Source organism: Prionailurus viverrinus, chromosome D2 (assembly GCF_022837055.1).
Source record: "Prionailurus viverrinus isolate Anna chromosome D2, UM_Priviv_1.0, whole genome shotgun sequence".
NCBI lineage: Eukaryota > Metazoa > Chordata > Mammalia > Carnivora > Felidae > Prionailurus > Prionailurus viverrinus.
This window is the reverse complement of record NC_062571.1, coordinates 18519305-18663483: the sequence shown is the minus strand read 5'-3', so window position 1 is coordinate 18663483 and position 144179 is coordinate 18519305. Positions and strand designations below refer to the sequence as shown.

Below are 144179 nucleotides of genomic sequence, written 5' to 3'. Positions count from 1 at the left end.
ACCCCACAGAGAGAGAGAGCGTTTTCCTAGAACTTGGCAGCTAGCTCAACTGTGCAAAACTGACACCGTATTTTCTATAACCATGCTATACTTTTTCTTGAGTCCCTGTTTTCTCCCAAGAGCAAAAAGAATCTTGTCATTTCCAGGTAAATTTCGGTAATGACTGTGAAGTCAGTCTACGACTTAAAATCGGATGTTTCTGCCCTCCTCTCCCCTGGGGATGTGGCAAGGCCCTGGGGGGACTCAGGTGAGTGCTGATGAGGAGGTGCTGAGCTCAGTCCGCCTGTGCCCACGTGGCCCTTCTGGGGGGACCTCATTCCCACAACTGTGCATCCTTTCCAGCTCTGCGAGGAGCCACGACCTCCTCCCCAGGACCCCCAGCTCTCTCAGCACATGTGGGGACCTCCCGGGGTCTCAGGGCCTTTCCCGGATCCAGCCTGACCACCTCACCCCCCTGAAGACCCCACTTAGATCCTGCTCCACGCTCTGGTTCATGCTGGCCACGTCCCAGGGCTCGGGGGTCATTATCAACATATCGAGGGGTCATGATCATGGCTCATTCAGCCTGGGTGTGCCTGCCACAGAGTTTCTCCTCTGAAACTGACGACATAGGTGGCCTCCCCACTACCCTACCATCCTAAACTTGGAAAACCTCTTTTCCTGCAGCCCCAAAGAGCTTGCCTGTCCTCATTCTGTGGTGAAGAAAATAAGCTATAGGTAAGCGTTCTCCCAAATGTCACTTGCAAGCGTCTTCCTGTCATTTATAGGCGAACTTCAAACAGCTCTTCAGTTCTTAGACCTTTGATCCCCCTTAGAGCCCGGCTCTTGCCAATTGAGATCCTCGGTTTTCAAGACATTACTCCTCTCTGGTCCTCACAAGCCTATTTTCTTTAGTGTCAAGGCTAAGAATTTGATTGTTTTCTGACTCTGAACTCGGCCTCTAATGTTGGAAAGAAGGGCCATGGGATACAAAGGAATACCAAGAATAAACACGAGCAGCCTTTTTTTTTTTTTAATTTTTTTTTTCAACGTTTATTTATTTTTGGGACAGAGAGAGACAGAGCATGAATAGGGGAGGGGCAGAGAGAGGGAGACACAGAATCGGAAGCAGGCTCCAGGCTCTGAGCCATCAGCCCAGAGCCTGACGCGGGGCTCGAACTCACGGACCGCGAGATCGTGACCTGGTTGAAGTCAGACGCTTAACCGACTGCGCCACCCAGGCGCCCCACGAGCAGCCTTTTAAAGGGGCACCTGGGTGGCCCAGTCGGTTAAGCATCTGACTTTGGCTCAGGTCAGGCCCTCACGGTGCATGAGTTCGAGCCCCACCTATAGAGCCTGGAGCCCTCTCCCGATTCTTGTCTCTCTCTGCTCCTCCCCCACTCACCCTCTGTCTCTCTCCCTCAAAAATAAACGTTAAAAGAGATTATTTTTAAACGAGCAGCTAATATTTCGAAATGTTTTCCTACCACATTAAGATAAATGGAACTTTTCGTGTCTCAGAGAGCGCTCAGAAACGAAACGAAACAAACAAAAAAGAATCACAAAGAAACCAGCCTCTCCTGAGGCTCCAAATTCCATGGCACCGCTCTCACCTCTGAGCTGTGGTCTTTAAGCCTGTTTCAGCCAGTGTTCTATTGCCGCTGAAAGCCTCCTCTCAACATTTATTTATTTTGGGGGACAGAGAGAGACAGAGCATGAACGGGGGAGGGGCAGAGAGAGAGAGGGAGACACAGAATCGGAAACAGGCTCCAGGCTCCGAGCCATCAGCCCAGAGCCCGATGCGGGGCTCGAACTCACGGACCGCGAGATCGTGACCTGGCTGAAGTTGGGCACTTAACCGACTGCGCCACCCAGGCGCCCCTGAAAGCCTCCTCTCAAATTATGCATTTGTCTTTGAGGACTTTGCTCGGTCCAGGACGCAACGTCCTCTTCAAGAGGGCTACCGGAGACAACTGTCTTTGGCCTCGCTTTACTGAATAATCGCGCTTCTCTTTCTCACTGGATACCACGGACACCCTGAGTCACTGCTGCAGAACCTGCCAGGGATTTGCTGTACTCGGGTGTGATAAGATACACAGACGTGGAAATAAATATCTGTCACGAAGGGAGCAGTCTTTATACCCATGGATTCCCTAGAAATGAGGGAACACCAGGTCAGTGAGGCGGTGGACGGAGCGCAGGTGACATCTCGTCGCCTGGAGCCTTCCTGGTGGCTTCCACTGAGGCAGGGTAAGCAGGTTTGGGATTGGCTAGTTTGAATAATCTCGGCGGGTTTGGGGGCCTGGGGCAGGCAGGGCCTTCACTAGGTCATCAAGGCCCCAAGATGTGAAAACATCAGGATGAAGACGCGAGAGTCCTATACCTGCTCGCAGCTCCCTCTTCGCATAAGCTGTTGGTGAGCTCAGAATTACACTTCTGGGGGCGCCTGGGTGGCTCAGTCGGTTGAGCGTCCGACTTTGGCTCAGGTCACGATCTCAATCTGTGAGTTCCAGCCCCGCGTCGGGCTCTGTGCTGACAGCTCAGAGCCTGGAGCCTGCTTCGGATTCTGTGCCTCCCTCTCTCTCTGTCCCTCCCCCGTTCATGCTCGGTCTCTCTCTGTCTCAAAAATAAATAAACATTAAAAAAAAAAAAAAAAAGAATTACACTTCCGGTTCATCTGAACCTGCCTGGCTAACTAATCTCACTCCTAGGTTTACCTTAGCTTCCCAACCCTCGATGCCCCAATTTCTTGACTCATTTCCATTTCATCTTTCAGAATCTTGCGGAAGCTATCATAAAGGCATAAATCCCTTTTAGAACAAGACACTGTCAGGGGCGCCTGGGTGGCTCAGTCGGTTAAGCATCTGACTTCAGCTCAGGTCACGATCTCGTGGTCCACGAGTTCGAGCCCCGCGTCGGGCTCTGGGCTGATGGCTCAGAGCCTGGAACCTGCTTCCGATTCTGTGTCTCCCTCTCTCTCTCTGCCCCTCCCCCATTCATGCTGTGTCTCTCTCTGTCTCAAAAATAAAAATGTTAAAAAAAAAATTAAAAAAAAAAAAAAAAGAACAAGACACTGTCGGCATAAATACGTGAAGGAACCCCTGACACTTCCCGCGAGGACTTGCACATCGTGAACACTGGCATGTGGTCATTTTGTGACAGGCCATCACGATCGCTGCACAGCATGTCCCGTGGCTCGGGAAAGGGGCCCCGGAGCTAGAGCAGAGATGCTGGCCCATCTTCCGGCCAAGGAGACAGGCTAGGGTGCCTCAGTGCCGGCCAGCTACCCATCTCGAGAAGCGGGACCAAGGTCCGGACTGAGGGAGCCTAAAGCCGCAATCTGTGCCTTTGACCCCCCGGGCAACTGCCTCAGGACGAGACTCTTGGCCCGGCCTCTTTTGGTTGAAAGTGACAGAAACCCAACTCAAAGCGGTTCAAGCCAAACAAACACCAGTGGGGAGGCATCTGTAGACTCGAGCAGGGAGGACGCACTGAGGCGTAGGAGCCCGGTCCCCGGATGGAGTCTGAGCATTGCCACCCGACTCTCCTTCCCCCAGCCCCCACCCCAGGGCCACAGCTTCCTGGATCCACCCCCCCACCCACACCTGTTCGGCATCCCCAGGCCCAGAAGAAGCGAGCATCCCTTTCTGAACACCACAGACCGGTCTAGGCAAGGACTCTCACTGGATGGGCTTGGATCACCGGCTCATCCAGGACCAGCCGCTGTTTCCAACTTGGCTCAAGCTGGCTCGTGCTGGGTCCCTGTTTTGGGGGGGGGGGGAGGGAGGGGGACGGGTGACACACAGCAGTGTGACTGACAGCGCAGGGAGGAAAGGAGGAGTCTAAGCGATAGACCAAAACACAGGTGGTTACCAGGTTACCAGAAAGCGTCCACACCACTAGCCGAGCAGCAGCTGCTTCACAGGAAAGACACCTCGGTCCGCACCTTCCCAAGCTGTGAGCAGCTCTCCTCCTTCCCCCGAGCCGAACCGAACGGGGCACATGTGGGCGATTTCAGCACTCGGGTTCTCACGCTGGAGGTGACACAGGGACGCGGCTTGTGCTCTGCTAGTAAATCCTTCCATTGGGAAAAGGCTCTTTCAATTAAGGCAAAGACATGCCAGACGACCATGGGTGCCGAGGCAGGGCCCTTAGGAACCCGGGGCTTTGACAATGAACCAGAGACACACTGATGTGATGGCTTCCCACCGGAGCTAAGACGCCTCCCTGGACGGTTTCCTGGGTTTCCCATGCAGGCTGTGCCAAATGTGGTCCCGGTATCAGGCCAGGCGTCTCAATATTTTCTCCCAAATACACGGTTGTCCTACAAGTGGCCCCGAGTGACGGATAGTGTGAAGGTCACCAAAGTCCCCCGGGACTCGCACAACACCTCCTTGCCTACCTACGGTCCCAGGGGTAGACGCTTCTTTGAGATTAAGCTCTACCTCGTGAAATACACAGGGACCAAGTGAGGCAGACCCACGATGCTCCCATCCTTCCAATGAGGCCATATCTGTCCCTCGGACCTGGGCAGACAAGGACCTTGACACCAGTTCACAGGGAAGGAGAGTTCAGCCCAGGGATGCAGCCGTGGCAAAGCAGGCACCCGGGCCCTGGGGCCCCTCAGATGTTCTGTGTGGCTCCGCAAAGAGGGACACGTTACCTGGCTTCTTGAAAACTGCACTTGATCTTAGCCGAAAGGCCGAGAAGCGATGGCTTCTTGAAAACTGAAATCAGACTCACGAATGGTATCTGTCAAGGGAAGGTTTAGAAACGAAAAGTGTTCTAAACGCAAAAAAAGAGGTTTTTAAAAATATATTTATTTATTTTGAGAGAGAGAGAGAGGAGGAGGAGGAGAGGGAGGGAGAGGGAGGGAGAGAGAGAGAATCTGCACTGTCAGCGCAGAGCCTGACGTAGGGCTCGATCTCACACCGTGGGATCGTGACCTGAGCCGAAACGAAGGCTTGGACGCTCAACCGACTGAGCTACCCGGGCGCCCCCCAAAAAGAAGTTCATTTATGCAAAAGGGGCAAGGGAGTCAGACTTCAGCAACACTATCTCATCCAATAATAGAAAAACAAACAAGTATCTAACATTAAAGACGCTACAAGATGACCATGTTTATGTCTGTGTTTTCATGGTGGAAAAACTAACTGTTTCTGTTTCGTTGTTAGTTTAGTTTAGTTTAGTCTGTTTAGTTAACTGTTTCTGCCCAGAGTCTAGACTTACAAGAAATGCTCAAGATTTGGTTCTTTGGGGGCCAAAACTCGACAGAGTATCTGTATTCTTTTTATTTTGCGCGAGGGTACAGAGTGTTTTTCCTCCCTGGCTGTGGAAAACGATCCGCACACACATTGATAACGGAGGCTGAGCCAAGTGCCGGATTCCACGGGATGAATCATTTGTTTACATTCCGGTCCATCTCTCAACCAGGCCCCTCAAAGACATGATCAAAATCAGTACCACTCCTAAGGGAGTGCTCTTTGCCTCTACTCCAATCAGGAAGGCCATAGGGCCATAAGGAAAAGTGGCTTCCACAAAAATGACACACGTAATCTTCCCCTAAAAAGATGAAATAGTGCTGAAGCTGGCTTAATTCTATTTCTTTCAGCTTTTTTCTTACTCTCTGCACATCCTCTGAGATACATGAATCATTACATCTGTTGAACTGGGTTTTTTCTTTTTAATGTTTATTCATTTTTGAGAGAGAGAGAGGCAGAGCATGAGCAGGGGAAGGGCAGAGAGAGAGAAGGAGACACAGAATCCGAAGCGCGCTCCAGGCTCCGAGCCGTCAGCACAGAGCCCGACCCGGGGCTCGAACTCACAGACCGTGAGTTCATGACCTGAGTCAAAGTCATATGCTTAACCGACTAAGCCACCCAGGCGCCCCACGACAAGTGCACTCCTTAATCCCCATCCCCTATTCCCCTCATCCCCCTCCCACCTCCCCTCTGCAACCACCAGTTTGTTCTCCATAGTTAAGAGAACTGTTTCTTGGTTTGTCTCTCTCTTTTTCCCCTTGGCTCACTTGTTTTCTTTCTTTTTTTTTTTAATTTTTTTTTCAATGTTTATTTATTTTTGGGACAGAGAGAGACAGAGCATGAACGGGGGAGGGGCAGAGAGAGAGGGAGACACAGAATCGGAAACAGGCTCCAGGCTCCGAGCCATCAGCCCAGAGCCCGACGCGGGGCTCGAACTCCCGGACCGCGAGATCGTGACCTGGCTGAAGTCGGATGCTCAACTGACTGTGCCACCCAGGCGCCCCTCACTTGTTTTATTTCTTAAGTTCCACCTATGAATGAAATCATATGGTATTTGACTTTCTCTGACTGACTTATTTCACTTAGCATTATGCTCTCTAGTTCCATCCATGTTGTTGCAAATGGCAAGGTTTCGTTCTTTTGATGGCTGAGTAATATTCCAGTGTGTGTGTGTGTGTGTGTGTGTGTGCCATTTCTTCTTTATCCATTCATCAGTCAATGGACACTTGGGCTACTTTCATAGTTTGGCTATTGTAGATAATGCCGCAATCAACATCAGGGTGCACGTATCCCTTTGAATTAGTGTTTTTGTATACTGGGTATACCCAGCTGGATAGTGGGGTAGTTCTATTTTTAATTTTTTTTCCCAATGTTTATTTATTTTTGGGACAGAGAGAGACAGAGCATGGACGGGGGAGGGGCAGAGAGAGAGGGAGACACAGAATCGGAAACAGGCTCCAGGCTCTGAGCCGTCAGCCCAGAGCCTGACGCGGGGCTCGAACTCACGGACCGCGAGATCGTGACCTGGCTGAAGTCGGACGCTCAACCGACTGCGCCACCCAGGCGCCCCTCTATTTTTAATTTTTTTGAGGAACCTCCATACTGTTTTCCATAGTGGCTGCACCAATTGGCTTTCCCAACGACAATCCAGGAGCTTTCCTTTTTTCACCACATCCTGTCCAACACCTGTTGTTTCTTGTGTCGTTGATTTTAGCCATTCTGACAGGTGTGAGGTGCTAGCTCACTGGAGTTTTGATTTGCGTTTCTCTGATGAGCATCTTTTCATGTGTCTGTTGGCCATCTGGATGTCTTCTTTGGAAAAACGTCTATTCGTGTCTTCTGCCCATTTTTAATTGGATTATTTGTTTTTTGGGTGCCGAGTTTTGTAAGTTCTTTATAAATTTTGGATACTAACCCTTTATCGGGTAAGTCATCAGCAAATATCTTCTCCCATTCCGTGGGCTGCCTTTTGGTTTTGTTGATTGTTTCCTTCACTGTGCAGAAGCTTTTTATTGGGATGAGGTCCCAATAGCTTATTTCTGCTTTCATTTCCCTTGCCTCAGGAGACATATATCTAGAAAAAAAAATTGCTCTGGCCAATATCAAAGAAGTTACTGTCTGTTCTCTCTGCTAGGATTTTTATGGTTTCAGGTCTCACATTTAGGTCTTTGATCCATTTTGAATTTATTTTTGTGCATGATGTAAGAAAGGGATCCAGTTTCTTTCTTTTGCATGTTGCTGTCCAGTTTTCCCAACACCGTTTGTGGAACAGACTGTCCTTTTCCCATTGGCTACTCTTTCCTGCTTTGTCAAAGATTAACTGACCATATAGTTGTGGCTTTATTTCTGGGTTTTCTATTCTGTTCTATTGATCTATGGGTCTATTTTTGTGCCAGTACCATACTGCTTTGATTCCTACAGCTTTGTAATATAACTTGAAGTCTGGAATCGTGATGCATCCAGCTTTGCTTTGCTTTTTGGGGGCACCCGGGTGACTTGGTTAAGCATCCGACTCTTGATTTCACTGTCGTGAGATAGAGGTCATGATTTGACTGTTCGTGAGATCGAGCCCTGTGTTGGGATCTCCACTGACAGTGAGGAGCCTGCTTAGGATTCCCTCTCTCCCTCTCTCTCTCTGTCTTTCCCTACCTCTGGCTCCCTCTCTCTCAAAATAAATAAGTAAACTTAAAAAAAATGCATCAAGTTCCAGCCCCGCGTTGGGCTCTGTGCTGACAGCTCAGAGCCTGGAGCCTGCTTCAGATTCTGGGTCTTCCTCTCTCTCTGCCCCTCCCCCGCTCACACTGTCTCTCTCCGTCTCTCAAAAATAAATACACATTAAAAAAAAAAAAAAAGAATTGTGATAGATGAAAAAAGCAGTGTTTGTATTTCTTTGTTTACTAGTGACATTGAACTTTACTTTTGGTGGAGTGTGTGTAGAATATGCTTACTTGCTAAATTTGTCCTCTTGGGACTAACCCTTTGCCCGTTTGTTGAACAGCCCACCCACTTTTCCTGCGAGCTTGCGAGAACCGTCTCCATGCCCATTTCTGGGCTGGTTTCTCTGCTGCAATCACGTTTCACGGCCCCTCATTGCAGGGCGGCTCCTTTCTGAACCGCAAAGTTGAAGTGGATATGCAATTATTTACACATTATCAGTTAGCCTAGGTGCGTGCCATCGCCCTTGGCTGGCGTCGAGTTTCGGGTTTCACGCTGGCAGGAGAAGCCCTTGTCACCAGGGATGAGACACTTGCTTCCCTCAAGTGTCTTTCCGTGACCGGGGCCGAGAGAGAGCACTCGATGGGTTTCCGCAGCTCTTAGGGCACCCTTGCTGGTTGGGCGAGAAGGGAGAAGGGGCCGCAGAGCTCAGAGTGACGTGAACCTAGACGGGAGGGCGGAAGCAGTGAGATTTGGGCAAGTAGCGGAATTTCTCTGGGCCTCTGTGACCTCACCTAAAAAGTGAGGGGATGATATGAAGGGGAAACACTGTGCATTTACAGAGGTTAGCTGGGCGGAGAGAGTGGGGGTGGGATCTATCACTAACATTTCACTCCACTTGCTTACTTGCTTTATCAACTATTCATTCCTCTACCCACCCTTCAGTCCATCTGAGTTTTTTTTTTAATTAATTTTTTTTTTTTATTTGAGAGAGAGAGAGACAGCACACAAGCACATGAGCAGGGGGAGGAGGTGCAGAGGGAGACTAAGAGAGAGAACCTTAAGCAGTCTCCACACTCAGCGTGAAGCCCAATGAGGGGTTCGATCCCATGACCCTGGGATCATGACCTGATCTGAAACCAAGAGTCGGACACTCGACTCAGCGAGCCACCCAGGTGCCCCCGATCCATCTGAGTTTTTACGGTTTTTTTTAACGTTTATTTTCTATTTTTGAGACAGAGAAAGAGCACGAATGGGGGAGTGGCAGAGAGAGAGGCAGACACAGAATCGGAAACAGGCTCCAGGCTCTGAGCTGTCAGCCCAGGGCCCGACGCGGGGCTTGAACTCATGGACCGTGAGATCATGACCTGAGCCGAAGTCAGCTGCTCAACCCACTGAGCCACCCGAGCGCCCTGCCTATCTCATTTCTAAAGAGAAAAGTGATCATAACCCCGGTGTGAGAGGGGCCCACACGTCTCCACCTGCCCCTTCTCTTCACTTTTTTATTCTTTTCTTCCCTCCTGCAGCTAGGGGTTGGCCGCTTACCTGTCTTGAGTCCTCATTTCCTTCCCGTCCCAGGAGACTCCGCAGCCTAATTTGAAACCTCTACTTTGACGCCACAGCCAAAGGGAATTCGTCCACGTTTGGGGACATGCCAGCTGCACATTAGGCCAGTTTGGAGAACTATGTGGCCGGGGAGTTAATTCTACAGGAATTAGCACAAGCATTATTTCCCATTAGAAGGCTTGGTCTAGAAAACATTCAGCTGGAGACGACACGTCCCTTTAGTGAAAGTGCAACCTTCCCACAGTCTTGCCATTTTCGCAGCAAAAGATGCCACTGGAAAAAAAAAAAAAGGAAAAGGGGCTGGTACGAAAATAGGACAGGAGTGGCAGGTGTTCTGGCCTACCTTCATCCCATTCAGTCCCCCCCCCCCCCCCCCCATCGCTGAAGTCATGACTGGGAACATTTGTCAAAACATTTGGGAGATCTGATAGCATGTGGGGCAGGACAACATTTTGGAGCAGTCAGCAACTGAGAGCAGTCCGTCCAATTAACAGAAAAAATTACAGGGGCGCCTGGATGGCTCAGTCGGTTAAGCCTCCAACTCTTGATTTCGGCTCAGGTCATGATCTCGTGGTTCATGAGTTCAAGCCCCGCGTTGGGCTCCGCGCTGACCGAATGGAGCCCGCTTGGGATTCTCTCTCTCTCTCCCTCCCTCTCTCTCTGCTCGTCCCCTGTTTGCACGCTACCTCTCTCTCTCAAAAAAAATTATAGTTAAAGAGAAAATAATGAAAATAAATAAATAGATAGATAGATGGATGCACCGTCGGGGTATTAGCATAACAGACCTTAAAATTTCAGAGATTGCCCACACCCACACAATCTGATTCATGTATTCATCAATTCACTATTTATTGAGCATCTAAGTTTTACTTTATTTTAGTTGTTTGATTCATTTGATTTGATTTGATTTGATTCGATTTCATAGAGAGAGAGGAGCGCGCGTGGGAGAGAGGAGCAGAAGGAGACAGAGAGAGTCTTACGCAGGCTCCGTGCTCTGGGATCGTGACCTGAGCGGAAATCACGAGTTGGACGCTCGACCAACTGGGCCACCCAGGTGGCCGGCATCTACTGAGTTTTAGCCACCGGGGATACACGGGGAAAGAAGACAGACATGGCTCCTCCCGCCCCCCCCCCCCCCCAGAGCTTCCGTTTTAGCAAAGGAAACAGACCAAACTGGAAGAAAGGTAGGAAATATAATAAGCATTATCATCCTGGGAAGGCTTCCATAGTAACCTTGTCTTTTATTTTCTGTGCTCTGATGCTGTCACACCTGGGGCCTTGCTGACCTGGAGGGGCTGCCCCTTCCAGGGTCACACAACCCCTACACACAGTAAACAACTTGCCCCAAGGGGGTGCTTTTCCGATGTGAACCTACTGACCCAGAGCCCACACCTCTGACCCGCTCCTCTATGGGGCTGTCACACTCAGGATCCCTGCCACCTGCTCTACTCCCTGGCAAGACAGCCAGGGACACCCCCGCCCCAGAGTCCACAGACACCATTCAAATCAGCCACTTTCCTTCCCACAGAAACCGTAATAATGGCTCGTGCCCACATTTTCCCCTTTGCTCCCTCTGTGTCCTGTCAAAACCTGGTGCTTCCTGAGTGGCCCTGCAGAGCTTGGGGCGTCTATTTCTGGGAAACTGCCAGAATAAAACCCTTTTTTTTCTCCACAGTCATCCCCATGTCTGCGTGCCTTACCACACCTGATTAACGCAAAGCCTCGGCCCCTTGAGACAGCCTCTCTGCAAGGTGGTGCTTCAGCCGCTCTCCCAAGGATGGGAAGGAGCCAACATTCCCAGTCCGTGGGGAAGTTGGGTCCATAGAAAATAGAGACAGCAAGAGCCGAGGCCTCAAGGTGGGAAAGAGATGGGCTTATGTGAGGACCAGAAGTGACCCAGTGGCAGGAACATGGTGGGGGGACCCGGAAGTGACCCAGTGGCAGGAAAATGGTGGCGGGGGGGAGGGACCTGGAAGTGACCCAGTGGGAGAAAAATGGGGGGGACCCAGATGTGACCCAGTAGCAGGAACATGGTGGGGGGGACCCGGAAGTGACCCAGTGGCAGGAACATGGTGGTGGGGGGGACCCGGAAGTGACCCAGTGGCAGGAACATGGTGGTGGGGGGGGACCCGGAAGTGACCCAGTGGCAGGAACATGGTGGTGGTGGGGGGACCCGGAAGTGACCCAGTGGGAGAAAAACGGGGGGGGGGGGGGGATCCAAAAGTGACCCAGTGGCTGGAACATGGTGGGGGGGACCCGGAAGTGACCCAATGGCAGGAAAATGGGGGGGGGGGGGGGCTGGAAGTGACCCAGTGGCAGGAACATGGTGGGGGTAGGGAGGTTCCATCCAGCAAGGTGCATCCCCCACATGTGCTTCCTGTACTGAGATACGGAAGCCTGTGCTACCCCGAGCTCCTTCTTAGAGTCTGTGATGACAGGAGCACAGTACAAATCCAAACAGAATGTCCTCCTGGGGCTATAGAGATCGCCACGAATTCCTCCCACACCACGGTGACGGGAGGGCTCTCTGTGCACGAACTCATGCTCACAAACAACCTGGCACAGGACTAGATTCTCTTAGAACTTCCACGAAAATTCCTTTAGAGGATATTTTACAGCAGTTAGCATGGTGTTAATAACCAAGGGCAGAAGGAATCTTTCCAATATTAAACACTCATGTCCATTCTCCTGGCCATCTGTTTTCTTGTAAAATAGTCCCTCAGTAGTATTACCTGTTGCATTCTGCTTTAAGATTCGGCGGTTGAGTCGACTTTCGGAATTTAGATTTGACTTCTAAGGTCTCTGGTGTGAGCAACGGAACTTTCTTAAGACCAAATGGCCTACTGGTCACAACATTTCCAGCAATTCAGATGCCTCCAGAGTCCTCTTTCAGCCATTAGATCCCCCAAGAATAATGACTATCCTAATTTTCCTTTTTTTTCTCATTTTTCTTATTGAGATGAAATGAACATAACATAAATCAACCATCTTGTTGTATTATTTTTTTAATTTAAATTCAAGTTTAACATACGACCTACAGCGTAGTCTTGGCTTCAGGAGTAGAACCCAGTGATACATCTCTTACATAGGACACCCAGTGCTCATCCCAAAACGGGCCCCCCTTAGTGCCCATTCCCCCATGTAACTCACCCTCCCCTCCAGCAACCCTCCGTTTGTTCTATTTATGAGTCTCTTATGGATTGCCCCCCTCTCTATTTTTATCTTAGTTTTCCTTCCCTTCCCCTATGTTCACCTGGTCGAATTCCACATTCTTTCTCAAGAATTCTCAAATTCTTTCTCTGACTAATTTCTCTTAGCATAAAGCCCTCCATCCACGTTGTTGCAAATGGCAAGATTTCATTCTTTTTCATCCCCTAGTAGTATTCCATTGCGTATATATACCACATCTTCTTTATCCATTCATCAGTCAATGGACATTTGGGCTCTTTCCACATGTTGGCTATTGTTGACAGTGCTGCTGTGAACATTGGGGTGTATGTGCCCCTTCAAATCAGCATTTTTGCGCCCTTTGGATAAATACCTAGTAGTGCAATTGCTGGGTCACAGGGTGGTGCTGGTTTTAATTTTTGAGGAACCTCCATAAAAATCGACCTTTTTTAAAACAATTTTTAATGTTTATTTTTGAGGGAGACAGACAGATCATGAGTGGGGGAGGGGCAGAGAGAGAGGGAGGCACAGAATCCGAAGCAGGCTCCAGGCTCTGAGCTGTCAGCACGGAGCCTGATGTGGGGCTCGAACTCAAGAACCGCGAGATCATGACCTGAGCCCAAGTCGGACGCTTAACTGACTGAGCCAGCCAGGCGCCCCCAGATCAACCGTTTTAGTGAACAATTCAGTGGCATTTAGTACACTCACAATGCTGTGCGGTCACCACCTCTATCTAGTTCCAAAACATTATCGTTACTCCAAAACCCCATACCTACTCCCCATTACTCTCCATTACTCCCCATTACTCCTCCCCCCCCCACCCCCACCCCCACCCTCCAGCTCCTGGACTCCACCTACTTTCTGTTTTTATGGATTTATTCATCCTGGATATTTTTATATAAACGGGATCATACAATATGTGACCTTTTGGGTCTGGCTTCTTTCGCTTAGAATAAGGTTTTCAAAGTTCAGGTACATTAGAGCATGGGTCCGTGCTACGGTCTTTTTTGTGGCCGAATAATATGCCACGTGTATGGACGGACTACATTTTGTTTATCCATTCATCTGTTAATAGCCAATTGGGTTATTTTCACTCTTTGGCTGTTATGAATGGTGCTGCTATGACCATTCATGCGCACGTATTTGCTTCAGCGCCTGTTCTCAAGTCGTTTGGATGTAAATCAGGGATCTAGTCTGGGTCCAAGTCCCTGCAGCGCGAGCCTTACTTGTTTGTTTCCTTTTTCCCTTTTTGTAATTCAAGTGCTTGACTTTCACTTTCATGGCTTAAGTATCCATTTCAAAGATGACTCTCTTGAATGAACATATTGCCAGCCTGAGTAGATGATTAGATTAAAAGCCAGGTCGCCTCCCTTCACTGAGGCTCCATTGTTTCAGACATCTTGGTTAATTTTGGTAACTGGCCATTTGAGTCACTTGTCTCTTCCCTTCCTGTACATGTCCACTCTTATGGTTTAAACTTACCAACAAACAGTGAGCCTGTGAAATCCTAGGCCCCCACCCTTGATCCCAATAAAAGCAGAACTCCTGATTTGTGCACTCTCTCCCCCAAGAACCTTTCTATGTGGCCCCAGGTATGCTGTGTAATTTCCAGGTGTTGGAAGTAATAAACTTCTATTTTTTCATCGCTTCCTGCTGGTCGTTGCTGAAGCGCATCTTGCAATATTATGAACCATAAAAGCCAGTCCAACCACAACACTGGTTATTGGTAAGCTGAGGCCAAAACTGTCCCTTATCAGATATATAATTGTAAATACTCTCTTCCGTTCTGTGGGTTGTCTTTTTACTTTGTTGATGGTGTCGTTTGAGGCACACATTTTTAAATTTTGGACTTCCAGTTCAAGATGGCAACTCACTTCCTCTCATGAACACACTGCGTCTACAGCTATGAATGGAACAATGCCCTCTGGCAGGGTGGGGACTAGCTGAGTGACCCTTACACAGCAGGTGGATGAGAAAAACCCACAAAGAAACTGGTAGTAAATTTTTGCGTATGGTGTGAGGTAGGGGTCCAAATTCATTCTTTCATACATGGATACCCAGTTGTCCCAGAACCATTGTTGAAAAGCCTGTTCTTTCCCCCACTGAATTGCCTTGGCCCTTTTGTTGAAAATCAACTGACCATTAGCCAAAGACTACAGATGACACAAGCTAATCCAACCACAGTTCTAGGCCCCAGAGCGAGGCAAATGATACACCTGACATGGGTTTAGGACACACACCTGCTTCAAAGGGATGCTGTGAGGCCTTCCACCATGGGGGGCACCGTTCTAAGACCCTTACAAACATCATCTCATGTCAGTCTCATGGGAATCCCCTGAGGGCAAATACAGTTATTCTCTCCTACAGTGGAGGAAACTGAGCCACAGAGGCTAAGCAATGTGGGCAAAGCCATTCAGCTGGTAAAGGGAGAGGGTAAAAGGGGGAAGCTAGGAGTCACATCCAGGGCTCCCAACCACTATACCAGGCAGGAGGCATAGCACAGCCCCTGCCGTGTCTCAAGCTCTCAGAAAAGACCAAAAGAGTAGCGATTATTTATAAAATGAAAATAATAGCATCTACCTTACAGGTTTTCGATGATGTGTGCGAGTGCTGTTTTACAGACTCTAAAGTGCCATTTTCCCGGTGTAGGCGACATGTAGCTTTAGGCATTTCCACTGGTTACATTTGTGACATAACGCCACTTTTTTTTTTGAATGTTTATTTTTGAGAGAGAGAGAAAGCGAACACACGTGGGGGAGGGGCAGAGAGAGGGAGACACAGTGTCCGAAGCAGGCTCCAGGCTCTGAGCTGTCAGCACAGAGCCTTACACGGGGCTCGAACTCACAAACTGTGAGATCATGACCTGAGCCAAAATCAGAGGCTTTACCGACCGAGCCACCCAGGTGCCCGCCCCAGACTTGTTTTTGTGGACGTTCTGCTGGCCGAGGAGCCTTATCTAAAGGGATGTATTTCTGCTCCAATCTTAAACCAGCAATGATGCACAGAGAATAATGTAGGCTTGTTGTTTTGAAAGCTTCTTCAGTCTCATGGAAAGTTTGGTTCGTCTATTTCTGGAGAGGTTTCGAATACATGGAACCCACACCCTCACAGACACGCGCACACACAGACCCACATGCCCCGGTCGGGGAAGCCTTTCCCTTGAGACACTTTATTATTTAGAAAGGAAAAGCAACATGTGAAAATAAGTCTTCAGGTTGCAGAGAATTTATCTGCCGACTACTGTTCTCATCCTGATATTCAGGAAATAAAGATGCCCTAAATAGCAAAGGCAGATAATTACTGCCTTCCAAAAAGAAGCTGGCAAGAACTTCAAAGAAAGGAAAGCAAGTTCGCTTCCGTCAAGTACGGTTGCAGGTGATAAATTTGCTGTGGACGTGGAGGTGGTGGAAACCCAGCGTAAGCGTCAATGTTAATTACCCTCGGCTGTTCCAGACTCCCGGGTCACCTGTACACAATGCAGGTGTTTGTGATGCCGATCCTAAGGCAAATTTGCCCCCTTTACCACAGGGACTCTTGCTTTTGTGGCAAGTTGGCCTGTTCCAGGAAGAGGGAAGTCAGCCCCAGAAAGGATCACTCTTCTTGACCCTTGTAGTTTCCTATTGTGGCTGTCTAACGTTGTAGTGAGTCACCCCAAACTTAGTGGCTTGAACAATATGAACTTACCGCCTTGCATTTCTGGAGGTCAGAAGTCTAAAGTGGATCTCAAATCAAGGGGTTGGCGGGTCTGCATTCCTTCTGGAGGCTGTAAGGGAAGATTCCATTTCCTCAGAGGCGTCTTTCCTTGGCTCTCGGTCCCCTTCTGGCCCTGTGGTACTCCCGTCTCTGCCCCCAACCATCATGTCCTCTTCTCTCACTCAGAACCCCTGCCTCCCTCTTGTAAGGACTCTTGTGACTATTTTGGATAATCCAGGATAACCTCCCCATCTCAAGATCCTTACCTTGCTCACATCTGCGAAGGCTCGTTTGGCCATAGAAGCTAACGGGGGGTACAGGTCCTGGGATTGCAAGATCTTTGGGGGCTGTTATTCTGCCCATCACCCCATGATAGGCTCTTGTGCTTCCAAGGGAACAGGTAAGGAGCCCAGTTTGCTACAAGTTGAGGCAAGAACAGATGGGCACAAAGTTGTAGTTGCATTCCCAAGGGAGCAGGCATCCTGGAAGATGACCCAAGCAGCCAGAGCAGGTGGCCTTGGCCTTCTCTTTTATTTTTTAAAGAAATTTTTAATTTTAGAGTATTTTTTAAGGTTTATTTCTTTGAGAGACACTTGAAAGAGAGAGAGCACGCACAGGAGCTGGGGAGGGATGGAGAGATCAGAGAGAGAGAATCCCAAGCAGGCTCCGAGCTGTCAACACAGAGTCTGATGTAAGGCTCGATCCCATGAACCGCGAGATCCCGACCTGAGCTGAAATCAAGAATTGGACGCTCAACCAACTAAGCCACCCAGGTGTCCTTAAAGTAATTTTTGATTTACAGAGAAGTTGTGAAGATAGTATAGAAGGTTCCCATATACTTCATACCCAATACCCCTGTTATTGGCATCTTAAATTAGTGTGGTACATTAGTTACAATGAACTAACATTGATACATTATTATTAACTAAAGTTCATTCTTTATTTAGATTTCCCTAGTTTTTTGTTTTAAAATTTTTTCTAACATTTACTCATTTTTGAGAGAGACAGAGCATGAGTGGGGGAGGGGCGGAGAGAGAGGGAGACACAGAATCCGAAGGAGGCTCCAGGCTCCGAGCCGCCAGCACAGAGCCCGACGCGGGGCTCGAACCCACAAACCCTGAGATCATGACCTGAGCCGAAGTCAGACGCTTAATCCATGGAGCCACCCAGGCGCCCCTGGATTTCCTTCGTTTTTATCCAGTGTCCCTGTTCTGTTCCAGGATCCCGTATTTCCTTTAATTCTCGGGTCTTCTTGGGTTCCTCTTAGCTGTGACATTTTCTCAGACTTCCCTCGTTTTTGATAACCTTGACAGTCTTGGGAAGTGCTGGTCAGGTATTTCATAGACTGCCCTTCGGTTGGGATTCCGTCTGACGTCTTTCGCGTAATTATACGGGGGTCGTGCATTTTTTGGAGGGAGAGCACAGATGGAAGGGGCCATTTTCATCACACCAAGGTTACGCACATCAGCATATCATCTTGGTCACTTGGCTGTTCGTCAGGTAACGTACTACAGCTGGAGACACGAACTCGTTTCACGCACGAACGCGTTAGGCAACGCGTTTAACGTACGCGTTGCCGAATACAGCGATATGCACAGTTGTGTGTATCCACAGGGTGTAGAGTGCATACTTTCTTGCTCTGCCGGCTGAGAGGCCCTCGAAGCAATGATACCCACGTACCAATAAGCACAGCCAGCCCCAGAACTCTGCGTCCTAAGACCATTCTCCGACAAAAGGAACCCGAACTCCCTGGAGAAATGGCTGAGTCTAGGCCTAGGACAGAAGATACACAAGGGCAGCCTGGAGTATCTCGTCGTGCCAGCAGGTAAAGGAGTGATCAAAAAAAAATCCCAGTGAGGGCATAGATCAAACTGACACGGGAGCCAGTCGCCAAAACGGGGAGAATCTGGCCTTGTCTTTTAAACAGCGGGGAAGGTTGCTACCAGGAACCGAATGGTATTTCACAATCAGCCAAGGCTACACAGACATCACCACGTCAGTCCTCACAATATCCTTGCAAATATTTTTCTGTTTATGGACAAGGAAGAGGAGGCTGGGGGTGGTGAAGTGAACCCCCCCCCCCCCCCAAGATCACACATCTGGGAAGCGACCTCTAAGACTCATGACTTCCAGATTCAGGGTCTGCTCCCAAATGTCACTCACTGCCTGTTCCCACAGCCTCCGGAGAGCCCACAGCGGTCTCATAGGCCAGGACTCCTACCTCTGGTGGGGTTTCTTGCGCATCTCACCTTCTCCAGGGGACAGTGGGCTGGTCAGGGCAAAACAGATGTCTCCCTTTTGCTTGCTCTCTCCCCCGGGCCTGGTGAGCCCTTCTCTAAGAGGTTTAAAGCAGAAGGCAGATTTATCATGCCTTTCTCTGTTTTACAAGTCACATCTCTAAAGACTCTCTGCACTTCAGGGGGTGCCCAGGTGGCTCAGTTGGTTAAGCGTCTGACTTCGGCTCAGGTCATGATCTCACGGTTCATGAGTTCGAGCCCCGCGTCGGGCGTATGCTGACAGCTCGGAGCCTGGAGCCTGCTTTGGATTCTGGGTCTCCCTGTCTCACTCTCTCTGTCTCTCTGCCCTTCCCCACTCGTGCTCTGTCTGTCTCTCTCTCTCTCTCAAAAATAAACATTTAAAAAAAAAGATGCTTGGTGCTTCAAGCCAAGATTCCTTTCCCTTTAATTTAGAAGCTTCCAGAACCTATGAGCCCTGCATGTCCCTCAGATAGGTCCTCTGTCCTGACTTAAAGAGGGAGACAAGAAGCTGGAGCCCTTCGTGCCCCTGCAGAGGGGGAGCTGATAAGGGGAGCGGGGCTCCTGCAGCCAGCTGTGCCCCACCACCTGCCACAAAGTCCCTTTAAACAGGTCATGGTGGGGGGAGGGGGCCCTAGGTGGCTCAGTCCTGATGTTGGCTCAGGTCATGATCTCATGGTCCGTGGGTTCGAGCCCCCCATCAGGCTCTGCACTGACAGCACAGAGCCTGCTTAGGATTTCCTCCCTCCCTCTTTCTCTCTGCCCCTTCCTCTACACCCCCACCCAAAAATAAATGAATAAACATTAAAAAAAAAAAAAAGTAAACAGATCACGGTGGCTGGCAGCCAGTCACCGCCATCTGTCCCAAAGTTGAAGGCAGAGCTCAGCATAACGGTAAAGCCTGGGCCACCTTCAGACTGGGGAACCAGAAAGCCAACCTTGCCAGGTCTGGACTGGCTTTTGCCTAAAGGAGGGAAGACCAGGTTTCTTGTGATCCTTGTGGTGCTTCCCCACCCAGGCAAGAGGGTCTGTGGGCCCTGATGACCTGCCCAGGGTATCCAGAAGTTTCAGAGCAAGGATAGCTTGTCTGCTGAAGGTGCCGGAATCTAAGATTGCCAAGTCCCCCCCCAGGCACAGTAGGGGGGAAAGACACGCCCAGAGGACCCACACCCAGCTGCTTGGACAGCAGTGTCTTCCTACCCTTAATAGAGCTGGCTCTGGAAGGAGGGAACGTTTCACTTTCTTTACGTGAGGATGTGTCATTTCAGTCTATCTCCATCTGTCTCTATGCGATGGCAGACAACTGGCTGAAAAGTGAACAAAGCAATTAAATGTTCTCTCTGTCAGCTAGATGTCAGCTGGGCTTGTGTGGTCTCCTAAGATTGAAATAAGATAGGCTTGGGGCGCCTGGGTGGCTCAGTCGGTTGAGCGTCCAGCTTTGGCTCAGGTCATGATCTCACAGTCTGTGGGTTCGAGCCCCGCGTCGGGCTCTGTGCTGACCGCTCGGAGCCTGGAGCCGGCTTCAGATTCTGTGTCTTCCTCTCTCTCTACCCCTCCCCTGCTCATGCTCTGTCTCTGTCTCAAAAATAAATAAAATCATTAAAAAAAATTTTTTTTAAAAACACAGAAAGAAGGAAGATAGACTTGAAGCTTCATTCCATCCCGCGCAAAATCCAATATCCTCCCTCCACAGCTCAGGAATAGAGACTCTTGTCTTCATGTCCATACTTTTCTCTGAGCTAGCCAGATTCATTCAAATCATGCATCATTTAAAACTCCGTTAGAGTCAGAGATACCAGTAAGAAGCCACGTGTAACCTAACACATATGTCGCATAGATGCAAACGCAGACGTGGAAACAGTTACAGATGTACGTATATACGTGGGCTAACGTACACACACATCATTATTCCCGAGCGCTGCCTACCCAGAGGGCCTAGAAGCGAGAACAAACACCCCAGGAACAACAAGCACCCCAGCGCCAGATCTTGGTTTCTAAAGATCCAGGAAAAGGCACCACGGCTCCTTGGCGAAGTGGTTGATTCTAGAGCCAGTGGGTGGCGGGGGGGGGGGGGGGTGGAAATACACCACGTGGCTGGAGCAGATCACAGTAGGAGCAAGTAAGCAAGCGCTTGATGAACAGCAGTTTGTGATGCCAGAGGAACAGGGGAGCCAACCCGAAAGAGCACCTGACGGCCAAGGCCGGAATGATTTGACAGCAAAATAAATAACGTGACATTGGATTATAGCCCAAAGCATAAAATATAGATGTCTCCACGCGGATGTAGATTCCGACTGAATTCGTGAATGAGGAGTGAAGAGGGGCAGCCCCTCCTTACGAAAGATTCCAAGCAATATATGGGGAGACTCTCCACTCCGGGCTGTGGGTGGAGCTTCATCCCCTCCTCTAAGCTCTAAGCCTGGGTTCCGGAAAACACCATACGGAAAGTACAAAACAGCCACTTCGGGTGGAGGAAGCTGGCAGACAGCCCCTTGGCCACGCGAGGAGGGTAAATGCCACCAGGGATGACGTGTGGATCTCACGCGTCCCTCTCTAGGATGTGATGGAAAGGGCACTTGGCCTCTTTCATATTCTTTCCCCATAACGCGTGTCTGATCATGAGAAAAACGCGAGAGAAACCCAAATTGAGAGCTCCCCTATGGTGGCCCCTTGGTCGGCTCAGTTAAGCATCTGACTTCGGCTCAGGTCGTGATCTCGCGGTTTGTGAGTTCGAGCGCCACGTCGGGCTCTGTGCTGATGGCTCAGAGCCTGGAGCCTGCTTCCTAGTCTGTGTCTCCTTCTCTCTCTGCCCTTCCCCTGCTCATGCTGTCTCTGTCTCTCAAAAATAAATAAACATTACAATTTTTTTTCTAAAAAAGAAAAGAAAACATGATAATTAGATGCACCAGGGCTCCCTGGGTGGGGTCCTGGAGCAGAAAGGATATTCATGGGGAAACTGCTAAAACCCAAATAAAATTCTGGAGTTCAGTTAATAGTAACGCACTTTGTGGGCCTTTCCTAAAGATTTGGAGACATGGAGAGTTTTCCCGGCTCCAAGCTGAGCGTCAGAGGGCTCATCTCCCCCGTGCAGAGCTCCTGCCACTGCCCCCTCTCCTCTTCTCCCCTTCCCTCCCACCCTAGTTCCTGGGCATAGCTCAGGCAGAGGGATTTAACCTCTCTTATTTACTGCCCACCACCCCCGCCCTCGTCTATGTGAGGGGAGTTTTTACAATTGGCCTTTTTTCCCCACAGTGCGCAGACTGGCCCGAGACTGGAGTTCTCAGTTGGCAGGGGAACAGCCCCGCACACAAGAAAAGCCCTGCATTAACTCATTTAGAGGTGGGGCAGTGCCAGCCAGGGAGGGCACCGAGCTTCTAGAGGGGAGGCGGGCCGAGGATCTCCCGGGACTACCACGGGCCAAGATGGCATTCGGGAGCCCTGTGTGTCCCAGAGCAGTAACTGTGGGCTGGCTTCAGAGCTTCAGGACAGAAAGGGACTCTGGAGGTGACTATTTTGTCCCTTGTTTTACAGATGCGGAAGATAAAGCCCAAGGTGGGAGCACTGAGTCATAGAGGAATTGTCCCAGAGTGAGGTCGGGGGAACCAGGATAACTCAGCCTGGAAGGAAGGAAGGAAGGAAGGAAGGAAGGAAAGAAGGAGGGAAGGAAGGAGGGAGGGAGGAAGGGAAGAAGGAAGGGAGGGAGGAAGAAAGGAGGGAGGGAGGGAGGGAGGAAGGAACAAAGGGAGGAAAGAAGGAAGGAAGGAAGGGAGGGAGGAAGGGAGGGAAGAAGGAAGACAGAAAATCAAAGTGCCCTGCCCATGAGGCCCGACCTTGGCTGTGAGCCCCTGGAGAGGCAGAGGGCAGGCTTCTCTCCCGCTAAATGCAGCCAGTGAAAGGGGCGCATATCCTCTCCTCCTGTCACCTAAAGACGCCGGTCACTTCTGGTGGCAGAGGTACACAGCCTGTCTGCTGCCACCAGCCATTGTCAAATAGTCCAGGGGCTGGGGCAGAAAGCAAAACTGTGTGCATCCCTCCATCCCAAAGCTTGGCAGCTCAGGGACCCCCGAGCGGGGGGCCGGGTGGGCTCTGTGCCCTGGGAGGGGCCTCCTCCCGCACCCTCCGGGGCAGTACAGCCCCCATTTCCCAAATTAACTCTCCTTGGAGAGCCATGACATTAACCGCCCTAGTAAACACGCCCATATGTTCCCAGAGAGAGAAAGCAATTAAGCCCAGATCAGCCACAAACTAGGTCAATTTATATTACAGAAACAAGCCCCGGGGTGGGTGGGGGCACAAGGGGGCAGTGGGGCCAGGCAGGCCCACGTGTGAGCTCGGGGGCAGGTGGGGGCACACAGCAAGGGAACGAGGAAAGGCACTGACAGGTGTACGAAAGGCACCTTCTTCATTTTGCCCGGAGGCGGCCCCGGGGACCCCCAACCAAGCTCATGTTCAGGGATAAACTCCTTCCAGGACCGGATTGCGCCCCCCCCCCCCACTGAGGCTCACCCATGGCCGCCGGAGTCCCTGGGACCTAATAATACACGCAAATCAGAAGGCAGGCTGCAGGCCCTGGCCATGCAAGGAGAGGAAGAAAGCTGATACCTGGCCCAGCCTGTCCCCACTGGCCTTGCCCTAAAGCAGCAGGGTGTCCGGCCCCAGAGCCAGAGGCCCCCTGCCTGGGTGTGCCAGAAGCGCCCTATATTGAGAGGATGAGCGTGCCAGGGGGAATGGCAGGCATGTGGCCCGTGGCAGGCATGTGGGGTGAGCTGTCACAGCGAGCCCAGCCCAGGAAGGCTGCCCGCTCCCCACACCCTCCTTCCTGCCCCCAGGCTCCCGAGCCAGCTCCCAAGCTCCCAGAAGATAACAAACCCTGCGACGTGGAAAATCAAGGAGCGCAGGCCACCAGGAAGACTGAGAAATTAAAACCCTGCCTAAGGAAGGTGGGCTGAACACTGACTCTGATTGAAGGGATTCTTTTAAGAGAATGTGTCCTCTTGTCTCTTTCACCAGGAAGCGGCCTGACAGCTCCCCGTTTCCAGGGTTACCCTAGACTCCTCCACAATCTCTGCCACAGCTTCTCGGGAGGTGGGGGGGGGGGGGAGCAGTCCCGTGGCTCAGGCCAGTGGTGGAGGAAGAACAGCCTGGGACTGTGTGATCGACTCTCGGCCTTGTCTTTCAAACCTGCAGAATGAGAATGGGACTATGGCTAGCTTTCCTCCTGGGCAGGGTGCTCCTTGGCCACAAGAGAGGGTCCCCCCCCCCCCCCCCGTCTAGTCCACTATGGGCAAGACTCTGTAAGGCCTGCTGCTCGCCCTGCAACCCCTCACTGAGCCAGCCCTGGAGGGAGGAACCACGTGGGCCTTGGGGCCCCTTTCTGAGGGGGAGAGTGTCTCAGCCATTCCAGCCAGGCTGCGATGCCCCCTGGGGCCTGCACACTGCCATCTGCCTGGGGCCGAGAACTACACAGGAAAGGGAAAACAACCAGACACAGAATGGGAAAGTGGGGGGGGGGGGGGGGGTTCTTGCGGTGGGGTGAGAATGTGGGAGCCAGGCACCTGAGGCTGTATCTGGGAGAATGGGGCCCTGGGCTCCTGCCACAGTGCTCAGATAGGTAGGGGAAGGGGGAGGGGAGGGCAGGGCAGGAGAGGACAGCGTGTGCATGGAGCCTGACTGGCAGCATCTGGATGCTCTGGACTGTTCCCCAGGGCCTACCAGGGCCACCCATGGCCTTAAGGTTTGAGTTCAGGGCTGCCTCCATGGCTCAGTCGACTGAGGCTCAGGTCACGATCTCACAGTTTGTGGGTTCGAGCCCCGCATCAGGCTCTGTGCTGACCGTTTGCTCAGAGCCTGGAGCCTGCTTCAGATTCTGTGTCTCCTTCTCTCTCTGCCCCTCCCCCGCTCATGCTTTGTCTCACTCTGTTTCTCAAAATTAAATAAATGTAAAAAAAAAATTAAATAAAATAAAGTTTGAGTTCAAATCTGTGCCTAGTTGGACAAGAAGAAAGGGGGAGAAAACAGGCTCCTTGTCAGTGTCCCTGGGCTTCCTTCTAGGGTCAGGCAGTATATGAAGGAGAGGGCACCTGCCTGTTCTGGGGGTCCCCAGAAAGGAGAAGACTGTGCCAGCGGCCAGGCACCTGCTCCTACAGGCATGACTCTCGGGGCACCTGATGCTGCACTGGGTCCGGGGCTCAGCCTACCTGGCCCGCAGCCTCAGGGCACAGGCAGGTCCTGGGCCCCTGGGTCACCAGGATCTTGCTCTGAACGTGGGGATCTTTGCCATGGAGAGACCAGAAATGCTCACGCCTCTTCTCCACCAGGCCCAGGAGCCGGGAAAGAACCGTGGGACCGGCGTCGATCCTGGGGACACAAGGACACACGGACACACGTGAGTTCTAGCTGTGCATTCGGTGCAAAGCATGGCAAAAAGGACGCACGGGTCCCAGCTCCCCCAGCTCTTCCTGGCAAGAGCGAGCTCTAACTCTCCTCTGCCCAGCACCTCTAAAGCACCAGGATTGACGTCACCAAGATTCACCCCACGATCTGACTCAAGCAGGTGAACTTCAGAAGGCAGGGCTCAAACAGACGTCTCTGATCGGGTTTGCGTCACATAACCGAACGTCAGAGGAGGAATGTCATCCCGGAGAGTCTCCAAATGGAAGAAAATCCAGACAGGCTCAAAGACACATTGGCAGAGCGCCTCTTGCCCTTGACCCCTGCTCAGAAAGGCTGGTGTACCTACCCATCACAGATCCCAGAGAAAGCCTGGGCCCAGCAGCCCCCTGGGCGCACCCGACTCGGACACGGGGTGTCCCTGCAATCCTCCAACCCCACGAGGCTGAACGCACTACCCCCCCCCGCCCCCCATTTCACAGCTGAGGGAACTGAGGCTCAGGGCCGTTGAATTACTTGCACAAGGTGACCTGGCTTGCGGGCCGGTGGCCCCCTCCCCCATGTGACCGCCAGCCCCAGTCTCTCGCATTTATCTGTGACCATCTGCGGTGCGCTCCCGCTGGCTTGCTGGGTGGGAGGACACAGCCTTCCCGCTGGCTGCGGACGGGGCCTATTGTGCTGGGTGTCACCGGCAGGTGCGATGGGCGCACCTTTCCCAGCCCCTCCCGCAGCTGCCACCACCCTCTGGGGCCAGAGCCCCGGCTGCTGGGATCCTGGGATCATTCGTGTGGCCGCTGCCCAAGGCCTCCCAGGTCTCCCCTCCCCTGTGCGGCAGCAGCTTAAAGCGCCTGGTTGTTAAAAAGGCGAAGATCTCCTAATAAGAGAGAGGGATCGCTTTATAATTCCTATTTAGACTTCTACATTATTCCCTCGGTCCTCATTCTCTGCCATCAGATTCCCCTCCTCCAGTTGGGAGGCTTATTTAACGAGTCAGATATGAGCAGGCGCTGATATAAAAATAGAGGCAGGCGGTGGGAGCTGGCACCGTGACTCACCGGGTGGCAGGCGGTGGCGCTGGGCAGACAGCTGCGGCCCTCCTCCCCTCCCCTCCTCCTCCTCCTCCCCCTCGGCCCCATCCCTTTTCCCCCTTTCCCTTCTCCCCTTCCTCCCTTTCCTCCTTCCCCCCCACCTCGCCTTTCCCTATCTTGCTCCGCCCCCTCCCTCCCCCTCTCCCCTCCCCAGTGCACAAAGCACCGTTCTCAGAGCAGACACTGGATAGAGCGGTGCTATTTGAGGCAGGTTCCCCCCAAGGCTCATTTACCATTTAAGATTCCTCTGCATTAGTGCCTGAGGAGGAAACGCCAAAATAGCACGAACTCTCGTTCTCCTGTGCTCTTTCCGGATTTTCTACGGAGAACATTCCAGTTCTAATGACCCTCTGTGCCAGCTCCAAGGTGGGGATAGACTGGGAGGAAGTGAAAAGGCTGCAGCCCAGGGGCACCCCACCTCAGGACCCAGGCCCCGCACCCACCGCAGGAGCCAGGCCCCACCCCCACCGCAGGAGCCAGGCCCCGCCCCCACCTCAGGACCCGGGCCCCGCCCCCACCTCAGGACCCGGGCCCCGCCCCCACCTCAGGAGCCGGGCCTCAGCCCCACCGCAGGACCCAGGCCCCGCCCCCACCTCAGGACCCAGGCCCCGCCCCTACCTCAGGAGCCGGGCCCCGCCCCCACCTCAGGAGCCAGGCCCCGCCCCCACCCCAGGAGCCAGGACCCGCCCCCACCGCAGGACCTAGACCCCGCCCCCACCTCAGGACCCAGGATGTACCCCCATCTCAGGACCCAGGCCCCATCCCCAACTCAGGACCCAGGATGTACCCACATCTCAGGCCCCAGTCCCCACCACCATCTCAGGCCCCAGTCCCCGCCCCCACCTCAGGCCCCAGGCCCGCCCTGCCCTCCCCACCTGCCGCTCCTGCTCCGGGACCGCCAACTGCCTGGCTGCCGCACCAGCCACAGCGCACACTGGCTCCCGTGTTCCCATGACTGTGGGTGAATGTGGGTCAGGGGCCCGAGAGCAGTCATGGCGTCTGTCCCGCCGCCTCCGGTGATGCCCGGTTTTCTCTCTGTCTCTGCCTAAAACACGTCAGTGGCTTTCCAGTCTTAGATCAAGGAAAAACTACATCCTCTGCAAGGGAGGGTCTGCTCAAGCTGCGGGCGCCTCCCGCTGCACCCTCACCCCGCACCGCCCTACACCCCAGCCTCGCCCGGCCCTCCTGGGGGCTGGGGGCTCCACCCTCCACCCCACCCTGGTCTTGAATGAGCTGCTCCTTTGCCCTTCGCCTGCTAACTTCTCTCGACCCTTCAGACGCACCTCCACCTGCACTTGCTCATTGAACCCTTCTGTGTGGCCCTTGGCTCGCTCTGTATTGTCACACACCACACCTCTCTTTTGTCGCATGTGCCAGATTTACGGATTTACGTTGGTTTGTGTTATGTAACTGACATGTCTCCCTTCACCCTGATACTGTAAGGCCCCTGAGGACTGAGCCCCTGAGTCCTTTGGCTCGCCCTTTTATCCCCTAGCACCGTGCCTGGCACACAGGAAGTGCTCAAAAAGTGTTTGTTGAATGAATCAGCACATTAATTGCTGACTGGTGGGTAGGCCCCTAAGCAGGCAATAGTCGAGTGACAGCGCTCTGGATCCTTTTGGAAAAGGAGCTAAGGAACGAGCAGGGGGCGCCTCGGTGGCTCAGTCAGTTAAGCGTCCGACTTCAGCTCAGGTCACCGTCTCACAATTTGTGAGTTTGGGCCCCGCATGGGGCTCGTGCTTTCAGCTTGGCGGAGCCTGCTTTAGATCCACTGTCCCGCGCCGCCCCACCCCCCTTCTCTCTGCCCCTCCCCTGCTCACACTCTCTGTCTCAAAAATAAATAAAACCTTTTGTAAAAAGGCAAGATGCAATTATAAACAACAACAACAACAAAAAGAATCAGGACTAGGTTGGGGATGTCTTGATTTCTCAGACTTATGAGGACAGCCCCCACGCCTGTGTCCTTGGACAACCAGGAAGTTGGGTGGAGGAAAAGGATACTTCCCTGGCAGTGGACCATGACCCTGTGTTCTCCCGTGGCCTGGGACAAATCTGTTTGCCTCACAGTGGCCACACTGCCCTTTGGAAAAAATAGAGACATTCGGCTCAGGGCTGGGATGAGGGTGTGGCAAACACAATGCCCCGGGGCTCAGGGATTTGAGGAAGAGCCCGCTCTGAGGACAGTGCTCCCCCTCATCCTGGCCCAGACCAGAGTGTCTTCCTCTATGAAGTCCCTTGAATTCGAGAGGCCCTGAGACCCTGGCTTTCAGATTCCTGGCCTCCAGTGCCCGTGCGGTGTGGGAAGAAACGCGGGGCTCCCCTGAGGTGGCAGACCCAGGCCAGCAGATTCAAGCCTCAGTGTCCCTGGTGGTCTGAGCGCACCTGACTCTACACCCACACCCCCGCACCCCCACCCCGCCATCCCGCTCTCCACCCGTGTGCTCGGCACTACACTCTAGAGTCTAAAAAATTAGGGGCAAAGCCAGGTTCCAGAGAAGCTTCCAGAGATAGATGTGAAGCATGTAAGGCATCCCTTTTAAGCATTTGGAACCAGGACTAGAATTCAGTGTCTGGGACCCCAGGGACTCTTTCCTCACTGCTGTCTGCCAAGTTCACCCAGGACTGCTCTGGAGCTCAGCAAGTTTAGCTCCTTTCAGCAGGTGCCACCTTGGGCTCTTGCATGACATGGTGGCCTTGTGATCCACTGCCCAGCCCAAACCCCAAGGTTCCTCCATCTGTCTCAGGAGCCCAGCCTCTGGTCACCAGCCGGGTTGTGAATGGATCTGCCCAAACTTGTCCCTGCTGCCGAAAATACTATCCAGGGCTACTGGGCAATGGGGGCCTTTTCTCTTCTGTTTGTTTGTTTTGTTTTGTTTTTCATTTTCTTCCTGACTATATTTAATATTGACATAATATGCATTTCCTGAAGAAAAATAAAGTTGGAAGAAATATTGAGGCATAAAAAAGGCAGGGGAAAAAATCGCCCACCAACATCAACCTTGCAGAACCTGCTGCAATGACTTACCACTTTGACCTAGTTCCTTTGTCCCTGTCGCCCTTCATTCATTTTTGTTTTGTTTTGTTTCTCGTGGTTCAGCCGATCCCTGGTGACACATGGTACGTTCTCATAGGGGCTGCCAGGGCTCCAGGCACCTCTGCCTCCCAGCTGGTACCCTGTCATCCTGGGGAATATTTCAGAGCCAGAGCACTTTTAGGTCCAAGGAAAAAATAGCCTTAAAATAAGGCAGCAGAACTTGAGGCAAAATTCCTGAAGCTTGTATATGAGGTTTGTGCTGTTTTTCAGAGGTGGCTAAAGCCAAGCCTGAGAAGTAAGAGACGTTGAGTTCTATTTTTAGAGAACACGGCAGGCTAAATTTTCAGAATCAACACTCCTGTTGAAAACAGCTTAAAAAAAAAAAAAAAAGCCAGATAAAGTATTTAAAAAATCTTACAGGCCCTGAAGAGTTGACAAGATAGTAAAGAATTACTAGGGCCAAAATCTAAGAGAAGCCAGAAACGCAGCAATTCTAAGAACAGCTCTTTCCTGGAGAGGGTTTATCTTGATTACCTTGCACTTGGGGTTTAACAGCTTTGTAAAGCTTGGGGCCCTTAAGGGCTACACCACAGGGTGGGAGTGAAGGAGTTACCCAGAAGTAAACCCTACCCCGCGCTGACACTCAAGTCCCCGGAAGGTAAGTGGCCTTGACACTGAGCATGTGGTGGTAGTGGTGTGGGGTGCGGATTTCGGAGAAATTGTGAACACAGCTGAGCCCTCACGTGTGTCTGTAGTCCCAATCCGTATCGCCTGGGAGGACCAAAAGACCTCAGGCTGTGAATTTTACCATCATTGCAGATTACTAGTAGCCTAGGAGCTCTCTGGCAGAAGCAAATACAAATCGTTTCTGGAGAGAGTCACTTTTATTCTGTTTCCAAGTATTCTACAAGTAATTCTTTCAGGACGGTGAACATGGCGTTGTTAACAAGAAAACACAAGGAAACAAGGTAGTATGGACAAGAATCGAAACAACGGATAACAGAAACAAACTCCAAGACTCCAGCTACCGGGATTATTAGGTACACGTTGTGAAAACACAAAACCAAAAACAAAACGAAACAAAATTATGCGTGCTCCATCAAGGAAGCAAGAGAAAAGCTAACAAATATCCCCTAGGAACAGAAAGTATAAAAACATGACCTCGTTGATTTGGAAAAGAACAAAGCAATTTCTAAAAATTTCTATCTGTGAGAAAGTTAATAACAGAGACTTGAAAGTGAACGAAGGAACTTCATGATAGATTAAGTAAGAGGAAGAATTAGTGGATTGGAAGATCAGTTGGAGGAATTACCCAAAATGCCCTTTGGAAAAAATACAGACACTCAGCACAGGGCTGGGATGAGGGTATGGCAAACACAGTGCCCAGGGGGCAGGGACTTGAGGAAGAGCCCGCTCTGAGGACAGTGCTCACCCTCAATAATTAGAGCAAAATATATATAACATAAAATGTTTTATTTGAACCATCTGTCAGTGTACGGTTCTGTGGCATGAAGTTCGTTCACTTTATTGTGCAACCCCCACCACCATCCAACTCCAGAACTTTTTCATCTTCCCCAACTGAAACTTGGTGCCCATTAAACACTGACCCTCCCTTCCCTTGTCCCCCCAGTCTCTGGAAACCACCCTTTCACTTTCTTCCTCTGTGCATTTGACTACACTAGGTACATCATATAAGTGGAACCATACAGTATTTGTCTTCACGGGACTGTTTTATTCCACTTAGTGTAATGCTCTCAGAGTTCCTCCATGTTGTAGTATGTGTGAGAATTTCCTTCCCCTTTAAGGGTGAATAATATTCCATTGTACGCATATACCATATTTTGTGTATCCAATCATCCATCAATGGACACTTGGGCTGCTTCTATCTCGCGACTCTTGTGAACCACGGCGCTATGAACACTGTTGTGCAAATACGTCTTTGAGTCTCTGCTTGTATTGCTTTGGGGATGTGCCCAGAAATAGAAATCGCTGGATTCTATCTTTAATTTTTTTTTTTAGGAATTGCCATAACGTTTTCCACAGAGGCTCCACCATTTTGCAGTACTATCAGCAATGATCAAGAGTTCCAGTTTCTCCACATTCTTACCAACACTCGTTATTCTGTTGTAGTTGGTTTTCTGTGTGTTTTTACTATAGCCATCCTAACAAGTATGATCATGCGCTTATTAGCCATTTACAGATCTTCTTTTGTGAAGTGTCTATTCAAACTATTTTGCCCATTTTATTGCATTTTTATCTGTTTGTTATTGAAGTATAGGGGTTCTTTCTATAGCCTGGATATCACACCTTTGTCAAATATGTTTTGCAGACGTTTCCTCCCCGGATTAGGTTTGGCTATTCATTTTTTAAATCGTGTCCTTTGATGAACAGGCATTTAAATTTTGGGGAAGCCCAACTGATCAATTCTTCAGAATGAAAGGAGAGAAAAAATGGGACCGGAGCCAGTATTTGAAAAAAATAATGGTTGGTGACTTCCCACACCTGTTGAAAAGACACCAATCCACATATTCAAAAACCTCATAAATTCTAAGGAAGTAAAAAAATAAATCCACAATTAGGTACATCATAGAGAAACTGCAGAATACCAAAGACAAGGAGAAATCTTTAAAAAAAAAACGAAGCAAAACAAAATAAAAATACTGAGAGGCAGGGAGTGGGAAATGCAAATTGCCTCAAAGAAACCCCAGGATGACTGTTGACTTCTCGACAGCAAAAATGGCACTCAGAAGATAGAGAAATGTCATTTTCAATATGCTGAAAGAAGTAACTGTCAACCAGGAATTCTGTATTCAGAAAAAAAAAATCTTTCAAGAATGAGGGAGAAACAAAAAGTGAGATATATTGCAACCAACAGAGTCTCATGAAAGACATTGTAAAGACTTTGTGCTTCGGGTAGAAAAAAACGATCTCACTTGCAAAGGATCCATAAAGAGGAAGAAATGGGCAAAGAAAATTATTAATATACAAGTAAATCTAAACTGACAATTATAATACTTTGAGGAAGTTAAAGCCATGACTGATGTGTAACAAATGATAATGTCTGGGGGGTTATAATTTTTTTTAATCTTTATTTTTGAGAGAGACAGAGTGCAAGCAGGGGAGGAACAGAGAGAGAGGGAGACACAGATTCTGAAGCAGGCTCCAGGCTCCGAGCTGTCAGCACAGGGCTGGGTGTGGGGCTCGAACTCACAAAACACCGGGAGATCATGACCTGAGCGAAAGTCTGACGCTTAATGGACTGAGCCACCCAGGCGTGCCTGGAGGTTTAAAAAGATAGAATGAAAATACATGACAAGTCAGGAGGAGGGTAAATTGTTGGAATGACAGTCCTCAGAGGGTCTCATGTTGTACCAGGAGGGAGAAGTGATTAATTTTAGACTTTGAACAGCCGAATCTAATGGCACAAAATAAAATGGTAGACTTAACCCAAATATGTCAGCAATTACATCAGATACCACATGGGTCAAGTGTTTCAATTAAAAGACAAATTTGTGAAGCTGGAGAAACTACGTAACCATATGCTGTTTATCAGAAATACCTATAAAACACCAGGTTTTATATATTGAAAATAAAAGAATAGAGTCGAGAGTTCCACGTTCAAGTCTTTGCTCTACCACATTTCCTAATTAATTAATTAATTTATTTATTTATTTATCTATTTATTTATTGAGAGAACGAGAGAGCAGGGGAGAGGGGCAGAGGGAAAGAGAGAGAGAGAGAAAGAGAGAATCCCAAGAAGGCTCTGTACTCACTGCAGAGCCCAACTTGGGGCTGGATCCCATGACCCTGGGATCAGGACCTGAGCTGAAATCAAGAGTCGGACACTCAATCAACTAAGCCACCCAGGCGCCCCTCCCTTTTCCTAATTTATAAACTTAGGCAAGTCATTCAATCTTGAAACCTCACCTTTATCATTTATGAAAGTGGAACCGTACCCTCTACTCTAGCTACCTTATAAACTCAAATGAGTTCATGCATTTGAAGGTGCTTCATATAGCATAAGACACAACATTAGCATAAGAGCTGCAGGACCTATTATAATGAACTACTAATGTAGGGGCACCTGGTTGGCTCCGTCTGTTAAGTGTCCGGCTTCGACTCATGTAAGAATCTCCAGTTCATGAGTTCAGGCCCCGCGTCTGGCTCTGTGCCGACAGCTCGGAGCCTGGAGCCTGCTTCGGATTCTGTGTCTCCTTCTCTCCCTCCCCTTCCAATGGCTCTCACTCTGTCTCTCCCTCAAAAATAAACATTAGAAAATTTAAAAAATAAATAAAATTAATTATTGGTGCTAATATAAATTAATTGTTATAGGGCCTCTTAGGTACCATACTGGGTCAAATTGTTGCTCCCTATTTTGGGCTGAATTGTGTATCCTCACTCATTCATATGTTGAAGTCCTAACACACCCAGTACCTCTGAATGTGACTATATTTGGAGATGGTGTCTTTATTTTTATCTTTTTTTAATGTTTATTTTTGAGAGAGAGAGAGATAGAATGTGAGCAGAGGAAGGGCAGAGAGCAAGGGAAACACAGAATCCGAAGCAGCCTCCAGGCTCTGAGCGGTCAGCACAGAGCCCGACGCGGGGCTCGAACCCATGAACCGTGAGATCATGACCTGAGCTGAAGTCAGACACTTAACGGACTGAGCCACCCAGGGGCCCCTGAAGATGGGGGTCTTTAAAGAGATAATTAAATTAAAATGAAGTCATTAGGGTGGACACTAAATCCAACATAACTGGTGTTCTCTAAGGAGGGAATTTGGACCCAGATGTGGAAAGAGGGAAGATGAAATGAAGACACAGGGAGAAGATGGCCATCTACAAGCCAAGGAGAGAGAAACCAATCCCCACCGCCACCTTGACCTCAAACTTGTAGCTTCCAGAACTGTGAAGAAGGTAATTCCTGTTGTTCCAAGTCACCTACTTCGTGGTAATTTGTTACAGCAGCCACAAGAGCCCAACATAGGTACCGTGAAGGAACTAAGTGAGGACACGGTGGGATGAGGATCCAAGGGTGTCACGGCTGTCCCTTGACCCATGCTATAATCTGCCGTTCCTGAGGCCAGCTGTGGTGACCAGCAACTCCGCACAATGATGAGGTTTAAGAAACTCCAACCGTTATCACATAAAAGGCAATCCTGATTCCATTGACAGAGATGAGATCCACCAATGTCCTCTTTGCACCTTCCTCGATCTTTTACTCGCTCACTAATCACCCCCAGGAACTGCTGAACGTCAGGATAAGCCATTAAGAAACTGACAATGGGGGAAGGGTCACTTAGAGGTCTCAGGGCTTATCATCGGCTTACGGTAATTACACAAAAGAACTATGACATCTCCATGGTGCTAAAATGGATGCCTTCCAAAGGATGGTGCAGGGCAGGAAGGATATGAAAGTGACAGAAGCGAGAGGAAGAGGAGAAGGAGGCAGTCAGGTAGGCAGGCTGACCACACAAATGCCCACATGGCAGTGCCGGCCTGGTGCCATGAGCCCCTCCCCACCTCCCGCCCTCGGGACTGAGGCACCCCCAGGTAAGGGGCCGTGCTACTCTGTGTCCCCAACACCACAGGCAGGACAACCTGCTTGAGCACCATGAAGGACGTGTATCCCCATAAGAACCATATTTGGAACCCATCGAGCCTTGTCGGAAAACAATGGGAGGGAAGCCGGCCTCATGGTGGCAATTGACTGAACAGGCAACAAAACAGCCACTGTGTCCACAGCATCTGATGGCTCCCAGTGCGGCATGTGCCGGCCTCCCTCACCGCCCGCAGAGCGGCTCCAACAGCCTTCGTGGTGATCAGAGTCAAGGCATAAGGTGCCTGGCGATCCTGGGGATCAGGGCCCCAAACGCGTAAGGATGGGACCATATCTTAGCCCTCTCTGTACCCCTTGCACATAGTACGTGGGCAATAAAATATTTTATTAACCTTTGGTGGGTTCTACCACATCTGGGGTGACGGGTCACGGGACAGATGCAGCTGGGCGGGACCCTGATATTCCCCGGTCTAATTCGAGCTTCCAAAGGTTTAAGTGATAGAGCCTAGCATGTGCCGTGGTACTGACTACTTTCAATTCTCCCTCTCAGCCTTAATCTTTTATTTTTTTAAGTTTATTTATTTATTTTGAGAGAGAGAGACAGAGACAGCGTGAACGGGGGAGGGGCAGGGAGAGAGGGAGACAGAAAATCCCAAGCAGGCTCCACACTGTGGACACTGACGGAGGGGCTCGAACCCACAAAACCGTGCCATCATGACCTGAGCCGAAATCCAGAGTCAGACACTTAACTGACCGAGCCTCCCAGGCGCCCTCATCCTTCATTTCAATCCTGACACACTCTGCCCATTTTCTTCTCTATTCCTTCCTTCTTCGACAGAACACTGGTAACATAGATTCAGCGAAAACAAATTGGTGGCAACTTACCAAGGTTTGTGAGAAGGAAATAGGATCCCCGATAAGCCTACTGCCAAGTCTAGGGAAACACACCAAAAGCAACGGGGGGTGGGGTGGGGGGTGGATTCTTTGCTGCTTTCAATTCTTTCACTGCTCCAGCAATGGATTCCCCGAGATGGCTTTTCGGTGGGGAATCAGATGTAACATTATTCACTCTAGCGCTAAGGGTACTGCCACCACACAGGGACTTCTCGACTGTTACTACTACAGACACTCATAGAGCTGCTGGAAATAGTTCTTTCTCCCCTCACCCGGCACAGACATTTGTATACGCTCTAGATATATATTCTCAACAGACTCATTCTTTATTACACCACACCCACCACTCTCTTTCAGGACAAACATAGGTAATACGACCTGATAGGAAAGTACAGAACGCCAATAAAATGCCTGTTTTGTTTGTTTGTTTGTTTGTTTGTTAGAAGTGTCAGTAAAGGAAAGGTAATTTTTAGATTTGGCACATTCCCAGTGAAACCACGCAATTGATAGTTTTTGCACGTTTTGTCCATAGAAATGTCAGAGGCAATGCATGAGGAAACGTTACCAGATTATATCGAAAACTTCTGTGAATCCTAAATGATCATAAGCTATGTAATGATTATGATCACCGGGAAAATGTGTTGTTACCCCTTACACACCTTAGTGAAGTCTTAACTAAGTGATGTTGGGCTTTGGTTAAAAACACTTAACATGAGCATCGGGCTCTCTGCTGTCAGCACAGAGCCCACTTTGGACCCTCTGTCTCCGTCTCTCTCTGCCTCCCACTCGTGCTCGCTCTCTCTCTCTCTCTCTCTCTCTCAGAAACAAATCTTTTTTAAATTAAAAAAACAACAACATGACAATTAGCTAACTCGTGTAATTCTGACATTTTTTCCAGGCTGCTGGCTACATGATTATTCGGGCTGTGTGTGTGTTCTGTTTGATCATATATGCCTATGTATATTTACTGTTATCAGTAAAACCTAGATTCCTCTGAGAGACTAGGATGTAGCCCATTTTAAACATTTATCCACCCTTGGTGGGCAATAACACATAGTATCCTATGCTTGTTTTATTAACGTTTTAAATTCTACCAAATTATTGATTTTCTTGATCTCTGCATTTGGCAGTCATTCCCACCTTAGAGGCCTCAAGGATTTCAGAACCTTTTCAAAAAGGAAAGGAGAGAATGAATAAACACATGGCTACGTGGCATATAACATTGCATATTGTTAATTCTACTTATAAGCCTATCTCCAAAAGAGTTCATTACCTGCCTTGAGTCAAAATCGATTTTATTTAGGTACCACTGTCCTTGGTGATCTTGACTAGAAGACATTAAGGTAGTTCTGTTTTTGTTTTAAAGAAGACGGCTGTGCTGTCCCATAGAAATTCCTACTCTGTTAGTATATTTCGTGCCTTTTGGAACATTGCCAGGGCTGGGAAGGAGGACGGTCGTCTTCCTTCTTCCCTGTTTACTCCTCTTCACTACTCCTGCTCCACTGGCACCAGCGCCAGTGCCAGTCTCAGCTCCACTCCCCGCAGACCCCTCCTTGCTGGGCTGCCCTCCGTGCCCGGCCCAGCCCTGCACGCGCCGCCCTTTCTGGAAAGCGCATGTGTCCCTTACCCTCCTCCCACCTCTGGGCGGCGCTCCTCCCCAGCCCCCACCCTGGAAGAGGCACTTCCGTCGCCTTGGCACGAAGCAAAGGACTTCCCAGTCGGGAAGAGAAGTGACCGCCTTCCCTTGCAGATGAAAGCTGGTTCATTAAATGCAGCGCACCACTTTTTCAGTTAGATCTCCAGATGCAGTAGGGAAGGCCGATCCCTTAAGGTGGGACGGAAATGCGCTCTGAGGGGCGGCTCCCGGCGCCAGCACCGTGGACAGCGCCCGCCGCCGGCCGCTGGCCAGAGCCACCCGCCCGCCGGCGGCCACCCCAGAGCCTGCGGTGGGAGAGATGGCCTCACCACCTACCAGAGGGGCGGGCCTGCCAGTGTTTGGGAATGGATCTGATCCAGAGGGGGAGACCGCGAGCAAGGGAAGACTTAACTAAGGCGTCGCAAGGAGCGCGCTCATTCCGAGTATCGTGAAAAGTCACGCAGGAAGGTGGGGTCCCTCTTCCTCCCTTGCCCCCTGCGACTCCCCCCCCCCCCCCGCCCCGGCAAATAAACACAACGAACAACTTTACGCAACAGACAGAATGGCTGAGTTTAATGCTTCAAGTTTTCCATTTCCTTCCACAGGGCTTTGTTTTAAAAATAACAAAATGAGGTAAATAAGTTAATGTATGTACACGTTATAAACATTGTGTCGGATTGCGGCTGCGGCAACTCAAGTTGTTAGAGACGAAGTTGCTGCGCGGTGACTCGAGGTCAGCCACCTGCAACCTGAGCAGATTTGTCGTCCTGAGGAGAATTCGCACGCTGTTGGTGGAATGGGGTCTAGAAGCATTTGCGGTGGACGATGGAGGGGCCGGCCTCGTCGTACTCCTGCTTGGTGATCCACATCTGCTGGAAGGTGGACAGCGAGGCCAGGATGGAGCCGCCGATCCACACCGAGTACTTGCGCTCAGGCGGGGCGATGATCTGTAAGACAGGGAGCGCGTCAGGCCGGCGAGGGCCGCACCCCGGGGCCCACCCGCGGGCAGGGGGCGCGGGCCGCCGCCAACCTTGATCTTCATGGTGCTGGGGGCCAGCGCCGTGATCTCCTTCTGCATGCGGTCAGCGATACCCGGGTACATGGTGGTGCCCCCCGACATGACGTTGTTGGCGTACAGGTCCTTCCTGATGTCGATGTCGCACTTCATGATGCTGTTGTAGGTGGTCTCGTGGATGCCCGCCGACTCCATGCCTGGGGGCCGCAGGGAGGAGCGTGAGCTGGCGGGTGCGAGCCGGGGACCGGGCGGGGCCCCGGGGCTCCCGGGGAGGCCGGCGAGCGGGACTCACCGATGAAGGAGGGCTGGAAGAGCGTCTCCGGGCAACGGAAGCGCTCGTTACCGATGGTGATGACCTGTCCGTCGGGCAGCTCGTAGCTCTTCTCCAGGGAGGAGGAGGAGGCGGCCGTCGCCATCTCGTTCTCGAAGTCCAGGGCCACGTAGCACAGCTTCTCCTTGATGTCGCGCACGATCTCGCGCTCAGCTGTGGGGCGGCAGGGGCAGGAGAGGCGCCCTCAGCGCAGGGCCCCGCGGCCCGCGCGCCACCCCGCCCGCCCGGGGAGCCCGGAGCGCCGCGCACCTGTGGTCACGAAGGAGTAGCCGCGCTCAGTGAGGATCTTCATCAGGTAGTCGGTGAGGTCGCGGCCGGCCAAGTCCAGGCGCATGATGGCGTGCGGCAGGGCGTAGCCCTCATAGATGGGCACGTTGTGGGTGACGCCGTCGCCGGAGTCGAGCACGATGCCTGCGCGGGGGGCGGGGCGGGGCACACGGCGGCGGTGAGCGCGCGCCCCCGAGGCCGGGCGCGGGCGCGCGCGGCGGGCGGGAGCGGGGGAGCGCGGGAGCGGGGCGGCCCCGCGCGCACTCACCGGTGGTACGGCCGGAGGCGTAGAGGGACAGCACGGCCTGGATGGCCACGTACATGGCGGGCACGTTGAAGGTCTCAAACATGATCTGGGTCATCTTCTCGCGGTTGGCCTTGGGGTTGAGGGGGGCCTCGGTGAGCAGGGTGGGGTGCTCCTCGGGGGCCACGCGGAGCTCGTTGTAGAAGGTGTGGTGCCAGATCTTCTCCATGTCGTCCCAGTTGGTGATGATGCCGTGCTCAATGGGGTACTTCAGTGTCAGGATGCCTCTCTTGCTCTGCGCCTCGTCGCCCACGTAGGAATCTTTCTGACCCATACCCACCATGACGCCCTGCGGAGCGGAGACACCACGCCCACGTTACCGCGGCTCCCGCGACGGCGGCTGGCCTACGCGGGGGTGGGGGGTGGGGGGTGGGGACCCCCGCCCGGCTCCCTCCGCGGACGGGCAGCCTGACCTGGTGGCGAGGGCGGCCCACGATGGAAGGGAACACGGCCCTAGGGGCGTCGTCGCCGGCGAAGCCGGCTTTCACCAGGCCGGAGCCATTGTCGCACACGAGGGCGGTGGTCTCGTCTTCGTCACACATGGTGTCTGGTTTCTGTAAAGGACAGGAAGGCCGTGGAGACGCACGACGCGACAGCGCGGGAGTCCCCGACGGCCCGAGCGCCCTCCCTTCCCGGGGACCGACGGACGTCCCCAGCCCCGAGCCGCGCGCCGCCGGCCGGGGTTGCGGCGGAGGGCACCCTGGCGGGCTTCGCTCCCCGGGCTCAGGGCCGCGCTGCGGAGAATCTCGGGGAATTTCTCCACCCCGGGAACCCCGGCACAGTGTCCGCCGGGACACCTCTGCCTTCGCTGCAGGCTACCTGACGCAGGAGCCGGGCGCTGGCGCCCCAGGCCTTGGCGCCTCGGCGGCCTCGTCTGGGCGGTTGAGGCGGGCGATACCTGCTCGCCGGGCGAGCGCGGGGACCGAAGGAGATGCCCGTGGGAAGGGCTTTGGTGCACCGTGCCGAGAGGAGTGGCCCATTCCGGACCCCCACGACATTCCAACCTCAGAACAGAGGCACCGTTTCGCCTGATGGCGACCCCAGAGAATTGCGGCCTTTGCTGCTCTTAGGCTCCGGCCTTCCTCGGGAAGGCACTGCCCTTGGGACGACTAAAGCAAAACCTCTTATCCACCCGGCACATACGAAACGCCAGGTAAAGGAGCCCAAAGGGGCTGGGGATAAATTTGGAGATGTTTCCCAAAGCTGATGGCCTCGGGCCTCCTCTATAAAGCGCGTGTGGCTCTGAGGACCAAGCCACGGGGTGGGCGGGCCGAAAGCAGGCCTTGGGGCTGATCAGGTGAGTCGGTTGGGTTCTACCCCGGAGTTCTCCAGGCTCCCCTCGGTGGTGCCCTGTCACCTTGTCCCCCTGTCCTATTGTTCTCCTGTCCCCGGCCCCCTCCCCCACTCCCGCCCTACCTGGGCGGGTGGCTACACCTGCTGCTCTCCGGCTCGGGCCCTGGTCGCCGCGGGAGGGAAGCGAGGCTTCTCTCGGCGCTGTCCGCTGCGGTGGCCGCTGGTCCTCGCGCTCAGGTTTTATATAGCCCGCGGGCGCTCCCCCCCCGCGCCGCCCCGCAGGAATGTCGCTCCCCTTCTCGAGCCATATTTGGGTGTTGGGCACTGGAGCCCCGTCCCCCAGCCGGCTCGCGGCCTGGGTCCCCGCCCGGGTCCCCTGCGCTGACCAAAGAAGGAGCGGCCTGGCCCGAGCCCAGGTAACGCGGGCCGGGCCGTATATGGAGAGTCTCCCCGGCCGGTCGGCCCCTCCCGACCCGGCCCAGTTGCCCGCCCGAGGGGATGGGGTGGGGCGAGGGTCACCGCGAGCGCCAGTGGGTGCGCGTGTGCTCCTGCGCTCCCGGAGCTGCACCTGTCCGCAAGGCCTCCCCACCCTGTCCGCTCTGCTCGCACAGGGCGCTCCGGAGGGTGCCTCCCACATTTCATCCCTTCTTTGGGTTTACTCAGACCCTCAGAGCCCCACGTGCGGCTACAGGGAGGAGGGAGCCGTGTCCCAGTGGTGGGACAAGAGAGGATGGGAGAAGCGGTCCCAGGAAGGGAAGGAAGGCGACCCCCGCTCGCCGGTGAACTTCGCCTCTCCCTTCCCACCCCTGAGCTCCCCGATTCGGAGGGCTGACCCGCCCCCACCGCGGAGAGGGCCACCGGCGGCGGGAGGGCGCGCAGCTGTCGCGGGCCAGACAGCTGACGGCGGGAGGAGAGGGCGGAGAGGCGGGGAGGAGGAGGAGGAGGAGGAGGGCTCCCGGGGACAGGCCGGGGCGGCGGCCCTGGCCGCGCCAGGCACGACGCCAGGGCAGCCGGAGCTGTTCCTCTCAGTGACACGCAGCGCACTCGGGTGTTCGTGAAGGGAGTGAATTTGGTGGTGCTGGTGGTGGGTGTTCTCTTCCTCCCGGACTGAGCCCGCCCCAGGTTGGGTGGGCTGGGCTGGGCCCCCAAACCGCCACCTCCCTGGTGGGACTAAGAGTGTCCCTGTCCTGGGGCTGAAAGGCAGGGGTCACAACTCCCGACCCGGTGGTGGAATGGGCGAAGCGCCCTTACTAAATGAGACCTTGCTCGACCTTCCTCCCAGTAAAGAGGACAAGGACATTGCACTCTAGGATGGGTAGCAATTTTTCCTTCTGCAGAGGCTGAACAAACTCATCTTTCTATTTAGAGGGTGCAGCCTTGCCAAGGCCAGGCTGCTTCCCAGTCCACCTTGGAGCAACTCACCCTCTACCAGAGCCTGCTGAAGCGGTTCTATTTATACCACTGATACATGGGGATATGCCTTTCAGATTTTCTAGAAGGATTTGGATCTACTTATGGTAAGGTGGAGCGAGGGTCAGAAGAGGTTACCCAGTCGGTGCCGGACTCGCATTTTCGGCAGGGGTGGGGGTGGGGGTGGGGGAACAAGCGCAGTCCTAACCCTGCCATCGAAGGCAGAAGGAGAGACCGTTTTCTGTGATGAACTCAGTGCCGTGCTTGGAGCGGGTACATCGGTGCTGTGGTGCCAGCGCGAATGGAATCACTCATTTTTCTGATGTGCTTAAGTGTTCCCAAAATAGTTGCAATTCGCATTTGGTCGCGGAGCTGGGCGAGGGGGACAGGTGTGGATTCTCCGGAGGACGGATATAAAGGCACACGTAACCCTCCCCGGTAGCCCACATCATGGCAACTCTTCCTAAACCATCAAAGTCCGTTAAAAAATGAAGTTTGTTTAGCAGGGGGCCTATGTCGTGAGTATAAAGAGTCAGCTGAAAGCTGCTGTAGTTTCTCTCACATGTAGCTTTTTCAGTTGTTGCAGAGAACGAGTAACAGACAGAGCTACGTGTCCTTTTTAATACCTTCTGTCCTGCTGTCGTGGGTAGCGAAGATGCTAGGAAGGAAACAAAGAAAGACGCCCCCCCCACCAAAAAAACCAAAAATCCAAAAAAAACCCTGCACATGCACTGTATGCACAATTTTGAGGGGTAAAGCTTAAATTCTGGCCTGAAAGCAGCAAGGATACCTAAGAATTTGTTGCTTTTTTAAAAAGGGGAACTGGGCTGCCACTATCTTCCAAACCTCTTGCTCGGTGTGGTTCCTCTCTCTCCCATAGCAAGCTTTTCTGAGCCCGGAGTCTTTCGGTTTCAAAGACACGTGAAAAGCTATGAAGAAAACCCAAGGGAAGGAAACCTCGGGAGCTGGGGCCCGAGAACACAGGGCCGGGCATCTGCTCTCCGCCCACGGTTGGGGCTGTTTAAATGGTCTCTTGACGGGTCACCACGGGGCCACCCAATCCCATCCTGGTCTTGTTGAGTTCTCATTGGCCTAGGGAATAGACCTAACGGGTGAGTGGAAAGGCCACCTCCATACATGTACGGTCTTGGGGAACACAGCAGTGCTCTGCTCTCGCCTAGTAAGCGGGTGGCTGCCCGCATAGCCTTTTGAGAACTATCGCCAAGTAAAGCTCAGCCACGGAGGGAATGCTTGACAGAGAGCGTCGGCTTCTAAGTTTTCCCCGGGCTCTTGACACTCTGGCGGGGACTTGGGCTGCCGCTCAGCTGTCTTCTCCACAGCCCTGTCCCCTCGGTTCCTCACTCATCTGTGAGCCACCTTGCTGGGTCTCAGCCTCCCGTTGTTATTTCCTACTGATTCAAATACGAATTCATAGAATGCTTTATGTGCTTTCACATGGCTCCCTTGGATGCTTGTAACTATTCTGAGGGAAATAAGACCCGTATTAGTCATGACATTCAATGTTAAAACTCAGAATAAGGCTCGGTGAGTCAGACCACAGGGCCCCCGGGGTCCCACAGCTGGGGCTTGGGCGACTCCCCCTCCCACCAGGAGCAGTTGGGGGTGGGACCCCTTTCTCCCTTCCTTCAATCCTCCCCAACACTTGGTTTCGTTCCGGAAATATAAAAGATCCTCAAGGGATCTTTTCCAACAGGAGCCAAGGACATCCAGAAATGAAGTCACGGCTTCCGCCCTGGCCACCTCTAAGGGCCGTCACCTCTCGTTCTGCCCCCACTACCTCCTAATATCTGGCATAAGAACCTGGTGAAAAATCTGCACTTGGCATTTCTGGGTATGCCCCTCACCCCTTCTGAACGGCTGTGTGGCCTTGGGCAGGTCATTTCAAGAAAGACTCTGTATTCTCAACGGAGGGTACTACCTACTCCTTAAGACTGACTTGGACAGAAGTGCCTGGGACAGAAGTGCTCAATAAATAGTACAATATCTTTCTTCTGAGTGTCTGGAGGAGGTGGGGGGGGGGGGTTGGTGGTGAGGTGGGTAGGTGAGCAAAGGACATTCAAAATGATTACAACTGTTCACTAAACGTGTATAAGCATCATTACAAACTGAACAGGAAAAGTCATGTAATTTTAAAGGAACTTGGAGCGCACAAAGATTTTTGTAGAAAGATTTATTCTATTATTTAAAATGGCCAAAAAAAACCCCAAAAAACAAAAAAAACCCCAACCCAAACCCAAACCATGAACTCAAATGTTAAGATCATTAAGAAGGGAGAACTGTTAAATAAACCATGGCATAGCCATGTGGTAAAGTGTCAAGCACTCATTAGAAAATTGTATCTTGAAAAATCATGCATTCTCAAAGGGGGGAAACTGTTTCTTGGGGGGGTGTGAAAAAAACTTAGATATTACAATGATTTGTGGCCTCCAAAGGCATAGTACATTACGTGTGTGTGTATGTATGTATATCTATCTATCTATCTGCAGTATTAAATTTTCATGGAGGGATGGGGGTGGAGTGATTAGGGCAAAAGTGTCTAAAAAGATCCCTTAGGGATGCCAATGGGAAAAAGGTTGGGAAACATTGGATTAAGGATATATGGAGATGCTCATAATATACATTGGGTTATAAAATATGGACAGTCCCAAATAGTCTAAGATACATTTCTTTTTTTTTTTTTTTTTAAGTTTATTTAAGTAATCTCTACACCCAACATGGAGCTCGAACTCATGACGCCGAGATCCAGAGATGCACGCTCTTCCAACAGAGCCAGCCAGGTGCCTCTAAAATGCATTCTAAGCTGGTAACTGAAATGATTTCTGGCTGGTGGTATTACAGGGGTTTATGTTCTTCCACATACTTTAAAAAAAAACAGGTTTTGCATTTTCTACAGCTTTTCATAATTTTAGAATTACACAAAATTATTTTTTAAAATTGTATTTTTGTATTTAATGAGTGGATTTTACATAGGAGTACGTAAAACTACTTTCTCTTCAGGCATTCTCCAATAAAAGGTCCAGGAATAAAAAGGTGGGACTACCTTTTTCTGTAGTTATCAGCCTCAAGATGTACAAGTGTGAAGGATCACAAGAGATCAAGGAGGAGCCTGACGACATTCTGACGTGGCTTTCCGTCCGTTCCCGCTACTAGAGAGAGCGATCCACCTCGAAGGGGAAATGTGCCGTGTGCCCTTCGCGCGGGCCTCGTGTGCTCGGTGGGTGACAGACTTCAGCATTTTGATCCAGACCCCGAAGTCAAAGAAAGAATCCAATTTCGAGGGCTTCTTCAAAAACAAAACCCCTGTGACAGAGGGTGTCCGTAGCCTTTTACTTCGCTAAGGGTTTCAGCAAGTCCCTTACGTGTATCTCAAGTTCTACCTTCAACCTTGATACATTCACAAAGTCTTAAAACAAAACATACCAGAGCACGAAGCTGGCTGCTATCAAAAACGCGTTGCTTCATTTAATTGAGGCTGCAAACTGTGACTTTCAGAACAGCAAAGACAGGGGTGAAAAAAACCCCTTCCCAAGGCAGTTTCTCTTTCCTTAGAAAACACGCTCACCTTTATAATGTGCCTTTATTATTCAATTTATACAAAAATCAGTAATTCTTTGATAAAGACTACACTGTGAAACAACTTTTTAAAATTTAGAAAAGTTACTTAAAACCTCAGACCTTAATTTTATTAATTTTAAAAAACCCAACCATTTTGGTGCCACGCTAAGAGACAGAGCTAGAAGAGTGAGGCTTCTCCTCCCTCAACATAAGACAACTATGCATTACACCGCGAGAGCAGCAATTTGACATCAGGCAGTCAACGGGGCCAGGGTCACCGTCAGACTGGCTTTCCTGTCACATTAGGGATACTTAGATTTGTGGTAGCATGTGAAGGGGGCACAGTCTTGTGTTCCCAGAGCACACGAGTATCTAAAAAGGATCATACAGGCAAGAACTGTTAATGTCTATGTAAAAGCAAAGCCTCGGCTTAGAACACAAGAGTTCAACCATTTCTTCCCTGCCACCTGACAAGTTCTTCCTACCTTCCCTTATTAGCACCGCACCCTTCCATATACTCCTAACCGGGACCCTCATGCTGTCCCAGCACACAAGCTGCAAACAGAAAAAGACAAGACTGCTAGTGTCTTTCCTCTGGTTATTAACGTAACGAGCTCCATTAACCTGTTCCTGCCAACATGTTCAAAGGCTGGATTTGAAGCCTAGAGGGGAAGAGGGCACGGGAAGAGAGGCACGATGGCCGCACTTTGTGAAACCAGGCACCGGACTCTTTACCATATTTAACTTCTGACCTTTTCAGCTGTTGGAGCAAGTTGTTTAGTGAGCATTCAACTGGGCCAGAATCTGAATATGCCAGCAACACCCTGTCCAACCTCTAGTCTTTATTTAAAGCTGAGAAAAACTGAGTAATGACACTAGTCAGAACAATGAAGCTCTGAGAGCCACTACTTTTCAGTACATCAGATGCCGTGTTAAGAAAACCTATAACGGCTTCTAGCGTAACACATGCTCTATGTTGCCAGACTGTGGCAAAGCAGGAATTCAGTGTAAATCACCTTGAAAATACAGCTTGAATCCCCATACTGAAAGGCCATAACTAACTTTAATACTACAAATTTACCATATGGTACTTGGAGGCAGGTTACCACTTAAGTGTTTTTACTCACTACTCTAATACTCTATTTACATGGAAATGTATAGTATTTTCCCAGTGAATTAAGCAGTTCTCAAACTCACAGGAATTATGCCCACTTGTTTTGTCTTTCGGTCCTACAGCAAGTCACCAAATCTGACATCTGTCTTACTGGACATTTCGCAGCAGCCCTAACCCAAACGGATTCCAGACTCCCAATTCTCCTCAGTGCACAGTCTCCAGAGCGACAGCAATCTCAGAGACAATCAGTGCAATCCTGTCATGTTCAGAGTTATAGGGACTGAGGCCTAGAAGTGCTTTGTGCAAACAAATAGCCACAACTAGAACAAGAACTCCAGAGCCCTTGATGGAATGAGGAGGGTAGCCAGCAGGGAAATAACAAGTGATGAATCGATGGCAAAAGGAGAAAAGATCTTGTAACTAAACAACAAAAAACTACAGTCACACGGCTGTTTCCAAATAAAGTACCAAAAATTCAGTAATTCATGTTATAAAACTGTACAAACTTTTAGATATTTAAGGTCTAAGATTTTTCTAAGGACGAGCCTGTACAAATTTTTAGCAGCAGTGACCATTTTCAGAAGAAGTTACACTTGTCCGCGGACATAATATTCATAGTTTGCTTTCAAAACAAACTCAAAGTAAGGATTAGACTTGAGGCTCCCAAGCTGGTCTGCCTGTAGGAGCTCTTTCACCTCTGGCAGGTATTCACGGAGCTGAATGCCTATAAACACAAACACAGAAAGTCCTTTTTTACTTTGATAAAACCCTCAAATGAATTAAGATGATTGATGATAACGGCATCTGTGCTTCTATTTAAAATATAATGTCACTCCACTATTGGGAAATACTCTGTTCTAAATTCCTTCCACGGTCAAACATACTTGCAGGTCTAACAACACGACATGCTTTACTTAGAAGAGGTTGCTTGAGTGTTTTTTTCCCCCTAGTGGTCAAAACAGCCAATCTAATTAAAGTCTTTAATAAGACCTGAAATATTTTCATTTTTCTCTACAGTTTAAGTCATTTATTTCTTCAACGTGGGAGTTTTTAACTAACAATCACCTGAGAACGAATATTTCAAACAATTATATATTCCAACAATTCAGGTATTTCAAATATCTTATAGTTACATATTCAAATATTTCGACAGTTATATATATTAAATATGTATCCAATTATATGTATAGGGAAATAATTCAGTAAATGCAATGTCATGAAAGCTAGCTACAGTCTCTCAAAATATATATTATAGTTAAAAGTGAGATAGGTGAAGAACCATTTCATTAGTCCTCTAAAAGCCAGAAAGCCAATGAGCACTGATGAGACAGAACTGCTGAAATCAAGATCTGTGTAGTTACAAAAAGGCATGTACAGTTTTCTCGCTTGATAAAGAAAACTGGAAAAAAAAAATTTTCATATAAGACAGTATTTTATAATCTGTTACATTAGCATAAGGGTCTCAAAATCAAAGGCCCTCAAAGTGCCTAGCACCGTTTTTTTGTACTTAATTGTAATATAATAAAAATCTGGTTAATGAATGTTATGAGGCTAAATTAAAAATATTTATACGTCATTTATTATAATTAAAATACTTCCAATAAAGACTTTTAATCTGTAAAACAGTATTAAACTTGTGAAAATACATTAGTTTCTAAAAGATCAATTCTCTAAAAAAATGTAACATCTTATTTGGCTTCTATTTTTATGGGGCACGCCCTCTGTTTAGAACTAACATTTGGTGGATTTCTTTTCATTACAGCTGGGGCCAAAAACTCCGGCAGGTCGTATGAGGAAGGTGGCCTCGGGGACGTTGGTAAACTTAGAGCCAATGCCTCATCCAAAGGGGGCAGTGCTCATCAGATCCAGTTTACCGTTGCCAGATAAATATATCAGTTCAGTTTAGGCAAATAGTTTGATTCTTAAGAGAATTAAGAAAATAAGAATTCTGTGGGGCGCCTGGGTGGCACAGTCGGTTGAGTGTCCGACTTCGGCTCAGGTCATGATCTCACAGCTTGTGAGTTCGAGCCCCACGTCAGGCTCTGTGCTGACAGCTCAGAGCCTGGAGGTGGCTTCGGATTATGTGTCTCCCTCTCTCTCTCTGCCCCTGCCCTGCTCATGCTCTCTCTGTCAAAAAAAACAAAAAAAATTTAAAAAAGAAAAGAAAAGAAGACTTTTGTAAGAACTCTTCTCAACTATTAAATACTGGTGACTAATTAGAAAAAAATTTAAACTCCATATATAATGATACGTGCATTTTATTTTGTGTGGATAATGTACTTCAATAATATATAAAAACAAACTGAAAAGCTCTGTATGGGTAAGTTAAATATATCTGGAGGATGAATACATTTCCACAAGCTGAAGTAATTGTTGGCTGTCAGAGCTTACGAAATATGAGGCTATCTATAACTCTCTATCTTCAGGATCTGTCTTTAAAAATATTTACCATTGTATATAGTAACTATATTATTAAAAAGGTTCCAAAAATAAATGTCTTTGGCTTGTTATATATAATACACATACCTTTAATTTGTACATGTCTGTATGTATGTAAATGTGTCTGAATGTATTATATATATATGTATTATATATATTTATATATACTTATATATATTTCTATAATGTAATATTTCTACTTGTTTTTGTCCTTTGGTCACAGTGTAATAATTCTTCACAACTTTACGTTCCTGTTGTCCTTATGAGTAAGATCTAAGAAAAACAAAAACAGCAAAGTCACCTTTAAAGAGCACCACTTGGGGTACCTGGGTGGCTCAGTCGGTTAAGCGTCCGACTTCAGCTCAGGTCATGATCTCATGGTCTGTGAGTTCAAGCCCCACGTTGGGATCTGTGCTGATGGCTCAGAGCCTGGAGCCTGCTTCAGATTCTGTCTCCCTCTCTCTCTGCCCCTCCCCTGCTCATGCTCTGTCTCCCTCTGTCTCAAAAATAAATAAAAACATTTAAAAAAATAAATAAAGAGCACCACTTATTTAGCCACAATTCAATTCTGTGGCACTTTTTTTACTTTTTTTTTTTTTTAATTTTTTTTTTCAACGTTTATTTATTTTTGGGACAGAGAGAGACAGAGCATGAACGGGGGAGGGGCAGAGAGAGAGGGAGACACAGAATCGAAACAGGCTCCAGGCTCCGACCCATCAGCCCAGAGCCTGACGCGGGGCTCGAACTCACGGACCGCGAGATCGTGACCTGGCTGAAGTCGGACGCTCAACCGACTGCGCCACCCAGGCGCCCCAGTACTTTTTTTTTTTTTGAGAGAGAGAGAAAGAGACAGCTTGAGCGGGGGAGGGACAGAGAGAGAACCCAAGCAGGCTCCATGCTACCAGTTGCAGAGCCCGGAGCGGGGCTTGAACCCACGAACTGCGAGATCATGACCTGAGCCAAAACCAAGAGTCAGGTGCTCAACCGACAGCCACCCAGGTGCCCCTCTGTGGCACTTTTAGAAGAACAAATTTCATGGACAGCATTGGATTTGGGTCCAAATGGTTTCCAACTCTTCAACTCTTCAACCATACATAGAAGTCAACCATATCATTTCTTCATTTCCAAATACAGAAAAGAGAAAAAGCCTTTTGGTGCATTTTAGCTCTTTTGGAATTTCAAGCATTTCAAATACTTTCAAGCAAAAAAATAGGTTCTTTTGCTAGATTCCTTATTTCATTTTTAGTTTTTATTTATTTTGTGACAATGTAAAGTCTTAATTAACCTTTGTATTATTTGCTCATTTTTGAAAATGAATGTACTATTAAATCTATCAATATGGAGCAATCAAGTATTCCTTTTTCATGAAGAAAAGTTCAAATCATTTCTGAGCAAGTTCCAAGTAATCTAGTCACAGAATTGCATTTTCTTTGGATCACTTATAAAAGGAGACTAAAAATCTGAAAACTAATGCTAGGAGACCCATACAGATGGGCTATAAAAACAAACAAACAAACAAACAAACAAAAAAACAAAAAAACACCTTCTGAAACACAAACACTGAGAGTTTGCTTCTCTTTAACCTCAGAATACTGGTTGGTGTAGTTAATTCCATAGAACTTTTCTAAGGGTCCTCCTTCATTTCACTTGGTTAAGCCAGTGATTTTTTAAAATAGAGGACTGTAAGTGCGTCTGGGTGTCTCAGTCAGTTAAGCGTCCGACTTCAGCTCAAGTCACGATCTCGTGGTTTGTGGTTTCAAGCCCTGAGTCAAGCTCTGTGTTGTCAGCTCAGAGCCAGGAGCCTGCTTCGGATTCGGTGTCTCCCTCTCTCTCTGTCCCTCCCCTGCTCACGCTCTGTCTCTCTCAAAAATAAATAAACGTTAAAAAAGAATTAAAACACAGGACTGCAGAATACAATCTATTGCAGAGGAGTTGGGGCTATGAGTCCTATGAATCTGCAAAATACTTCTAGGCAAAGGACAAACGTCTATTGAGTGACTACTATGTATCAGAGACTAGATTTGGCATGTTTTCGTAGATTAAATAATGTACCTTGCGTATGTATAGAAACCTTTCAAATGTGTGTAAATGTCAGTATGATGGATAGAAGTCCCATCCATTTAGAAGGACTGCTGAATTTACAACTTTTTATCACTGTGTATTTTTTCCATTTGATATAAAAGAGAGTGTCCTTATATTTGAAAAGATTGGTGGGGCGCCTGGGTGGCGCAGTCGGTTAAGCGTCCGACTTCAGCCAGGTCACGATCTTGCGGTCCGTGAGTTTGAGCCCCGCGTCAGGCTCTGGGCTGATGGCTCAGAGCCTGGAGCCTGTTTCCGATTCTGTGTCTCCCTCTCTCTCTGCCCCACCCCCGTTCATGCTCTCTCTCTGTCCCAAAAATAAATAAATGTTGAAAAAAAAAATTAAAAAAAAAAGGAAAAGATTGGTGAACACTAAGTTAGCCTATTTTGCACATTGCCTGAATTTAGTAGCATACGTTTTGATATAATTCTATAATACGAGTCACATAGGTATAAAATGTGCAAAATTGCTCATCTCTACCTAACATTCTCCATATATTAAGCTCCCAGTAATATAAAAAATGGTAAAAGTAAAAATACAGCTGATCCCTGAACAACACGGGTTTGAACTGCAAGGGTCCACTTACATGCGAATTTTTTTTTTTTTAATACAGTACAGTACTATGACTGTATTTTCTCTTTCTTATGATTTTCTTAAGAACGTTTTCATTTCTCTAAGCTTACTTTATGATAAGAATACAGTACATAACACACATATAAAATATGTGTTAACTGTGTTACTCGTAAGGCTTCTGGTCAATAGCAGAACATCAGCAGTTAGGTTTTTAGGGAGTCAAATGTTATACGTAGATTTTCAACTGTGCTGGGGATCGGTGCCCCTCATCCACACACTGTTCAAGGGTCAACTGCATCCTCTGATTCATATACCTCCCTAAGAACAGCATTTTGTCCATAAAAGCTTCTTTACCTAATTTGTGTCTCAATCAGCAAATGGAATTTTGCTTACTGTTTTAGTATGGGAGTATGTGCAGAACACATTCCCTTCTTGTTTCTTTTTATTTTGTTCCTAAAATGAATTTTGGAGTATTAACATCCAAAATGGATTTGAAAAAGCATTTGTAATTTATTCTTAAGCATAGTATGGTCAGTTATATAACAAAAAGTTACATCTCATTTATCATATACATTTTTGGTATCACAACCAACACTTGAATCTATTCCTTGTCCAATCAGCACGGAGACTTTGCCCACTGGAGTCCCCCAGGATCCATGTGGATGGAGACTTCACCTTGACACATGCTCCCCCAATTGGAGAGGAAAGAAAAAAACCCTTCATTTTAATATTTGTGTATTTTTGAGAGAGAGCGCGTGAGCAGGGGAGGGGCAGGGAGAGAGGGAGACACAGAATCCAAAGCAGGCTCCAGGCTCCGAGCCGTCAGCACAGAGTCTGATGCGGGGCTTGAACTCATGAGCCGTGAGATCATGACCTGAGGAGAGGTCGGACGCTTAACCGACTGAGCCACTCAGGCACCCCAACCCTTCCTTCATTTTAAACAAATCGAATTCTGAGTATGGTACTGTTTAATCTTAAACTGCCCTCGCACTGACACCTTGGCAAATCCCATTCTCAGATTTCTAAAACTGAGGAGCGATACCAGAATTTCTAGTGTTAACAAACTACTTACCATCTTTTAAAAGCTTCTGTAAGATTTTCACAAATATACTGCCTTTAGATACTTCAATTGGATCATCCTTACCATCTGAACTGGACCAGCTAGAAAACAAAATTGCAATGGGAAGAAAATGAAATCGTGAACATATCTGAAATAAAGGACTTCTGTTTGCTACCATAGTCTTGTTCTAATGGTTGTGCTAGGGAGGGGTTGGGGGGTCAGGTGGAGAATCTTAAGTTTTTGTGATACTGCTTCAAATTATTAGAATAAGGGAGCTTTAAATGTTGAAGACACTTAGAGTCTTTATAGTAGATACAAGATGTTACACTCAAGTAGCTACCTGCCCAATGTAACCATACCTATGTGATGTCAAAACCAAGTAGTGAGGTATCTGTTCCCAAAAAAACGCTATAAATATATAACAAATCTAGTAAGGACTCCAAAGTATGATCTTCGGAGCACAATAGTTACAGTATATTGTAACAGACTCTGCTTTTCATAAAAGTAAAAGGGTAAATGGTGTCTAATACAATGTAAGTTTTATCTAGATGAGATTATCTACTGCTGAAAAACACACACAGAACCACTACTCTGTATCATCAATGGATATATCCCACGATACCTTAAAGTGTTTAAACATAAAGCCATGAAAAGAATTCCAGCCAAATGATGGCATACTTTTTTTTAGATTAGGAAGGAGAATCAAGTGGCAGAGCTAGATGCTTCAGAGCGTGACCTCCAAGACCAAGCAGAACAATGTGAACCATTTGGGAGTGATCAGAGGAAGAAATGCTTTAGTAAAAATAGTTCTACTGTAATTTCTCAGCACGATATAAAAAGGGAAGTTGTGGGTAGGGAAGGACGTTAACACTCAAGTCACGTTCTCTTTAAAATTCTTTTCCCCCGAAGCAATTTGATTCTCAGTCTTTCACAGCCACCACCTCTCTTTGCCACCATTTCCAGCAGAAATCTCCCCCCTTAAGAAGGAGATAATTGTGAGAGGTCTCAATAACTTACAAGACAGTACTGATACTCTAATAAACTTTTTATTTAAAACAACAGCAGCTTGTTTGGCAGAACTGGCCCAACTTGTGTGAAAATCAGGAACATAGGCATTTCTGTGCAAGCTGACGGTCTAAATTTTAAAATCAAAAGTAGAGACGTATTATACCAGTGGTCCTAAGTCCTTAAACTCTCCCTTAATTATTGAATGAAAAATTTAGATTACTAATGCAACCATTACGATTTTCATAGTATATGTTGTAAAACAATTAGGCTACAAGACCGTTTGATGTATGGTATCATAATCTTCCTAAAGAATCCTTTCCCAAAACCGTACCTTAGATTCATGCTATGAGAACTTACTTATCTCTCTGAAGAGCTTTGCAAAGGATTTCCAGTTTTAGATCATTTATATTTACATCTTCCTCCTTTATGGTGAAACAAAAAAATTCTCATTAAGTCCTGATTTTAAGAAATACATGCTTACATTTGAGTTGTATCAGGTTCTAATTCTACATAAATATTGCTTTACTTTTGACTCATAATTAAAAAAAATTTCCTTTTAAGACATTAATACACAGAAGAGTAAGCCAATTAATAACTCTGTGCGAATCAGTTTCTGATTATTCTGTGATAATCTGATGTTATCAGGAACCCTGAAAAGGTTAAGATTTTAAACACGGTAACATAAAAGGCAATCCATTACATTTTTTAAATCCACCAAACTACTTTCAATTGCAAGGCCAATTCTTATCCTACAGAATTATCATCATAATCTTTTTTTCCCCCCAAAGAAGGCTGAGAAACAGCTCCTCTTAGGGTGAATACTATGAAAAATAAATTGATAAAGCAACATATCAGAATGAAGAACTAATAATGACTTAATAAATGAAAGAAAAAAATTAACTCAGGACTCTGAAAAGCCGTGTTTTTTATTCATGCACAGAAAAAGACACCAGGGAACATGTGAGAATTATCAGGAAAGCGACTCTCCTGACAACTTTTCTAAAGAGCTACACATTCCAAGAGTTAGGAATAGCTGAACCAGAGTCTTTTTTAAAATTAAAAAAAAAAAAAACATTTATTTATTTTTGAGAGAGAGAGAGACTGAGAGAAAGAGAACAAGTGGGGGAGGGGCAGAGAGAGAGGGAAACAGAATCTGAAGCCGGCTCCAGGCTCTGAGCTGTGAGCACAGAGCCTGATGTGGGGCTCGAACTCCTGAACTGTGAGATCACGACCTGAGCCAGAGTCGGACACTTTAACCCAACTGAGCCACCCAGGCACCCGAGAGTCTTTTTTATATTTTTTAATTAAAAAAAAAAAAAAAAATTTTTTTTAACGTTTTTTCATTTTTTGATAGAGAGAGACAGAGTGTGAGGGGGGAGAGGCAAAGAGAGAGGGAGACAGAATCCGAAGCAAGCTCCAGGCTCTGAACTGACAGCACAGAGCCTGACGCGGGGCTCGAACTCACAGACCGCGAGATCGTGACCTGAGCCGAAGTCGGACGCTTACCAGACTGAGCCACCCAAGCGCCCCACCGGGAGTCTTTTTTAATTAACACATTGCCATGATTGGCTAAAAGAAGTTATCTTTTCTTTTTTAATACGTTTTCAACTCTACCGCAAACCAAATACATAATTGTGATACTTGCCTTTGATCGTCTCCAGGGATTTTACTCACCTCATCGATATATTCCAGCAAGTCCAAAGCTTTCTTGAAATCATATTCATTAGCTCTTCTGTTTTCTTCACAGATATATAGCTATGGGAAATTCAAATAAGGATGAGGATTATTTTAAGTAATCATATAACTAAGACTAGAGAAATTTAGGGAGAAAATAAGTCATTATGTCTTCCAAGTCAGTCACAGGTATTTGTATTTTATACTAAGAAGACTGTCACATTTGGAAATCACATTCCATCTATCCTCACGATCAACTTTCTTTTAAAACATGCCTACACTCAACAGTACTTAATTTGTGTAATTTGGTATATATACTTTAAAAATGTCAGTAAATTCATATTCTTAGGTTCAATATAATGTAACATACTTCAGTATTCTTTTGGGCATATTCTTTGCAATATGCTATATAAAGAGAGGCTGTTGTGGGCTCAATTACAGGAAATCTGTTACCAATAATGACTAACATACTGAAGTTTTGGAATTGTCTCCTGTTACTATAATTAGAGCGATTTCAAAGTGATCCTACATCACTCTTGTATTGGGATGCTCTGCTGAAGGGCAAAGAGCGAAGCAGAGTTAAGGCTACAAGTACAGTACATAACAATGAGACTGTCTCATGGAGGCTGCAGCCCATAATCTAGGGAATTGTTGTGTTCCTGCCCTCAGGGATGTGTTGTGTTCCAGACAAAAGCGGGAGGACAGTACTCACAGGCTATGTAAATCTAGTTCCTTAAACTATTTTTCTTATGGAAGAGCCTGAACTGTACCTCATGGTATGTATATGTCCTATGCCAGAAAAGAAAATCCAAGTACTTCCTTCTGGTCACCTGGATAAGCATCTCTAGGAACAGCTGGAAATCTATGGGAGGCAGAGGCTGATCCGCTTCCTGCCAACTGGCATCCTGTTCTCAAGCAGCTTCTAACAACTTATTTTAGAGGAAGGGGAAAGTTACCAGAAAAATAGAAATGGAAAGAGGACTACTCTTAGGAACTGTCCATCTGACTCAAGAAACACTGATGCTGTTTTGAGACTGAGGAATGGCGCAAGCATTCGCGAAGACGTACGCTGATGAGCTGTGGTGCAGTCAGCACCGGCATCGCACTGAGACTCAGCTCTTTCTCTGCCAGCAGTTGCTCCGGCAGGGTCTCCTGGTGCAGCAGAAAGCGCTCCTGCTCAGCCATTTCTAGAATTCAAAATGAGAGGCAGGGAGGGGAGTAAACTTCTGCTCTGTCATAAAACAAATCTGAATTAAAAAAAAAAAAAAAAGGGAACACCTCTAATGGTAATCTCATCGTTATTTGATGATCTTAACATGTTATTAATTCTGCTTGCCTTTGATTCCTGATTATGTTAAAACATATTCATGATTTGATCCAAGTCATATAAACAGTCACAGTAACCAGAGTTAGGAGAGAAGAGCTATGAAAATATACCTACTGCCTGGAGAACAGATGGCTATTTCACAAGACACAAGTCCCCCAAATCTGGGGCCACCCGGTCCCATTTTATGTTAACTCAAGAAAGTGCTTCTTCCCACCAGTTTCTAGTAGAATCTTGCACTAAGGGAAATGATCTATTTAAAAGCCGCCATGAGTTATTACAAGAAAAAAAGGCTGGAAGATTATGCACCAAACCTATTAATTAGCAATGGTGAGCTCTACTGGATGAGGTGACATCAGCCATCCAGGCTGCAGCCCAATTCCCCGGTTTTGCCCAGGAAGATGTGGACTGCAGCAGACAAGGACTGAGAACTGCTATGTATTCTCATAAACACAGTTGTCATCGCCAGGTACAATGACCAAAGCATAAATATGCTCATTCAAATACTGACATCCCTCCACGTGATCCTAATTTTGTAAAAATTAAATAATTTTTGTGCGATTTCCATACATAGAGAAGCAGACTGGGAGGGTACACAAAACAGTGACTATAGTTCTCTCTGGGGCAGTGAGATTATATAGACTATTTGTTATGTTTTTTCCTGGTAATTTACAAATTTCAGTAAGGAATTATTTATATAACCAGAAAATTTAAAAAAAAATCTACTCCCTAGGATTAGATACACTGTGATGATAGTGTGCAGGTAATTACTGACACCCAAAAACATTCCCATTGTGTTAAGAAAGCAAAAGTTAAGAAGTGATCAAATGTAAAATGGTGACCACAGTTCCAATGATTTCTGGTGAGCAGGTTGTGGGGGGAGCAAGAAATAAAACCTTGATTTGAGGGACACTTGGGTGGCTCAGTCAGTTAAGCGTCCGACTCTTGATTTCAGCTCAGGTCATCTCACGGTTTGTGGGATTGAGCCCCGTGTCAGGCTCTGAGCTGAGCACAAAGCCTGCTTAAAATTCTTTTGCTCTTTCCCTCTGCCCCTCTCCCCAGCTTGTACAAGCTCTCTCTCTCTCTCTCTCTCTCTCTCTCTCTCTCTCTCTCAAATATAAATAAATAGATAAAACAACCATCTGGATTTGAATAACATGGTCTATCTCTGGTGACTAGGCTAAAATATGGCTTCCCATGTCAGACTATCAGCCAACCTTGCAGAATATATACACACTTCTCTAGAACAATAAACACTACTGGTGCTTAAAAATAAGATTGAAAAATCTCCTTTATAAACAGTGAAAAATAGTTTTAATAATAAAAGTTAAATGCTAACCCTACATTTTATTGGGGACTTAATACGTATAAGACATTTTTTTCAAGGAACACAGTGTCTCCACTCCTTACAACTACCCATTTTATAGCTGAGGAAACCGAGGCTCAGAGGGTATCCAAGGTCACAAAGCTAGTAAGCCAGAGAAAACATATGAAACCAGATCTGTCCAATTTCTGTCAAGATTCTTTCCATTGTTCCCATTCCTTGAAGAAAAAAATGACGGTATTATAAATAGAATCCATACCTCAAAGGCTGGCCTCTGTGGATAAGCCCTGCAACCAAATACAAGTATCTATGTTTGTATACCCTTCACCCCTGATCAGAGAGCTAAGATCCCCTTCCAATTTTTACTTTGAGAAATTCCAAACTTGGGGCACCTGGGTGCTCAGTTGGTTAAGTGTACGACTCTTGATCTATGGGTCGTGAGTTCAAGTCCATAATGGGCTCCATGCTGGGCATGCAGCCTATTTAGAAAAGAATTCTAGGGGAACCTGGGTGGCTCAGTTGGTTAAGTAGCCTACTTCAGCTCAGGTCATGATCTTGTGGTTTGTTGAGTCTGAGCCCTGAGTCAGGCTCTGCTTTGGATTCTGTATCTCCCTCTCTCTCTGCCCCTCCCCTGCTTGCACTCTGTCTCTCTGTCAAAAATAAACAAACAGGGGCACCTGGGTGGCTCAGTCGGTTAAGCATCTGACTTCAGTTCAGGTCATGATCTCTCAGTTCGTAAGTTCGAGCCTGGCGTCAGGCTCTGTGCTGACAGCTCGGAGCCTGGAGCCTGCTTCAAATCCTGTGTCTCCCCCTCCCCTGCTTGTACTCTGTCTCTCTCTCTCTCAAAAATAAAGCATTAAAAATTTTTTTTCTAATAAATAAACATTAGAAAAATAAAAATAAATTCTAACACCACAGAAAATTAAAACAATTTTTCTTAACATTTTTTTATTTTTTTATTTTTTTTTTTTTAATTTTTATTTTTTTTTTTAAATTTTTTTTTCTTAACGTTTTATTTATTTTTGAGACAGAGAGAGACAGAGCATGAACGGGGGCGGGGCAGAGAGAGAGGGAGACACAGAATCGGAAGCAGGCTCCAGGCTCTGAGCCATCAGCCCAGAGCCCGACGCGGGGCTCGAACTGACGGACCGCGAGATCGTGACCTGAGCTGAAGTCGGACGCTTAACCGACTGCGCCACCCAGGCGCCCCAACATTTTTTTATTTTTGAGAGAAAGAGAGACAGAGTGCGAGCAGGGGAGGGACAGAGAGACAGGGAGACAGAATCCAAAGCAGGCTCCAGGCTCCGAGCTGTCAGCACAGAGCCTGACGCAGGGCTCGAACTCACGAACCATGAGATCATGACCTGAGCCGAAGTCAGACGCTCAACCGACTCTGAGCCACCCAGGCGCCCCTAGAGAAAATATTAAAGAACAATACAGTGCACCCCTGTATACCTACAGTTACCTGTTATCATTCTGGCTTTATCTACCTATTTACCAATCTACCTATTTGCTTTTCCTCCTAAATCAAATGAAAGCTGCAAACATCAGGACATTTCTAAATACTTTAGGATGTACCTCCTAAGGGCATTCAATCACAATATCATTATCAGGTCTGAAAAATTTAACATAAATACAGAAATATCATCTAATGTTAATTATGTTCACATCCCCTCAGTTGTCCCCAAAACGTGCGTCATGGTTGGTTATTCGGGGGATGATCAAGGAGCTGAGCCAGCCTCTCTCCCTACATTTGGTTGTCACGGCTCTCAGGTTACTTTAATCTAAAACAGCCTCCTGTTTTGTTGGTTTTTTTAATTTTTTGTCTTTCATGCTGCTGAATTAGGGAGTCGGAGCCAATTATATTGCAAAATGCCCCAAAACAGGATCTATCTAATCACTTCCCTGTGGTTAGATTCAGGTTGAACATTTCTGACACGACAATAGCACAAGGTGGCATTCCACACTGCTACATGACATCACCCTGGGAAGTATTCACGGGGAGCCTGTCTCAGTGCTGATGATGGTACCTGTCAGGTCCATGTCATGATACTCTGAAAACATGAGGCCATCCTTTTCCCCTAACCCCTAAACTCAATGGCTTTAGCGTCCTTGGATGACACATTAGTCACCACGGTTGCAGGTGGTGATCTGCCAAGTCCCATTCTACACTTATTAGTTGGTATTCTTTTTTTTTCTAAAGGAAACTCTCACTGACCCCTCCCCTTGTGGGTCTCACTGTAGATTTATGGATTTTTTTTTTGTTTTTAAACTGTGAAATAAAATGTTTTACTATCATTCTTTTTGGTGTTTAGATTATCCCCAAACTTGGCCAGTGGTGGCTGTCGTATTGTTTGACATCTCTACATTAAGCTTGCTTTCTGGCCCAACAAGACTCCCCAGGATCATTTCCTCAATAACCCTCATCTCCTTTTACTGAGAAATAGTAGTTAGAAGCCATGATACAGGACTAGGTACGCTCCTGCCACTGGGGTGTCACTGTTTTTAGGCCTTTTCAGTGGACAGAGCCCAAGAAATACTTTAATTTTGAACAATCGTGATTCCATCTGAAATCTCCAATTCAAGTACAGTCCAGGGCCCTTCCTCATCCTCCTCCTAGATTTCCATCTCCCTCTTCCCCTTGGTTCTCAAAAATAAGAATATATCCAAACATTTTCTTAACTGACAACATAACAAAAGTCTCACAATTATGACACCAAAAAGCTTTGAATTCTGAAACCAGTAGCTTTAACAAACTACTACCTACAACAAACCCACTGAATAAAGATTTCTTTGCAGTTCTTCCTGTTCTTCGAATGTGAGTCACTAAGGGTGTAATCAAAGCACAGGTCAAATCATTTACTTTCATTCTTCAGGAATTCTTATTTAACATACAAACTTTCTCTAAAAAATAGAATCCCAAATATGCACTTATGTAATTGTCTAAAGCCACTGAATAGAAAGCATTCCTCTTAAAGAAGAGATGGGTCCTATGTCTAATGAATACCATTGAACAATAATAGGAATGCATTATAAAAGTTCACTGATAGCATGCTTGATGCTCAAATTCTTTCTTTTACCTTCAATTTTTTCTTGCAGTACATCCTCTGAAAAGTCTGAAGCCAACGCAGCCAATTTACTCAAGCCAAGAAGGGTTTTTTTCTTTGCAAAGTAATGTGTTTCCATGTTTGCCAGACCCAGAAGTGTTGCATGAGCCTACAACAAAACATGAAAAGTGGTAAGAGCCTGCGTACTAATTCAAGTTGAAATACAGGCTAATGCACGACCTAAACTTGTTTTGCCCCCTAATTTATATCAATGAAAGATCAAGTCAGTACTAGCAAACCTAAAAACTAATTGGTTCTATACCCCAAGAGTAATTACACAATAAAATACCAACCAGCGACACTAATTATTGGGAAAAGAAACACGTATAAGACATTTGCTCTGTAACAATTACAGAGTCACTTCAACGACCTGTCAAGGACAAATTTTAAAATTAATTCGTGTATTGTTTGTACTCATAATTTGAACATTTTAATACTCATTGCAAATAAAGGTCAACGGTTATTTACATGTTAATACAATTTTTGTGCTTTATTTTACTCTAATAGTAGTCAAAACACAACGGGCTACATTTTTTTGAGACATTAAAAATACGAGCAATGCCATCATAAATAAACAAAAATACTTTATTCAAATTATGTCAGAGAAAGGAGACATATGCTTAAAATAATTTCTAAATAGCATTTTAATCACTATAAACTAAGCTAATTAAAACTAAAGGGGCACCTGAGTGGCTCAGTCATTTGAGCATCTGACTCCTGACTTCAACTCAGGTCATGATCCCAGGGTCATGGGATGGAGCCCCATATTGGGCTCTGTGCTGAGCATGGAGCCTGTCTGGGATTCTCTCTCTCTCTCTCTCTCTCTCTCTCTGAACTTCTGCCCCTCTCTCCCGCTTGTGCTCTTTCTCTATAAAATAAAAACTAGTTAAAAAAAAAAAAAAAAAACTAAGTAAAAAACTGCCTAAACCTGCTCCATGTAACTCAATTCTTACCTTTTCTAATTCTTGGCTGTTAATTTCATGTAACCAGCTGAGATGTTCATGAGCTTGCAAAAAATTTGCCAACTCTCCATGCTGAGAAATGGGTTGAGATAATAATTTGCCTCGCTTTCCTTTCTCCAGATACCAACGGAAGAGAAAGTCTGAAAAATTCTACAAATAAAAGAGCAAAGAATCCAATAATATTAATACAGTTTTAAAAAGTATATTTCTGATAATAAAACGTTAATATTTTTTTCAAAGGTCTTAGATTCCAGAACAGAGATCCTGTTTAAACATTTATTTTCTATATACTAGGATCCTCAAAAAAAAACCCCTTAACTTAGTTTAACAAAAGAGGAATGCAGATTCAGAAAGGGGATCTTGCTTAAGATCATGTAAACTCTAGATGTGCGTGGTATGGTTTGACAGCCATTAGCTATGTACAGCTGTTTAAACCTAGTTAAAATGTTAAAATTCAGTTCCTCAGTCACACTAATCACATCAGGTGCTCAACGTGCCCCATGTCCTATCTTAGAAAACACACAGGAAAGTTCTATGCAACAGTGCAGAATGAAAGATTCCCAGGGGTCAAATTCTTTTTTTAATGTTTATTCTTTTTTTTTTTTGAGAGAGAAAAAGAGACAGAGCATGAGCAGGGGAGGGGCAGAAAGAGAGGGAGACACAGAATCTGAAGCAGGCTCCAGGCTCTGAGCTGTCAGCATAGAACCCGACGCAGGGCTCAAACCCACGAACTTGTGAGATCATGACCTGAGCCCAAGTTGGACGTTTAACTGACTGAGCCACCCAGGTGCTGCCTCCACACCTCCAGGGGTTCAATTCTGTGCCAGAAGGCCATGTGCACTGGAATGATAAACAGGATTCTAGAGAGGGTCTAAATGCCTAGTCAGTTTTCCCCACCTGATGTTTGCCGGATGCTGGGGTAGCATGGAAGGCTAGGCTGGAAGGGAAGATTAAAATGTCCTACAGTCACACAGTATTTAAGAGGTATTTCCACTAAAGGAAATACTGCCATGAACACACCAGTCCCACAAGACTTTGAAACCAGAAATGAAATGAATGTAACAAAAGCCTCAACCAAATCTTGGCCCACTTCTGTTCTTGATGAACTGAGTGACCTACCTCTCACTTTATCTGCCTCTCAGGAGAAAAAAAAACAAACATTATTTTCATCTTTAAGGTTCCTTTACACACAATATCCAAAATACAACAAGAAATTAGTAAGACATAATAAGCAGAAAAATATGACCAAGAAGTAGGCAAGAGAAACAAATCTGAGGATGATCAGATTTTAGAGGTAGTACAGAAGGATTTTTTAAAGAACTACTGAACATATTAAAGAAAATAAAAGAAAGAAAAAAATGGATGAAAAATGTCAACAAAGAACTAGAATCCACAAAAGAATAGAAATCATGATGGACGCAGAAATATTTACTTTAGTGCTATCGGGAAATACTAAATAAGCCATGTCAAACAATCAGGCCCTGATCAAATAAGGCAAGTTACATCCAGGCCATGAAATACCACAACACCATCAAAACATTGTGAAATATTTAAAAAAAATTTTTTTTTTTAACGTTTATTTATTTTTGGGACAGAGAGAGACAGAGCATGAACGGGGGAGGGGCAGAGAGAGAGGGAGACACAGAATCGGAAACAGGCTCCAGGCTCTGAGCCATCAGCCCAGAGCCTGACGCGGGGCTCGAACTCACGGACCGCGAGATCGTGACCTGGCTGAAGTCGGACGCTTAACCGACTGCGCCACCCAGGCGCCCCAAAACATTGTGAAATATTTAATGATATCAGGACAAATGTTTGTGATTAGCAACTGGCAAAACGTATTTGTCCACAATAATATGGCGTGAAAAGATTAGAACAACATAAACCAAATGTTACAAAGGGTTCTTCCTCTCTGGGTAGTGAAATTTTGAATGATTCTTAAAATCTTTCTGGTTTATAGGGGCTTTCTGAATTTCATACTATGTTCACTTTTATAGTAAGAAAAAAGTCAGTGCTTACTTGACAATCAACTAGCTTAAATTCACCTAGAGAGTGTCGTAGTGGAAAGTTTTTTTGAAAAATAAAAGGCATGTGGTCCACGTGGGTGGCTCAGTCGGTTAAGCATCAGACTTCGGCTCAGGTCATGATCTCATGGTTCGGGAGTTCAAGCCCCGCATCAGGCTGTGTGCTGACAGCTCAGAGCCTGAAGCCTGCTTCGGATTCTGTGTCTCCTTCTCTCTCTCTGCCCCTTCTCTGCTCACACTCTTTCTCTCTCTCTCCCTCAAAAATAAATAAACATTTAAAAAAAAATTAGAAAAAAAATAAGAAGCATGATGTCAAAGAAGGAGAGAACAAATCTTTGGTGTATGGAAAGCTGAGCTCTCTAAAAGCTGCAGCATCCTGTGCTCCTAAGATCTTCTTTTCAAATTTTAAAAATTCTCTCAATTTTCATACACCTAAGTACTTTTAATTATGACTGGAAATATGAATAGAAATGAAAATTTTAACTTATTCGTCAAAGGTCACAGAACCTTTCAACAATATTTGGAATCATCTGCCAATTTACAAAAGAAACCTAATGCACAAATTAGTATATAAGGTAACTACAGAACGACTATATATCATCTTCCAACAAAACACCCAAGTAAGATTTGAAACGAGGGCGCCTGGGTGGCTCAGTCAGTTAAGCGTCTGACTCTTGATTTCTGCTCATGTCATGATCTCACGGTTCATGAATTCAAGCCCTGCCCGCATCAGGATCTGCACTGACAGTTCCGAGCCTGCTTGGACTTCTCTCTCTCCTTCTCTCTCTACCCCTCTCCCCACACGTGCTCTCTCTCTCTCTCTCTCTTGAATAAACATAAAAAAAAAAAAAAAAAAAAGGTTTGAAATGGTAAAACCTTACAACAGCATCATTTCCTATGTCCCCAACACTCGTTACCTGATCAGCAAACTGGGTCATGTAGCGCTGGAGTCTGGTCTGGTTGTCAGTCTGCTCACACATTTGCACTAAGATATCAAAGTCACAGTACTTTTCTGCTAATGAAGCAGCCCACGGGTATTGGCCTAGTGTGACTGTAGAAATGAGAACAGATGGAAAAATTTCTGTTAGTGAAAACTTATTATGTGATAGAAAGTATTACTTGAAACTTTACCTTTAATTCATATTATATTCTAAAAAATAACGGAATAGAAACCTTTCCACTTACTGGCATTTAGTTTCATAATCCTTATAAACTCATTAGAGAGGCAAATTTAATCCCCTGCTTCATCACTGCCTACCCATGATGTTAGTCCCTTCCTTGGTACACTAGCAAAACGAGCTACTTCTCCTAACTCTAGCTATGAAAATAATGTGTCCTTTGCCGAACACTGTTCCATCTGTACCCTCTAACCGCCCTCATCGTGCTCTACTGTGCAGTCGACTTATTCATGTAAAAGTCTGAGATAAGCTCTTTGAGCACAGTCTCCAGTTGTTTTTAATTTATTCATTTTCAAATCATCTTCAGCACCATCTATGGTACTCGTACCTGGAAAGGTGTGAAGACAAGGTCGAACAAATGAATGAATGCAGAAAGCTGTACATACATGCTTTGCTTTACGTTCTCGGTTACAGTTGGATTAATGATATTACACTGAATATGCTACATTAACGATTGGACTCCGTCACCCGTTCCGCAACGCCGAAGACCCATAGCCATTGCTAAATATCATGCACTTACGAAGTGGAGATAGGAGATCTGATCTTTTCTGTAGGTATTCCATTTCCAGACTGCTGTATCTTTCTTGATCACCAGATTTGTCCAGAGACTTAAGCTGGGAAACGTAACCATCCAGGAAGCAATCAATCAGTGCTACCAGCTGCTCTGTCAGAATGTTTCGGAGGTTGCTGTCTGCCTGAGGATATACCACTTTCAGGACAATCCCATGCTGGCGCACGATTACTGTTCGGATGCCCCCAGGACCACTCGTTGCTATGAAATCACATAAAGTAATATGGTAAGTAAGGGTTCTACAATGGCTAGGGGAAAGACCAACTGCCTAAGAACTATCATGTCACCGCTGCTGGAAAAATAAACCAAATAGGGGTTCAGGTGACCCCTCTCTATGTCCTGCTTAAATCCCATCTTCTCTATGGAGACTTCCTCAACACAGCCAGGTGAACATGATCCTCTCCCTTCTAAATTCCGTCAGTGCTAACTCCACTTACTTTCTTGTATTAAATCAACATTAACTATTGTCAATACCTCTAGGGCCAGGACCTCCTTCTTCGAATAACCATATGCACTAAAATCTAGTAGACAAAGGGCGCCTGGCTGGCTTAGTAGAGCATGTGACTCTTGATCTCAGGATCGTGAATTCAAGCACCACGTCAGGGGTAGAGATTACTTAAAATTTTTTTTTTTTAAATCTAGTGGACGCATAATAAGTACCAGTTACATAAATTACAGACAAATCTACAAAGTATTCTAAGAGAATAAGGCAATTTTCACAAGAATTACTCATTCTGGAGGTGGCACTTATTTTTCATTTCACTCACAAACCCACACTAATGGAATAATACAGCTTCCAGAAACGACAGGCCATTAGAAATATATTTTGAAGGACTGCTAATAATAAACCAGTACATTTGCGCTCAGAGCTTGCAATCTCACCTGTCCAAGGAACATACTCAGGTTCTTGTTCTACTGGCTCTTTTCTATATAAGGAGTTTCTATTCTGTCGATAATGACAGGCAGCTTGTAGCATGTCCTAGAAAAAAATGCATCAGCATATGCAGAAAGTGATGAGTCCCAGTATTTTTAAAGATAATTTGAAACATCAAAGTCTATTAATACTAAGAAAATACTCAGCTCAAGTCTGTAAGAATTACTCTTTTGGTTCTTTCTGCATTTGAAATTTGTTTTACTCCATAACTTTAATTTTGGAAAACTTACTAACCAAAGTAGGAAAACCATTGCTATAAAGAACATTATCTAAGATTAAATGGAACATTTTAATCAATAATGTAACTATTAAGTTCTTGAGTAATTAAGACACTTAGTTACTATAACATTAATACATTTGCCATGATATACGTATCTTTCTCCAGATAAAAGGTTATTATTTTATTATAATCCAGAACCCAGGATTATAGAAACTTTTAATATGCATAAGACATTCAAAGTGCTTGATAAATAAAACGACTGTACTTTTCTAAATTTTTTGAATTAAATGCTAAATACTTTTAGCATTTAATAAATTACTGGCAATACAGAGTTGGAATATGGAAACCACTTTCTCTTCCAGCCACACTCCGGTCTTTGATTTGCTGAAATCTTCACCGTGGTTTTGTACCTTGAGAATACTGTTCACATTGATCACCACTTCAGCCCATTCAACAGATTCCAAAGATGTTTCCTTTAAGACCTGCTCCTCGTGCTCCAGTAAACACTCGCAAATGGTGTCTACCTGCGACACCTGAGGGAGTACAGAGAAGGCAACTACTTTTAACAAAAACCATGGCGATGGGTAATAATCACAACTGCCCAGAATCTACTCAACGGGCTTTTCTCATAAAGTCATATTCTTAGCTCATTACTCAGAATAAAACAGTTGATGGCAAAAAATACATTTAAAAAGAAGTAGGGAGAGAAAATACTGTGCAAGGGATCCTTGAGCAACACAGGTTTGAAATGCGTGGGTCTGCTTACATGTAGATGTTTTTCAATACCTTACAGTACTGTAAATTTATTTTCTCTTCTTCAGGATTTTTTTAAAAACATTTTGACTGCATGGGGGGTCGGGCACCCTTAACCCTCACATTGTTCAAGGGTCAATTATATAATTTCTAACTTTTCTTTTCTAATTTTTGTCATTACTAACACACGGAGGTAACGGTGCAAAACTGTTCTTAAAGCACTGAAACCCTTGTTTCCAGTTTCAGCCCACAGTTAAACTTTCCCTACCTTACTACTTAATACACCTAGAGTTTGCATAGCATTGGGCACTCAGAGATAAGGAAAAACAGAAATCAGGTTTGCTGCCCTTAAGTATACAAACTAGTTGAAGGAGCAAGACCTATACACAAACCGTGGCCCAACCAGAATCATTGTCTTTTAAACCCTGTTCTGCCTTCTCAGATGTTAGTCAAAGGCACATTAACAGCCCTAGCAAGAGACTTTTGGCTCATTTCATTTAAAAGATTAAGTGTAAGAATTTTTTTTTTAGGGTGCAATATTTACTTATTTATTTAATTCATGTTTGTTTGCTTATTTATTTTGAGAGAGATAGAGCAAGCAGGACAGAGAGAGAATCCCAAGTAAGCTCTGCACTGCAGGGCAGAGGCCGATGAGGAGCTTGAACTCACGAACTATGAGATTATGACCTGAGCTGAAATCGAGAGTCAGATGCTTAACTGACTAAGCCACCCAGGTGCCCCAAACTGAAGAATTTTTTTTAATACTGTTAACATGAAAACGATAGGGAAAGCATGTATGATATGATATATGATATGATATGATAGCAGAAAATTATTGTCAAAACATTTGCTCAACACCTTTATGATAGGAGTTACATACTCAGCGGTCTCAAATTCTGTTCATATGCTAACCTGAAAGTCTGACACTTAAACAGTTACCTCTGCTTTAATGGAACCCTGGGATTCAGAACTACACCCAAAGGAAGCTTAAGGCCAGTAAACGTCATAGTCTTAAACATTACCATTTCCCATATGGAGTGTTCTTTTGAAAAAACCTATCACATTTTTGGTTTTGTCCTATGCTATTCCTAACGTACTATTCCTGAATTATGTATCCAACTGATAATCCTTTCTGATTTCCAAATCATTCCTTTTTTTTCCAGTTATCTGGAAAATATATACTGAATTAACTAGTATGCTTTCCACTTTGATCCGAATGCAGAAAAAAGAACACGACTCTTAATTCTTTCAAATAATTTGTGAATTTTTTAACAAAAACTTTGTTTTGCTGTATAAAATTAAGTATGAACAAAGACAAAAAAAAAAAAAGACACAAAGTTACAACACTTTGATTGTGAAAGCAACCTATATGCCTTAAGGGTCCTATCTTTTTCCCTTCAAAACCCCAACATCCTCTCAAAGCTGAAGCCTTGCGAGGCTTACGACCCATTTCCGAATTTCCTTCCTCAAATGTATTAAAACCTACTAACTCTCCTTACAATACTCCAGTCCCTCCATTCCAAAAGCCGGATGGTTCTTACAGACTAGTTCAGGATCTCAGAATTACCTGAGGCTGCTGGCCCCAATCCATATACCCTCCTCTCCACCATGCCACCCTCCACCATGTACTTCACGGACTTGGATCTTAAGAACACATTCTTCACTATTCCCATCTCCTCAGAATTCCAAGACCTTTTCACCTCCACCTAGACTGACCCTGACACCCAACACTCCCAACAGTTAACTTGGACAGCTCTCCAGCAGGGTTTTAGGGATAGACCCCAACTCTTTGGACAAGCTCTGGCATCAGATCTAACCTCTCCCTCCCAAAAAGTACTCTTTTTCACAATGGCCAGCTGACCAGCATCTTCCTCTTTTCTCCCTCCAAAGTTTACAGGTTTTTCTTTTCCTTTGAAAATAAATTGATTTTAACAGCAAGGTAGATAGTAGGATCCTAGCAGGCGCCTGAGAAGAGTTTAGTGAAGGGACGGTTGGCAGAGGAAGGGGATCTGCAGAGGAAGGGGCGGCACCCAGGGCTAGCGACAGGGAAGCCACCCCTAAGCCCAGGTGTGAAGGGGCACTGGGAAGCAGCAGTTACTGGGAACGCGGAGAGCAGCCAGAGGGAAGCCGCAGTCTCTGACAGAAGGCACAGCAAACTGCAGTGGAAGCAGGGAGGGAATGAGGCTGGGGGGAGGGGGGCATGACAGAACAGAGAATAACAGTGCCTCACCTCTGTTAAAGGCAACAAGAAGCCACAGGGCAAAGGAACCCACTGGCGAAGGTGCCCTCTGAGGCAGAGTCAAGAGTGGATTTGGAGAGACAAAAGGAAAACACCCAGCAGACAGTAGGGAAGATTTCTTAGTCAAGTTTGCAAGCTCTAATTTGTAGGGAAAGTGACGAATAAATATGGAGTCCTATTTAAAATTTCAATGAGATTTTTTTTGGCCTCAAGCTTTTTCTCTGTTGGGGGCATGATCAGCCAACGGACCAGCTCTACAAAGCCACATTAAGGGCAAAATAACAACTCTTACTTCTCTAAAAAAGACGTCTGCGGGGGTCAGGTTGGATGGGATTTCGCAGTCCCTCTTATTTAAAGCAATCATTATTGCTGTGTTCACGAGCTCAGAGAGCCTCGAGTGGTAGTTCTTGAGAACGATGGCGGCTGATAACTTTTCGGCATGCTCACAGAGCAACAGGCGAGTTGCCATGGGCATCCCTCGAACTGCAAAAGTGCCAAGACGTCCAAATAAGCCAACCTGGTGAAACACAAACACATGTTCTTAGAAAGCATTTACAGTAACGTACAAAGTAATGCAGTCTTTTCTCCCCCAGAAGCACACTGGGTACAGAGCCACTGGCCTCATCTGCCCCCAAAAAAGTACCTCAGCTACCTCTCCTTTTTGCTGTTTTGAACACGAACACACACACACACACACACACACCCTTCAGCCAGAGCTGTGAGCACCTATAAGAAAGGGCAGATGGTTCCTCTTCTGAGATTAGGGCCATTCCATCACTCCATCTTATTTCTTACTTATGGTTATGAAAATTGTAAAATTGCTCTTTTCTACATAACTTCCCTACATTCAAGATCCTCAGGAACTAGACACTCAGCAGTTTCCATCTTCAGCACCTGATTCCCAGAACCTTAAAGCCATGGGGAGGGTGGGAGAGTCTTTAATCCTTTGCACTATCTACCTCTGGTCTGCCTGATGCCTGGTTCAGGCGTTGCTAGGTTCCAAGACTTGTAAGCTTTCTCATTTGATGAAGCGGTACATCCCAACTAGGAAGCCAAGAGACATCTAAATACTGAATACTCTTCCACATTTTAAGTGTGATCTATTTCATTAACAAAGTGACTTGGTTTTTATATGTTGAGATTTATTTTAAATAAAGTACAAAGAAAACAAAAATAAACAGTAACCCAAATCCCCAGGGAATTCCTATGGACAGAAGCGATGCATGCACATGGTTAAGAAAAAAAAAATTCTGGGGGGTGCCTGGGTGGCTCAGTCGGTTAAGCGTCCAACTTCGGTTCAGGTCATGATCTCACGGCTTGTGAGTTTGAGCCCCGTGTCGGGCTCTGTGCTGACAGCTCAGAGCCTGGAGCCTCTTCAGATTCTGTGTCTTTCTCTCTCTCTCTGCCCCTCCCCCGCTCACACTCTGCCTCTCAAAAATAAATGTTAAAAAAAATTTTTGTTTTAAGAAAAGAAAAAAAAATTAAGAAAAAGAAAAAAAATGTTTTTCTGAATTAGATTTATTACAACGAGCTCAAAAAAACAATGAGGAATCTACCTTTTGCTAAATGGTTTTCTGCAAATACCCCATGAGGTTAGTCGTCTTCTTTTTTTTTTTTTTTTTAAAGTATAAAGACAGCCCTGAAGTGTGTAAAAGGAAACCCAGGGCGGAAGGCTGTTTCCCACAAAATAGAATCATTTAGGAACATCAGCAGTCAAGACAAGAAGAACAAGAGGTAATTACAGTGAAAAGCCAAAACAACTTGTGTCTTGGCAAGACTTGGTTTTGTAAACAAACTTGGTTTACAAGTGCATGTCAAGGGGTGCCTGGGTGGCTCAGTCAGTTAAGCATCGGACTTCAGTTCAGGTCATGATCTCGCCGATCCGGAGTTTGAGCCCTGCATCAGACTCTGTGCTGACAGCTCAGAGCCTGGAGCCTGTTTCAGATTCTATGCCTCTCTCTGTCCACCCCTCCCCTGCTTGCACTCTGTCTCTGTCTCTCTCTCTCTCAAAAATAAACATTAAAAAATGTTTTTAAAAACACAAAAACAAGCACACGTCAAGAACAAACACTCCAACATCAGCCAACTGAAAACAAAAGATAAAAGATGACATTCACGCGTCTTTTTCCTTTTTCTCTGTGTAAAAATGCTCTTTCCCTTTTTCTAAATGAGAGAAGATGGTTTCTACACTGGGAATGACCATGGAAATGCTGTGTGTCCAGGGTGCTGCCGGCACCTCTCACTGCCTGCCTCTGCGAGCAGGGAACCTGGGCAACGAGAGGACGGACATGACCTCTCTTGGTTGCAAAACCATTTCTTGCCACTTTGCTGCCAAATTCACTCATTAAACTGCTGAACAGCCACATCCTGACTTCTGAGAACATACAGCAATCATACATAAAGACACACCGACTAAGAGGACAGCACACAAGAACCCTTCCTTCCGAGAATACAACCAAAAGAGAGTGGGTGTGATAAACCAGGGCCATAAGGAAGGATAATACTGTAGGTTGGACCTCAAGGCTCTCAGGAACATTCTCTACCATCCCAAATGAATAGCAAAGTCAGGAAAGAGGGCGTGAAGCTCTAACCCATGGAAGAGAACAATACAAAATATTTAACAAAGGGTTCTCTTCCCAACACGCTCCTCCCCTCGAGGCTCAACTAACAGCGCAGGTGTGGGTCACCACTCCGGAAATCTCTCCACCACACTGTCCATGGTGAAAGCAGAGAGCCTGACTTGCACATGGTTAGGAAACTTAATAGCGCGGAGAGGTACAAGTCCCCCGCCCATTCCCTACTGGACCTGCAGTTGTTTCCTTCATATCTTTATATGCTTTTGTGGCATTTCCACACTGGAAGACATTTTGGTTTCTGTAACACAAAGGAGTCACATTATACATGTTGTTCAGCACCTTGTTTTGCTTTTTAGTTTTTTAAAAATGTTTGTTTATTTTTGAGAGACACACACAAGAGTACAAGTGGGGGAGGGGCAGACAGAGAGGGAGACACAGAATCCGAAGCAGGCTCCCGGCTCTGAGCTGTCGGTACAGAGCCCGATGCGGGGCTCGAACCCACGAATGGGGAGATCGTGACGAGCTGAAGTCGTCCGCTTAACCAACCGAGCCACCCAGGGGCCCCTGTACCTTGTTTTGATGGCATCTTCTTTTTCACAACACACTTAGATATTCATTTTTTTTCTTTTTACCCATTATTTTTAGTGACCGTGGAACAGGTCACTGAATCAATCTGTCTTAATTTATTCAACCTGCTCACCTGGCTATTTTAAAATAAGAGTTCCATTGTCCTTTCTGATTTGAATTCCCTTCTTGGCTCCCTCACAAATACCGCAAATGTAGTTTTTACATGAGGGCGTTCTGCTCATCTGCTTCTATTTGCCTCAGTGCGGCAGCACGGCCAGTGAAGTGGTAACGACACAGTAACGTCACTCAAGCCACACAGCAAAGAGGGGCACGTTAACTCCCCGCTTCTAAGGTTCTCTGCACTATGTGTGAGGATATATGCTTCCCTCAACACCGGAAACCCAGAGGCAAAGATACTGTCCTGAGGCCCGGATACCAATTCTCCTCCCCTTTGGAATGAGATATGGCCTCGTTGGTGTTGAATCTGGCCCGAGGAGGAGAGCCTTCTGTTCAGAATTATTTCCTTAGATACAAGTATCTGGTTACACGTTTTTCCTGATTATTAATATAAATTAATAATAAGCGTTAATAAGGTAACGCAAGCATAAACACATAGCCGGAATGGGATTTTTAGATCCGGCTAGACACTCCCTTGCAATGCACACTGCTTCCAAGAGCGCAGTGACTCCAGCAGGAGTCTGAAGCCCAGGGAGAGGCTGTGCCAAAAGAGGCGGTAACTGCTCCTGCCCCCTGGCTCCCTCCCCCTCTGGTCAGTCAGTGTGTCCTCGGGTGGCATGTTAAGGCATGAACTCCTTCCATCCCAGTATGACACCTTCCTGCCACGTGACCGCCACTCCTCCCGTCAAGAGGTACAATCCACTTCTCAATCCTTTTCATCTGGGCTGGCCTGGTGACTTGCTTTGACCAATGTCACTTTGGTGGAAGTAACACGATGTGACATCTAAGGTAAGACCTGAGCAAGACCACAGCTTCTAAGTTCATCCCCGGTGAGTGCTGCCCCAAGACCACAGGAAGCCAGTCCAGACGAAAGGAGGACTGGAGACTAAGTGGAGAAGAACCAAGTGGCCCAACTGACGGCCAATTGTCCGTCAGGCGAGAGAAGCCTGGGGACCTTCCAGCCCAGCCTACCCTAAATGCAGTTCAAGTCGCGGTACCGGCCAAAATCAACAGAAATGTCGCCCAGGTACCCTAAAGAACTGTTTTAATCCACCACATGTTGAGGATTTGGGGGTGGTTTGTTAGGTACTAACAGTTAACTCATAGTTAATTAGTACACTTGACTAAACAATTATATCAGGAGAAAATGTTGTATTTTCCCCATTAATCTGCAGTCCACCTAAATCCCTAAAAAAAAAAAGAGAGAGAGAGAGAGAGACAGAGAGAGAGAGCGACTTAAATGGAGTTCTCTTGCCAAGACAATAAAAGTAGTCAGGAGCCAAACCATGCATTATAATGAAGCAGAATGTGGAATTAAGAACAATCAAGCTATTTCTGGAATCGTAAGAGAGCCACTCTCCACCAAATGGTGATTTAAATTTAATTAAAATTAAATTAAAAACAAATGTAGTTCCTCAGTTGTATCAGTCATATTTCAAGTGCTCGGCAGCTGCCTGTGACTAGTGACTACAGAAGACCACAGATACAGAACATTCCCGTCACCACAGGAAGTTCTACTGAGACAGCATCAGAATCTCTTTAATGTCAAGGCATTACTGATTTTGGAAAAAGTAAGCAAAAGTAGGATTGAATTTCTTCATGTGGATATGTAATATGCGTGGAAGCCACTACTGATGAACAAAGCAGAGGTGGATGATTCTGCCTAACAATTCTGTCTAGCAGCAAATTTTAATATTCTAATTTTAGACCCAATATAAACGGGAATACTCCTGAAAGAAAACACTTTAAACAGGGAATTGATTCTAATGGCACTTCAAAATTAAAAGCCCATGTATCAAAATCTGTCATCACCTTAAAATGGTTCACTCTTTTTAACAACACAAAGTCAATTTGTGAAAACCTAAGTTTACATAAAAGCACACAACAGATCGGAATGAAAAGCGGGACATCACAGAAAGTGATAAGAAAAACTGAAACATTTCTGCTGAAAGACACTATTTTTCTTCTTTTCACCCTGTTTTCAATGCACTATTTATACTTGAATACCTCGCCCCTGTCACCCCCACCAGCCCTGGAATTACTTAATTAAGTCAGCAAAGAAAATGAGAACACTGGTCATGTCCCCACCCAATGAAACATCTCACAATAAGCAAGGATCTCCCATTGCCTTAGAGCTGACAAAAGACACAGGGTCCTGGCCATCCCTGTTCACAGCGACTAGATGCTTACTTGGTGAATAAAGTCCATAAGGAAAGAATGGGCTTTCATTTTGTCTTCTAGCTGGTGAAGAATAATCAGCGATGTATTGCTAAACCCAGGTGCTTCTGTTGAAACACAATAACAAAATTTAAACACATAATATACTGGGTTTACAATAACTACTGCTATTAAAATAAAATCTATACAAAATAAACTTATACAAGATCTATACAAAAAAATCTATACAAAATAAAACCAAAAAAAAAAATGTATACAAAAGGAAACCACCAACCTTTCAATGCAATCATTTGTAACATTACCCAAGTATTTAAAAAATTTAGAGGGAAATTTTGGGAGTTTGATACATTTCATAGTGTATTTATTCAAAACACAAAAACATTAAGCTAACAATAGCTTAATCATTTATATCATTCTAAGCTGGACAGATCAAAATAAAGTCAAAGAAAAAAGGTAAGCACTGACGTTTCCTTCCTAAACCTCTAATAAGGCTTAGCAAACTTGCTAAGTAAGAAATAAGGGAGAGAAATGGAGGTTTGGACAGTTTGCTGGGACACTGCAGTAGAAGTCTAAGAGGGACAGTCCCCCAGGGCAGGGAGGAAAACCCTGGGCCGAATGTCAAGACACGCCCACTCCTACACACTGAGATTTGCTCAATGCAGCTCTTAGGAAAATGTATACCTTCTATTAGGCAAATACAGTGATTGTGCCAGAATTATCATTTAATTTGGGGGCTAACAAGCAGGTGTCAAAGGGGCACCTGCGTGGCTCAGTCGGTTAAGTGTCCAACTTCAGGTCAGGTCAGGTCACGATCTGGCAGTTTGTGAGTCTGAGCCCCGCATCAGGCTCTGCACTGACAGAGTGAAGCCTGCTCGGAATTCTCTCTCTCTCTGCTCCTGTCCTGCTTGCGCACGCTCTTTCAAAATAAATGAATAAACTTTAAAAAATATATACATATATATAAAAAATATATATGTATACAAAATATACATATACATGTATATATGTATACACGTATATACGTATATATACACATACACACACACACAGATGCCAAATGCTTACCTATGCTACCAATTTTTTAGAAATAAAATGTGAGAGGAAGCTAAGTAGGGCTAATCTGCTTCAGGTAGAACAAGCAAGATTTGCTCCAATATTCCTTCAGTTTTTATTAGGCAGATCTGTTTGCCTAATAAACTGAGCCTTTTCCAAAATCTACTATAAGGTAATTACAACCTTTTAAAACATAATAAATAACTGATTTGAAAACTAAAAAAGACATGCTTCAAGAGATGCTTAAAAAAGGAACCAGAATATTCTCAAAACAGATCACTCATAATACGAAAAGTAGAAGTTGTCACCCTCAGGGACAGACTCAGCCCATCGTGGGTCTGAGGCCGGGTAGTCATCCACCAGGTCCACACTGATTTGGGTAACAGCTCTGTCTAGTTCACAGTCGGAATCCAAGTCAGAGTGGGAGGAAAAGAGCTCATCAACCATCATTTGAGCATGACTTAGATCTTTTCTGAAATAAAACGGGAACACGGAAGTATTAAAGGAGGCAAACATTTTCAAAATTCACCACATAAACGTTAATTGGGAAACTCCCGTATTTTAGCCCAAAGTTAATAACGTTATTAAAACGTTAAAACAACATTATTAAAAGTTAGCAACATTTCTTTAAAAGGGACACGAGGGGCGCCTGGCTGGCTCTGTCGGTTATATGTCTGACTCTTGATTTTGGATCAGGTCATGGCCTCATGGGTCGTGAGTTTGAGCCCCACGTCTGGCTCTGCCCTGGCAGTGCAGAGCCTGCTTGAGATTCTCTGTCTCCCCCTCTCTCTCCTCCTCTCCGCTTGCTATCTCTTTCTCTCTCTGAACAAACATTAAAAACATAAATAAGAGAGAGACACCTGTTATGCATTTATTAGTTCAACAAATATATGTCGAGTACTTACAACACGCCAGGGACTGGAGGCAGAAGGACAAGACACTGAGAACACACTCCAAGGTTTCACAAAGGATACGGTGTCACAAGGAGCCGGAGAGTTAAACAAGCAGTCACACGTACCCCATGACAAGGAAAGGGGAGCGCTACAGAACACACCGAAGGGAAACCAAAACCGTCCAAGGGGCAGGGAAAACCTCCCGGAGGAAGACACGGATAAGCAGAGGCCTGTAGTCAAGGAAGAAGAGCAGCGAGGCCGAGGGACTATGAGGAAGGGCACATGGTGGCAGAGAGAGCACACCTCACCCCCATGAGCAGGAATGTCTGCATCTTAGGAAAGAACTGAGGCCACGGGGAGGAGGAGAACACCCAGGGGGGAGAGCCTGCTAGATGATGAGAGGGCACACGAGCAGAGACATGACCAGCCAGAGACCCTAAATGTGGGCAAGTCTAGCCTGGGTGGCTGGCAGCTGATCACAGACAGCGAGTCCACATGAGCCCAACCCCTGAACAGCCAGACTGCAGAATCATGAGCTGTGTTAAAAAAGCTGCTAAGTTCTCGGGTGATTTTGTACAGAACAAAACTCAATGAATAGGCCAAGTCTCACTTCTTTATAACATCGCTAAACCTCTGTATGCAACTTATTTGCCTTCACAGTATACATAAAACATGTTTGCAAGAGGTCTTCCGTGATCACCATTTTTTAAAAAAATTTTTTTCTAAATATTTATTTAGTTTTGAGAGTGAGAGAGACAGAGCATGAGCAGGGGAGGGGCAGAGAGAGAGGGAGACACAGAACCCGAAGCACGCTCCATGCTCTGAGCTGTCAGAACAGAGCCCGACGTGAGGCTCCAACTCACAAACCGCGAGATCGTGACCTGAGCTGAAGTCACTCAGCCGACTGAGCCATCCAGGCGCCCCCCCACGATCACCATTTTTAACAGCACGTTGTTATCCATTAAGCGGAGAGGCTTTGTCACACCACGTTTTTTCCTAGACCAGCTGGAAGCCTCTTGTGCCTACCAAGTGCAGAGTAAGTTTGGTAAAGCACCGAAGCTCAGAAAAACATCTGCTCCTTGGTGGCAGCATTCTTCCAACTTGCTCACCAGTCAACAAATAAGGAACGCACGTCAGTAAAATGTGTGCTCAGACATCAACTAAGCCATAATTTAAAAAACTTTTCATACCTGCAGTATTGCAGAAAAGCAGCTTTTAACACTTTAGTTTTATCTTCCTGGGCTATGGTTTCATTCTTTGTAGAAGCCTCAAAAACCATACTCTGTCAAATAAAAAACTGTAATTTAGAGGTGAAGGTATCAGAATATTCTAAATTATTGGAATTTAGACTAGAAACTGGGCCCACCTATGACAGCAACAACACAGATGCACAAACTGTTTACCATACACTTTATACCAGTGGTTTATATACTTAAGACATTGAAACAAGACAAAATGGACCAAATGGTCAACAAAAATCTTATCAAAATGGTATATATAACCAAAGCAGTCTTGGAAAAGAAAAAATTGGAAGTATCACAATCCTAGTTATCAAGTTATGCTACAAAGCTGTAGTGATCAGGGGCGCCTGGGTGGCTCAGTCGGTTGAGTGTCCGACTTTAGCTCAGGCCATGATCTCACAGTTCGTGGCTTCGAGCCCTGCATCGGGCTCTGTGCTGACAGCTCGAAGCCTGGAGCCTGGAGCCTGCTTCAGATTCTGTGTCCCCCCCACCCCTCTCTCTCTGCCCCTCCCCTGCTCACACTCTGTCTCTCTCTCTCTCTCTCAAAAACAAACATTTAAAAAAAATTGCAAAGCTGTAGTAATCAAAACAGTATGGTACTGGCACAACAACAGGCACACAGATCAATGGAACAGAATAGACAGCCCAGAAGTAAACGCACAATTATATGATCAATTTATCTTTGACAAAGGAGGCAAGAATATGCATGGGAAAAAGTCTCTTTAACAAATGGTGATGGGAAAACTGGACAGCTACATGCAAAAGAATGAAACTGGACTACTTTCTTACACTAAACACAAAAATAAACTCAAAGTTTGATTAAGGACCTAAACGTGAGACCTGAAACAATAAAAATCCTAGAAGAGAGCACAGGCAGTAATTTCTCTGACATCCACATTTCTCTAGATATGTACGCTGAGGCCAAGGTAACAAAAGCAAAAATAAACTATTGGGACTAACTCAAAAAGCTTCTGCACAACAAATGAAACAATAAAACTAAAAGACAACCTACTAAATGGAAGACATTTGCAAATGACGTATCTGACAAAGGGTTACTATTCACAGTACATAAAGAACTCATATAACACCCAAAAACCAAACAACTCAATTAAAAAATGAGAAGACATGAACAGACATTTCTTCAAAGACACACAGATGGCCAACAGACGCATGAAAAGATGCTCAACATCACTCATCAACAGAGAAATACTAATCAAAACCACACTGAGATATAACCTCACCCCTGTCAGAATGGCTAAAATCAAAAACAAGAAACGACAAGTGTTGGCAAGAATGTGGGCAAAAAAGGGACCCCTGTGCCCTGTTGGTAGGGATGCAAACTGGTGCAGCCACTGTGGAAAATAGTATGGAGATTCCTCAAAAAGTTAAAAGTACAACTACCCTGGAGTGCCTGGGTGGCTCAGTTAGGTGTCTGACTCTCAATTTCGGCTCAGGTCGTGATCTCACGGTTCGTGGGATGGAGCCCTGAGTCTGGCTCTGCACTAGGTGTGGAGCCTGCTGAAGATCTGCCTCTCCTTGTGCCCCTCTCCCACTCACACGCACACTTGGAGATCTACCCTTCAATCCAGCAATCACACTACTGGATATTTACCAAAAGAATACAAAACACTAATTCAAAAACGTATATGAACTCCTATGTTTAGTTCAGCATTACTTAAAAGAGCCAAATTATGGGAGCAGCCCAAGTGTCCATCAACAGATGAATGGATAAAGAAGATGTATACACACACACACACACACACACACACACACACACACACACACAATGGGATATTACTCAGCCATAAAAATGAATGAATATTTGCAATTTACAACAACATGGATGGATCTAGGAAGTATAATGCTAAATGAAGTCAGTCAGAGAAAAACAAATACCGTATGATTTCACTCACATGGAGGAAACAAAACAAACGAACAAAGAAAAAAAAGAGACAAAGTGAAAAATAGACTTGACAACTACAGAGAACAAACTGGTGGTAACCAGAGGAGAGGTGAGTGGGGGGACCGGTAAAACAGGTGAAGGGGATTAAGAGCACATTTATCATAAGGAGCACTGAGTAATGTATAGAATTACTGAATCACTACATTGTATACCTGGAACTAATGTAACACTTTATGTTAACTATCCTGGAATAAAAATAAAAATAAAGAATATGAATCGACTCATACAATTTTTTTTTTTTAAAAAGATATATAAAACTCAGGGATTATATTGTGAGTAAAACTATCTGGGGGTTTCATCATAAGCCACACAACCTCTCATAGGTTTGCTCTTACACAGTTCACCACAATGTATATTACTAACAATAACGGTTGATTTCAGGCTTAAACAGGGATTTAGAAAAATTTTAAAGAAGTAGAATGCTCTAAGATAGCTTCAGAACATAAGGCAGTATTACAAAACCACAAGGCTACAAAAGAATAAAAGCAAAAAAATTGTTATTTTCCGTTGAAACTACCAAGTCATTCCAATTTCGAATTACAGAAATAGTCTATATATTTCACATTCTATTCAAATGGAAATTGCCCCACATGATATTAATTTAGTCTTCTGTACAAGAATGATACAAATCTACAGATCAGGGTATTCTGTGTTTCAAGACAGAAAAAAAACTGGTGGTTTGTATCCCACTCTCCCTTTCAAAATAATCCCACAACAGCAGGAAGCACAACCACCCAAACATCTGTGATTCCGACTACAACGCATGGCGATGGAAAAACCAGAAGAAGGAAAGGCAGACGAAAGAGCAGAGAGGACACAAAGCAAATCGGTGTGGGTGGTGCAGGGACAGATCCTGGTGGGGATTTGTGGACCATGAAAAGAAAAATTCCAAGATGATCATAGACGTAGAACTTCTAGAGATTTGACTATGGGGAAAACCATATGGAAAGGCACTTAAACCGCCGCTGGAGGCTGTTAGAAGATGGGCCAGATACTAAAGAATGAAAGCAAATACAAAATTAGTCCATTAAAAACTCCAAGAATCACATAAAATTGAGTAACGAAGGAAACGTAATCAGTACATTACTTGACTCGGTGAGCCATAAATATTCACATTGCCATTAAAGGAAAAAAATTTATACTGGGACAATATAGGCAGAGGAAGGAGTGTAAGTTACCCTAAATCCTTACCTTCTATAATAGGAAATCAAGAGGTGTCTAAAACTGGTAAATTAAGAGATAGCAACATACGATGTTACTTAGAAATATGGAAAAAAACACCAGAAGACACGGCTCAAAGACCTAAAAGGAGTTGTTTCTGGAAAGGAGGACAGAGGAGATGAGGGAGATAAAAGAATTATGTTTCATCACAACTCTTTTAAACTGTTCAACTAAAACATTTGTGGGAAATATCTAGGGGCACCTGGGTGGCTCAGTCGGTTAAGCGTCTGACTTCGGCTCAGGTCATGATCTCGTGGTTCATGAGTTTGAGCCCCGCGTCTGGCTCTGTGCTGACAGCTCAGAGCCTGGAGCCTGCTTCGGATTCTGTCTCTCCCTCTCTCTCTGCCCCTTCCCTGCTCACACTCTGTCAGTCTCTCAAAAATAAACATTAAAACAATTTTTTTAAAGGAATACTCTAATAAAAACTAAAAAGTCTTATGGAACTGCATTACCTCATTGCTGGGTCCAGCAACTGAAGATGCTAGGGATTCTTCAAGGTCTTCTGCTAATATGGATGCATTTTCCCTTGATGTAATAGACACCAACCCACTGTTTCTGGAAAAAAGAATAGGAAGACCACCACAGGAACCAGCTCCTAAAATACTATCTCCTAAAAGAAAGAAAAATATACAAAAATACGTAACAAAACAAAACAAAAATGTTTTCTAAAATCTACCACTCTAGGGGCACCTGGATGGCTCAGTCGAGTATCTGACTCTTGTTTTCAGCTCAGGTCATGATCCCAGGGGTGTGGGATTGAGCCCTGACAGTGCAGAGCCTGCTTGAGATTCACTCTCTCTCTGCCCCTCCCCTGCACACACACTCTCTCTCTAAAAAAATAAAATATAAATATAACCTACCACCTTAAGCAAAAAATCATTTTGCTATAATAAAAACAATTTTTTCCTTTACAATATTCCTACTTAGAACTCAGCTTTTTAAAAACTTTATTTGAGAGAGAGAGCGAGCGAGTGAGCAGGGGGAAAGGGCAGAGGGAGAGAGAGAATCCCAGGCGGGCTCCACACCAAGTGTGGAGCCTGATCTAGGGCTCGATGCCACGACTGAGAGATCATGACCTGAGCCAGTATCAAGAGTCAGATGCTCAACTGACTGAGCCACCTAGGTGCCCTGTATTTTTACTTACTAAGTAAGCCAAAGGGGAAGGAAAAAAAGTCTACGCTTGCTCAATGCCTTAATAACAATCTCCCTACCCAAAGTCAAGGCTCTTGTGTTTAAACTAGAAAATCTATGTTCCATCTTACTGCCCAACTTGGATTTTGCACTATGCCCAATCTCTTTAGATTAAAATTCCTAATGAGACTACCTGCTTGGCTGTTTTTTTTTTTTCCTCCACTATTGGCTGGCTCCCCTCGCCCCCATTCTAGTCCCCCTGCATGAGTCCAGCACCTGGGATTCTTCTTATCCAGAGATCTGGACAAACTTCCTTAAAGAACAGCAACTCAGGATAAGTTATTATAACTAGGAATAAGCAATTACTTCTCTTACCATTGGTTCTTTCCTTCCTGGCTTATTCTGGAGAAAATGTTACTATTTTTTGCCCAAAACACTTTGGGAATTTACTACCCTTTTGGTTTTTCAGTAGGGTTAGGACTTCAGCTACCACTGGTATCATACAGAATGAATGTCTTAATAACACTTGGAGGTATCATGCTTAAAATAACACTTATGGAAAGACAATAAAAACTGCTAGGAATGACTAATGAGTCGTTAATCATCCTTTCTAAAGCTGATACTATACCTTGTGTATTAAAGACAATTTTCTCCCGAGGAAGAGAAAACTTCCCAGTTCCAGTGGAGCACACATAGACGGCACTCTCAGTATACAGATAAGCAGTCTGGTTTGAAAAGTTTGGGACCATCAGCCGACACATAATCAAGTCTTCAGACTGAAAATGAAAGATTATATTTAGTGAGAATTAGAACAGAAATACTTGTTTGTATAATTTTGTTCTTTACATTTTTGTTTACTATCTCATAAAAATGATAAAATAATTCAGACTGTCCTTATGAAAACCTAAACACTACCCTTGGGATGATTTATAAAATAAGTTTACAAACATCAATTGGAGAAATCATTTGTAGAGCTGTAAATAATTAGCTAATTTTGAAAATAATTCCACGGTGATTTTAACTAAAAGCCTATAACAAATGTGAGAAAAGAAATAAAATATTTAAGAAACAAAACAGATGAACATAGGGGAAGAGAAACAAAAATAAGATAACAGAGAGGGAACTAAACCGTAAGAGACTCTTAAATACAGAAAATAAACTGAGGGTTGCTGGGGGGGAGGGGGGGTGGGGGATGGGCTAAATGGGTGTTGGCCATTAAGGAGGGTACTCATTGGGATGAGCACTGGCTGTAGTATGGAAATGATGGGTCACTAAAATCTACTGAAGCCATTATTACACTATATGTTAACTAACTTGGATTTAAAATAATTTATTAATTAAAAAATGAAAAAAAAAACCCAAAACAAAAATAAACATTAAAAAAAAAAAGACATAAAAAAATTAATTATATTACTGATTTAGAATTGGCAAATACTTTATAAATGATCCCCGGTAAACATTTAGGTTCTTATTTCACTGTGAAGATATCAAGCACAAGAAAATAGAGTTCATTTGTTCATATATAAAGTCAGAAGCAAAAATAGAAATACGACCTAATTAAATGAAATCAACAAATATATACTGTTATTAAAGAAGTAATTTTATAAATAAAACATTAAGAGGGGTATCCTGTGATTTCATTCTGAAATTGTTTGCTTTATACCTCTTTTGCACTGCCTAAAAACTCTTAACAATGAGCATGTTTTTCCTGCATAATCAGAACTATGAGGTTTATTTGGAATAAAAGAACAAATTAAATGATTTCCTTACAGTATTTAGTTACAGTCATATTAAGAATAAGAATGTAACAAAATTTGATACCATACCACGTAAGGTCAAATGAAATGAATTTACAGTTAAGACATCATTGTTTTTTTTTAATTTTTTAAATCTTTATTTTTGAGAGAGAGACAGCATGAGCGGGGGAGGGGCAGAGAGAGAGAGGGAGACACAGAATCTGAAGCAGGCTCCAGGCCCTGAGCTGTCAGCACAGAGTCTGACGCGGGGCTCAAACCCATGAACCTGAGCCGAAGTCGGATGCTCAACCACCTGAGCCACCCCTGTTAAGGTATCATTATTAAACAATACTTACAATATTAAACAACTGCTTCCTGTCAGCTGCTTCCACTCTCATTTAGCTAAGGTTGCGCAAAGGAACGAATCTAAGATGGCAAATAAAATGCAATGCCTAAACACTGGCTATTTAAAAATATTTCCAGGGGCACCTGGGTGGCGCAGTCGGTTAAGCGTCCGACTTCAGCCAGGTCACGATCTCGCGGTCCGGGAGTTCGAGCCCCTCGTCGGGCTCTGGGCTGATGGCTCAGAGCCTGGAGCCTGTTTCCGATTCTGTGTCTCCCTCTCTCTCTGCCCCTCCCCCGTTCATGCTCTGTCTCTCTCTGTCCCAAAAAATAAATAAACGTTGAAAAAAAAAATTTTTTTTTTAAATATTTCCAAGCCCCGCAGATCAATCTCCTAAAAAGATTTGACCCTGCAATGGTTAAGACAAACAACTCGAATGAGTTGAGTTACTCTGATGTTACTGTCATCTGTAATTTAATTTACGATAGAAATCTTACCTGAAAAGGTGGATTATACTGAGTGACTTCTACAGTTACTACATCAGACATTTGGTGGCCATTATCTTCTACTGTTATCAGAGAGTAATAGATGAGACATGGATTGTCCGCTGGGTGCCATGCAGCTGCCAAAATCAGGAGCCCATCACTAATCAATGAGAAAGAAAGATCTATAGCTCTTTGGAAAACAGCTTGTCTTTTCATATAGTTAAATATACATTGACCATATGACCTAGGAATCCCACTCCTAGATATTTACCCAAGACAAACAGAAACTTAAGTTCACACAAAAACCTGTGTGCCAATAGGTAGAGTAGCTTTATTCGTAACTGCCTAAAACTGGAAGCTCAAGATCCTTCAGCTGCTGAACTGATGAGCCCTGGTAATTCTACACAGTGCGCCACTACTCAGCAGTAAAAAGGAAGAAACTACTGAATGAATGTCAAATGCATTATGCCAGTCTCAAAAGGCTCTATACTATTATAATCCCACTTATATGGCATTCTGAAAAAGGTAAAACTCCAGGGACTGAAAACACATCAATAGTTGCCAGGGGCTGAAAGAAGAGGAGGGGTTGATTACAAAGGGGCACGAAGGAATTTTTGGGGTGACGGAACTACTCCTCTTCTTCATTGTATCCCAAATGAGTGTGCATTTGTCAAACTCATTGAATTATACACTAAAATGGGTGAATTTTACTGTATATAAAATAAGCTCAATAAATCTGACTTAAAAAAACATCAAATTGGGGCATCTGGGTGGGTCAGTTGGTTAAGCGTCCGACTTCAGCTCAGGTCATGATCTCGCGGTCTTTGAGTTCGAGCCCTGTGTCAGGCTTTGTGCTGACAGCTCAGAGCCTGGAGCCTGCTTCGGATTCTGTGTCTCCCTCTCTTTCTGCCCCTGCCCCGCTTACGCTGTCTCTCTCTCTCTCAAAAATAAACATTACAAAAAAATTTAAAAAAATATCAAATCATCAAATTCAGAGGTTGGCAAAGCATAACCCTCAAGCCTCACTGTGCCCGAGTTTTTTTTTTTTTTTCCAACATTTATTTATTTTTGGGACAGAGAGAGACAGAGCATGAACGGGGGAGGGGCAGAGAGAGAGGGAGACACAGAATCGGAAACAGGCTCCAGGCTCCGAGCCATCAGCCCAGAGCCTGACGCGGGGCTCGAACTCCCGGACCGCGAGATCGTGACCTGGCTGAAGTGGGACGCTTAACCGACTGCACCACCCAGGCGCCCCCAAGTGAGTTTTTATAAATGAAGTTTTACTGGAATACAGCCAGGTCCACCTATTTCTAAACTGTCCATGGATGCTTTTGTGCTATCACTGATTGAGTACAATAATTGCAGTGAAGGCCACAATGGCCCCCAAAGCCTAAAATAGCCAGTCTGGGGCCCTTCACAGAAAAGGTTGCCAAACCCTGGCCTAATCTGTTCTTTGAAGTTTACTTTGGTCCAGAAGAACATTTTGTTTTTAATAGTTACAGAAATCTCCATGTGAAGACAAACCTTTTTCTCTCTTAAAGCTTCTATGTTCCTCTCAAGTCTATCAAAATTGTTGCCCTCAAAAAGAATTAAATGGTCTCTACCCTTAACCCCTCCGGAACTTTGAGTAGTGTTAATTATTAGCCACTTCCATTCAAGTCTCAGAAACATTAACAGGGTGGTAAGCGCCCTCTACTGACAACTAAAAACAAGAAACGGAGGGTGGGGAACCAAACGAAAAAACCAAGCAAGTGGGAGCCAGGGACTCAGTGACACACCACTCCAAACCAAGCAGTCCTAACGTGGCTCTTACTCCTTTTCCACTGTTTTCTTCACCCAATTCCTGAACCTTTATCACTTCTACTTGGACTCTTGAAAGAAATCTAAAAATATTGGTCCAAATTTGTAACATACGGGCAATGACCTGGAGAGCTAATACAGGACATAGAAGAATGTTACTAATAGAAGAAGGAACTAATGGATTAACGACCCAAATGTGAGACCTGAAATCATAAAACTCCTAAAAGAAAACACAGGCAGTAATCTCTCGGGCAGCAGCTTTAGCAACATATTTATGAGTATGCCTCTTCAGGGAAGGGAAACAAAAGCAAAATGAAGTTATTGAGGCTACAACAAAATAAAAAGCTTTTGCATGATAAAAGAAATGATCAACAAGACCAAAAGGCAACTCACTGAATGGAATTTTGCAAATAATATATCGGATAAAGGGTCAATACCTAAAATATGTGGAGACATACAACTCAACACCAAAAACCCAAAAAGCCAATTTAAAAATGGGTAGAGGGCCTGAATAGACATTTTTTTAAATGTTTATTATTTATTTTTGAGGAAGACACAGTGTGGGAGGGAGAGAGGCAGAGAGAGAGGGAGACACAGAATCCGAAGCAGGCTCTAGGCTCCAAGCTTTCAGCACAGAGCCCAACACAGGGCTCGAACCCACGAACCATGAAATCATGACGTGAGCCAAAGTTGGATGCTTAACCAACTGAGCCACCCAAGTGCCCCTGAATAGACATTTTTCTAAAGAAGACATACAGATGGCCAACAGCCATATAAAAAGATGCTCAACATTAGTAATCATCAGGGAAATGCATATCAAAACCACAATGAGATAACACCTTACACCTATCAGAATGGCTAAAATCAAAAAGACAAGCATTAACAAGTGTTGGTGAGGATGTGGAGAAAAAGGAGCCCTCAAACTCTGTTGGTGGGAATGCAAACCTGGTGCAGCCACTATGGAAAATAGTATAGAAGTTTCCTGAAAAATTAAAAATTGAAATACTATATGATCCAATAATTCCACTATTGCGTATTTATCCAAACAAAACGAAACCCTAATTCAAAAAATATATGCACCCCTGTGTTTATTTTATTTTGAGACAGAGAGAGAGAGAGAGAGAGAGAGCAAGCAGGGGAGGGGCAGAGAGAAAGGAGGACAAAGGATGTGAAGCGGGCTCTGTGCTGACAGCAGTGAGCCCGATGTGGGGCTCGAACCCACGAACCGTGAGATCATGACCTAAGCCAAAGTCAGATGCTTAACTGACTGAGCCACCTAGGCGCCCCACCCCTATGTTTAATTCAGCATTGTTTACAACAGCTGAGATATGGAATCAACCCCAGTGCCCATTAACAAATGAATGGATAAAGAAGACGGAATATTACCCAGCCATAAAAAAGAATGAGATCCTGCCATCTGTGACAACATGAATGGAACTAGAGGGTATCATGCTAAGTGAAATAAGTCAGACACAGAAAGACAAATACCATACAATTTCACTTCCATGTGGAATCTTAAAAACAAAACAAATGAACAAAAACAAAGGAAGACTCCCCAGAAGAGGGGTGGGTGAGGGAATGGGTGAAATAAAGCGGGCTAAGAAGTACAAACTTTCAGTTATACAATAAACAAGTCACAGAGATGAAAAGTATTGCCAAAACACAACACGAAAAAGGAACCGAGCGAGCTCCTGGAGAATGCAGTCTTAAAAATACCAAGGACGGAGGTACAGTTGGTTACACCGATGATAAGACTCTACGTTGAAGTTACTTTAAAGACTGCATCAGGGCACCTCAGTGGTTCAGTCAGTTAAGTGTCAAACTCTTGGTTTCTGCTCATGTCATGATCTCACAGTTCATGAGTTCGAGCCCCATGTTGGGCTCTGCACTGACAGTGTGGAACCTGCTTGGGATTCTCTCTCTCCCTCTCTCTCCACCTCTCCTTCTCTCTAAAAATTAACATTAAAAAATAAATAAATAAAAATAAAATAAAGACTACATCATTGGGTGATAAGGAGCGTCCTCCGAGTCATGGAGACACATCTAACAGAATTCCTTAGAGAGTGGTGCTAGGCCAGGTTTGACATCTTTAGAAAAACAGTCACATTCTAAAAAACATGAAGCTGTTTTAGGTAGTAGAGATGACAGAACAATAGATAATGAAAATTTTGCAAACCAGTAAAAATTTAACAAATTTTTATGTGAGTATATATATAATACATGTATGATTTAAAAAATCCAACTTCATATCTAGAATGAAGCTATCTGAGGGGCGCCTGGGTGGCTCAGTCAGTTAAGCGTCCGACTTTGGCTGAAATCATGATCTTGTGGTTTGGTTCATGAGTTTGAGCCCCACGTTGGGCTCTGGGCTGACAGCTCAGGGCCTGGAGCCTGCTTTGATTCTGTGTCTCCTTCTCTCTGCTACTCTCCCACTCGCACTCTGTCTTTCTCTCTCTCTCTCAAAGATAAACATTAAAAAAAAAATTAAAATGAATGGAATGGAATGGAATGGAATGGAATGGAATGGAATGGAATGGAATGAAATGAAATGAAATGAAGCTATCTGAGGGGAGCCTAGGTGGCTCAATCAGTTAAGGGTCTGACTTCGGCTCAGGTCATGATCTCATGGTTTGTGAGTTCGAGCCCCGCACTGGGCTCTGTGCTGACAGCTCAGAGCCTGGAGCCTGTTTCAGATTCTGTGTCTCCCTCTCTCTCTGCTCCTCCCCGACGTGTGCCTCTCTCTCAAAAATAAATTAGCTTAAAAAATATAAAATAAAATAAAATAAAATAAATCTGAGTTGTGTCAGTAATAATCTAGTAAAAGAACTTATAAGCCTGCTCACTGAAAATATAAGCCTTGGTTGCAAACCTGGCCAAAATGAGCAACAGATCAAGGAGCATCCATAAGCATTGGGAAGGCAAACACTATTCTTTTTTTTTTTTTTTTTAAGTTTTTTTGATGTTTTTATTTATTTTTGAGAGAGAAAAAGAGAGCGAGCGTGAGCAGGGGAGGGGCAGAGAGAGGGAGACACAGAATCCGAAGCAGGCTCCAGGCTCTGAGCTGTCAGCACAAAGCCCGACAGGGGGCTCGAACTCACAAACCGTGAGATCATGACCTGAGCCGAAGTCAGACACTTAACCGACTGAGCCACCCAGGTGCCTCAACAAACACTATTCTTACATGAAGAAACATATGCAGACACGGATACTCCATATGGATCACTAGAGGGTCCAGAAGGAGAACAAGAGCCGTGTCTTGCAAACCCCACAAGCATCTTGTTAGCATGACAAAAATGGGGGAAAGGAGCTTGGGGTTTGGCCCAGTACAGCAATTCCTAAGTATGTTTCTCTTTTCTGTTTTCAGCCCACATCTCCATTCTGAGAAGTGTATGTGGAAAAATGTCTGCATCGTATGCCCACGTGGGTTGTGTCCTACCAGCAGTTCTAAATCTCTGAAAGTCTGGTAAAGATAAAGGAAAACAGATAAACTATATTTAATTAAACCATACATGAGAATTCAGTATATACTATTGTTTATACCTCTTTAATAGTATATATAAGGTTTTCAGAAACTATAAAGAAGGATCTTACTGACATTCTCAAGAGCCTGAGAGAGAAAAATTATACAGCAAAACTATAATATCCTTCCAAGAAATAAGAATTTGTTCTACTAAATTAAATTACCCTAAAACACATAAAAACTGCCCTTAACTTCTGGTAAGTTGTGTTTTGAAGGATTCCAAGTCACACATTGGGCACTGATTACAAACTTTCTCATGGAAGCCATGTTACGAATGATTTTTAAGTTCCATATGACCTTTGGTATTAAAACTAAGTAAGACAGGATATATTAACTTTATCAGACTAACCTGGGATCTTAAGCACCACTTAGAGCCTTGTTTCTAAGAGGAAATTCACTGGGACTATAAACTCTGAGTTCTAACGTGTATTGCCAAGACAAAACCTCACCCCACCTTCCTTTCTCCAATACAGCCACAAACACAGGCTTACTAAAGCAAAAGATGTGGACAAGTATGCCCGGTATCTCCACTGAGAAGAGAAGGAGGACAGCACGGAGCACCCACAGCAGCAGGGAGGGCATTTCTTAGCACGAAGAAAGAGAAGCTCCAGCCATGAGAGCAGGAAAGATGAGTCTTGAACTAGGGCAGGCAAGTAATATAAGAACACACAGCTGAAGGCTGAGAACTGCCTACATTTGTCAAATGAACCAGCATCTCTAGATAAAGAACATAAAATCATTGAGTGAGTTATAACAGTATGAAAGGATTAGCGTTAGAAGAACAGATAGCAAGACTGCTCATCATTTTATAATAAACATTATTTTCCCAAACAACGATCTATATTCTTTATGAGACAAACTAACTGCTTACCAGTTCTGCTTCAAATCCAAATACCGAATGTTGACCCCTTCTTTAATAGCTTCGTAGTTACTCTCGGATCCCTACGTGAAAACATCAATAACGTTAAGTTCCTGGAGTGTGAGGATTTCTTTTCAACTTTGTATTCCCAGCACCTACTGAACGGTTCAAATAGTTATTAAATAAATAAAAATAATGGATGCATTTTAAAAATTATTAGGTAAATCAGTGAGTTCCACCATTTCTAGAGATTGAATGCGCCCTCTCTGATGGCTAAAAACAGTGCATTGCAATGTCATCTAAATAATGAGAGAAACTAGCATTCTCATATAACCATAAATGTGAAGTACAGAAATGAATATTATTGTTCCTTACCCAAATAGCATCAGTAATGTTTTCCTTCAGAGCTCTGTTTATATCCCAACTATGTGCTTGTTTTTCTGAAGAATCATCTAATTCCCATTTACTGATGTTTGAACTTGTCAGGCTATAAAAACTTGCTCTGTCTCTATCCCAAAGGACACTTGAAAGCTGTATGGAGAGAAGAAAAAGGTTAAGTTTATAGATTTTTTTTTAGTTCTGATGTTAATGAACTATTTTTCTGAAATCTAAATTTTATATATTTTGTGAGTATTCTATTAGTAATCTTAGCAGAATTCCTCATTTAGGATTCAAAGAAAGGAGTGATCCTAAAATGGATCTTGAAAGCCAGGTCATATTTTCATAGGCAGAAATATAAAAGCAGACAGCCCACAAAGAGCACAGTTGGGAGTTAGCAAAGTTATAAGGTCTTTCAAAGAGCAACCAGTAGTCCTGTTACATTGGAAATAATGCTCAATGTTACAAGTAGAAATAATGCTCAAATGAAACATGAGGGACACATGGCAGAGAGTCGGGAATATGAGTTTGTAAACCTAGTAAGCAAGGGAGATATTCTCAATGGCTTTTGAACTCAAGAGCTGTGTTACAGGAAAGTGAATGTGGCAGGGATGTGTATAGTTAGTTACATGTAGGCAGATTATTTTGCCTTTTCAAGTATACACTTGGTTATGAAACACAGACGTGTTTTTTTTTTTAAGGTGGGCACACGACTGTTTTGAGCTGAAGCCCTAATTTTCTCCGCTTCTCTTGTCACCATGATTCTGGCTACTAATGGGTAAGGAGGCTGATGGTGAGTGAACGGAACTGGCACCAAGAGCTTAGGGGAAATTTAGCAAGAGTATAGATTAGGGCATAACAATGGAAGCAAAAGACAGGGATGAAAATGAGACATGACAGAAATCAAATCTACAGTATCTGGTAAGTAAGAAGGAGACAGAGACACACACACACACAATCAAGGTTTATACCTGGGTCACTGAAAAAACAGGGTCATGGACAGAAATAAACAGGTCAAAAGAGAAGTAAGTTTTGAAAATGGGAGAGAAAAAGGAATATGGGCCATTTGTTTTCAGACAGGTCAGGTTTTAGGTTCAAAGAGCATCAAGAAAGCAGATGATGAGAGCAACCTGAAATTAGAAGGAAAGAGCACAGTAGAAAGAAAATGTGCTTTCCATTCTAACGTGCCTGGGCACGGAGTCATTCCATAACCTCAGGCAGTTTACATGACATCCATGAGGCCGTATTCTCATTGGCAAACTGGGGAGAAAGCTCTCTACCTCATAGGTGATTGTAATTGTTACTTGAGATAACAAATACAGAGCACCCGGCAGAGGGTACATGCTCCATAAATGTGAGCTCCCATCCGCCTCCCTTCACTAGTCCAGAGCCTGAGGCACAAGCCCAGCCAAAAGACCCAGATTTGGGTCATCCACACAAACAGCTGCAGTAATGGGAGTGAACACACTTTTGGTTAAGACTAAAAAGCAAAACTGGTCCTTAAGCACATTTATAATTTTACAAAACAGTTTTAATTCAAAGATTCAAAAGAATCCATATGATTTATTTAAGAATATTACAGTTACAGGGGCGCCTGGGTGGCGCAGTCGGTTAAGCGTCCGACTTCAGCCAGGTCATGATCTCGCGGTCCGTGAGTTCGAGCCCCGCGTCAGGCTCTGGGCTGATAGCTCGGAGCCTGGAGCCTGTTTCCGATTCTGTGTCTCCCTCTCTCTCTGCCCCTCCCCTGTTCATGCTCTGTCTCTCTCTGTCCCCAAAATAAATAAACGTTGGAAAAAAAAAAAAAAAAGAATATTACAGTTACAGTGTGAGAGGGTTAGTATGGCATCTCATTTGATCACAATAAATATGCATCATTGAAAAGATCAAAGGTTTTATTTCATATACACTAGTGTTCATACGGAGACAATATCAACTTCATAGGAAACTTCCAACTTAATGATTTCATGAAGAAACAGGCTCATAAAACAACGTCATTTCATCAACTTACGATGAGATCAGTACTTGGAGATAAAATTCCCAAAAGAGAAGAAACCTTCCGACCAATTCCTGAAAGCATGCCTTGTCCTTGAGGCAGGATATGTTGATGAATCTTTCCTAAACTTTCAGGTATCAGTCGAATCAGCTGGCTTCCCGATGAGGACAAAATAAAACTTTCTCCCTATGAACAAATATTGTGAAATTCGTTAAGTAAGCTTCTATAACTAAGATGAAGAACATTAACAAAAAATGCTTTGATACAGAGATAAATGATCTAGCATCTCCCTTAAAACAGATTTAAAAGAATAAAAAAAGAAAACTTTATTAAAATGATTTACTTATGAATCCATTCACATAATACTACTAATTCTACATAGGAAACCTTCAGTTGCAATTCTGTTTTTTTCATTGAGTGTCTGAATTCTGATTTTTAAATTACAGGTTCATCACATTACAGGTTCAACAAATCAAGTACCACATTTTATTCTTTGGTCGACCTACAGAGTGTATTTTAGCAAACCAGACTTCATAACGTCTAAGGGCTTCAAAGTCACCATCAGAAAATATTTCTGAAAGAAATGAATACCGCTGGCTACTATCCGATACTGGTATTTCAGAGTTCTAGGAGAAGGGCTTTCCTTTGTCCAACTGTTCAAATTCTAGACCCTTACATTCTTCTCTTGGCTCCTGAATTCCTCTCTGGCCTGTATGGTCTATTCAAAACCCTGTATTTTTAGTTGTTCACATCTCACTTCCAAGTCAAATTACAGCTTTCCAATACATATAAAAGAATATCTATTGTATACCTGCACTGCTGTTAGGAAACTGTAAGTCTTATCACCTCCTAAATCCACGAAGGTCTCTGTGTAGATGTCTTCACTGGCAAGGCTTGGCCAATAGCGGATGGATCCTTCTCTGGTGGCAACCATGACAGCCACAGCCTTGAAACAAGACCATAACACTCAGCAAACACAGTAAAAAGAAGGACCCTAAAGCTAGCAATTTGGTGACACTGATAAAAAGAAAACAGGGCAATTTATTATTTAATAGAAATTAGGGGGAAAAAAACCACCTCTTTTTTTGTATTTTAAAAATTATCACACTATAAAATTGACTTTCTTTTCCTTTTGTTGTGCAGTTCTATAAATTTTAACACACGCAAAGACCCATGTAACTACCACCACAACAAGAATACAGCACAGTTCCATTAACACCCAAAACTCCCTAGTGCTATCTATCCCTTTATGATCAGACCTTTCCCCTATCCTAACCCTGGCAACCACTATTTCCATCATCATAGTTTCATCTTTCTGAGAATGTCCAGCAAATGAAACCATACAGAATGTAGCCTTTAAGCACTAGTTGATCTCACTCGGCATGTCTCTGAGATACATCCAGGTTGTCACTTGTATCAAGAGTTCATTCCTTTTTACTGCTGAGTACTATTCCATTCTATGGATGAAACCATTCGTTTATTCATTCACTCGCTGAAGGACATTTGGGTTGTTCCCACCTTTGGCTATCATAAATAATGTGATATGAATACTGTAACATTCATGTACTGTTTTTCGTGTAAACGTAAGTTTTAATTTCTCTGAGGTAAACAGCCAAGAATGGAATTGTTGGGTCAAAACAGCAAGTGTATTTTAACTACTAGAAAGTGAAAGTCAAGTAGCTGTACCATTTTGCATTCCCACCAGCAACGTACAATTTCCAGTTGCTCTACATCCTTGTCAGCACTTGCCAGTTCAAGTACTTTGTATTTCAGCCACTGTAATAGGTAGTACTGTGATACCTCACTCTAGTTTTGATTTGCATTTCTCTAATGACTAATGACGTGAACACCTCTGTGACATCCTTACATCCTCTTTGATAAAGTGTCTGTTCAAGTCCTGTGCCCTGTTCTTAAATTGGGTTGTTTGTTTTCTTATTAAGCTTTCAGAGTTTGTTTTACATTCTAGATATAAGTCCTCTGTTGGACATATAACTTGGAAAGATTCTCTCCCAGTCTGTAGCTTGTTTCCTCATTTTCTTGTCAGTGTCTCTGACACCAAGTTTCTAATTTTGATGAAGTCCGACTTATCTTTTTCTTTTATGAATCACGCTTTCGGTGATTTCCCAAAACTCTTTGTCTAACGCCACGTCATGATGATTTTCTCCTGTTTTCTTCTAAACATTTTACATCTAGACCTATGATCCATTTTGAGTTAACCTTTGTGTACGGTATGAGGTGTTTTTTTGTTTTGTTTTTTGCATAAGGATGTCCAATGGTCCCAGCACCATTTACTGCAAAGACTACCCTGACTTCACTGAATTGCTACTGCAGCTCTGTTAAAGACCAAAGGGACACCTCTTTGTTGATCTGTATCTGCACTCTCTATTCTGTTCAGTTGCCCTTAGGTGTCTACCTCTTTGCCAATACTAGTATCTTGATTCCTGTAGCTTTACAGTTATGTCACTGAATCAACTTGGATAATGTTGATTGGATAATTCCTCCAATGTTACAACTTCCCTTATTTAAATTAAAAAAAAAAAAAATACACACACACACACACACACACACACACACACACACACACACACACACACACACCAAGCATTTAAGTCACCTACCTGAGTAGAATGTGCTTCACCTGAGGTAGCAGAATAAGAGAGAGCCACCAAGTCAGCACTCCAGTGGAAGTCACTTGGTGGCAGCTGAAGCTCTTTGCAAACAGATAACTAAAGAAAAAACCCAAACAAACAAAAAAATCTTTCACATCAAATCCGATTCTTTGCATATGCACCCCGACTTCACGATTTCCCTTCCCTGTACATTTCAGAATCTGAGTCATTGCTGGAAATACCATTCTACAAACGTACTTTTTTCTCACATCTTTTTGATCAGGTTTTCGTCAGGCCCTTCAGTCATTTTAAAGCAAAATATTTTAAGAGATACAGAATCAGAAAAACTTAAGAGCTACACCAAACTCTGAACATCAACTAGCCCAGTATCTTTCTAGACTAAAAAAACTCTGCAAGACTTAAGAGAAGTCATACTTCCCTTAAAGAAGTATGTAGGCTTCCTACGGAATTTTCCCAGTCTAGTCTTGATTTATTTGACATCTAAAATCAGCATGACTACAGAGCAATTAATTATACCAAGGTGTCTAGAAAATATTTCTTAGCCTCAGCCAAATTATCAGGCTCCTTCTGCTGACTCTTCATGGCCCCCAGAACTTTCCCTCACCTATGCTCTTAACTACAAATACTATCTTCTAGGCAGAAGTACAGAGGCCAGCAGACATGAAGAGTTTAAGTAAGCAAGAATACCCAGGTCCAACAGCACAATGGCCCAGTAACAGTGACCAGTGAGTGGTTGCAAGAGAGTATGCCTCATCTGGAACAGACAGGAAAATAGGTTGCTGAGGATAAGTTCCCAGAAATGCAAATGATAACCCCATGTGAGAAACCGACAACTGAAAGTTAAACTAGCAACTGCTAAAATTGGTATCATTTTTTTTTCCCATTAAACACCATTTAGTAGATTCAGTGAATCATAGTCCTATCTTAGAAATATATAACCTCAGGGGCGCCTGCAGGGCTCAGTCAGTTAGGCATCCGACTCTTGATATCAGCGCAGATCATGACACCAGGGTCATGGGATTGAGCCCAGCATCAATCACGTGGGATTGAGCTCCGCACTCAGCATGGAGCCTGCTTAAGATTCTCCCTCACTCTCTCTCTCAAAAGAAAAAAATTAAAAAAAGAAATAAGCTCAGTTCATTAGCTAATGTGGGCAGCATTTATTCTTAAATTTCATTAGGCAGACTGGTATGGCATTCATAACACTCACTAAAAATTTTAATAACATGGATCCTATTTAAAATTATGAAAGGGGAGAAACTTTTTTTCCCAACATAAAAATGTGAATGTATGCTCTGCAATTCATACCACTACGAAAATGCAAATCTAATGAGTAAATTCAGATTGTGTCCTCCAACAACTCTAAAAATTTAGAGTAAAAATTAAGAGCCAACTGGTAATCATTTCCTCTTCTCCTTCTAGCTCTCTCAAGAGCCATTACCTTAGTAATAGGTGACAGAGCAATCTTCCAAATAATGAGTTTCTCTTTGCAGACCAGACAAGCCCATCCACCTTCATCTATGTGAACAGTCAGCTGATCATCAACTACAAAAAAAAAAGTACATAACTTACATATTTAACCTCAAAGAATGAGTAAGAAAAACTATAACAACAACAAAAAAAGAAACAGAAAAGAAAAACTGTTAAAATTCCTTATACCAAGATCTTCTTTATGGATACATTCTTTATTAAAAAAAAAAAAAGTAATTACCACAGATAAAAAAGATTCATTCATATCAAAAAAATGCCCTTGAGTAATTCAAGAGTTAGAGTTATTAATATCCAAAACAAGAGAGCCATTTAACTTTGATAACCACTTTAAGAAATGTATCTGAAGGCAAAGGTATATTTTGGCCTTAGGTTTACTATCTTTTAATATTGGCCATAAACAAGTATCTTACTTTCTACAATATTTAGTAACATTCATAATTTTATTTTGGTACAGAAATGCAAATAATAATCTCTCTCATTAAATATATAAAGAATTTCAAGAAAAATATTATTCCTTCAAAAGAACATGACTTTCAAATACCTTCTTTAAAAGTTTGATAAGTCACTTCATTATACGTAGACCTCAAGGGTTGCATTCCATAGTAAGTGACAAAACTAAATTAGTATATTGCTGTCATAAGCACCGGTGGTGGTAAACCTCAGTTAAGTGTGTTAGCCCTGGAAACTTAATTAATTTGAGCTCTGCTCTTTGCCTAAAGCAGGGTAGAAGGGCAAAATAAAAGGCATCAATAATCTACAAGCTAAAATACTAAATCATGCCTAGGCTAAGCGTGGGCTTTTGCTGAATTAGAGTATCCGTTCAATATTTTCATTTCCTGAAAGCAATATAGCAGCTCCAAATACTCTACTGGTAAACCTGTGAGGTCCCTGACTTAACACACAGCACTTGGTACGTTTCCATATTCGGAGAAGTTCTTCAAGTTTACACACCCTTAAGTTTACACATCCTGATTTTGAGGGACTCTCTCCTCTGAGGCTGTGTACTATTTGTTATTAACAGTCTGGTGGCATGAACCAGGAGTATGTTAAAAGGTTTAAATACTATTTGAGCTGAAATTTTTAGAGGACTAAAGAAAAATATAATACATGCTATATATATATAATTAAAACAAGACAAGTACATGATGGAGGTTACAGTGGAAGTTTAGTTGTCTGAAAACCTCTGTACCTGGGTTCCCAAGGACTCACAGGCCAGATACACAGTTCAAGTTGATGAGAAATATTCCTTCTAGAATGGAGTACTTTAAACTTATTTGACCATCATTCACAATATGAGATATATTTTATATCATGATGCATTCACATGTAATGTAAGTAAAACACACAAAACTTATGTAACATTATGACATAAAATGCACTCTGATGTTTTGCTTTCAGTTTTTTTAAGTGCTGGCCATGAACCACTAAACTGATTTCAGTCACTACCTACAGTTTGAAAAACACTGTTCCAAAAAAATCACAGAAATCCAGAATTGAATCATAAATAAAAATGACTTGGGCAGATCATGGAGGATGCTGTGAACTTTGTTCTGCCAGTCACCCAACCCCTTATCCTTACTGTTGCCTTTCTGACGCTTGCGTGACTGCATCTTCCAAACTCCCACCCTAATTCTCTGCCAACAGAATCTTCTGAAGGTACTTTACACTGATAACATAAATGTGTACATATAGCCTCTGGGATACTACAAAGGATCCAGAAATGGAGGTAAGACTTGATCTTATAATAACGTTATTATACCCATACTCATAACATGACGGAGTGGTCTTTTAAGCTAAGCTTCACACTCGCAATCAAATTTTGAAATTGGACTGAGTTTTGCATATGCAGTGTTTACGACCATTGAAGAAGTAACCTGTGGTAAAAATGGACTCATTCTGCTTCTCAAATTTATTATATTTTGCAATTCATGGAAAACCAAATGTTCCCTGTTTCTACCCCATTTAAGTGAAGGTATATACCAGAAAAAGCACAAATTTCAATCTCGGACCCAGGGACAGGCTTCATTTTGAATTGCTAATATAGGCAAATGGAAATGACACTCACCTTCAGCCAATGTTAGGGCTTCCATTACTTTAACAGGGAGAGAAGATCCAAATGTTTTCACATCATAGTTCATAGACTCAGTTACACAGTGGTGTGGCAGTATTCGTGTAGGTGTTCCTCTAAAGAAAAGAGACCATGCAACTTGCATCATATTTAAAATTTTCCCTTATGCTTACTTTTATGTACTATTTTCATATAAAGAAAAGATCTTTGATAAACAAGAAAAAAAATGAGCTGTAGCAGTAAAAGAAAACTCTGGCTCATGTGTACTGTGTAAATATATTTTACATTTAAAAAAGACTGACAGGATATAGGAAAATTTGGCTTCTGACTCTTATGGTCTAGTAATCAGATGTGTGCTCCGTTCACTTAAACTCTATATAACTGTATCCTTCGCTATGTAATACAAAGGTTGGACTAGATCACCATTTTCCAAATTGTGGGTCATTGTGAGGGTCTCAATTAACATTTCTGAAAAATAAAATAGAATACAAACTAGAATTTATCCTACACTGTGGCCAAAAAGTTTTACAAACATTGGATTAGATTATCTTTTAGCTCTCATCAGCTCTGGAATTTTTTTTTTAATGTTTATTTATTTTTGAGAGAGAGAGAGAGACAGAGCACAAGTGGGGGAGGGCGGAGAGAGAGGGAGACACAGAATCCAAAGTAGGCTTCAAGCTCCGAGCTGTCAGCACAGAGCCTGACGCAGGGCTTGAACTCACAGACCATGAGATCGTGACCTGAGCCGAAGTCGGATGCTTAACCACCTGAGCCACCCAGGTGCCCCTAGAATTTTTTTTAATTGAAGTATAACTGACACACACGTTACTTTAGTTTCAGATGTACAACACGGTGATTCGAAACTCTATGCTATGCTCCCAAGGACAGTTACCATCTGTCACCACGCAATCCTATTACAGTACTGTACTGTACAGTACTGTACTAGGCTGTACTTTTCATCACCATTATTTACCCATTTCCTAACTGGAAGCCTGTACCTCTCACTCCCCTTCACCCATTTTGCCCTCTTCAGTTCTAGGATTACATGAAACCTACCAGATTTCTATAACTAAGAAATTAAATAGGGTCATGACTATCTGCTGTTACCTGTTCTTTAAGAGCAGATACAGTGTAGAAATTAGATCTTTTCACCTTGTCAACATTCAAAAAATAATGTAAAGTTACCAGTATAAAATTTATTCCATCTCTTATCATGAGGATTAAGTGAGCTTTGTTTCTTGAGAGTATTACAACAAAGATTTTTCTTTAAATGATCACTGGAAAGTAAAAAGAGATTTGAAACAAAACGCATTAAATAAAGTACAGCTTTACTTTTCTCAAAGGTAGTAAAAAAAAACACTGACAAGATCACCACTTTGAAGAGCACTTTCGAGATGTAAAAGTCAAAGATGCAGTGAATTCTTTAAAAATCATGTCTCCGGGGGCGCCTGGGTGGCGCAGTCGGTTAAGCGTCCGACTTCAGCCAGGTCACGATCTCGCGGTCCGTGAGTTCGAGCCCCGCGTCAGGCTCTGGGCTGATGGCTCAGAGCCTGGAGCCTGCTTCCGATTCCGTGTCTCCCTCTCTCTGCCCCTCCCCCGTTCATGCTCTGTGTCTCTCTCTGTCTCAAAAATAAAATAAACGTTAAAAAAAATAAAAAAAAAAAAAAATCATGTCTCCGGGCGCCTGGGTGTCTCAGTCGGTTAAGCATCCGATTTCGGCTCAGGTCATGATCTCGCGGTCTGTGAGTTCAAGCCCAGCATCGGGCTCTGTGCTGACTGCTCAGAGCCTGGAACCTGTTTCAGATTCTGTGTCTCCCTCTCTCTCTCTCTGACCCTCCCCCGTTCATGTTCTGTCTCTCTCTGTCTCAAAAATGAACAAACGTTAAAAAAAAATTAAAAAAAAAATCATGTCTCCTTGGAGCACCCGGGTGGCTCAGTGGGTTAAACAACCGAATCCTCTTTTCTGCTCAGGTCATGATCTCATGGTTGGTGAGTTTGAGCCCCACATCGGGCTCCGAGATGACAGTGTGGAGCCTTGGGATTCTCTCTCTCTCTGTCCCTCCTGTGCACACTCTCTCTCAAAGTAAGTAAAATAAACTTAAAAAAATTAAAAACCATTTCTCCTTTAAAGTATTGCAAATATCTATAGATAAAAATTTTAACTATAAGCTCAAGACCCAGTATTACACTTTTCTTGCAAAGGAAAATTCTTTTTTTGTAGATGAATTCGGAGGAAACTACTCAGAAACATGTTACCTTCTAAAGTTCTAGATTAATTATGAAAGGGGGATGCAGAGCATGGTTTAAGGAATGATGTGGACTGATGTGCCACACTTTTATTTGGGAGCAAAACTACTATTCTTATCTCACTGCTAGGAAAGACTTTCCCCTATTAATTTAGCTGCAAAGATAGCTTCTCTTGCTAAAAGTCATGTAATTATCAGTCAGCAGATACTAATAGCAGTAACTATGTTAGGCATAACATGACTTTCCAGAATTGGAGATCCTCATTCCCACCGTCGTCGAGGGTTTTCGTATTGATTCATTTGGCCTTAAGAGAAGCAGGCTCAGGTCGCCTATTATTGCCATTTCACCAAATGAATCATGACTGACTTACGATGGAAGACGGGGGTAGTAAGGAGGCAGGTAACCACTGACTGAAATCCAATTTGTTCACTTCTACACAGAGGTAATTCCATGAAAAGTGCAAAGTGAAGGCTTAAGAGATGAATTAAACTCAGGCTGAAGTAACTACTCGCAAAGATGGCGAAGGTCTAGTTCCCCCAGCCTTGGCATTACCTCCCCGCCCCCTCCTCCGCGTTCCGAAGGCGTCTGGAGACACTACCCCATCAGGCCCACTGAAGCCCGTAAGCCTATTGTTCACCAGACCCAACCGGGGACGATCACCTACCGCGAGCTCAGCGAGCTACGCCGGCCGACCGGCGAAAAGAGCGCCGGGGAGCTGACTGCAGACCCCAGGGATAGACCTTTCCTGCTTGTCGCCCGGGGCGTGGAGCCCGGCCCGACTCCGGCCAGCGGGCCCCTTCGAGTCCCGGGCCCCGGTGTCCGCGGAGAGGAGACGGCCGGGAACATGACGGAAAGGAGAGGCGACAGATACTCCGCCTGTGGGGCTGAAACTCCGCTCGCGCGCCGAGCTTGAACACCCGGGAACGGGAGGGCGCGCGCTGATGACGTAAAAGCACGGCGCCGAGCCGCGGGGCGTGGTCGAGGTGGCGGGGGAAAGCGCGCGGTCAGACGTCAAAGGGCCGCGCCGAGGCGCGGGGCGTGGTGGGGGCGGTTTGGAAGGGGGCGCGCCGTAATGACGTCAGAGGGTAGTGTCCCGCCGCGAGGCGTGCTCACAGCGGTGACTAGTGTGGAGGGTTCTAGGCAGCTGGCGGGTGTCTCTAGCCTCCGGAGAAGTGAAACTGGAAAGCCAGGTGCCCTTCTCGACTCCGGTGGGTGGGGCTGGCCCGCTAGCAGCCTGAAGGCAAAGCCTCTCTGCACGCTGGTCTTTTCTGAGCCTCTTGGGGAACTGGAAAGTGTCCGTCGCTGAGAAGGGAGAAAAACCGAAAAGCTGTCACTGGTTTCACTCTTAGCGTTGTATTTGTTGGTCTCTAGGTTTGTCATTCCCCATTCAGCCCCGCACTGTCTCATCCACGCTAGTAACACCCCAAGTCCACCTCTATCCCGGATCTTGGTCAAAAACTGCGGGCTCCTAACACTTTGCCCTGCATGTCTTGCAGACACCTCACAATACACCTGCTAAATTCTTGTTTTCCTTTTGGACCCCTCTCCTACCACCTCTGCCCTACTTGGTAAAATTGGCCGATCACCCAAGTCAAAAATAAGAGCGCTACCCTAGAGTCATTCTTCACGCTTCCCGCCACTGCAACAGGCTGGTACACTGTGGCTCCTGAATACAGTCCATGGATGTCAGCCTCCCGCAGTGTATGGTGGGGACCGCGAGTGAAACAGTAGATACTCAGGACTATGCCTTGGGGCAGCGGAGTGCTTCTTTATCACTACCGAGGATGCGACATTTTCCTAGTGGCTGCCATTTCCTAATTTAAAAAAATTTCATTTCCTTACTTTGGGCCTCATTTTAAATAGTATAGTCTCTCATACGGGGAAATCAAGAAGAAGGGCATAGCGTAGTGCGGTGGCTCTCACACTCAAGGGTGCTTCATCACCTGGAGGGCTTGTTAAGCCGCATTGCTGCCCACCCACAGCGTCTGAGTCCTAGGTCTGGGCTAAGGCTTGCGTGTTTACATTTCTAACAAGTTTCCAGTTGTTGGTGATGCTGCTGTCTGGGGACATTTTGATAACGACTGGTATAGTAATTGAGTGCATAGACTCGAATCCAATGGGACTTGCTTCAAATCTCACCTCTGCTATTTGCTATCTGTGTCACCTTTTTGAGACTTTATTAGATTACGAATAGTACTCACTTGTGAGAATTAGATAATATAGATATGACTATATTTGTGGATGTCAAAAAACACAAAAATAGTGAGGGCAAACAAGCTGAAAACCAGCATTTCCAATAAATAATACTCCTTAAGAAAATCAGTAAGAGAAAGCAAGCTACCCCAATAGGAAAAGATGGAAATGTACGAAGGGCATGAGCTAGCGTTAAGTCAAAGACCACAAATGACCAAAAACAATGAAAAGGTCTTCAACTTCACTAGTAATTATTAAGAAATGCAAATCAAACCACCCATCAGTATTATTTGCCAGTTGAATTAGCTGGAAGGTTTTAAAAAATGAAAAGAGCTCATGTTGAAAGGCTGTGGGGGGAAGAGGCGCTGATGTATACACTTCTGGTGAGATTTTTATAAGTTAGTACAGTCTTTTAAGCAGACAATCTATCAAAAAGCCTTATAACTTGTATGTGCTCCTTAAACTTGGCAATTAGAAATTTGTCTGAAGTTTTAGAAGTTTATCTGAACAAATCACATCATAACAAAGATAGTATTGTTTATAATAGCAAGGAATATGGAAGGATACCCAATGATAGATTTATAGTATATTCGCATTATAGAATTCTATATGGTTAAAAAGACTACATGTAGATGTGTGTAATGAATACTTAAAGGACATAGGAAAATATCAAATTTTAAAAAGCAGATTGGTCAAAAAATAGTATGTCCAATACGAGCCCATTTTTTTTTAACCGAGATAAAGTACCTCCTAAGTATAGACATGTAAGTACAAGTGTGAGATGCTCAACCTCAACACGTGCCTCCCTTCTGTACACCCTTCCTAAAGTACGGCCCTTTCAGTTAAGACCAAACTTTGATTTATGTGGTAGTAATCACTGCAACGAACAAGAGGATAGTAGCCAGAACTACATCCCGTGACTGTGGCGGAATTGTTAGACTTCCATTATCACCAACATAATGGTGACAATATTAAAATGGAAAGGCAGGGAAACAATGGAGAACTCATCATGGAAATCATCCATGCCCCAGCCAGTGTCCAAGGTATTCATTTAATTGCCCTCTAATGCCAGTGGAACTTTTTGAGACAATGCTAAATTTCGTTGCAGCTTTCCAAGTCCTTCGAGCGGGGAAGCACGCATATTGTTTCCATTAGTTCTGCAGTCAGCAAACCGTCAAGGGCCAGAGAGCACCTGCTTGCAGGCCGTACGGTCTGTTGCAACTGCTCACAAGTTGGCTGTGGTCCAATAAAACTCTGTTTATGGACACTGAAGTTTGAACTTCAGAGAACTTTGATGTGTTATGAGATCTTTTTCTTTTGATTTTTTAAAAACCATTTAAAACTGTAAAAACCATCCTTAGCTTGCAGGCCGTACAAATCAGGCAGCAGGCTGCACTTTGGTGACCCACAGGTTAGTTTCAGGAGGGAGGCACTGGTCCTTTATTAGCATAGGACCTAACAAAATAGAGGATGATCAATGTTTCTCGAATGAGTTGAATGAATAGATTACCATGATGCCTCAGATGTAGAAATCACGGAGAACACCCCCAAAGGAACATTTACAAGGTAGTTGTACTATACTCCTTTCATTAATATACTTAATGTTTTACAACATTTACGTTTGTTTTATTTTCTAGCCACTTTGGCATTTTTATGGAATAAAATGGATTTCCCAAAATAGAGCCCTAATTTATAAAACTGTATTTGCAAGGGTTTAGCCTATAATGGTTTATTTGGCTTGTGATTATTCCCTGAGAAGCAGTCAGGTCCGCGGTCAGAGAAGGCCTTGCACATAGAGATGAGCCTGGGAGGGCGGACAACAAAATGTTAAGCTCATTAACGTGAAATTTTATCTTCACGCGTAAAATTTCAGGTGATTAAAATGTCCTTTTTTGCTTATTTTCTAAATTGCCCCTATGAATATACACATCCTTCAATGGCTCTCCATACATGTAGGATGAAAACTAAGATTTTCAGCATGATATTGAAGGTCCTCCCCCCACCCCCCGCCATGATCTGGCTATTTCTCTAATTTTTTCTTGTATACGGCATCAACGCTGAATGAATTACAACTTGCCTAGTCTTATTTCCTCTTCTGTGAAAAGGGGATGATAGGTATTTATTTAAATTATAGGACCATCAAAGTATCAAACGTGGTAACTCGTGCAAACACTCAGGAAACAAAGCAGTAGGAACCACGGTAGGGGCAGCGACACCTCTGTGATATTTAGCTATCTTCTTGTAATTAATTTTTATCTGCCTCATCCCTCCTTCTGAACAGAAGCCCTTGAGGGCAGGTGCTAATCTGTGCACTCCACAGCACAGTTCCTTGTCCGTGGTAGGGGCAGGGGATACTTATTTCTTGCACGGAAGCAACTAATTACAATGTTTCTGTGGGACTACGGACAACACTGATTCCACCTTTAGCCCTCCGTCTTGTCCATGTTTGCTCCATGACCTCCCTTGTGTTCCGGGCCCCTTGAAGATTAACATACATACCTTAGAAATGACCGCCAAGGCTGGGAGGGACAGAGGCTTGCTTTGGCCTCCCATAAATCTTGTAGAGATAACATAGTCTTTCCCCTGCGCGATGCCTGGATGGTGCCACGAGACCTAATTACAGGTTCGCGGTCAGGTGCATGCAAGCCCTTTGATCTCCCTATAGTGCCCTATAAAATCTCTAGACTAAGGTCTCAACTTTGCGGAGAATATTTGTGCAGCTGCCTGGATGGTCGTCCACCCGAACTCCCATCAGTAAGTTACCTTGAATAAAACTGTGTGTAGACTGAATGGAGGCACCTGCTTCGTTTTCCAGTCTTTCAATGCTGTCTCAGTTTGGGGGATACTTTACTATCCCTCCCTCACCTTCTAACAGTTTATAAATAGAAAATAAAAAAGACAGTAACAATCTTAGGTAAGGAGGAAATGAAGGGAACTTGTAATTACTACTTACTTTATTTGTAATGTCAGTTTTTTCCTTATTTCTGAATCTCCAAAGCCAAATTCTAGTGAGAAACTGAATGTAATAAGGTTCTATAAGAAGTGACAGACACAGATAAAGTTCACTATAAATTTTAATCCAGGATATAAAATGTTCCCTAAAGACACAATTGAACATTTTTGTATTAGAGAATAAAATGTAATGATCAAATTCAATTTTGTCAATACTTCTATGGCACAAAGAGATCCACCCTTGTCGTTGTGTTTTGTCTGCTTTCTGAGAACCACACCATAACAGCAAATTGTACAAAGAATGCAAGTAAAGGTTGTGAAAATGATTGTCACAGATGTACTGCTTCCTAATTCAAAGAACATGGAGTTCGTTCATTCACTGAGTTCACTTTATTCAATAATAAACTCCTTTATGTAGAATGAAATCTAATACTCTGTGCTTATCATGAAATAGTGATCTCTCCTTCCAGTATAATCAGCGAACTAATAAATATGTAGAACAAGGGAAAACCTCTATTTTCATTACATCAACATAGGTATTTCTTAGATTCTGGCATCGTCAATGTAAAAAAAAAACACTTTTTCTTGAGGCAACAGCAAATTAACAGCACTGGTTTGAAATATGGCAAATCTAACGGCTCTCAGCATTGCTTTATGAGTTCCGAGGCATTTGGGTGCATAAAACTATAACCATAAATAAAAATGACTATTGTCCTCTTTTTAGAAGAGTGACAAGTTCTTAACGTTTCATGACGTTGTACAGAATAGAAAGAACTAAGCTTTTTTCAAATGTTTTAAGGTTGAAAATTATTTAGGTTTTTGCCTCATTGAGTGAAATTTCAAATGTATTTAACTGATGAAAAGTAACATTTGGTGAGGAATTATACATTTTTTAAAGATAATTGTCAAAATACATGCCTTTGGGTGACTTCAATGTAGAATTCATTTTTACCTCTTAATAATACCTGGCAGTTCATGCCTCACTTCCCACAGTAACAAATGCGTGAATAATGAAAATAGAAGTTTTCTTATTCAAAGGATGGGCTTCTTAACCCTTTTTAAAACTCGTCAGGCTTTCGCGTGCTAAGGATTTTGAAAGCCACACACATTCAAACAGTCTCATCCCAGAGGAACACATATTCCTAAACTCTCATACCTCTGAAAATACAGGAAGTATGGAATGTAAACGTTCCCATCTTGTCATGTGATGTTTACGATTTCTGTAGGTCCGTATGTGAGGTTCACTTCATGAGATTACCAGAATTTAAAAAAGGGAAGATTTTCATCTTCTAGTAAAATTAGACACAAAGGAGGTAGAATACTACCGAGAAGATTACACAGTGATTGGAAAACTCACCTAAAATAATTAAGCCTTTTATTTAAAATCCCCTTTTAAAAATTGTCATGTGACAATAGTTTCAATCTGTAATGGCAGGTAAGAAAAAACAAATGAGGTGCCACGTTATATTAACTAAAGTATTCCAAGAGAAAAGAAAGTAAAACACCTGAAAATAATCTCAGTGCTAGAGACATTTAGAAAGTTACCGTGATTAAAACTCTGAATAAAAAGGTCTTGAGAACAGGTGCATCTCAAAACAATATTTTACCCACCCTGGGAAAAAACAGGCATACTTAAGATAACTTGCAGTGCGACGCCCAGATTTCACATCCTCTCTAAGTTCGTTTATTCCTGTGACCATGTTTCGCTCTAAAGTCTCTCGCGTTCACTTCATCGGTAACTACTTCTTCATGCGGACTCAACTTTGCTTGTTCATTAATCTTCTGTATATCCCGTTGGGTTTTGAAAGAAGTTCTTCATGTCTCCCACGTTCTGTGATCTTTCCTTGGTCAAGAACAGCCACCGTATTAGCATTCTTAATGGTGGACAGACGGTGGGCGATAATCAACACCGTCCTACCTTCCATGAGTCGGTCTAGAGCTTCTTGCACAAGGTACTCATTTTCAGCATCCAGGGCACTTAAACAGGAAACCCACATGAGAAAGCAAAGCTGTCAGTGCCACCCATACTGCGTATTTACGTGTTTCCTGTTGCACACACAGCTGTCCTGAACCGGCAGTGAATTTTCACTGCGATCAAAATGACAACCTCTTGGGTTTACTATCTACCTCTTATAGCGTAAAGATACTATAAAGGAAGCTCGGCACCCTTGATTTCCACACAACTTGCGGGACCGCTGCTGAGTAGAGTGACTCGGGGCTCATCACAAACGTGTCTAGGTTGAGACTAGAACACTCAACTTACGACTCAGCCTGTCCACTGGCCTCGTTAAGTCACACTCGGGCACTTTAAAGTGGAAGGGGGGAAAACGGCATTTTTCAGCTGTATCACTTTGAAGTAAGGAGTAATATTTGGTAAAGGAAGAATGTGGCTTATACAATCATACATACGATTAAGATATCCTCACCTGGTGGCTTCGTCTAGGAGAAGGATTTTGGGATTCTGAAGAAAGAAAAACGTTAAAAAGAAAAGGAACACAATTTTATTAGGAAAACACAAACTCTCAGGAATAAAAAAAAAAAAAGTACTGATACGTGACACCACGGGGATGAACCTCGAAAACGTTCTGCAAGTGAAAGAAGCCAAACCCCAAATTCTACAAACTGTAGGACTCCATTGATCTCAAATGTCCAGAAAGGCAAATCCAGACAGATAGAAAATTACAGTGGTGATGGCCTGGGACTAGAGGTGGGGAGAAGAAAAGCTACAAGTGTGTACAAGGGAATCTGGGGTGATAGAAATGTTCTAAAATTGGACCATGTGACAATTGAACAATTGTAAATTTCCTAAAGGTCGCTGCAAAGTACATTTAAAACTGGTGAATTTTATGGTATGCTTCAATATAGCTGTTTTTTTAAAACCTTACCTAAGAGGGCGCCGGGGTGGCTCAGTCAGTTAAGTGTCTGACTCGATTTTGGCTCAGGTCATGACCTCACGACTCGTGGGATCGAGCCGCACATCAGGTTCTGAGCTCACAGCTGGAGCCCGCTTGTGATTCTCTCTCTCTGCCCCTCCCTCACTCTCTCTCTCTCTCTGTCTCCACCCCTCCCTCACTCACTCTCTCTCTCTCAAAATAAGTAACCATTTAAAAAAAAAGTTTTAGGGGCACCTGGGTGGCTCAGTTGGTTAGATGTCGGACTCTTGATTTTGGCTCAGGTCATCTCATGGTTCGTGAGTTCAAGCCCTGCATCGAGCTCACTGCTGTCAGCACAGAGCCCTCTTTTTTTTTTAAATTTTTTTTTTCAACGTTTTTATTTATTTTTGGGACAGAGAGAGACAGAGCATGAACGGGGGAGGGGCAGAGAGAGAGGGAGACACAGAATCGGAAACAGGCTCCAGGCTCTGAGCCATCAGCCCAGAGCCCGACGCGGGGCTCGAACTCCCGGACCGCGAGATCGTGACCTGGCTGAAGTCGGACGCTTAACCGACTGCGCCACCCAGGCGCCCCCAGAGCCCTCTTACAAATCTCTCTCTTTCCCTCAGTCTTTGCCCCCTCCCTCACTCATGCACTCTCACTCTCTCTCAAAAAATAAATGATAAGAAAACTGAAACAAATTTTTTTTTCATAAAAAAAGTTTTAAAGTAAAACCTCACCTATGACCCTGAGGAGAACAGTTATACAACAAAGGGGAAGGCTATCATTTGCTAAGAAATACAATGTCTGGGGCCTTAAGCTAAAATGGCTTTCCCTCTCTTCTTAGGAGTCCTGTATAAGTATTTCCAGTCTGTACTACTATTAAGTTGAGCAGGTGACTATAGACGATACGAGGAATCATACTTGTCTTGTTTGATATTTTGAATTAATCACTGTTTCACTCATTAGACTGGTATGCTTCAGGATGGAAGGTTCATGTGCCAAACTTCTCTCCCTCCAACAACTCTAGCATAGTCCTGGGCTCCTCATACCCAAGAAATACTTGTTAAATTGGGACGAGACGTACCGGGTGGAACACTCCCCACCCATCTTTCACCAGAACTCTCAACCACGTACCTCGCCTCCCCCTCCAAAAAAAACAAAAGGAAGAAGAGTAGTAAATTACAAATGATAAGCTCCCTAATTAAAAATGAGAACAAGAACAACAAAAAATCCCGGCCAAGTGGCTTGAAGCTTACCTTAAGCAGAGCACGGGCAATTGCAATCCGCTGTTTCTGTCCACCTGACAATGACAATGTTTTTTTTTTAAAAACTTGAAAGCCTTAACAAAAATTCTTGGTAATAGGATTTTCTGATCAGCTACGCGGCAGTTTGAAGACAGCTTCTTCCAGTTAGTCACAGCTGAGGTGGGTCGGGGGACAGAGACCTCTGTTTAAAATATACTGTCGCCTCACCAACCTCAAAATTAGTAACAAACATTATTATCGTAGCTAACATTTACTGAGGAGTTCCGCTGTGCCGGGCATTGTCTGAATGTGTTACGATGTTACCTCGTTCAATCTTGAAAAAATCCTATGAAGTGGATTCTGTAATCATTCCCTTTTCACGGATGAAAAACCAAGGCAGAAAATAATCAGTCTGAGGTCTATAAGTTGGTAGGTGGCAGAGCGGAGGTCTGAACCAACAGCGAAGGCCTATGCTCTTCACCGCTACACGCACCGCTTCCCTTGCAGAACATCCCATGTGGCAAGGAAACCGAAAGTCAAGACATCAAGGGGTCTCTGAACAGTATGTGAAGGGGATGGGAGCCGATATGGGAGCAGAGGGCATCCGTGGTGCTGGGGCCTGTCATTCTGCTGCTCTACCTCAGGGCGCTACTCCCGACACCTTCCGTCCTCATGCTGTCCTCCTGTCTTTCCTTTCCTGGGGGATAACAGGCACAGGGAGCAGTCCGTGTGCGTGCACAGAACAGGAGAAAACCAAGAGAAGAAACCACCGGGGCGCCTGGGTGGCTCAGTTGGTTAAGTGTCCGACTTCAGCTCAGGTCATGATTTCACAGTTTGTGAGTTCGAGCCCCGCATCAGGCTCTGTGCTGATGGCTCAGAGCCTGGAGCCTGTTTCGGATTCTGTGTCTCCCTCTCTCTCTCTGCTCGTCCCCCACTTGCACTTCTCTCTCTCTCTCTCTCTCTCCCTGTCTCTCTCTCTCTCTCTCTCTCTCTCTCTCTCCCCCCGTCCAAATTAAACAAACATTAAAAAATCTTTTTTAAAAATATTTACTCTCTGGCCCTTTAATGAAACTCCTGGTCTAACGGGCAAAGTACAGAGTGGGGAATAAAGAATTCTTCAATTTCAGTTCTGTTCCTGATTCACAGCCTCTGCCTCCCTGGACAGATCATCTTGCTACCCTGTGTTTGTCTTCTTTTCTGCAAAATTCAAGGATTTCAAGTTGCAAAACACATTTTTTCTCAGGTGAGAAAAAAGCTGCTGTGGCTATTACTCAGTGGGACGCTGCGTGGGAATCTGGGAACACCTTTGGGGTAGAAAGTGAAGGACACTGGGGAGCAGTCCACATACAGAAGAAGTTTTAGAAAATGGAAAGGCAAATTGCATAAACTCTAAGGACAAGAGCCTAATTAGAAATTAATACTGCCATACGAAATGCTGGAGAGTTCTCTGGAACAGCAAGTTTTCGTTACAAAGCAGTAACAAAAAGGTACCTGACAGGAGAACGCCCTTTTCTCCGACCACAGTGTTGAATCCTTGGGGGAAATTCCGGATGAAAGCACCTGCATTGGCTACATCAGCCACTTTTTCTATCTGCTCGGCAGTCACCGAGGAGGGGTCGTCTGCACCGTAAGCAATGTTCTCAGCAATTGAGCAAGAAAACAAAACTGGTTCCTGCGCATTGGAAATACAACATATTTATTGCAAATTTCAACACAGACTTCAAACATATCTAGTAAATATAGTGAAGCTTAATACAGTACTTCTATCTAAGAAACTATGAAATTGCTCCCCAAGAACACACAGTCGGCCGCTGAGTAACATGAGGGTTAGACGGGTGCTGATCCCCGTGCAGTCAAAAATCCGAGTATAACTTTCGACTCCCCAAAAACTTAGCCACTAATAGTCTACTGCTGACTGGAAGCCTTACTGATAACATAAAGCAGGTGATTACTATGTATCTTGTATGTTCTATGTATTCCATACCGTATTCTTCCAATAAAGCAAGCTAAAGAAAATGTTATTAGGAAATCATAAGGAAGAGAAAGCACATTCACAGTACTGCACTATGAAAATCCACACATGAGTGGCCCCATGCAGTTCAAACCCATGTTGTTCAAGGGTTTTCTCAATTCTACTCCCTCATTCTCCATAAATTCGCCCAGCCGACTTCTAAAAAATTCATGTTGTTCCATGAACAGGATTGATTTCATCATTATACTGCAGGAAATGAGATTCCACAGCAGGTGCCTGGCACACGGTAGATACTTCATAAATGCAAGCTCCTCCCCTTAGGAATTGTCAGGTATGGAAGATGCCGAGTCCACCTGAACTTTCCAGCTGTGGGCTTCCCGCTGAGAATCAAGGGGGGAATCCATCTCTATTCATTACTTTTAGAAATATACACAAACCAGGGTGGGGACATGACATTTTCACAGAACCCTGTGGAACAGTCCTGAGAAGCAAATAAACCTCCAGCTTCTTTTCTTCATCCCTAAACAATATGCACTACTGGTATATTTATACAACCAAGCAACCCCCCGCCCCTGCTCCTCGCCTAGGGGAGTGGGGGCAGGGGTAAGGTCTGAGGGGAGGCTCAGATTTGTCTGCTGTGCACATAGCCTGGTAATAAAAATATAAACAACTGCGTCAAAAATTCCCTGCACCAAAGGGTCGCGTGAAAACAGCCCCATCAAAGTCGCCGTATTACACTAACATTTTGCTTCGAAATCCGCGACCTCTGTGCAAGGAGACGCTGGCTCTTGCCTGAATCTTGGCTTGCTTACTATCCCTGAAGCCCATTGCGGGAAACCGTAGACTGTGCTGGTGACCAAGATGGGAACTGTGGAGGAGTCAGTAAAACGTCGAAAACTTCTATTGTTTTCTCCTCACCCTCTAGACTATCTGCTCTACAAAGTAACATGAGTCCCCAGCTTTTGATAAAAATCGGTTTCGATTGGATCAAGTGTTTAAGGTCTGCAGGATACAGCTCTGTTTCCAAGTCTACAAAACCTGTGGGTGAGATCAGTTCGGTACATCTGGAAAACTTCCTTCTCTTTTGGGAGGGTCAGTCTAAGGCAAAAATAAATAATAAAAGCAAAATGAAAGGACAAGTACAATAAAAATAGAAACCTCTCTTCCTACCTGACTCACTGTCCCAATCTTGGATCTCAGCCAGACTGGATTCAGCTGACGGATATCATGGCCATCGAGACTGATAGTTCCTTGTAGAGAGGAGAGGAAAGTCACGGAGTGTCACGGGGCCAGTGACTCATGAAAACAGAGAAAGGATCTGGTGGAAAAATTCCACACTCGGTTCTTTCAAAGATTACAAGTACATTCAAAATCTCCAAACGGAATCTAAAATCAACATGTTTCATGGAACTTCCATGTCTCCCGTCTCCCTGCAGCGGGTAGCTGACCAGCCCGTCTCCTCGCTCATCCATGCAGCTCACTTTGCTGCAATGGCTTCCTTTCTGGAATGACTCAGGGCCCCACAAGAAGATGCACCTGTGCGAAACGGACTCAGGAGAGAGTTACATGGAAGGGGGCAAGCAGCGAGGTGTCCATTGGCTGTTACAGACGCTGGCGGTGGTGGCACAGCTCTGAAGCTGGCACCTGTGACAGTGGCTGCCCCACCCTGGAGCTTGCGGGCCACGTCAGCATCAGCAACCACCTCGAAGGCCTGGTTCTGCAGTGAAGTTACGAGACGTGTCCTGGGAGTTTAACCCCCCCAGTGATTTTTTTTTTTTTAGCTCTTTTATTCTTCCTTAAAATATCTCTTCCTGCATAAATGCAGTTGGAAGAGAATCATTATCCGCCACCGAGAATCTGATACCAGAGCAGAACATCTAAATAATCAGATGTAACCCTGCGACCCTCGCTAACAGAATTAATTCTACAACGCTCAGTAATGCTTGGTGATGACGATGATGGTGACTCAGAAAAGCCATTCCTTCTCAGTGGTGTGGGATTCTACAAGCCAGCTGTAAACGTTCGCCAACTGGCAAACATCTGAGGTCTTTGGCTTAAAAAGTACAAGTGTATATATATTTATATATAGTCTACCCAAGGCTGGAATTTATGATGAGGCAGTTTATGATAAAGAAACCACAGGCTTAATATCCTGACTTGCTTTGCATTCACTTCACTGGGACTTTTCTCAATTCAGAATTTTATAGCAAGTAGAGTGAATCAAAACAGGGATTCCAGAGGCAAACAGTGGAGCTAACACCCATTTTAATGCAGTTGGCTATTCTGCGGGTCAGGATCCGCAAGTCAAATACTTATCTGGCACACAGCCAGCTCTCTCGTTGTTTTAACCAAAAAGCACAGCTACAAAAGCCACGAGACGTATTCCTTTTAAATTAATGATGTGGTTCTTTACTAACAAGCAGTTGTTTTCTTGTTGAGAAACATCCTTGTTGTCTCAATCCAGAATGAAAGCCATACATAAGGACTATCTACTTCAGGCTCTGATATAAAGAAGGATATAGACTTTATAATTATGTGCGGTGATGGATGTTAACGAGACCTTCCATAAGATCTACATACAGCAAATCAGGTTGTACACCCGGAACTAATATAATACTATATGTCAATTACATCTTAATTGACAAAGGACATAAGGAAGTAAAATAACATGTTCTCTGCTCTAAAAGATGCTATGATCCAGTTAAAAACAAAATAAAAACCAGGGCGAGAAAAATCCATTAAAAAAATTCCTACTACCTCAAAATGACTTCAAGAAAGCAGTCACAAACTAGAAGTGAACCACGGACTGCCAAATCACCGGTCTGCACGCTGGCCACGGGGCAGTTCACGGGCGGATGCAGCCCGAAGGCTTCCAGAGAAGCTTTACAAGCTGAGCGGCTGGCACAGAGAGGCACTTACTCCGCGGCTGCTGGGCAGTGATGCTCTGCCACACGTGGGGCACCTTCCCGTAGGCTGCGGGGCAGCCCTGCCTGTCCTCTCCCAGGATGGGGGCGTCAGAAGGAGACACCGGCACGGGAGAGGAGGCAGAATTCAGGAAGTCGCTCGGGACTTGAAGAGGCCAGACAGGAACTCTACAAACTGCCTGACGGGGCTTCTGTGTACTCTTAAGAGGGACCCCCTTGTATAGGGGCTTCCTTTTCTCGGAACAAACCCTCTAGCATCCAGAAGTCTCACACTACAAGTCGTTGCATAATTTGGTCCTCTCCCAGAACACAGGGGTAGGGGGGCTCTGGAGAGGCCTCCCACCCTACCAGGCGATGACCCACTCACCAGAAATGGGGTCATACAACCTCAGCAGGAGGGACAGCACCGTTGATTTGCCAGAACCACTTGGGCCAACCAGCGCCGTGACCGACGCTGACGGGATACAAAGGCTGAAATCCTGGAATATAGGCACCTCCGGGCGAGCGGGGTAGGCGAAATGCACGTTCCGAAACTCCAGAGTGCCCTGGAAACTTTCCTGGTTTAAAACGCCCCCTTCTGAAACAAGACAGAATACAAGTTCCTTAACGCAAAGATCGAACGGACAGCGGAACTCCATTCTCCCACTCGTCTGACTCCAGGCGGTGCCGGGCCACGGCCACCACACTCCCCCGGACTGTGAGCCCTTCCCGGGCAAGCCCGGAAGAGGCCTCCGTCTAACGCTCACCCAGAGCCTGCTCTGCACGCACTCTGTGCGAGGCACGATACCTCTGCGTTCGTCTGAGCCTCATGGCCTTGATGGGCAGAGGTGACTGTCCCAGTTTTACTGACGGGACACGGAGTCTCAGAGACAACCGCCTGCCCAAGCCAACGGGCAGCGGAGCGACCGTCCCCCCGTAGGGCAGTCTGGTTTCGAAGCCGATTGCCTTCCCCCTCTGTGCCGCCACCTCGAGTTCCTCGGGTGCAGGGTTTATCTTCTCTTCTCTAAATGTCTTGAGAGAAGGATGACAGAGGGCTGAGCATTGTACACCAGCCGCAGAGCCAGAGGGATCCGAGGGCTGCTCTGTCCTCGTATTCCTCACCCTGCCGATGACTCGGGAGAAGCCACTCCGTCTCCCTCAGCCGGGCTTACTTCCTCCAGCCTGTCACACTGGAGAATACTGGGGCTGAGCAGCAATCAGTGTCCTGGGAGTCAGCGAGTGACGGAGTGGCCACTGCTTCTAGGTCACGTAGCTCCCCGGAGCGCTAGCTTCTAGGGAAGGAGTTGACGAAGGAGATGGCTCTAGCCAATTAACACCAGCATCCGCTAGCCCACCCCCCTCCCCAAGCCAAGAAATTTGGAGGCTTTTAATGTGTGACCTGCCTTCCTTTCCCCCCGCCCCGCCCTCGCCCCAACACAAACATCAAAAGCACTACAGAAGACAAATCTGGCGCACTGGCCAGGGCCCTTCCCATCTGTACCCCCGGGTGGTACTTGCTTCCTTCCTGCTGCTGGTGGTAACAGATCACCGGCAGGACTGACACACTGCATGGTCAGCCCCCACGCTTCCTCTGTCCTTCCCCTCCCACCACCTGCCCCTCTGATCACCCTTTCCGTAACGTGGCAAGGACAACACCCTTGTCACGCTCAGCCTTCACAGGTAGAGCTGGTCTAACTGTCCCGAGCCACATTTTTTTTTTTTTTAACTGTTTAGGTATTTATTTTGAGAGAGAGAAAGAGAGAGAGCACAAGCGAGCAAGGGAGAAGCAGAGAATCCCAAGCAGGCTCTGAGCCGCCAACACAGAGGGGAAGGGAGGGGGTTCAAACGCATGAACGGCGAGATCATGACCCGAGCTGAAATCGAAAGTTGGATGCTCAGCCAACTGAGCCACCCAGGCACCCCCAAAGCAACATTTGTCTAATCCCAGCAAAGAACAAACCCGTGGGATACCCACCGTCAAAAGGCAGCTCAGGCTTTCTCTCGAGGAGCTCCCAAAGGCGCCCCCCGGCACCCAGTCCTTTCATCAGCTCCGAGTAGAAAGAGCTCAGCCCTAAGGATGAGAAGCAAACATACTCATCACCAATGCCAGGAAACAACCATCTGCTACAGCCCTCTGCAAACAGTAACGGTAACTTGCTTTTAATATAACATCTGTTCACTTTCAAACAGGATTTGAGGCAACTGCCTGGGAATCTGTACTCAAAATTCCCTCTGTCTCATACCCTTGTTTGCCTTCAGCTTCTCCTCCTCCGATTTCACTGATTTCTAATACAGATTTCATGTTCGATTGGGAATTTACAAATGCATATAGCCACAGTAATCAACCACTGAATTAAAATCACAACGTGACAGAGAAAAGCTACCTAGTGAAAAAACAGAGCAATACAAATAGAATATAATGCTGACTTAAAAGGAATATAAAACATCCCAATATTCATTTTAAATTCATATCTGCAAAACCAAACCCCATTTCAAGCACTCGACAAATACAACTTTTACTAGGCTAAAAACTGAAAAGGAATTTAGAAATGTTAAATTTTCCAACAATCTCTTTTTAAAGTCACCTTTGTTTTTGTTTGTTTGTTTTAATGTTCATTTATTTTTGAGAGAGAGAGAGACAGAGCATGAATGGGGGAGGGTCAGAGAGAGAGGGAGACACAGAATCTGAAGCAGGCTCCAGGCTCTGAGCAGCCAGCACAGAGCCCGATGCGGGGCTCGAACTCACGGACCGTGAGATCATGACCTAAGCCAAGGTTGGACGCTTAACCGACTGAGCCACCCAGGCGCCCCATGTTTGTTTGTTTTTTAAATAAGCTCCCCACGCAGCGCGGAACCCAACACGGGGACTGAACTCAGACCCCGAGATCAATACCTGAGCTGAGATCAAGAACCGGATGCTTTACCGACTGAGACACCTAGGTACCCCAAAGTCACCTTTGAACTGTGAATGAATTAATGACTTAAAGCAAACAAACTCCAAGTACGCTAGGCCATGCCAACCGCAAGAACATATACTTGTAACATGCGGTAAGGATGCCACAAAAATGCAATTCAGCTATTCTTTCCAAGGTATTTTGGTGCATTTTTTGTGGAAGTCTGTGCAAGATACAGTGGATTAAACTCTTCGTGTTGAATTAAAAGTGCACCGGGCAGAAATAGATCCAGATAAATATCGTCCACTGATCTTTGACAAATGAGCAAAGGCAATTCAATAAAGAAAGGATGGTCTTCTCAACAAGTGGTGCTGGAAAAACTGGACATCCACATGCAAAAAAAAAAAAAAAAGAATCTAGACACAGACCTCATGCCCTTCACAAAAATTACTCAAAATGGATCACAGACTTCAACGTAAAAAACAAAACTGTAAAACTCTTAGAAGTTAACATAGGACAAATCCTAGATGACTCTGGGCTTGGTGATGACTTTGTAGATACAACACCAAACCCATGATCCATGAAAGAAAGAACTGACAAATTAGACTTCATTAAAATCAAAGACTTGTGCTCTCCAGAGAGAATGAGAAGACAAGCCACAGACTGGGAGAAAATATTTGTAAAAGACCCAGCTGACAAAGGTTCCACGATGTACAAAGAACTCTTCGTACTCGACAGTAAGAAAACAACCCGATCAAAAAGTGGGCAGAAGACCTGAACCCAAAGACCTCACTAAAGATCTACAGGTGACATCACATGTCATCGGGGAAATGCAAATAGAACGAGGTACTTCTGCACACCTAACGGAAGGATGAAAACCCAAGATTCTGACAACACCTAAAGCTGGTGAGGACGAAGAGCATTGGGAACTCTCATTCACTGCTGGTGGGAAGGCAAGATAGCACAGCCGCTTTGGAAGGCAGTTCCTTACACCGAACATACTCTTGCCTACGACCCAGCAATCTCACTCCTTTGGGTTTACCCACAGAGGGGGACAACTCACGTCGGCACAAAAACCTGCCTGTGGATCTTTAGAGCATCTTTATTCATAATTGCCAAAACCTGGAAGCAATCGAGATGTCGTTCAGAATGTGGGTGGGTAAAGAAACCGTGGTACGTCGGACGATGCAGTATTAGTCCGTGCTAAAACCAAACGAGCGATCAAGTCCCGAAAGGACACAGAGGAACACTAAATGCCACCTACGAAATGAAAGATGCCTATCTGAACTAGATGACGCTCTGGAAGAGGTGAAAGTGTGGAGACAATAAAAAGATCAGTGGTCACCAGGGGTTAAGGGAAGGGAGGAATAGGCAGAGCACAGAGGACTTTTAGGGCGGTGAAAGTATTCTGTATGATACTGTAATGATAGATGCATGTTCCAACCCATGGGATATACAACACCAGCGAACGTAATGTAAACGATGGACTTTGGGCTTTGGGTGATAATCACCTGTCAGTGTCGCTTTGTCAATGATAACAAATGTGCCACTCTGGTGGGGGATGCTGATGGGGAGGCTGTGCTCGCGTAGAGGCAGGGAACATGTGGGAACTCCCTATACTCTCTGCTTAATCTTGTTGTGAGCCTAAAACTCCTCTAACAAATTTTCTATTAATAAAAAAGAAAAAAAAAAAAAAAGAAAAAAGGAGGGAAGGAGTTGGAGGTAGTTCAACATAGTGAAAATAAAAACCAAGCAAAATGGCCCCGGATACACAACTCACCGTCCACCCATACAACGGAGTATTATTCAGCCGTGAAAAGGAAGGAAGGACCAAAGCACGCTACAATGTGAGCGAATTGTGAAAACGTGCTGAGTGAAACAAGCCAAACATACAAGGCCTCATATTGTGTGATTCCTTTTATGCGAACTCCAGTAAAGACGGGAAGACACAAAGCAAACTGTGATTGCCAGGGGCTGGGGGAGGGAGGGATATGGAAACCGACGGCTTGACGAGCATGGGATTTTCTTTTTGGGCTGGGGGTGTGGGGGGTGACAAAGATATTTCGGAACCAAGGGGAGGCGGTGGTTGCACAACACTGTGAATGTACAAAATACCACCTGACTGTAGACTTTAAAACGGTTCACGTGGGGCGCCTGGGTGGCGCAGTCGGTTAAGCGTCCGACTTCAGCCAGGTCACGATCTCGCGGTCCGTGAGTTCGAGCCCCGCGTCGGGCTCTGGGCTGATGGCTCGGAGCCTGGAGCCTGTTTCCGATTCTGTGTCTCCCTCTCTCTCTGCCCCTCCCCCGTTCATGCTCTGTCTCTGTCTGTCCCAAAAATAAATAAAAAACGTTGAAAAAAAAAAAAATTTTAAAACGGTTCACGTTACGTTAGGTGAATTTCACCTCGATAGAAATAAATAAGAAACGAGGTATTGGGGTTCGCTAGGTAGATGTAAGGGCATTCTCTGGCACGAAACGAACAAGCATGCTTTTCTTCAAACAGCCCTTCTGATCCTCTCTCGAATATACGTAGAATTTCTTGTATTTGTTTTTCAGTATGCTATTCTAAGCAGAAAACATCTAAACTTTCTTTACCATTTAATTATTAAATACATTCTAATAAACAAAATAGGATTTCTTGCTTACAGATTCATCATGCGATTATTTTCAACAGTGAGCTTCACAAAAACCTTTAAAATCTGTTTCAGCTTCTTGAATCAAGTTCCTACAGCCTTAAGTACCTATCTAGGTTGTAAATGTGGGGACACCGTGTGGTCACAGATCCCCACCCATCTACCCGCACCTTTTCTCCCCCCTCCAGCCCCACATGGCACGTATTGTACCAGGCAGTGACCAGAGTCATGGGACAGCCTGTGGTTCAGAAAGCAAAGTTACCCTCAAACCTCGAGCACAGACAAAGCCTCAGCAGCAGCTTCCGTAACTGGGGGAGGGAATTAACTCCCGGTCAGTCACCCGGTACACCGTGTTTCCCACCTACTCCTGTACAAGGCACAGCTGTGAGCTTGTCAGGACAAAAAGGAAGGCAGTGAAGACCCCAAACCAGAGGTAGCTTCTGTCGGGTCAAGAATTTTGGAGAAAAGCAGGTGCGAGGAGCGGAGGGACTAAGATCAAAGCAGCTTGTGGCAGAAAACAGAACATTGGGGGAGGCTGGGGAGGACAGCAGACTGCGGTCAAGCGTGGGATGTGAAAGAAAGGCCGCAGAGAGGGTAAGTGGCAGAAGGTAAATCCACTGTCGGGCAGGACAGAAGACTGAAGGAACACGACCACCCAGGTGTGAGACCCTGTGGCCCAGCAGGCTCATCCCAGGGGTGGAGAGGAGAGCAACCCCACCTCACTGGGTCCTCTCGAACTGACCCTCTCACTCCCCAAGTCACTTAGCACCCTGACCGGTCTGAATCAGGTTTTTCTTCCAGAGCAGCCCGCAGAACTAACATGCTCTTTTCAGGGATCTCTCAAAATCTCAGTCCAGAAAATATCCTCACTTGCCTGCCAACGTCTAAGGAAAAGCCTCTAGCTTTAACCCTGAAAAGAAAAGTCTTGGGTGGAGAGGCCACGGTGGGATACCAGAGTTCCGCTGGCCACACCTCAAGCTATTTATCTAACCTTTCTATCTCAGTTTTCAGGGAAGGAGGAAAACAAAAGGCAGGAAATCATTTGTCCCCTGTTGGCTGGGCATGCAGGCGAGGTACAGGAAAGAAAACTTTCATAGACTTCACACAGCTCTGTCTCCAAGAACTTGCTTCCCTTTGGCCAGGATTCAACAACAGAAGCTGAACTTCGAGAGATTCTTGACCAAGGCAAGCGACTCCGCTTCACGCACTTTCTGATTTATACTTAACGACTGTTCATCGGTTTTGAATGTGGTTGACTTGGTACAAAAGGAATTTTATTTCACGGTGATTTGTCAGTCGGGTAACTACCAGAGCCACAGGAACCGTGGGTTTTGTGTGCACACCTGTTCAGCACTGTCCTTCCTTCCACTTCCTAGGTCCCAGAGCCCCCACCTGCTGGTCCCACCTCCTAGGACCAGAGCCAGCAAGCCGTGTTAACATGCAAGTTGGAAAATACAGCTCCAGTATGACCCTGAGCTCAATGAGCCACAAGAGGCCTATGAAAATCCTCACCTTCCCAGCCAAGGAACTGCTCACCTACATGGCAAGATCACGTCCATATCTTTACATCTTCTTTCAGAGGCAATTTGGACTAACATTCTAGGAAATGTTTTTTTCAGTTGAAGTTAACTGACGAGAGGTGGTGCAATGGCAAAATTAAATTGTTACCGCAGAGACAATAAGCTGAGTTTTAATTTGTAACTCCCAAGCCTGTTTAAATTATATACCTCCAATGCTTAATCCAACCCAGAAAGCATACATTAGGAAGGAAGAGAGTTCACCCACGGTCATGTGGGCACTGCCCATCAGCAGCCCTCCTTTGTACAGGACAGAAAGCACAATCAGGTTCCCGGAGAGCCCCGTCTGTCAAATGAAGAAAATGAAGACACCTCAGGTAGGAGCCAGAAACCTAAATGCAAAAAGCGTAAATATCGCCTATAGTTTCTTTTTTGCATTTAACGATCACAACAAGGTTTTCCCAGAACACTAAGTTTTAATCTGAATTTCAAATAAAAAACTACTTTGGAAAGATCACAGTATTGAAGGAAATGATCTCATCAACGTGAAAACCTAGAAGCTAAGTCACCCATCAGATTCCTATTTTACTCAATGGACTCGGTTTGCAAAGGAAAACACAATATTAAGGACTCCCTCCCTAACAACAAGACGAACGCACAGCAAGCATATGCATTTATGTATCTTAATGTGATGCCCTCAGCAAAGGCTAGACAAGAAGTTGGAGTCCTGTCTCTGATCTGCCTTGAGCTTTGTTAGGTACATGGTCTTTGGTAATGCTGCCTCATCTGGGCCTGTTTCCTCTGTGTCCCTAAATCATGACCATTATTGAATCGCCTCTGAAGTTCTTTCCCACTTGAACATGGTATAGATTTCCCGCTCGCGGTGATTTTCTAGTTCAGTGTTGTATTTGTTGGTCTCATCACCCACTGCCGCTTAGTCACATGCAGTGGTTTCCTCTTCTTTCACAAAAATGAACTCTCAGACCTAATCTTGAAGTGGAGTAGAATTATTTTCTATTTACGGCAAAGTCAAGGGAATACAAATCTGTTTCAGTCGTAACATCTGTCCTTTGCACTCTTTTCAAAATGAGCTACTTACTGCTCCAAAGAAGCCAGCCCGAGCAAACGCCTCTTTCCTTGCTAACTGCATCACGTGGTCCACTTTGCTGGTGTATTTCTCTATTTCTGTTATTTCTTTCCCAAAAGCTCGAACAGTTCTTATATTTCCAATACTTTCCTCAGCTAGCTGGGAGAATAATAAATACATTTCAGGGGAGGAAAGTCACATTTCAAGATTTCTAGAGCAAAGTTAAAACGGGGCTCTCATTTTTAAGACATTAAAAATAGATTACAAAGCAGAGTATATGAACAATTTTATTTTTGGAAACAAATATATTTTTGTTATAGTTACACATTTACACGCCATATATATGTAGATAGAAAGGCAAACGGGGGCTAATGGATACTGAAATATATATATATATATTTTTTTAAAGTTGACTTATTTTGAGAGAGACGAGCAGGGTAGGGGCAGAGAGAGAGAGAAAGAGAGAGAGAGAGGGAGCGAGAGAGAGAGTAGATACAGAAAGAATCCCAAGTAGGCTCTGTGTGGTCAGTGCAGAGACCAGCGCGGGGCTCGAACTCACGAAACTGTGAGATTGTGAGTCGAAATCGAGAGTTGGATGCTTAACCGACTGAGCCACCCAGGTGCCCTGTGAAATATATTTTTATACAGAGAAAAAGATAGGTAAAAAGGATAGACTCCAAAAATGTTAATACCATTCATTCTGAGAGGTAGGGTTATATGTGTTATTTTTTCTCTCAATATTTTCAAGTTTTCAATTATAAACACCCATGTTTTTTGTAACATGAAAATGTACCAGCTATGTTCAGTTTTTAAAAAATGCAATACCGGATAGCATTGCAAAGCTTCACTTCTCAATTAACGAAGGACAAAGCGTCACGCAGACACTATTTTCAAAATATAATGAGCTTTGCGATCCTATGAGAAACAGTGACGGTAAAGAGCGAAAGAGTTCACACAATGTTTAGTCAAGTGGGATCTACTTCAAGGTGTGGGTAGTAATCTAGTCTAGAAGGCAGAGTATTTTAGGTTTCTAGGATTCTAGCCTATTCTAGAAGGATAGAATCTATAGGATTCTAGCCCATAGAAACCTAGTCTGGGTTTCTAGCCTTCTTGAGGGCTCCCTTAAGGAAAAGTGAAGTACTTTTTTGAAAAGCAGAAGCACATCTCCTCCAAGCGGAGACCACGTAAGGGAGGGGCTTTTACCTGAGTGGTCTGTGCCAGGGAATCCTGCATAACTTTGGTTAGCTTCTGTAGGTAACGTCCATAAATCACAGCAAGGACAGATATTGGAGGCACCACACTCAAAACAAAAGTGGCCAGTTGAGGTGAGACATAAAACTGTCAAAAACAAAAGCCAAAAGGTGTTAGGTGTTTGTTACACAGAGCAGCAAGACACTTTCATTACCTACTACAGGGGTGTGTGTGTGTGTGTGTGTGTGTGTTATTCAGACACCTTCAAGCTTCATAAAACCCCCTGAGTACTGAGCACACCACACAGGGGTAATACGGACAAAGCTGCTGAAGAAAGGATGGAAATATTTTACCGGTACAGTGCTGTGTGCACCTTAGACCATGCTGTCCCATGAGAGTGGGGGGGGGAAGGCAGGACAGGAGTGAAGGATGGAGGCCCGGGCTGCTCCACGCTGGCCAGACCACACCAGGAATTCTGTATTCAAGTCTGGGTCCCCTCTAAGGCACTGAATGACCAGAGCAACGTCGCACTGAAATGGCCAAGACGGCAAAGACACCACAAAACCCTGTATCAATCGACCATCAGGTGAAAGCAGGACTAACAAGTGGAAGAAGAGTTGGAGCTGTTTCCAGGGCTCAGAGGACCGAAGTCTCGGCAGGAGGGATGTGGACTCAACATAAGAAGTTTCTAGCAACTGGAGCTGCTCGAGGAGGAAATAATCAACTTCTAGAGACATAGCATAATGGGGCTCCTGCCAACCCTGCAGTTCGGTGATTGGATTTTCTTTTTTTTTTTTCTTTTTTTTTTTCAACGTTTATTTATTTTTGGGACAGAGAGAGACAGAGCATGAATGGGGGAGGGGCAGAGAGAGAGGGAGACACAGAATCGGAAACAGGCTCCAGGCTCCGAGCCATCAGCCCAGAGCCTGACGCGGGGCTCGAATTCACGGACCGCGAGATCGTGACCTGGCTGAAGTCGGACGCTTAACCAACGGCGCCACCCAGGCGCCCCTGGATTTTCAATGGTACCAGCGTCTCTTCAACAAATGGTTAAAATCTGCCAAATCTCATCTGCACGGGAAATGGTATAGTCGGCATGAGGCTTTCTTAAAACGCTGAGGAAAAGTCGCAGACTGAAACATACAGTGATAAATGGATCAGCCAATCGTTCATTCAACAGCCCGTTACTGAACGCCTACAGAGAGCTCACACTATTCCAGGCACCTGGGAGACAGCTGATCCATGTGGAGTTTTATCAGAGTGACAGCTAGAGAGCAGATGGGTAAAAGAGAGAGACACACAGAGGATAACTGCAGGTGTAATAGGGTCTTACAAGGGCAAGTGCCCAAAGGCCCGGAGGCAGGAAGGTGGTTGGCACCTTTGACCACTTATGGACCGATCCACCCTGAGCACACAGGCCGTGCAGTCCAGCAGGTCACCTGCAGGCCATGTGCAGGGACAGGGATGCAATCAAGGCAGGCTTCACAGTTCCGGCGCCTGAATCCAACAGAGCTCAAGCAAACCAACTGCATGGGAAGTCCTCCGCGGTGGGGCCGGAATAGCCATCAGAATGTCTCGGCACCACCCACCTCTCTCTGCTCTGGTTCCGTGCTTGGTAATAAGTCTTTGAAGCCTAATGCAGGGTCCTGTCACCAAAAAGGAGCATTTGGAAGAGCAGGAACACACATTTTTTTTTTTAACGTTTATTCATTTTTGAGAGACAGAGCACGAGTGGGGAAGGGGCAGAGAGAGGGAGACACAGACTCTGAAGCAGGCTCCAGGCTCTCAGCTGTCGGCACAGAGCCCGACACGGGGCTCGAACTCACAAACTGCAAGGCCCTGACCTGAGCCGAAGTCGGACACTCAACCGACTGAGCCACCCAGGCGCCCCAGGAACACACATCTTACTGTAGGAAGGAAAATCCCGTAATGTAAACTACTAAACTTGCAGTCTGGTATAGACATTACTAGGTTCTTGTCAGCAGACTTATCAGAGGTCAGGTCCAGGGAGCTTGTGAGAAACTAAGGCTACTTTTGTTCCTCCAGGGCTAAAAACCAGGTCCCAGGTGATGCCAACTCATGAGGCTGAATGTTGGTGCCCCCCCCAAAATTTATATGCTGAAGCCTTAACCCTAGTGTGGCTATATTTGGAGATGGGGCTTCTAAGGAAGTAATTAAAGTGAAATGAGGTCATAAGGGTGGGGCCCTGATGAGATCAGGGTCCTTAAGAAAAGAGACCCCTAAGAACCTGCACGCAAGCACTGAGGAAAGGCCATGTGAGCACATGTCAAGATGGCGGCCACCTACAAGCCAAGCCAATAGAAGAGACTCACAACGAACCAACTTGGCCAGCACCTTGACCTTGGACTCCAACCTCCAGAACTGTAAGAAGTAAATCTCTGTCGGTTATGTCACCCGCTCTGTGATACTTTGTTAAGACAGCCTGAGCAGACTAAGGCCCCTTCTGATTAGCCATCGGACTTATTCTGAACTGTCTGAAACTGATACAGGAAGAGGTTCCCAGCTTTTCCTGAGCCCCAGAACTATCGATATTTAGGAATGATGCGTTAGTGCAGGATGGGTCTTCTTGAGAAAACACGGGATTTCACAGCGGCTTTTCATTTCATAAACCAGATCTTACCGGCTCAGGTTGGCAGTGCATCCTTCTGCTCTGGACTGAGCGCTGCGTGGACGCAAAGAGGACAAAAACCCAAGCTGCTCCACCTGGGAGATGGGATCAATTAGAATCTTCACTCTGGGGATCTAGGACTGCACTGCTCACAATGATAGGGCCACATGGCCACTGATCACTGCAAATGCAGCCAGTGTGACTGAGAAACTGAATCCCTAAATTTGTTTAGCTTTCACTAAAATTTAAACTTAAAAACCAATATTTCATTTCTATTCAGTTATTGGTCAAGTTTAGGTCAAGTTCTGGCATGTCAATCTACCTTTTCAATGGCAAACGTTATCAAATCTAAACACAGCTGAAATATTTCCAATGAAAATTTAGCATCCGGATTGAGATGCTCCATGAGTATAAAATACACATTGGATTTTGAAATCTTAACATGAAAAAATAATATTAAATATCCGATTAATGATTGTTAGAAAAATTACATGTGGAACTGATGCTTTGTTATACTGGATTAAGTAAAATACGTTATTAAAATTAATCTCATCTTGGGGGCATCTGGGTGGCCCAGTCAGTTAAGCATCTGACTTCGGCGCACAGTTTGTGAGCTCGAACCCCACGTCGGGTTCTGCGCGGACAGTGGAAAGTCTGCTTCCGATTCTCTGTCTCCCTCTCTCTCTGCCGCTCCCCTGCTTGCTCTCACTCTCGCCCTCTCTTAACAATAACAAATAAACATTTAAAAAATCATTTCTTTCTGCTTTTTAAAATGTGTCTACTAGAGGGGCGCCTGGGTGGCTCGATCAGTTAAGTGTCAGAGTCTTGACTTCAGCTCGGGTCAGGATCTCACGGTGCGTGAGATCGAGCCCTGCTTTGGGGTCTGCGCTGACAGCACAGAGCCTGCTTGGGAATCTCTCTCCCTCTCTCTCTGCCTCTCCCCTGCTTGCACTCTCTCTCTCTCTCTCTCTCAAAATAAATAAATAACATTTAAAAATAATAATAAAATGTGGCTACTAGAAAGTTTAAAATGACCTATGCAGTTTGCTTTACATTCTAGCGGCCAGCAGCACAGGTCTGAACAGAAACAGGGTTTGAAGAAGCGAGGCAAACAGACGACGGTGCTCAAGCCACCCGGTTAAGGCAGGAAAAGGGGCGGCGGGAGTAGAGAGAGCTCACTTCAGTGGAGTACAGACCCACTCGTGTACAGGATAGAATTTATCGTCTTCCTTACGAAGAGGAAAGGAAACCATCCCTTGGTCTTACCAAGACAGCAATAGCAGCGCTACTGCATTTTTTGGTGTGGGCTGGGGGGAGGCGGGTGGAATGTAACTTACTTACCTTTCCTCTAACACACAGCTTGGCACTCAAAGCGCTCCTTTCACCTGTTGCTTTTTTCAGCAACATTCTTTCACACATTCTTAGAAAACCCAGGCAATAATGCAATCTTTCCTAAATGTTAATGGTGCACGCTCCAGATAAGAAGTCATCCTGGAGAAATGAAGGGTGCAGGAGGCCGCACAGGAGGCAGCAAGCCCCACATCCCCCGTGCCTCTGTGGCAGCACTCCTGGCTAAGTGGCTTACGGGGCGATGAGAACAGCTCAGCTAGAGCTCATCCCCTGACTGAGAGGCCCGGCACAGGCCAAAGCCCTGACCAGAAGGCGCCGATGCCAGCCAGGCCGACGTACCATCATGCCAATGCCAATGGAAGCCTGGGCCCCGGCCCTGAGCCCATCCGACAGGTTTTCGGTAATTGAGCGCCCCAGGAGTGCGGTGTCCGAGGAGAGGCGGTTAATCAATTCTCCAGTGCGAGTCTTGTCGAAGAAAGCAACCTCCTGCCTCAGAAGAGAGGAGAATAACGAAGCCCTCAACCTATTCACAATGCGCTGACCTGCAAAAGCAAACAAGAACGGCATCAGCTTGGGTCGAGCCAGCTAACAGGCAGCGGCTCGGGCGGCCGTCGTCAACCTCCTCCCAGCACGTCTGGGGCCCTGCGTCCACCTGCTGGCAACAGGCCCCCCTGAGCCCCGGCACGCTGACACGCGCACACTCGTAACGAGCACTCTTTCTGCCTCAGGAACCGTGCGGAGACCGTGGATGCGCAGGAGGGGACCCGGGGATAAAACAGAAGATCGCTGAGAGACATTTTAAACAGCACTATTTACAAATGAGGCTTCCTACGCTAACTTCCCCAAAGCTGATTCTGTTCCCCCTTGGCAATCCTTTTCTGTACCGAGCTCGGCAGCGGCAAGGGCCGGTTAATCATCCGCAGAGCGTTTTATGAGCTAAGTGGCGAGCAGCCGGCGGAAGAGTCGGGCACCCCGGGCTCTGTGATTTCTGTGGTTGTCACCGGCCTGTTAACGGCCAGGCCTCTCACGGAAAGGCTGTAAAACACCATCGCCCCAGTGCCCACTGGAGGGGAAACACAAACACGGAGCATGCAAGATTTCCACAGCTCCCTGGAGAAGGCTCAGAACCCCAGCCTCCTGCCCACGGGCCGTGCCTCCCGTAAGACAGGCGGCTTCCCTCCCTTCCACCCACGTACCAGGGGAGCTGAGAAGTGAGCGCCGGATCGAAAAATATTCGTAGCTCCCACGTCTGGCCAGACATGGGGCTTTGTCCCCGCTGGATGGGACTGTGGGAAAAGAGGAACAGGGGGCCCGGAGCGCACGAAACCCCACGTGAGCCCCAGTGCGAATCCTCTGGAACGCCTCGCTCGGCAAGGTGAGGGCCCTTTTACCTGAAGTCTGCATGAGGTAGACGCGAACAGTGTTTGCAGCAGCACCGCACAGGAACACGCCGCTGAGCGCCAGGCAGAGGCGGGTCAGGGTATAGCTGTAGTCCACGGTGGGGTTTGTGTAAATGACATCGATGATCCTCCCCAGGAAGAAGGGAGCGGACATGGTGATGACACTGGACATGGCCAGAAACCCAACTGCGGCTAGAAAACACAGGAAGTTCTCAGGCCCGGGGGTGCTTCGGCGAGGGGCGGGGGGCCGAATTCACCAAGCGTCTTGCCCGCAGCAGCTGTTCAGAGCATGTGCTGCTCAGAGCTTGCGCAGAGCAGGTGCTGCGGGTTTCCTTCTTTCAGCTCCCGGGCCCTTGACTGAAGGCAAGAACCGAGGAGCTTCCAGGGACAGAGTGAGGAGGGTGACCGAGCATACCCAAGTAGCCAGAGAAGATGACTTTTGCTTTTACCCAGGTTTGATCGTGTCTTCCTTGCCAGGAATATCCAAGAGCTGACTGTGGAAAAATCTGAAAATCCGTTCTGGCCTCCCTCCCTGCCGCTTGATCTTGGTGTTTATCTCAGATGAGATTTTTCCTGCATTCATGCTACACGTGGTTATTCCCTGGCATCTGAACTGTATCTTCGCTTGAAGATCAAGCAACGCAGGTAGATCTCTGAATTATGTATACAATTTCAAAACTTTAAATAACCTTTGGAAAGCAGTTGCTGTCATCCATGACACATGTGGTACGTTCCCTCTTAATCTTACTGCTTTGGGGAATAAAGCACCAGAGTACTGGCATGATGGGACAATAGATAATAACACAATTGTTCATCCGTCTAAAAAACAGTGGGATAGAGTCTTAACAGAAAGGAAGATACTGAGAAAACCCGACCAGGAACAACACATAAAACAGGTGAGTGCATTCCTAATAAGGGAGTGCAAATCTACACTACAAAGGTATTCTAGTTTTCATCCACTGGATTGGCAAAAATCAGAGATCGATAACACACCGTGCTGGAAGAAGCTGTAGGAAAAGGGGCATTTGCACTGTTAGTGGGTGTGCAAAGTGGTACCAATGCAACGGAGAGTGATGCGATCGTATCGGTTAAAATGTGAATGTACATTCCCTTTGATCCAGCAATTCCGCCTCTAAGATTCTAACTTCTATGTATACTCCCCTAAGTGTATGCAAAACATGTACCCTCACAGATGTTCGTTACAGCATCACTTATACCGGCGGAACATCCACAAATGGGGAACAAGTTAGATCAATAAAGGAGCATTTATTTTCTGAGTGTTACACAGTTATTAAAAAGAATGGGGCGACTCTATAGGTATTGACGTCACCAAGCTACAATGTTAGTGAAAACAGCCCAGGACCCGGATGTTAACGTTTTCTGGTTGGTTTCGAAGTTTACGTACACACAGGACAACTCCAGGAGAGCAATCAGACACAGGCAACAAAAGTTCCTTCTTAAGACCAGGGTGACTGGGGGGCAGGGTATGTGCTACTGCGTACTTTTGAGCTTGGTCCTATTAGGAACCCACCTAGTACCACCACCTTAAAGTCATGGCGAGGCTCCTAGATGAACACGACATGGACGGAACCCCAGGAGATGGGAGCTCTCACACCCTGCAAGTAGCAATTGCTTCTCTTGGTGTTTTGTCTAATGCTAACCACTGCAGTTAAAGGTATTACTTTCACGTAACCTCAATAAAAAGAATACAGATTGTATTATTTACAATACCAAGTGTCCATCCACAGATGAATGGATAGTGTGGTATACGCGCGCGCGCGCGCGCACACACACACACACACACACACACACACACACAGTGGAATATTACTCAGCCATAAAAAAGCATGAGGGCTTGCCATTTCCTCTAATATGGATGGACCGAGTGGGTATTAGGCTGAGTAAGGTAAGTCAGACAAAGAAAGACAAACAGCACGTGACTTCACTTATATCTGGAGCATAAAAAACAAAACAAATGGACAAACAAAATATTTTAGACTCTTAAATACAGAGAACTGGAGATTACCAGAGGAAAGGCGGGAGAGAGTATTAAGAGACAGATACAGGGGTGCCTGGGTGGCTCAGTCGGTTGAGCGTCCGCCTTCGGCTCAGGTCATGATCTCGCGGTCCGTGAGTTCGAGCCCCGTGTCGGGCTCTGTGCTGACAGCTCAGAGCCTGGAGCCGGCTTCAGATTCTGTGTCCTCTCTCTCTGCCCCTTCCCCGCTCATACTCTGTCTCTGTCTGTCTCTCAAAAATGAATAAACGTTAAAAAAAATTTTTAAAAAAGGAGTGATAGATATAGGAGATGAACTGGAACAAGCTTCCAGTTATAAAATAAATAAGCCACAGAGATGCGGAGTACAGTCTGGGGAATACAGTCAATAATACAGTACTAAATGCTGTTTGGTGACAGATGGCGACTACATTTATCGTGGTGGGCACGGAGTAAAGGGCAGAATTGATTCAATATATTACACCTGGAACGAAGATAACTTTGCACATCAACTAGACTTCAATGAAAAATATTTGTTTAGATTTAAAAAAGAGCAAAGAGCAGACTCAGTGCCAACGGTTCGTTGGCTGGCAGAGCGCTAGGAGAAAGGGGAGGCGTTTAGGGAGGGAACATTTCCCACAATGGCTCTCTTCCTTCCTCGAGGCCTCCTGACATCCTGTTCTGGAGAAGACCTTAGCCGACAACCTTCTGACAACCTTCGTTAAAATACAAATACCCAAACGCTGCCTGCATCACTCCCTCTTCCTTCTTCTCCTAGCACGTGCCACCGTCTGGCATTCTAAACCAAAAGTGTCACTTGTTTACTGTCTACTCTCCACTAGGACCTAAAAGATTTTTGTCTGTTTCGTTCACTGCTATACTTCCACCGCCTACGGGGACAGAGACACAGGAGAAGTTCAATAAACATCTGCTGGATGAATAAAAAAAACCGAACGGGGGCGAAGAAGGCATAAAAGTCTATCACACCGAAGCGCCTCAGTGAGCCTAACTAGGAACGGAGTATCTGGCGCCTCGGGAAGTCCACATGGAGGTGATTCTTTGCACGGAGCCAGAAAGTTCCTGTGTCTGGCTTCATACCGCACAGCCACAGTTTAACTGAATAATGTGAACCTGGTCAAGGGCCGTTTCATTTTGATGCAAGACCTGGGGTCTTGTTTCAAAATGCCACGCTCCTGACGACAAGAGCCCAGAGGGACTGAAAGCCCACCAGGCCCAGAGAATGCCTACTCGGGATTCTGCCCAGCACAACCTCAGGGAGCCGGTGTGCTCCGGAGAGAGGCGTCCTGAGGAACGAGGGATTAACCCGAGAGGCCTTTCTGTTTCATCTGTCATCAGTAGCTAGCTAGTCTCTCCAGTCTGCTCTTTCGCTCTGGCAAACGCCTCCGCGGGTGCCATGCATGTGAAGTGCCAGAAGGGTCCATTTCCCCCTCCCTCCTCCCGTCTTTTAACTCCAATTAATGATTCCAAATCAGAGTCTGGAGTTCGTGAATGAAATGCCCCACGATTTAGATTCTGAACCCTAGTTCTGACACAGTCATGATAACGATTACAAAGAGGAAAGAATTGAGTTGAATCCAAACTCATTCCAGGATATCCCCTTTTTCCTTTTAATTAAAAAAAAAAAAAAGATTATCAGCCCGTTTTATTGCCATTTGTGTCCTCCTACAGTGCAGGACACAGAAGTAAAATAAAATAGCCAAAGGTAAATGAACGCAGGCAAAAGTAAAGATTTTTTTCAGCTTTCAGTTAGACGGATTCTTTTTAATGGACGTCTTCCCTACATACCACTGTCTTCGGCGTTAGTGAATAATTCAGATTTGAACCAGAACTATCGTTCCAGATTCCTCCCTAAGCCCAACATGCCAAGGACGCTGCAGCCCTTCTGAAGTTCTTCACCTGTTTTCCATGGTTAAGCCTCTTGCCTGATGGGACCCCAGCAACTGTTATGTATCTCTTGACAGATTTCTTCAGGTATCTTCCTATTGTCTTCGTTCTACTGAACCACGGCATCCAAAAAGTGCAAGAACTAGTCTTCAAAGGGAGGAGGGAAGACATCCCAAAACGAAGAGTTTGCTCATGAAAGCACAGGGGGTTTGGGGTGGGTGGAAGAACCTGTACAGCATGAGCCCCAGCTGCTGGACACAGAACCAATCTTTTAGCGACGCATCTGACCATCAGGCCGGTCGGTACAGCTATCCCCAGTGTCGTTCCAGGCCTAAAGACGAAGCTCAGAAATGAGCCCCCACCACGATCGGAAGCCTTCGATAGGCATTATCTCCTTGAATCTTCCCAGCACCCCTCTTATCCTCATTATTTTAGGGGCAACTCCGGCAAAGAGGTGAGGGCGCTTGCCCAAGGTCATCCAGTTTATACAGTACCGAACCCTGTTCTGACACAAAGCCTTCGTCTTCTTCCTACATTCCAAGCAGAGAAACCGGCCTGAGCCTGGGGTCGGGGCAGGCCAGGAAGCAGCAGAATGGCTGCAGGACAGAGCTGGAATAGGGACCTCGTGACACACAAAAGCAGCCCTGAGAAACAAAGTGGAGAGGTGGGGGGGGGGGGCTCCAGATTGTGAAGCGGAACAGGGAATTTGCAGTATGGCAGGCTGTCAGAGGGCTTTAGGCGGGCGAGTGCTACAGGCAGCTTTGCATTTTAAATGTCCCGCTCTGGCTGCAGAGTGAAAGGAGAGAACTGGAGGCCAGCATGAGCGCAGACGGAGACCGCTTACGGTGTGGTGTTCCACGGTTTCAGGCAAGGGGGCCTGGGGGAACTAGGGTGGGGACAGAGGGGACAAGGAAGGTGACAAGGACTGCAGCTGTTTTTAGGAACGAGGCTCCAGAGGACCCGAGAATTGACCGCATTTGGGGAGCGTGTTAGGAGGGTAGGTTCTAAACTGAGACCTAGCTCTGCCATCTAGCTGTTGGACCTTCAGTGAGTCACTCAACCTCTCTGTGCCTCAGTTTCTTCATCTGTAAAACGGCAATAAAAATAATACCTCTTTCATAGAGATACCACAAGGAGAAAATTCAGTACATACATGTAAAGCATCTGGTACGGTGCCCGATATCTAGCAAACAATACATAGTAGATAGCACTTCCGTTGTCCCCATCACAAGGAGTCAAGAATATGTCTCTGGCTTTGGCAAAGGGGTTCACACAGCAGCCCACTCTCTGAGAGAAGTGGCAGCAGAAAAGGCAGTTTGGGGGAGGAAGGCAACTTTGGATTTTGGACATGTTGAGTTTTCAGGCATCTGGGAGACATTTCCGTGGATGCAAGGTGGGTACCATGGGGAACAAAGGAGTAGAAGATACTCCAGGTTCGAGGGTGAGGTGAAGAAGCCTGGCATCTAAACTGGACGGGGAAGGAAGTGAAGACTCGAGGGGCTGGCGGACTAGCAGGAAGCAGAGCATTTAGGAAACTTCTTAGGTTCACGCAGAACAAAGACCTTCCAGACTGTCAGCACGTGCTGAAGACTGAGGCATCTGGGTCATATTTGCAATTGGGGGGCGGGGGGGCTGCCTTTGCCTCCAGTACTCTCTGCTCAGGGGACATGATGGCCACCCATGTAATTTTATTATTTTTTTAATGTTTATTTATTTTTGAGAGAGAGAGAGACAGAGCACGAGTGGGGGAGGGGCAGAGAGAGAGGGAGACCCAGAATCCGAAGCAGGTGCTCCAGGCTCCGAGCTGTCAGCACAAAGCCCGACGTGGGGCTCGAACTCGTGGACCGCGAGATCACGACCTGAGCTGAAGTCGGACGCTTAACCGACTGAGCCACCTATGTAATTTTAAATCTTCTAATCGCCATATTAAAAGAGTAAAAGGGAGTGGGTAAGATTAATTTTAACAACACACTTGGTCCAATATATCCAAGTTATTAAACAACATGTAATCTACATAAAAATAATAGCGAACCCTACAATGATACTTCACTTTTTTTTTCCTTCATACCAAGTTCTTTTAAAATCTGGTATGCACTTTCCACTTAAATCAATGCTAACACGTTTCATAGCACAGCTACAGAACGTTAAGGCGTTCTCTGATATATGGTGTCTCCAGAGCAAACAAACATCCCCCGCTTTCTGGAGCAGTCCCCATTTCAAAGGTATAGCCTCATGTGCCAGTTAGTACGGTCCTTGTCAGAGCCTCTGTCCTGACTGGGGACTTCAGGGAACAGTCGCTCTCAGCACGGCTCATCCGCTCCTTGTTTACCGTATTCACTGGCTTTTATCACTTCATTGTTTTTGGTCACTTCATAAAATCTAACTTATACATTCAGCAAAAGCTCCCGGTGGGCATGGGCTTCTCAGAATGGCCCTAATCTCAAAGCACACAGCCCTTATCAGTATTTTAAGTGAGGGGCACCCTCCCAGGTCCTCCACAGGGGCCTCAACTGAACAGTGTGGGTGGAGGGGTGTGGTGTATCTCGCACAGTGTAACCGGGAGCCTGCCTGGCAAGGTGTCTCTGTGTGCACCTCCAGGTTGGCACTGTGGTCACGACCCCACCGGACCCCAACGGCCCACACACCTCACTGCTGAGATCAGCTCACGCAGTGCTCCCTGCCCCTAACTCAATGGGATGGCCAGAGCCCTCCACCGCCCCCCTCTATCTGCCAGGCACAGCAAGGGGCTCTGACAAATGACTTCTTATCCCAGCAGTCCACTAGGGGCTCCTCGGTGAGCTCCTGTATCTTTGAAGACTCCTTCTGGCCAAGGGGATAAGAGGAAGAGTTATCAGTGAGACCGGAGAGCACCGCTGTGGGCCACAGCTGTAGGAAGATGGGCTGCGGATTCCTCTAGCAAGTGGGTAGCAGGGGAGGGGGCACAGGGGCTGCAGTGCCTCTAGAAGACCCGGGGGAGGGGTGGGGGGTGTGGGTGACGCTACGACCGCTCTCTGCACACACACATCTGGAAACAGTTCAAATGGCAGACCCTGATTTTACAGTTTCTGACACAAATTACTTAAGATCCAACTTTCCCGGTCACGCACTTCAGGTGGCATACTCAGCAAACTGCTGAAGACAGAGGAAAATGTCGTTAATCAGACGTACGGCTGAATTGTGAAAAAAGGACGTTTGCGTTTGTTTTCCTAAAAACCAGCACGTTAACATTGGAATTCCTTCTCTGCAACTCGGGTTTTTTTTTTTTTTTTTTTTTTTTTTTTTGGTCTCTTGATTGTAACACACACATGCGCGTGCACACACGCACACAGCTCTTTATCTGTAGCATTTCGAAGAGCTGTGCCAACATCTGAGGCTGCCCTTATGATGATAAGTTACAAATTAATGACGACGTGACACCCCACTTCCTTTTAATCCCACAAATGCCAACATCCAGATTGGCTTCAATGTATCATACACAATGACTTTTAAGGAAACCGTATGTCCTAGTGAGGGTTTTTCATCAGATTTCCTTATAAGGTACAACACGGGCTGATTGTCTGTTTAGAAGAATTAGTGAACCAACCTCAGCCTTTCTCGGATCAAATGTTCACAATTATTCAGCGAGGCAGATCAAAACAGCTCTTCTTTTTTTTTTTTTAATTTTTTAAATGTTTTATTTATTTTTGAGACAGAGAGAGACAGAGCATGAGGAGGAGAGGGTCAGAGAGAGAGGGAGACACAGAATCTGAAGCAGGGTCCAGGTTCTGAGCTGTCAGCACAGAGCCCGACGCGGGGCTTGAACTCACGAACTGTGAGATCATGACCCGAGCTGAAGTCGGACGCTCAACCGACTGAGCCACCCAGGCGCCCCAAACCAGCTCTTCTCATAATAAAAGGCGGTGCAGCTCTTGCTTTACTTCTCCACATACCAGCGTGGTGGGACATGTGGGAACAGAGTAAGAAGGTACAGGGATGATGGGCACGTGAGATGCGGGGCTAGGCTACCCATGGTGCCGAGCCCATGCGGGCACCAGCAAAGCCTGACACCTAAAAAACCTTCTCAGCGCCTAATATCTCAGAAATAAAACAAAACTGGGCACCCGGGGGGCTCAGCCGGTTACGTGTCCAACTCTTGGTTCTGGCGCGGGTCGTCTCACGGTTTGTGAGATCGAACCCCACGTGGGGCTCTGTGCTGACAGCGTGGAGCCTGCTGGGGCTCCTCTCTCTCCCTCGCTCTCTGCCCTTCCCCCACTCCCTCGCACGCTCTCTCTCTCTCTTCATAAATAAATAAACTTTAAACACCCCTGGTTTTCCTGGCACTCACTCTGAGTTGCATATGGGAATGGCAGACACACCCTGTAGGGTTCAGGGTCTCTACGTTTGGGCCTCAATCTGGGCCTGGTTGTACCATTATTTATTCTTCCACCTCAGGCACTCGGAGCCCCTGCTCTAGGCAGCACACATGCTAAGAACTAGACAGAATTAGACCCAGCGCCGTTCTCAAGCAGCTCACAGCCCAGTGGGATCTTCCGGTCTCAAAATGTTCTTTTAATAGAGTAAAAGATCTTTATTTCCAACAAAATCTACGTACAATCAAGTGAGCCATGACATAAATTCTTTCTACCTCAGTGATACCAAGAATTCCCCTAAGCTTCAACAGTAAGAAGAGAAACGTTCTCTCCCTATCTGCCCTCCTCCGTGGCACCGACCTGCCCTACATGGCAAATGACTCTCTTGGAAAATCTTTTCTAAAGCAGTGGATTTGCGGCAAAGGGTGTGGGATTCTCACTGTTTCAAGGGCTGCATCTGACAACCTCACAGGCCTCGGTCCCAAGCCCTCAGTTGGGAGGGCTGCAGTTTTCTCTCCAGTCACATGATTATTTCATTTATGTTTCTTCCCCACCAAGCTGAAAGCCCTAGGAGGAACAGGAACTGTGTTTCTTTCTGCTCACACACGCAACCCCATGGCCCACCAGACACTGAGGGGGCTCAATAAATATTTATTAAAGAAATGAAGATTTAGGGGAATCTCAGAAACTTTTACATCTTAAAAGGCCAGCATTTCCCGAATTATGGTTGAAAACGAGGAGCCATAGAAAATCGTTCTGAAACATTCATTTTGGGGCGCCTGGGTGGCTCAGTCGGCTGAGTGTCTGACTTTGGCTCAGGTCGTGATCTCTCGGTTAGTGGGTTCAGCCCCAAGTCAGGCTCTGTGCAGACGGCAAGAAGCCTGCTTCAGATCTTCTGTCCCCCTCTCTGTCCCTCCCCCGGCTCATGCTCTCTCTCTCAAAAAAATACACATTTAAAAACATCCACTTTTATTTCTTTAAAAAATTACTCAATTATGATTTAGTTGGGGTTTGGTCTATAGTTTGCTCAAAGTTTCTGGAGTTTACAGATCACTGATGGTAGGCAGTGTTTGATTTTTTTTGAAGAGCTAGAAACTTCCTGCTTACCATTGAGGGAGGCAAAAAGCACGAGACAAATCTGAAAGGTTTAGACTGTTTTACTTCATACAGCAAAAAAAAAAAAAAAATGCTGTTTAATAAACTTGTCTAAGGCAAAAAATGTTTTTAAGTAGTATCAGTGTATAATACAAAATAGGTATATTTTTGGCTAGAATAAATTTTACAATGAAGGGGTGGGGGGGGGGGAAGGGACGCGGCCCGTTCTGAGAATACTGGCAATGCCAAAGCAGAACAGACCCAAAGGTTCCAATAATGAAATACTGCTCCACTCGTATCGTGTGTCAAGCCGAGAAACATAAAACACAACTCGGCCAACCTGAACGCTCGACAGTGCTACTGGGAGGTGAGCGCTCCACCCGGCCCTTCTTGGTGGAGATCCTCAGGTAAGAAGCCAGCCCGTCCCTACACCCAGTGTTACAAGTGGCCCAGGGTCTCTCTGCAGCCCCCGCGGTGTCCCCTCTCGGCGGTCGCGGGACCACGCGCTTTGTAAGGGGTGCTGACCAGCGTTGGGAAGAGAACGGACGGAGAAAAAGTCCTACCTGCCAGCCTCCCGCGCTCCGGATACGCCAGCCCCAGAAGTTTCCGGGCATCCGAGCGCCTGGCCGCCGCGGAGCGCATTCGCGAGTCGTCTCCGGGAGTCGCCGCGGCCGCAGGCAAAGCCGGCCCGCGCTGCCTGGCCTCGTCCCCGACTCGGGCGGCCACTGCTGGGCCGCCCGGGAGCCCGGCGCGCGGGAGCCGCGCAGCGCCGGGCCCGGCGAGCCCCCAGCATCTGCAGGCGCCGGGGGGCCGCGCCCACAGCCCCAGGAGCCGCGCGAGGCCTGCTCCGCCCCCGGGGCCGCGGGGACCCCCGCTCGGGTAGCCGCTAGTCCAGCGGCGCGGGCCTCGCGCGGCTCCGGCATCCCCGAGGAGCCGCGGCCCCGCGCCCCAAGGCCGCGCCGGCCAAAGGCCCGTCAACTGCGGCCGGGGCCCCGGGACACGGGCGCCCGGGGCCCACGTTCTGGCGGCCGGGCTTCGCCACACGAGCAGCCGCAGCGGCCAAGCAGGCGGGCCGTGCATGGCGCCGCGTCCGCCCCGTGCGCCTCAGCCTGCCCGGCCCGGCGCGCACAGAGGCCGAGGACCCTCCCGGCCCGGCCGAGCAGAGGGCGTGAACGCGGCGCCGCCCGCAGCCCCGCCCGTTGTCACCCGCCGTCACCCTTCTCCTCGGGCCCCCGGCCCCCGCGCACGCCCCGGGTCGCGCCCGCCCCATGCCCGTCCTAGCCGCGGCCCTCCGCCCGCACGGGTCCCCGCCCCCGAGGGCGGCGACCCGGGCGCCGCACCACACCCCCTCCAAGGAGCCCCCTCCCGCCTCGGGGGTCCCTCCCCGCAGCGCCCCCCACCGGGCTGCCGAGCGCGGGGCGCGGAGCCGGCGGCGCCAAAGACGGGGCTGAAGAAAGCGTCGGACGCTGCTGCGCCTGCGCACTATCGTGCGGGGAGCTTTTTCGCGCTTCTCAGTCCCTTCCGGTAAAAACCTGCGAGCCCTTTCTCACGCCGGACGACTCGGCGGAGCGCGCAGACCGGATCACACGATGACCGGTGAAGGGATGCGGCGGCCCGACAGCGAGCTGGTCTGGGCTCGGGGAGGGTCCGCGGCCCCGGCGACCCTGGCTGGGGCCGGTCCTGTCACCCTACGTCCCAGGGCCGAGCACGGACTGAGACGCAGAACGTTGCTGGAGAGGACACCGCTGCGGGTCAGCGCGGTTATGGAAGGCGTCGTGGTTGGAGGAGGTGGTTGGCGAGCCGTGAAATTGGATAACTTTGAGGAAAGGAAGAGATCATTTCCTAACCTGAGCCGAAGTGCAAAAACACATGGTCGAGACACCCCTGCTGCTGAGAGTGCAGAAGACCAGTCTAAATGCAATGTAGTATTTTAATGCACGTGCAAGGAAAGCCAGAGGAGAGGATCTTAAAACCCACCGGGACGCAAGGAGACTTCAAGGTGCAGGCATCTGTACGCTGGGGGATTAGGGATGGGACCAGCCTGATTCTCTAACATGTATGAGGCGTGGCTGAAGAAGGTGGATTGAGTTTTTGTTGACTCGTAATTTTACAAAGCTGATACGAGGGTGAGGCTAGTGAGAGACACGTGCTTCAATCGCAAAATGTATGGATTCGAGAAAAAAAACCCCTAAACCCCCATAATCAAGATAAATATTTTAATGCAATATTTTTAAAAATCAAAATTAATGCAAAAAAATCCACCATGAGCAATGTATCAGAATTTCAAATGCATTTCTGCATTTGCACAATCCTGCCTCTCTCCTCCCACGTTAATCCCACCCCTAAAAACCTTATTTACAAAATTAGGCAGTTAGCAGCTGGCCTACTTTGCCAATTATTCTTCCTATTTTTGGATGAAAGTGTTATCTTGATTACGGACACTTTTTAGGCCCCTTTAAGTTTCACCCCCAGGAGAGTGCCTCACTTATCTCACCCTACTTGGGGCCCTGGTAGGTAAGGAGTGTAGGACTTTTGAGAGGAAGTACTGATCATAGAAAGGCGGTGTGGAATTAAATAGTGCTTCAAATGCCCTGATGAGCAGGAAGTGAGCAGGAAGCATGCCTTCCTCTAAATTCCAACCTCTTAGACCCAGGGGAGCATGGACTCCCCACCCAAGTTAACCATGACTTAGGTTAGCCTCTCATCGGTGTCTAAATTCTAGGATGCAGGGTATAGTATAAAACACCATAGAAAAGCAAGAAAAGCCTGTGCATTAATCCTGAAACAACAAACAAAAGTCCAAATCCTGACCAATGACAGAGAGAAAGGGCTCTTGGTAGAGGTGTGGTTGAACCAAGCAGTAAAATCTGGCCTTCCATGAATAGACTCTTAATAGGTTTAGTGGGCAACAGGTGTTGAATTCAAAAAGGATGTCTTTTGACGGAAACTTGAGAGCAGTGGAATTACTTCGAGAACAGTTCCACCTGTGGGTTCCTGTACCTCTCAAAGGGCGAACAGGGAGCTCATGTGGACAGCAGGACCCCTGCCCTGCCCCGCCCCCATGGGCAGTACAAGAAGCAAACAAAAATCTTCCTGGTGTGAGGTCTCTGATCTGATAAGGATGGAGGTGGGGCTGTCATTTGACCTTTCTTTGTACATTTCTTTTTCTCTTAATTCAAGCTTGCAGGTTATCCAGTCAAGGACCGGAGTGGCGAGGCAATGGCTGAAAGATGAGCCTACATACAGTTCCCTCAAGCATGAACCAGGAAGGGGTGCAATCTACATGGGGCAGAAGTGTTTTGTAAATTCCTCTGAAGTCCAGATTGAAGTTTTTGGTAACTCATCTGCATTGTGCGCTTAGAGTGAAGGCTGAGGCTGTAACTATCTCAGCAATATGACTCAGGCAGGCTGAATGCAGTGTAAGCAGGTTTCGGCGTCTTTCGCTTTTACGTTCTCTCTCACCCCCTCCCCAAAGACTCTAGAGGAAGGT

At 45.7% G+C, this 144179-nt stretch overlaps 3 protein-coding genes across 3 annotated transcripts; all 3 read right to left on the bottom strand.

Annotated features, from left to right (window-relative positions):
* Window positions 1-37751: 37751 nt before the first annotated feature.
* ACTA1 (actin alpha 1, skeletal muscle) lies at window positions 37752-40612 on the bottom strand. Its single transcript, XM_047825617.1, has 7 exons — window positions 40513-40612; window positions 39510-39650; window positions 39061-39385; window positions 38775-38936; window positions 38487-38678; window positions 38210-38391; window positions 37752-38126 (listed from the first exon to the last, which is right to left on the bottom strand). Exons 2-7 carry the CDS (start codon window positions 39636-39638, stop codon window positions 37983-37985), a joined length of 1134 nt encoding a protein of 377 aa, XP_047681573.1. The 5' UTR covers window positions 39639-39650; window positions 40513-40612; the 3' UTR covers window positions 37752-37982.
* A 6329-nt stretch (window positions 40613-46941) lies between these two features.
* Window positions 46942-103420, bottom strand: NUP133 (nucleoporin 133). The gene is made up of 26 exons (XM_047824551.1): window positions 103171-103420; window positions 100257-100375; window positions 98142-98245; window positions 96689-96796; window positions 94882-95016; window positions 94086-94256; window positions 92075-92230; window positions 91712-91782; window positions 85533-85680; window positions 83585-83732; window positions 82278-82435; window positions 78591-78682; window positions 76816-76979; window positions 75467-75561; window positions 70249-70473; window positions 67375-67497; window positions 66693-66789; window positions 65760-66011; window positions 64979-65112; window positions 62032-62190; window positions 61052-61187; window positions 56392-56510; window positions 55324-55404; window positions 54007-54071; window positions 52654-52742; window positions 46942-47213 (listed from the first exon to the last, which is right to left on the bottom strand). Exons 1-26 carry the CDS (start codon window positions 103350-103352, stop codon window positions 47077-47079), a joined length of 3468 nt encoding a protein of 1155 aa, XP_047680507.1. The 5' UTR covers window positions 103353-103420; the 3' UTR covers window positions 46942-47076.
* Window positions 103421-107755: 4335 nt separating this feature from the next.
* On the bottom strand, window positions 107756-141959 carry ABCB10 (ATP binding cassette subfamily B member 10). The gene is made up of 13 exons (XM_047824552.1): window positions 141253-141959; window positions 131339-131539; window positions 130287-130489; window positions 125981-126115; window positions 124790-124936; window positions 123901-124036; window positions 118622-118717; window positions 117035-117244; window positions 114914-114993; window positions 113263-113443; window positions 111784-111827; window positions 110078-110112; window positions 107756-109628 (listed from the first exon to the last, which is right to left on the bottom strand). The coding sequence occupies exons 1-13, from the start codon at window positions 141767-141769 to the stop codon at window positions 109409-109411; spliced, it is 2205 nt and encodes a 734-aa protein (XP_047680508.1). The 5' UTR covers window positions 141770-141959; the 3' UTR covers window positions 107756-109408.
* Between the last annotated feature and the right edge of the window lie 2220 nt (window positions 141960-144179).

What these genes read in the sequence shown, in the direction of transcription:
- ACTA1 (XM_047825617.1), bottom strand. Translation starts at nt 39,638, where the DNA reads ATGTGTGACGAAGACGAGACCACCGCCCTCGTGTGCGACAATGGCTCC. An exon ending in CTACTCCTTCGTGACCACAG is followed by an intron (nt 38,679 to 38,774) that starts GTGCGCGGCGCT and finishes GCCGCCCCACAG; the next exon opens with CTGAGCGCGAGATCGTGCGC. An exon ending in CCAGCACCATGAAGATCAAG is followed by an intron (nt 38,127 to 38,209) that starts GTTGGCGGCGGC and finishes CCTGTCTTACAG; the next exon opens with ATCATCGCCCCGCCTGAGCG.
- NUP133 (XM_047824551.1), bottom strand. Translation starts at nt 103,352, where the DNA reads ATGTTCCCGGCCGTCTCCTCTCCGCGGACACCGGGGCCCGGGACTCGA. An exon ending in CTCCAAGTACTGATCTCATC is followed by an intron (nt 92,231 to 94,085) that starts GTAAGTTGATGA and finishes CTCTCCATACAG; the next exon opens with CTTTCAAGTGTCCTTTGGGA. An exon ending in AGTATAATCCACCTTTTCAG is followed by an intron (nt 83,733 to 85,532) that starts GTAAGATTTCTA and finishes TTTCATTTTCAG; the next exon opens with TCTGAAGACTTGATTATGTG.
- ABCB10 (XM_047824552.1), bottom strand. Translation starts at nt 141,769, where the DNA reads ATGCACGGCCCGCCTGCTTGGCCGCTGCGGCTGCTCGTGTGGCGAAGC. An exon ending in GGGCTGGCTTCTTTGGAGCA is followed by an intron (nt 124,037 to 124,789) that starts GTAAGTAGCTCA and finishes TTCATTTGACAG; the next exon opens with ACGGGGCTCTCCGGGAACCT. An exon ending in GCCTGAGCTGCCTTTTGACG is followed by an intron (nt 117,245 to 118,621) that starts GTGGGTATCCCA and finishes GTCTTGTTTCAG; the next exon opens with AAGGGGGCGTTTTAAACCAG.